Source organism: Delphinapterus leucas, chromosome 4 (genome assembly GCF_059928025.1).
Source record: "Delphinapterus leucas isolate spDelLeu-1000000601 "Yukka" chromosome 4, BTC_Dleu_Yukka2, whole genome shotgun sequence".
Classification (NCBI taxonomy): domain Eukaryota; kingdom Metazoa; phylum Chordata; class Mammalia; order Artiodactyla; family Monodontidae; genus Delphinapterus; species Delphinapterus leucas.
In genome coordinates this window covers 104,878,753-105,022,931 of record NC_143132.1, presented here as the reverse complement: position 1 = coordinate 105,022,931, position 144,179 = coordinate 104,878,753, and positions in this window count along the sequence as shown.

Here is a 144,179-nt window from a genome sequence, read left to right as displayed (position 1 = left end):
AAATAGTGGAGTCCCTGTGTTACACAGTGAATACACAAAAAGAGTATTTTCAGCTGGTCTATAATCCCTCAAAATCCTGCCAAAAATAAAATAAGAAGAGTGAAACTTCTATTGTACCTACAGACCGTACTGTGAACTAAGACAGTTCCAAAGAGGCACCACTTGCTCCTGCGTTTAAAAATGGGGATGGGGAGGGGACCAGAACTAATCACTAATCATATTATATGTGAGAAGGTATAATCATAGGGGTTTATATCATATTCTGAGTAGCTGAAAAGTATAATTCATGCATGTTACATGTTAGCTGGTAAACCAGATCATTCAACTAACTAGTTAACTCATATCTCAAACATTTAATACAAATGCAAATTTCACTGTGGTTTTATTGACTCTAGTTAATAATACTGAACTGCACATTTGAAAGTTGCTAAGAGACTAGATCTTAAAAGTCCTCACCACAAGGAGAAGAAAAAATGTAACTATGCGTGGTGGTGGAGATTAACTAGACTTAGTGTGGTGATCATTTTGCAATATATACACAAATCAAATCATTATGTTGTACAAACTAACATAATGTTATATGTCAAGTATATCTCAACTTAAAAAAAAAGTATATTCTAATTCTTATCCCTAAGCTATATCAATACGACATCATTAAAACTGGCTAAAACGTGAACGTTAAGTTAAAGAGGGAATCAGTGTCGTTAGACCTACTGTTAGATAGGTAATGATAGCCAGAGTTGAATTCCTCATGGTAGCTGGGGTCTTCCAAATACAGATAAAAATCTCAGTGGCATACATGGCAATCGCCAATTGATGCCAAGAAGTTTTTCTAACTCAGAATCAAAATTGAGTGGGTATGTCATCGTGTGGTATGAAGAAATCTCATTTATATTTCATTGAAACAACGTAAAGAAAGGTTTCTATTTTCTTTAATACAGGCATTTGTCTTCTTTGAAAAATCAGGTGAGAGGCTCTACTTAAATATCTCTCATGTTGCAGCTTCTGTGGGGGAAAAAAAACAAACCCTGCATAAACAGTTGCCTAGGCTGATTAAAATCACGTATTCTATACAAATTAAAACTATTGAGCATTTAGGGGAACAATTACAAAACTCTGGAATGCATTGGCACAGAATTCCATCAGTGTTTTCTGCCCGAGCCAAAGCAAAATGACTCTTTCAATTCCTACAGCTCGTTAATTTCCAAGCTGGGTTATTAAGGATGATAACGTTTAGTTTTTCAGTGGATTGTGTCCCCCTCTCCCTTTTGGTTTTTAGAGAGTAAATGGACATTTTACATCCAGGACATGTATAGTAATTTCACAACTCTGTCTTTAGTACCTTATATATTTGACCTTGAGGAACAAATCCAAGCCTTCCCTTTCAGCCAAACAGAAGCAGAGTTCTCAAAATCAACCTTTGGTTCCAAGGAAATGGCAGAAAATCCTTTCTCCCCTGCCTCCTCACACTTCCTGGGTAATCAGCCTTTCTCCCTGTTGTCTCAGAATGGCGTTATCCTGTCTGAGAGGCGTGGAGCCAGCCCACCTGGGTTCAGATCTCCAGTCATACACTTATTCCTCTGGGTGGCTTCAGATAATTCCTTCGTCTCGAGGGTCAGTTTCCTCATCTGTAAAATAGGAGTAACACACATAGGACCAGGCACCTAGCAGGCCCTTAATAAATATTAGTGGAGAGAAAAACAGTCCAGAAATCTTTGAGGGACTACATTTTGGTAGAGCAGGTCTCATAGACCTGAGCTAGGTCACATAGCCACCCCTAGCTGCAAGGGATTCTGGAGGGAATGTTTAATCGGACATGTTGTTGCCCTAAATGAAGTTGGGATTCTAGTAGTAAGGAAGAAAGGGAGTGTAGATATTGTTTGGCAGCTAGCACTGTCTGCCACAATGGTCTGGAATCCTGAAAGGGGTGCAGGTGAGAATGAGCTGGTGGCCCCTCCAGCAGAGCAGAGGTCTGTTTGAGTTGCTACAGAAAATGACTTTGCACTGAAAATTCTAGTAATTCTAAGATTCAGACTGCCTTCCTTTTTTGAGGTAAGAACAGATAACATGAGATCTGTCCTCTTGACAAATTTTTAAGTGTATCATACAATACTGTTACATGTGGAAAGAGGTACTATTCGCTTTTCTTGCTTTACTTACAGGAAATGGAAAGGCAAGTCTACAGTTGCGAAAAGCAGTTCATATCTATGGTGATTGATTTGGTTTGGTTTGGTTTAATCATTTCGTTTTTCTGAGGTTTGCAGTGCCTCAGGTGTCCAGGCTGACACACTTTTTTCATTAGCTTTGTCCCCGCAATCCATGGCTGGAGGTCTGTCTCCACAGGGTAAGTGTGGACATTCCCTACAGCAGTCTGCATCCCACCCCCAGACCTCTCTGTTGTAATCTATGGATGTCCTGCTGTGGAGAGCACAGCTCAGGTGCCATGTGAGCAGTAGCCCTGCCTTGCGTGGTTGGAGCCGCTTTCTTCCATGTGAAGAGGGGAGCATGTGACTGAAATATAAATCCTATCCAAATAATCTTGGCGTAACTCCACAGAGGGCTTCGGTATTGCTATGAATTCTCTGTCTGAGAAGTGAAGATAAATCAGATGCACAAAACTGAGATTGGTGCTGTAAATACAAAAAATAAATATTAACATCTGTAACAGGTCTGTGTGATATAAGCCCACCTAAGAAAAATGTCTATTCTTATTTGCTAGAGGGGATCTCCAAAGGAGATGGAGTCACCTTCTGGGTAAGAATGTGGCTCTCAACACAAGAAAAATAAAAAGTGTGCTCCACTGGCCTTGACCCAGTGGCTGAAGTTTTATTACTACTTAGTCTTTTAAGGTCCCTGTTAAATTATGGATGTTATAAGTGACATATTAATTAAACTTTATCTTCCACAACACTTGATCTTAAACAAGTTTATCAGGACTTCCCTGGTGGCCCAGTGGTAGAGAATCCGCCTTACAATGCAGGGGACGCAGGTTCGATCCCTGGTCAGGGAACTAAGATCCCACATGCTGCGGGGAAACTAAGCCCATGAGCCACAACTACTGAGCCCACACGCCTCAACTAGAGAGGCTGCATGCCACAAACTACAGAGCCTATGCACACTGGAACCTGTGCGCCACAACTAGAGAGGGAAAACCCGCTTGCCACGGCTAGAGAGAAGCCCGCACACCACAAGGAAAGATCCTGCCTGCCTCAACAAAGAGCCCGCGTGCCAGGACTAAGACCTGACGCAGCCAAAAATAAATAAATTATAATTAAAAAAAAAAAAGTTTATCACATTAACTCTAGAAAATTCCATTAAGTTGAGGCTTTCCTTGGAGCAGGAATTGGACTTTCTTCCTATATCAAAGGACCTGGCATGATGTGGGCAGCTGGGCACAGAGTCGGTGTCAGTGAATGTTGGCCCAAATTAATGAAGGGGATTGGATGTGGGAATGAAGAATGGGAGGGTCTGAGGAGGGCAGAGCTGACATGGCAGATGACTCTATAGGGGGAGGTCCTGGCAGCTGTGAGGAAACTAGATATCTGGGGAGAAAGGGCACAGAAAGAAGACTGGAAAAGCCCCATAGAAAATAGGCATCCTGGGCTTCCCTGGTGGCGCGGTGGTTGAGAGTCCGCCTGCCGATGCAGGGGACACGGGTTCGTGGCCCGGTCCGGGAAGATCCCACATGCCGCGGAGCGGCTGGGCCCGTGAGCCATGGCCGCTGAGCCTGCGTGTCCGGAGCCTGTGCTCCGCAACGGGAGAGGCCACGACAGAGAGAGGCCCGCGTACCGCAAAAAAAAGAAAACAGAAAAAGAAAAGAAAATAGGTATCCTATTGCATGCATTTGCCAGGAATGATGCTGCCCTTGATACTTTCAAAGTGGAGATCAGGAACCCATGATGCAATACCACAGGAAAAAGAAACACCACAAAGAGGATAAATATTTGTTACCAGGTCCATTTCTGGCTTCTGCTTTGGATTTATTTTTAAGTAAAGCAGATCTTATTAAAGTAATTAGCCTAGCTGTGAAAGTTTTGCCACTGATTCTGGAGTCCCCAAGATAATAGAGCTCATGTTGAATAAAGAGATAATTCTAAGCCTCCATGTTTCTCTAGGGTGCTTTCTTAGTACATGCTTATAGCCCAAATTTCCTAAGTGTTGAGCTAATGTAATGTTTTAATTGCTCCTGCCCCTCTATATGCCATGATAGAATGCAAGCCATAACACCGATTAATTTTACATTTTGCTTAAACAGTATAAAAGTCCTTTCCACCTTTTAGTTTAATCATGCAATACTTTTTGAGTATATTGTTCTTGATTTTTAAGAATGAGGTGCTGATAGTCATATCTTGATCAACAGTAAAGTGTTTTCCCTCCCCTTTCCTTCAGCCCATGTCAGCTCCCTCTATTGATGAATTTGTAGTCCTACTAAGTGAAACCACGAACTCAGAAACATTTACTTATTTAAGGGGATTTTTAATATTAATCTGATATAATGGAGCCAATATCCTCTGCTAACTCACCGCATTACATACACAGTCAGTGTATACATAATCACTGAATTTATCAGGTCATGACTGGTAATGAGGAGATGATTAACCATCTTCCTCTTTAGAGTGGAAGTGCTCTGGGCTCTCTGAAAAATTACTGGTGAGAATGTAAATAACTGGCTAAGCTTTGGGGGAAAGCAATGTGGTGGCATGTGTCAACCTTTTTAGTATGTGTCTTCTATGACTAACATCCATGCCTAGGAATCTGTCCTACTGAGATGCTTGCATATATGTATGGGTTGGCCAAAATGTTCGTTCAGGTTTTTCCATAACACAAAGTGGATGTTATGGAAACATGGAAGCACCCGAACAAACTTTTTGGCCAACCCAGTACAGCAATGAATGTTCAATTCTGCTTGTAACAGCCAAAAATTACGGGGAAAAATCTAAATGTTTATTGTGAACAAAGTGATCAAATAAACTACAAGAGAGCCACACTTGAGATTATTCTGTACCGACTAAAATAGATAGTAGAAAGAGTACAAGACACATCGATCAACAAGGTGGTAGTATTGAACAACACATATGGTATGGTCTCCTTCATATGAAAAACTATATATTTGTATATGTTTGTAATTTTATAAAAGGGGATTGGAAGGAACTACACCAGACTGTCAATTCTAGTTACTTCTGGGGAGAAGATGGGTTGAGTGAATAGGATCTTTAGCACTTTGCTGAGATAAATTTTTGTAATTTGAATCTTTACATGAAAATGCATTCATGTATTTGTTGGATTTTTTGTTTAGTGTCTTAGATCTAACTTTCTTCAGGTTCAAAATAAAACAGTATGCACAATTTTTTCTTTCAAATAATAACCGGCATCTGTGAGTACCGTAAGTTGATATACAAAAAAGAAATATTATGAAGATAAAGTAGAAGTAAGAGTAATGAAATGAGTTATGGCTGGATATGTTACCAAACAGCACACATACACACGCACACACACTTCATTCAACTTCATTCAATCACTTATCCAACTATTTATTTAAAAAAATTTTTTTAACATCTTTATTGGAGTATAATTGCTTTACAATGGTATGTTAGTTTCTGCTTTATAACAAGTGAATCAGCTATACATATACATATATCCCCATATCTCCTCCCTCTTGCATCTCCTTCCCACCCTCCCTATCCCACCCCTCTAGGTGGTCACAAAGTACCGAGCTGATCTCCCTGTGCTATGCGGCTGCTTCCCACTAGCTATCTATTTTACATTTGGTAGTGTATATATGTCCATGACACTCTCTCACTTCATCCCAGCTTCGCCCCAACTGATATTTATTACGTGCTTAAAACTTGTCAGTGCTAAGATAAATGTACAAGTGCATACACACAAAACTATAAACACTGGGGAAATAATGAACCTAAGATTAAACTGATGTTCTATTTACTTCTACCAAAGCCGTGGGTATAGAAAGGAGCCCTTATGTATGAGGAGGAAATTAATTCTGTCTAAGATTTACACTGAAAACCACAGGAGGCAGGTTTGGGTGTCATAGGGTGGAGTGAGAGGAATTAATCTTAGGTTCTCATCTGTAAGATAACTGGCAATATGACCAGTTATAACTATACAGAGAGATGCCGAGAAGGGAAGGAAAGTTGATTCAATAAGTGAGTATGGCTCTACACCAAGAAGAAATTTAGAATCTTATTTTTAAGATAATTCTCAGCTTTACCAAATAAGATCCTGGCTTGAATTTCAACATCAAGGTAATTACTCAATAATAAGACCCATCTGACTTACAAGTTTATAAACTTATTAAATTTAGTAGTAGTTTGGAAGTAGACATTTTGCAAGTTCTGGGTAGGCAGAAAGAGAGCAGTGTGAGGGCTGAGCCCTGGGCACTACACATTCAAGAGAGTCAGACACGCAAGATGAGCCAGGGGTTCACTCCTTCCACATTTCAAGTTTACACCACTCTTTATGTGAAGAAAGGGCTTTTATAATATTTTATCACATGCCTTTCACGGCCACATTATGAGATAACAGTTACCATGTATTAAGGGTCTAATATGTACTTATATCTTACCAGCTGCTTACATAAACTATCTCACTGAATCTTCAAAATCACCCTGCCAGTATGTATTATTACCACGTGAACAGTGGAGGAAACTGAGGCCCAGAGAGGTCAGGCAAATTGCCAGTGTCATCACACAGCAGAATTAAGATGCCAAACAATGTTTGTCTAATTTCAAAGCCAGTGTACTGTCTCCTAGAAGAAGAGGAGGAAGATGAAGAAGATGCAGACCAGGAAGATGGGAAAGAAGGAAGGAAGGCAGGAAGGAACACTATTGTCAGTTTCACTGTTTCACATGTTTAAAATTAAACTTTGCCAAGGTCTCAACTAGCAAGTGGCAAAACCCAGAACAAAGCGCACACCCCCCAAAGTACTCTTCCCGCTGTGGCTCTGCTGGCTCTCCAGTGTCAGGAAATAATGAAACCATGATAAATCTGACAATTCATTATGTCTCATTTTACATCTGTATATTTTCTCTAAACCAATACTGGAAGGGTAAAAAAGTGATTCAAAATATTTTTTCTCTCTCCCTTTTCTCAATCAAGCTATAATGCAGAAGTGAACAAACTATGTATTATACATTCAAATTACACAGAGCAATAAATAATTCTCAAAGGAAATAAGCAATGATTTTCAAAAATTCAAGTGACACCCCAAATGAGATCTACGTAAGAAGGTCAGCCAATTAACTCTGCCAACCGCTCTTTCTATTTTGCTATTCTCACTTGCATTCTAAAATTTTGTTTATATAATTACTTCAGAACCATGGGGGAAGTAAACTCATTTCTGTCTTTTAGGGAATAATTGTTCAAAGGGCAGCAGTTCTATCCATGAATATGAAAAAAGATGCAAAAGAAGAATAGCCAATAATTCCTTACACTATGAGAGAAAATTGCTTCAGGTTGCAAAAGAAAGAAAAGGTTAGGAAGATTAAGTAAAATAATCTAAAAATTTGCTCAGATAAATGTCAGAGGAAAAATAAATAGAGTTGGTTTCAGGTTTCTCCTTCCTACAGCATAACCCACAGAGCTGAGTGGAGGAAGCGTCAGCCATGTGATGGATTCTCTATGTAGAAATTCAGGAATGTCCATCCTCCAACATTGGGGAAGAGGGACAATGTTGTGTTCCTACCTACATATCTTCAAAATCCCCTTTCCTCAAGACTGAGTCACACTTTGCCTAAAGAAGTAATCAGTTACAAAAAAAAATGTTTCGGTACCAATATGCTCATAGAAGTCCTATTTGTAATAGCAACAACTGGAAATTACTAAACACAACAAGAGAGTGACTAAATAAATTAAGGGTGCAAATATATATCATATTTCTTAGATCCTTAGATGCTATCTACTGCAAGGTGCAATCCTATTTTACAGGCTTCTTTGAGGGAAAAAGATACAGTATATTACATACTCATCAAATTTTTTAACTTAACCAACATTGCAATTTACCTGTACAATTACACACTCTCACAGTTGAGGTCGGAGTATTCTTTACCTCCTCTTCTACGATAAAGTTACATCTGGGTCCTGTGGCCCAGGGCTGCCTGTGTGGCTTAGCAGGGACATAACGGCTTATCTAACCAAGGTCCATTCGATTTCCAGGTGTCTGAAAAAGTATCCGAGTTCTGTCTGCATTTTCTCTTTGGTTAAACTCAAAGTTCTTCTTCCCTCTCCTGAATTACTCACACCATATATTAAATAGCTTCTCTGCAAAGCAATTTGGAAGTTTTTGACCGAGCTTTTCAGTGCCTGAGTGATAGACCATCACAGTGCATAAATCAGGCACATCTATTCTCCCAGCCTTGAAAATGCTATGATCTACTCTATAAAGAATTTGACAGTTTCTACTGCCTTTAATTCCATTACTCAGGGATTGGAGTACCATCTTTCTGCATACACAGTAACTTTTTCTTTCAAAGCCCCATCATACTGTGGTATTTTTGAAGTCATTAGGAAATCATTAGGAATCCATATTTAAGTTGAAATTCAAATGTATTTGCTGTTGCCAAATCCACTGAGATGATACTCAAATGGACAGGTACTTTCTACTCTTAGGTAGAATCACATAGTCTCAGGTATTGACAACTGTTTTACAATGTACTCCTCTGCCTAGCCACCTGCATGTTTCTTTGACATTGATCATTTTGCATATCCTAATCTCAGAAGCATTAAAATGCTTTTTAAAATTCTTAGAAAATAAAAAATATCAGTAATAGGATCTCATTCGACCATTTAAAAAAGTTATATTTAAAGGATTCTCAGTCACAAATGAAAGAACTCACTGACCAGCTGTTAGACCTGGGATGAGTTACAGGCCTCTCTGTTGAAATAATACTATCTATAACAGAGGACTTTCGTGAAAATTAAATGAAGTGAGGCAGAGGTTCTCAAAGTGTGGTCCCTGGATCAGCAGCGTCTGCATCACCTGGGAATTTGTTAAAAATGCAAATTCTCTAGCACCACCTTCAAGTGACTTTGATGCATGCTAAGGATTGTGAAACACTGGGATAAAGTATTCAAAACATCTGGCACATAGTAATGATCATAGCTACCGACTTCTAAAAAAAAAAAAAAAAAAAAAAACAACAAAAGCTACCGACTTCTAAATACATAGCATGTGAAAAGGCATTCCGCTAGGTGTTTTCTGTGCCTAATATTACTTAAAAATCAATAATCCAGTGAGGTAGCACCACATTCATTTTATAAATGAGGAAACTGAGGCCCAGGGAAGCTAAGGAGCTTAGTTTTGTTACGTACTCGGGTTTCTTGTTTTGAGACATCAGTGTTGTTAAACCACAGATTCAGTCACTTGGTCAATCACATGTTTATCCGTCTCATTTAGTTTATTGCCTCGCTTTCTAGATTTAAAAAAGTGATTCCCCAGAGAAGGAAAGGGACTTGCCAAGAGTCAAATATTTAACTCAAGAGCCTGAACTAGGACTGAAATCGTGAAGCTTCTAGTCTGGGACTATTTCTATCACACCTCACTTCCCCTAAATTCAGTTTAGACACTCTGATTTCAAAGTAACAGATGGATACACATGAAATGTCACTGTCGGAATATGTGTTTTGTTCCGGGGGAAAGAACTTTTTTCCCCCAGAATACTCAAGGACCTCAGATATGTGCCCGGGTATTTCAAACTGGAGGTGCCCACTGGTATTAAGATTTATGTTTTTGACATTCCTTGAGTATTTAGCTCACCAACTGTATCAGAATGTGATTGTTTCCTTGAAAACAAGTATTATTTCATGTCCTAAAGCAAAAAAAGACCAAAAATGTTATTGACCTCAGTATCTGCTAATAAGTTGCAAACTGTTGGCACCTTTTTAGTAGCAGAGTACCTGCCTAAAAAGCAAATTGTTATTTGGGGGATTCCCCTCAACTCCATTGTTTTCATAGTTTTGTCATATACTCATGTATTGAATTGTTTATTTACAAATTAAAGCTGGGCTACTCGTGTAGGCCATCCCAGGTCCCAACCACAAATTAGATCTTTAATTCTTTTTTCTTTTAATCAATTAATTATTAGTGATGCTCTTGGTAGGGATATACATAAGTAGTTATTTATTATAAAGTTTGGGATTTTTCAGAAAAACAGAGTTTGTAAATTCAGTATTTTCCTGGAAAATCTCAGCCATCTGGGGTCAGGACAAAGTGATATTTTGTACTTTGGGGAAGAAGCTGTATTGTTTGTTCACAGTGGACTGTGACATCTGATTCTGGCTGTGTTCTCACTTATTGCTGTGACTTCTCAAAGCTTACTGCCCCCCAGAGGGAGATATTTATTTCCTCACCTATTAAAAAGGATGGTAAACAGGTACCTGATTTTAAAGTATAGAAACTAAAAAAATTCTGTAGCATCACTAATTTAGGACAGATTCACTTATTTTATAACCCCTATCATCCCAAACCTTACCATTTTCCCGAAAAACACATTCACATTTTGTTGCTGATAGAGAACACAGTGGAGACTTGTCTAATTACCACTTGACCAGGGTGACCAGAAAAACAGTGTCAGCATTTGAAATATGGTGCAAGACTATGGGCTTCCATTTATGTATTAATTACTTAGGCGTTGTTCTCACAATATATGCAAATACCATATGCTTCTGACCAGGTCTTAGAAGTTTCGACTAGTAAACCATGTAGTATAGCAAAATAATACTTCCTTTTTTTCGCTAGAGTGATGCTCTTTCCTCAGTTTCACATACAGCAATTCTAAAAGTTAATGATCACATATAACAGGATTAGTATACTATCTGCTCTCTGTCTTCCTAGTTAATATATTAATTCATTTGAAAAACTAGGCATATCAGTGTAGCACTGTGTTTTTTAAAGCATTTTATATACATGATTATTTGATTCTCACACGAACTCTATAAGCTAGTGTGGTGGATACAGGGCTTCTCATTTTACAGATGAGGAAACAATGAGAGCCTGACCTGCTTATAGTCACACAGCAAGTTTTGACTCAGGTCTCCTGAAAATCCACTTCAAACTTCATAGTCCATCATTAACCATAAGTCAGGCCACTGTCCCTTCCACTTATTATTTCCACTAACAAACTTGATAAAGAATATTTCTAGTTTGTAGAAACCCAGTGAACGTAAATTTGAGAAAACTAATTTAATAATGGAATTAACATGTTAGTACAAAAGGGAAAAAGAAGTCTCCTAGCCAACTACTAACCCAGTCTCAAATTTGCATGGGATGAAGACACATCAACCTATGATACTGATTAATTCTGGGGAGAGGGAAAACAGATGATATGTAGACTTTGGGTGCATCTGTAATGTAATGTGTGTGTATGTGTGTGTGAAGGGTAGAGAAAGGGTGTCTGTTGTGTTGCTTACATACGGATGGACCTAATGGGTGATTGTAGAGTTGGGAATGGAGAGGGGGAAGGACCGTAAATGACATCTTATTCTCCTCCCAAATGTCTAACCAAATGAGTTATAGAGGGCAGACATATAGTGATCAAAATCAGCTTTATTACTGACAAGGTCTGGGTATGTGGATATGACTTAAATGTGTAGCCACAGTGGCCTTTCTATCATTTGCCTCTTAATTAGGTAGATTGAGTTGCCCAGGTACAGGATCCCCGCACAGTGGCAGAGTGGCCCCTGTAGACTCACTCATGGAAGAAGGGCAGAAAACACAAGCAGACAGGCTGACTCTAAGAAAAGACACTCTAGAAGGGGCTAAATTATGATTATGCCTTCTCCCCTGGGGAGACACTGGAAGTGTCCCCGTACTTTTCCTTCCTCAGGAGTACGTTATTCCATTGCTCCATGGAAACACGGAGGAGTGTTGGAGGTAAAGTGTTTCTCCCTGACATTAATCAAGATTTGGGGACCGATGAAGAGTATCCCTTATGGACAGGTGGCTCCTCTAGGCTTAGTAGTATTTGGAGGTATCACCCTTCATTTGGGAGGACGGTGACATGTCTTTTTTAACAGCTCATAGACTTTTTATTTGCTTGTTCCCTTCTCTTTGGAAAAGTCTGAGATAGATGAGGCAATATGAAACTATGGCCCCTCCCAGCTTGAATCTATGGAATAGATTTTGTTTTCCTTTCATCAGTCTTACTGCACATGTTGAATAAGAGTAAAGACTTAGCGACATAACCATGTAGATTTCCAATTCTGATATTTATAGATGCTACTTTCGTCAATGCATGTATATATTCTTCCGGCAGTATCACAAAGTTTCAGGCACCACTATCATCATATCAGGAATCTGTGGAAGCCACAAGGGGATCTTCCTGGCCTCTTGGACTCAGTCCTACTGGCTCAGCCTCACCCCAACCCTTTCGTATGGTATTCAGAGTGTTAGCCACAAGAGTGGCTGTTCATGGTATGGCTCTCAAGAAGAAAAACGATCATTGAGAATTTTACTAAGTGAACTTTCTTTTAACAAATAACACCAATTATACCCTTCAACATTCAATTAATACGACATTCTCAATTTGATGTCACCAAAATTCATTCAGAATTTACAGAAGCCTCCCTAGTCGTATAAAAGTCATTCACTGAACATTTACTGAGTAACCAGTAGGTGCCAGGCATCATGGATAAAAAGAGGAATAACACAGGGTTCCTATGGTTGAGGAACTCACGGTCTAGATAGGGAGAGAATTATAAAAGTGAATAATTAGGTTACAAAGTGGGAGATAGGGAAGGAAAGATAAGTTGATACAAGAAGCGCAGGATCTTCTATGCTGAACTGGAAGTTTGAACTTAACCCTTTAGCCACTAGCTATTCATCACAGGCTATTAAGGAAAGGAGAGACTGTTCAGATTGGGGTTTGGGGACTGTTAAGTTTAGGGTCATGGAGGACAATGGACAGAGGAGAGTTCGAAAGGAGCAGCATACCAATAATCGGGGAGAAAGATGATAGGGGCTCAAGTTCAGGCAGTTAAAAGAGGAAGTTGCCACTTTCGTAGTTTTTAAATCATGTTTAGAAAATACAAAATTCTGTACTAAACTTTAGAAGTGTCATGAAGAAATAACGGGAAGAGTCTTTAACCGGGGGCTAACCAGAAATTGTTTTGCCAAGATTCTTCTCCCATAGCATATCTCACATCTAAAACCAGAACCAGTTCCTACTTGCAATGGAATTAAAAGTTTCTGTAATTTTTACCGATCATGGTTGGTTGCTGAAAAATATCAGTAGAACTTCAAAGTATATTTACGTTTAAAATAAAACACCAGAAATTACAGTAAAACTACATTCATTCAATAGAAAACTGATTCTAATAAATCTGGGAAGCCAGCTTAACACTCTAGCATTTTATATGCTTATCTTTTTTATTGAAGTATAATTCACGTACACTATTATATTTGTTTCACGTGTAACACACTGTGATTTGACATTTGTATACATTGCAGAATGATCACAACTCCAGTTATCATCTGTCACCATACAAAGTTAATACAATATTATTGACTGTATTCCTCACACTGTACATTACATCCCCATGACATTTTTTTATGACTGGAAGTTTGTACCTCTAGATCCCCTTCACCCATTATGCCACTCTATCCCCCTCCCCTCTGACAACCACCAATCTCTTCTCTGTATCTTTGAGTCTGGGTTTTGCTTTGTGTTGTTTTTTTAGATTCCACATTTAAATGAAATAATATGGTGTTTGTCTTTCTCTGTCTGATTTATTTCACTTAGTATAATACCTTTAAGGTTCACATATGCTGTCACAAATGGCAAGGTTTCGTTCTTTTTTATGGCTGAGTAGTATTCCATTGTGTGTATATATACCACATCTTCTTTATCCATTCATCTGTTGGAGGATACTTAGGTGGTTCTATATCTTGCCTACTGTAAATAACACCATAATGAGCATAGTGGTGCATATATCTTTTAAAGTAATATTTTCATTTTCTTTGGATAGGTGCCCAGAGTGGAATTGCTGGATCATATGTTTTATTTTTAACTTTATAAAGAAACTCCCGACTGTTTTCCATAGTGTTTGCACCAATTTACATTCCCACCAACAGTACACAAGAGTTCCCTTTTTTCCACATCCTCGTCAACACTTGTAATTTTTTGTCTTTTTGACAGTAGTCAGTCTGACAGGTGTGAGGTAACATCTCATGGTTTTGATTTGCATTTCCCTGATGGTTAGTGATGTTCAGGATCTTTTCATGAGCCTGTTGGCCATCTGTATATCTTCTTTGGAAAAATGTTTATTCAGATCTTCTGCCCATTTCTAAATCAGATTCTTTGTTTTTTGTTATTGAGTTGTATAAGTTCTTTATATATTTTAGATATTAATCCCTTAGATATATGATTGGCAGATATCTTCTCCCATTCAGGAGTTTGCCTTTTAATTTTGTTGATAGTTTCCTTCACTTTTTAGTTTGATGTGGTCCCATTTGTTTATTTTTGCTTTTGTTGCCCTTACCTTTGGAGATCCAAAAAGGCATCGCTCAGATCAATGTCAAGGAGCTTACCGCCTATGTTTCTTTCTAGGATTTTTATGGTTTCAGGTCTTGCATTCAAATCTTTAATCCATTTTGAATTAATTTTATATACGGTATAAGAAAGTGGTTCAGTTCCATTCTTTTGCATACAGCTGTTCAGTTTTCCCAACACCATTTATCGAAGAGACTATCCTTTCCCCATTGTATAGTCTTGCCTCCTTTGTCATAAATTAATTGACCATACATATGTGGGTTTATTTCTGAGTTCTGTATTCTGTTCCATTAATCTATATGTCTGTTTTTATGCCACTACCATACTGTTTTGATTATCATAGCTTTGTAGATAGATAGCTTTGTAGAAGTCAGGGAACATGACACTTCCTGCTTTGTTCTTTCTCAAGATTGCTTTGGCTATTCTGGGTCTTCTGAATTATTTGTTCTAGTTCTGTGAGAAATGTTGTTGAAATTTTTTTAGTGATTGCATTGAATTCATAGATTGCTTTGGGTAGTATGGACATTTTAACATATTATTTCTTCAAATCCATGGACATGAAATATCTTTCTATTTATTTGTATCTTTTTCAATTTCTTTCATCAATGTTTTAGAGTTTACAGTGTAGGTCTTTCATCTCTTTGGTTAAATTTATTCCAAAGTATTTTATTCTTTTTGATGCAGTTGTAAATGGAATTATTTTCTTAATTTATCTTTCTGATAGTTTGTTATTAGTGTATAGAAACAACAGATTTTTTATATTAAATTTGTATCCTGCAGCTTCACTTAATTTATTTATCAGTTCTAGTAGTTTCTTGATAGAGTTTTTACGGTTTTGTATATATCATATCATGTCATCTGCAAATAGTGACAGTTTTAATTATTCCTTTCCAATCTAGATGCCTTTTTTTCCTTTATTTTTGCCTAATTGCCATGGCTAGGACTTCCAATACTATGTTGAATTACAAGTGGGACGAGTGGGCACCTTTGTCTTGTTCCTGATCTTAGAGGACAAGCTTTCAGCTTTTCACCATTGAGTATGATGTTAGCTGTCGGTTTGTCATATATGGCCTTTATAATGTTGAGGTATGTTCCCTTTATAGCTACTTTGTTGAGAGTTATTACTATAAATGGATGCTGAATTTTCTCAAATGGTTTTTCTACATCTACTGAAATAATCATAAGATTTTTATTTTTCATTTTGTTAAAGCAGTGTATCATATTGACTGATTTGCAAATCTGGAACCATCCTTGCATCCCTGGAATAAATCCCACTTGATTATGGTGTATGATACTTTTAATGTATTATTGAAAACAGTTTTCTAATATTTTGTGAGGATTCTTTCTTCTATTTTTTATCAGGGATATTGGACTGTAGTTTTCTTTTTTGTGGCATCTTTGTCTGGTTTTGGTATTACGGTGATGTTTTTCTATTGTTACTTTTAGGATTCTCTCCTTAACTTTTGATATTTTTATTGTAATATGTCTTAGGGTGGATGTTCTTGGGGCCGTCTTATTTGGAACGCTCTGGGCTTCCTTGACCTGGATGTCTGTTTCCTTCTCCAAATTAGGGAATTTTTCAGCCATTATTGTTTCTTTTTTTTTTTCTTTTTTGCAGTACACGGGCCTCTCACTGTTGTGGCCTCTCCCGTTGTGGAGCACAGGCTCCGGATGCACAGACTCAGTGGCCATGGTTCACGGGCCCAGCCGCTCCGCGGCACGTGGGATCTTCCCGGACCGGGGCACGAACCGGCGTCCCCTGCATCAGCAGGCGGACTCCCAACCACTGCGCCACCAGGGAAGCCCCCATTATTGTTTCTTTAAATAAGTTTTCTGGTGCTTTTTCTTTCTCTTCTCCTTCTGGAGACCCCTATAGTGCAAATATTATTCTGCTTGATGTTTTCCCTTAGGTCCCTTAAGGTATCTTTACTTTTTGAAATTCTTTTTTCTTTTTGCTGCTCTGTCTGAGTGAATGTCATTGCTTTGTCTTCCAGCTTGCTGATCCTTTCTTCTGCTTCATCCAGTCTGCTGTTGAAATCCCTAGTATATTTTTCAGTTCAGTTATTGTATTCTTCAGCCCTGTGACTTCTGTTTGGTACTTTCTTATATTGTTTTTCTCTTTATTGAAGTTCTCACTGTGTTCATCCATTCTTCTCCCGAGTTCAGTGAGCGTTTTTGTAACCATTACTTTGAGCTCTTTATCAGGAAGGTTACTTATCTCCATTCATTAAAGTCTTTTTTCTGAGGTTTTGTCTTATTCTTTTATTTGGAACATATTCCTCCATCTCCTCTTGTTGCCTGACTCTGTTTTTCTCTGCGTGTTAGGGGAAATAGTTACCTCTCCCAGTCTTGAAGGAATGGCCTTGTGTAGGAGATGACCACTGGAGCCCAAGAGCACAATCCTCCCTGGCCACCAGTGCAAGGCACTCAAGGGGCATCCCATGTGTGGGCTGCATGTGCCTGTGGCAGGGCCACAGCAGCTGGGGTGGAGAGGCAAAGCGTTTGCCTGGCTGGTAGTGATGCAGCTGTGGTGGGAGTGCAGGGCTCACCCACTGGCACCAGCAGGTTAGAGAGTGCCAAAATGGCAGCCACCAGCACTGGCAGGAGCTAGGTAGAATGAAAATGCAAAAATGGTTCCTGCCAGCACCTTTTTCCCTGGAGAGAGTCCCAACAGATTCTTGCCTCTTTGGCAGATATTGTACATTAAAATTAGTTAGTTAAGTCTCCTTCACATATGGTCTCGGTACTTTGAAACTACTGCTTTTATGCTGGGTCCCAGGGCAAGTGAGCCTAAGTGAGAGCCCCTTAGGAGTGGGTTCTTTGTTCCCTACAGCCCTGTGGTTCTCCTGGGTGTAATCCCATTGGTTTTCAAAGCCAGTCTTGAGTGCTCATCTCTTCAGTGTCAGACCCAGTGTTTGGGGTGCCTGATGTGAGTCAGAAATTCCTTGCTCCTCAGGGTAATGCTCTGTATTTTCGAGATCCCTTCTGGTTATGGGTCATCCACCTGGGATGAGGATTTTGGCGAGACCGTGTCTCTGCCTCTCCTCGGTCTTGCTGCAGCCCTTTTATCATTTTTTTGTGGAGGTGCTGTTCATCTAGTTTTCAGGTCTTTTTCAGAAGAAATTATTCCATATGTAGTTGTAGATTTGTGGTGACTATGGGAGAAGGTTCGGGACCTTCCTACCCCACCATCTTTCACTGCCTATTAATATGTTTATTAATCCAATAGCTCTTACATTTTGCTTTGTATTATAATTTCTACACACACGTCTAATCAGCCCACCAGACTGTAAGCTTCCCCTGCTGAGGGGCTTGTATAATTTTTTGTATCCCCCGCCAAACTGCCTGCCTCTGGGAGTTGCTTCTGGTAGAGATTAGATATTTATACACCCAACAATATTTTTTATTGTGAACCAGCCAGGTGCCAGATACTGGGACTCAGTGATGAAGTGTTGATGAGACTTCCATGAACAACATATAATAATCCCTGCCCTCCCTGAACTGACAGTTCAGTAGGGACAGGAAACCCTCTATACATCTGAGGAAGCTTATGACAGGGGAGGTGTGGGAGATGCTAAGGAGGTCCAGAGCACAGTATCTAATCCACACATAGAGGGCAGGGAAGCCTTCTCAAGGAAGTAAAACTAAAAGCAAGCAGAAGGTAGGGAGATGAACAGGGGCAAAGAGTGTGCCACTCAGAGGAAAGAGCATCTGCCAAGACCAGGAGGACAGAGGACAGCACGGTACACTTGCTCACAGGAAAGAGGTTCCTGATGGCTGGGGTGCAGAGAGCCAGATGGGAATGTGGAGTGGTAAGGGTGGCTGTATAAGCCAGGTCCAGATCATGAAGTTCCCTGAATAATATCAGCACAGGGGCTGGCACAAAGTAAGCACTCAAAAACGATTGAATAAATGAACCACTGTACATCGGCTTGCTTTAGCATCCTGTCTATCTACCCAAATCAATTTATGAATTCAGTGTAATCCAATGGAAATCTCAAAATAATTTAACAAGGTGGTTTGAAAATTTATACAGAAAAGGAAAGGAAACACATTAGCCAAGACCATTATGGAGAAGAACAAGATTGGGGACTTGTGTATCTGAAATCAAAACTTCTTATTAAGCCATAGTAATTTTAACAGTGTGGTTTTGATATAAGAATAGATAAATAGGTCAACTAAACAAAATTGAGGGTCCCAAAGGAGACTTATGTGAGTATGTGGACTTGGCCTTTGACAAACCCTGCATTGCCCATCAGGAGAAACGAAAGACTCTTTAATGAATGGTGCAGGTGTTACCAACCAGGGTTCTTGGCCTCCCTAATCAATAGAAATTGATCAGAGGCCAGACAGGAAATTCAGGCAAGGCTTTATTGGGGTCCCTGCTGCAGCAAGGGGGAGTGAGAACAAGTAACAGTTTCCCTTGCTCACCCCGCCCCAAGGGGGGCCAAGCTGGTTCCTTATATGGGGAGAGGGTAGGGGCAGGTCCGGGGTCAGGCTGGAGGGGTGGCTTAGGTAGTTTGCCCACCTCTTTGGTGGCATTGTGTCCAGGGGGCATGCACAGCACCCTGTTTTTGTTCCTGGCTCTTCAGAAGTGGCAGTTGGTCTTTTTGGTCTCTTTATATCTTGTTGGACACAATTTGCCCCAACTGCACATGCACACAGTTATTTTTAGTCCCTTATAGTTTCTTTGTATTTTGTTGCTCAAGGAGATGTTTGTCCAGGTGCAAGCACTGCAGCAAAGGGTCCCGGGGCCCCAGGTCCCAGACTGACTCACAGGGACTACTGGTTTTCTATAAAGAAAAGAAAATGGATCCTTATCTCTTACTATACACACAAAACAATTATAGAAGGATTCAAAACTAAAGCATGAAAAGCAAAAAGTTTAAATCTTTTATCAAGAGCATGTGGTTGAATAGATTTATGAACTAGAGCTAGAGAGGAATTTCTTAAACATAACACACATAAAAAAGCTCAAACTACAAAGGAAAAAATTGATAAATTGGACTATGTTAAATTTTTTAATTCTGTGCATCAAAAGGCACCATTTTAAGAAGTGAAAACAGAAGCAACAGATATACCTGACAAAGTATTAGTGTCCAGAATATAAAAAGCACTCCTACAAAATCAACATCAACAACAAAATATATAGAAAAATGATGACAGACAGAGAAAGAGCAGGAAGGAGGGAAGGAAAGAGAGAGGGAGAGAGACAGAGAGGGTGGAAAAGATCAAAAATGACCAGAAGAGGAAGTCTGAATGGCCAATAAACACAAGGAGATGTTAACCTCACTAATCAGGGAAATGCAAATTAAAACCCCATGAGATAACATTTCATACCCATTGGACTGGTAACAATTTTAAAATTCTGAGAATATAAAGTGTTGATGAAATATGGGGCTTCTAAACATTACTAGGGTAGTATAAATTGTTAACCACTTTGGAGAACAATTTGGCAATTAAAAGCAAACTTTCAAATGTGCATTTTCACAGCCCAGCTCAGGACAATTCAGCCACCTCCTAAATGCCCTAGAGAATCTCCCATACTTGTCCACAGAGAGGCATGTGCAAGATGGTCATAAAGTGTTGTTCATAATAGAAAAAGATAGATACATAAATTATGGTTTAGTCATACAGCGTAATAACGCAGTTAAATGGATGAAATACTTGCATGTGTCAAATTAGATAACTCTCAAATATACATTCTTGCACAAAAAGTAAGTTGTAAAATCACACAAGATATGATTCATTTAAACTTAAAATATGCAAAACTACCACATACTATTTAGAGGTACTTATAGATGTAATTACATTTTTTAAAACTATGTAATGACTGGATAAACTATAGATTCACAATTTTGTAGTCACTCGCATGCAAAGAAGAAGAGGAGAATTTGATCTGGGGGGAGTGCACAGACAGCTTCTACTATATATTTTTCGTTTTATTTTCAAGCTAGGTGATGAATGGTACACAGATGTTGGCTATATCATTCATAATATCTTTTTAAGTGCCTGGAATATTTCATTACTTTTTAAAACTGCTAAGTTCTATGCAGATATTCTTCTGTTTGAATCACAGGTTGCTTAGACATATTTATTCACATTTCACACAAGAAGGATTTTCGCATTTCTTATTTCTTTTCACCTTCCTAGTAGCATTATTCTAGATGGAGGACAAAGTGAGACTTAGATTAAGCGACTTTCCTGGGGCCAATAAATTGAATGACAGAACCAGGACTGGAACCAGCTGTTTCACCCTCACCATGACTTCCACCAGCCCAGCTGCCACTCAGTGTTAGGGAGAGGACCGGTGCCATGGAGACGGTCTGAAATGGCTTTATCGAAGGGAGAAAGGGGCTCCAAATGGCTCCAGGTAGCGCTCTGCAGACAGAACAGAGCAAACAGCATGTGTCCAGAGCAGATGCTCATAGTCGGTGGGGTGAGACCGTGCACCACCCCCTCGAGCAACTGCAGAAATGCCCTGATAAGGTGGGGGGAGCTGACTGCCCTCCCTCTTCGCACATTTCAAATCCTAGCAGTCCTTGTCACTAGCATGGCAGTGTTTCACATCCCCACTCAAGGCATGATTAAAGGTTGGTCTCTTTAGGTGTAAAACACTGTGCCCATTTGACAACAGCATCCCATAAAAACAAATTAGGTGAGCTCGGTAGTAATTCAGGTGCAAGATGTGAAATGAACCCTGCATTAGGCAGAAGGACATGATAATGGTTTCACAGTGGAATTAACTTATGGACATCTGGGAAGCAGCCCTGTTTTCCTAAGCCCAAGCCCCTTTCACAGGCTAACCGGCTACCGCCGTGGGCAGGCCCACATCATAAGGGATCAGAAAACTGCCACCATCATGGAAAACTACAAATGTGCATCAGAAAGGCCTTTCCATTTTTGTTTGGCAAAGAGAAGTGCAAAAAATATATCAGTTGATGTTACACTGAAATTCTTATTCGCTGACACATTTTCATAACTATTAGGCTTGTGGAATTAGTCACTATAATGCATTCAGTTAGTTCAAATGAACTCCTGAAAGGAATTACATATTTGTTCATAAAGTAATTTATAATGAATAATTAACAAGGCTTCAGTTCAGTGCATACATGGTTTATTAGCAAATTGAAATCGTCCTTCACTGAGCAGAGTCAGCATTGGCTACACCTGACAGTTCTACCATTTTGAATGAATGTATTAGCCAGGGCTTCATTGCTGAGGAAGAAGCGCAGTGAAGCTGTGGCTCTCTTTTCTCATGTGATTTCTCAGATTGCCTGTAGTTGCTGACCTTCTATTATAAAAAGGATGAGGGTCGCCAGAATATTTTGCATTAAACATTATTTTTATTGAAGACTATTCATTCATTGCTTCTAACTACAGCTGGAATTTCAACCCACCCCATGGCCTCAAATACAACTAACATGTTGTACTGGGTTGGCCAAAATTTTCTTTCAGGTTTTTCTGCAAGACGTTACGGAAAATCCCGAATGAACTTTTTGGCCAATGCAATACTTTCCCCCTGAACAACAGGCTTAGGGATCCAACTCCCTGCTCAGCATCTCCATTAGGATGTGTAATTGATGCCACAATCATACCATATCCGAAACAGATCTTCTCGCCCCTACCCCAAAACTGCTTCTAATTTAGCGGTCTTCCCCATCTTGGTTACTAGCAACTCTATTCTTCTCATCGCTCAGGCCAAAAACCTCAGAGCTTATCCTCCTCAACTTGTTTCTTTCGTTCAGATCATATCTATGTATCCTTGTATTCAATATTTCAAGAAATCCTCTTATTATCTATCTCTAAAACATATCAAGAATTTGACCATATCTCAGCACCTCTTACACTGTGACCCGTTTTAATCCACCATCATCTCTTGCATGGATTACTTTAATAGTCTCAAAACTTCCATCCATCCTTCTGCCTTGGCTCCCCTCTAGTTTATACTCAACATAGAAGTCAAAGTGTTTCCTTTAAACAACTAAGACAGATCATGGAACTCCTCTGCTCAAAACCCTTTAGTAGTTTTCCATCTCATTCGGCACACAAGCAGATCGGGGGCCCGCATTACCAACCCCACTTCATCTATTTCCATTCTCCTTGTCACTGGCCTCTTTGACTAACTCCATGAATGAATGAATCATGGGCTCTGCTTCTGGGTGTCAAGGTCAGCTTAGTCCTGTGGGAAGAGCACAGGCCAAGGTTAAAATCCACTTCAACCTCTTAATAGTTTACTTAGCCAATTACTTACTTCATTTCTTCATTTCCTTATCTCTAAAATGGAGATAACACAGTGATTGTGAAAGAAAATAAATGATACAAACTATCCCATATATTTTGTGATCAGTATAAGGGAGCTGCTTTTATTATAATGTCTTCATCTTTAAGGGAGTTATTTGTTTATCGTAGTGTAGTTTTCAAGCTCACATGGAGCAAAAACTATTTTACAAACTTTGAATAGCAGCAGCGAGCACCTGAACATTTCACCTCTCATAAAGCCCCTTGGTGTCTGTGATACCGTAAACTTTGCTAGTTCACTTATTCATTCATTTGGCAAACATTTATTGCACACTTACTTTGTGCCGGGCACTGTTCTTAGCACAGGAGATACGGTAGCGAAGGTAAAAATGTGTGCTCGCACAAAGCCAAATGTTAGTACAGAGCAACAAAATAATTAAGATAAATGAGACAAATATATAGTATTTGGAGGTAAGTGCCAAGTGAAAAAATATAAAGCAGGCGAGGAGGATATGAAGAGTTGGGGTGAAATCTGGGATAGGAGAGTCAGGAATGACCACATCTTCTATCTCTCAGACCATTCCTAGGTCCCCCTGCTGGTTCCACTCCCTTTTCTGGAGTCCTAAACATCAGCCGCCCGCAAGGCTCTGCCAGCAGCCCCTTCTCCAGTCCCCTGATTTCAGAACACCCTTTGGCGGCTTCATTTATCTCCTCCCAGTGACTGCCTTCCAAATCTTCACCTGGGGGTGGGCAGACTCCCACTGCCTTCACTCCTGGACACCTCCATGTGCACGTTCAGAGTCCAGGTGTCCAGGATGAACTCATTCCTCTGCTCCCTTTGCCCAAGCCTCCAACGCTTGACACTTCAATGGACTTCACCTCCTGCCTCTGCTTCTCTAGCTTTGGAGACACACAGCCTGTCAGACCTACCTCCATAACCTCTCTCAAATCCCTTTCCTCCTTTCCACCATCTCCATGTCCCCTAACTCAATATTACCTCCTGTGAAACTGCCTTCTAAAAACCTCTCTCTGTCTCCACCTCTTCCACCCACCTTCTACTCTGCTGCTAGATAAATTTCTTAAAAGTGGGATTTTGATCACATCCCTCATTTTGGCCCAAGACGTTCTCCTTTTGCCTTTAATATGCTCCCTAGTTCTGACAATAAGCATGCTCCACAGCATGACCCCAGTCTTCCTTTCCATCCTCATCTCACCCCTGCACATCCCTCCCCACTGCTCAGACTCCTCTCTTTGCTGTCTGTCCCACTTTCACTGCTCATTCCAGCCTAAGCCTCTGCTCATTGTGGCCATGATCAGAAGCCCTCACTTTTCCCTTCCATCCATCCAAACCCTACTCATCATGTGAGTCAGTGGTCCCCGAAGTGATGTGTGTGCACTACGGGGGATGCACAAGAGAATCCATTTGGGGGCAGGATTCGAAAAGAAAATTCCATTTTTCTGTATCTTTTATACTGAGCTTTACTGATATGTAACATGCAGACTGATGCAGACAACCTCACTCAGGTGGTATATTAGACAGGAGGTGCTCTGAGGGCAAGAGGACAGTCCCCCAAACAATGAGTGTTGGGGTGCTCTCATTCTTTCATGGATCCAGCATATTGTGGGAAATTTTAGTCTAAATGTGCCTGATTAAGTGGTTTTATGGATTACATTCTGAGAAAAAGGAGAGTTTTATTATGCTTGATACTGAGATGAGCAATAATCATAAAATCTTTTTATTATACAAAAGTTCAGGGAAAAGAGTTGGCACGTTTAAAGCTGAGCTGGCGTTTTTTTCTTTCAAAAAAGATAAGATTCTGAAATCTCTGGTCTTTTCTGTGAGGAAAATATGGTTGTTGAAGACCCTGTTCCCCTGCAGATATTTTAAAATGAAGAAATAGAAACACACCTTCAAAAAGGGTGGTATTTGAATCATGAGTAAAAAATTAACTGTCCAAATAAATTTTGCTCTGGAGAGGGCTTTTTAAGAATGGAAGTGTAGAGATGTTTTCACTGTTGTTAGATGTTATTGCTGATATGACGTGTATCACGTGTTAAAATACCTCAGCTGTACATTTTTAAAAACTTGGAATTCGATTTTCTAACCTGCTTTAAAATTTTCCATATAAACAATTCCAGTGAGTTTTTTTGACCAATTTGCACAGATAGATAGATGATAGATAGATAGATAGATAGATGATAGATAGATGATAATGTGTGTGTGTGTGTGTGTGTGTGTGTGTGAATCCCACAGCAAAACCCAAATAGTTGCCAAAACTGATTGACATTCAGTGGAAGTACATGTTCAGGGAAGGTATCCATTTTTTAAAAAAACAAAATAGAAAACTGCAACATAACTGATGGAAGGGATGAAAAAAAGACTTAGTAAGTACAGGTATCAATGTACTTTTCCATTTGGAGCTGCACATTTTTGAGCAAATGTTCAATGGTGCTTTGTTAGCAATTACAAAAAAGATGAATGAACCTAATTGTACATCACTAGGGAAATGGACAATAAATTGCGGTCTATTCATACAGTGTAATTCTATACAATTGCAAAAATGAAGGAACTAGAGCTATATGCAATCATATACCATTTTTGAGCAAAAACAAGAAGCAAATTGTAGAATGATATGTAAGTGTTGAGACCATATGTATGTGATTTCAGAACCTATAAAATAACATCAAATGTTGAGTTCATTGTTTTAGGTATACCCATATGTAATCAAAGTAAAAGCAGGGCTTCCCTGGTGGCGCAGTGGTTGAGAATCCGCCTGCCGATGCAGGGGACGCAGGTTCGTGCCCCGGTCCGGGAAGATCCCACATGCCGCCGAGCGGCTAGGCCCATGAGCCATGGCCGCTGAGCCTGCACGTCCGGAGCCTGTGCTCCGCAACGGGAGTAGGCCACAACAGTGAGAGGCCCGCGTACTGCAAAAAAAAAAAAAAGTAAAAACACATGCATGGGACTGAGGCACACCAAATTTAGATAATAGTTGCTTCTGGAGAAGAGAAGGAATGGGATCTGGGGAGGGTATTGTCAGGGCTTTAATGGTTATTTTTGTGTGTGATCACTCACCCTGGGTGGTGGATACATAGGTTTTCCTTTTATTGTTCCCTGTGCTTTTATGTACACCTGAAATATTTCATAATGAAAAATGTTTTCTGCTATTGAAGATGGTTTTCTTTTAAAATCCCTTTGAGGAAATTACAACTGTGACAAATTTGTAGACTTATATCCATGGCAAAAACATTCTGAGATGCTTCATTAATTTTAGAAAGCTGGCATGAAACTGCTGTGGCTTTCGGAAAGTGTGGGTTATCCTGTTTTTCTAACCATTGAGGAAACTCCCTCAGAGTGTGAAATATAAAATAAGGATCGACCAGAAGGCTAAACCACCTGGAGGGATATAACCTTTCAGGATTTAAAGTCAGGTAGAAGTGTAGAGGTGGGGGTGGGAGCTGGCCAGTATTTTCTACTTCGGACTTTAAGCATCTTTCTCTATCCCTCCAATAATATCTAGTACCACGTCTTCCACATTCATAAGAAAATCAAACAAAAACGCATTAGTAATGATAAAACAATCCATTCTCATTAAATCGTGTCCAGGTTGATTTCAGATTAGATTTTCCAAAAGACCCAAGTAAAAATTTGGTAGAAAATCTATATGTCTAAACCAAGATGATGAAAGGTTTCTGTTTGTTTAGCTTGCAGAAATATTTGTTTTTAATTTATTTAATAGATGACTTCCATTTAAGAAACCAAACTCTATAATACTAACATTGTTCACCTATGTCTTAGAACTCGAGAAGCAATTGTTAACAAAACAAAATATTACCAACTTAGCAGAGATAGTTCATTCTAAGGCTTGTAGTGGAATCTTTAACCTTAAGATGAGGTGAAGAAGTGAATTTCAAAAAATGGATTCAAAGCCCATTAAAAAGCCATGTTCACCCCTTTAAAATAAAAGAGGAGAAGCAATTAAAGGAAGCTTTGGGGGATGGTGTAAAGAGGAGAAAATTTATGGTTGGAAGTATCCAATTATACGCATGACCCGGACACATCATTATAACTTTGCTTAGCTTCACTTTCCTCACTTGTAAAATGACAATAATAATATTATTTTGAGAAACAAGAGGAAAAAAGCATATGATACTTCATTATTATATAGCAGTACTTGATTTTTTTAAATGCCAGTTTGCCCTAAATGTCCAAAAGATCCCAACATAAGTTCAAAAGATCCCAAGATCTCATTGTCATTTTTTGCATTACTGTACTTATTCAACTCCAAATTACTTAGGAAAAAATAGATCACAGGAGACTCACTTTCCACAGATAAAATACTAAAAAAATGTTTTTTGGAAAAAAATTATTTTTGTTGGAAAATAATTAACAGCATATTTCTGTCAATGGCTCCCTTTCTCTTTCTTTTCTTTTAAGGTAAAATATGAAGGCCTTTAGTGCCCCAGGTTTAAAGAAATTTGAGTTTGTCTGATAAAAATATATGGTCATAAAAAGCTACAAGCCTTGAGGTTGTAAAAACAGTATCTTGGGCACTGAGTTTCAGGCATTAGCAGGAGGATAATGGGTATTTACTCTCTGTAAAGACAGAGAGCAGGCCCTCAAAGCATTTTCAGTCATGTAAAAAAGACATATATACATGCAATTAAACACCACTGGGGCCCAGGGCCACCACCTACTTTGTGCGGTTGGGGCACAGCACGGCATCATGTGGCGCAGTTCACATAGACCATGACAGGGAAAGTACAGAGCTGTGTGCTTGCATAGGGTACCGGGTAGTGCGCTATTGCATGGATGTACACATGAGACACGCATAATCTCCTTCATCAAAAAAACTCCCAGCTCAGTGGAGGAGATAGCACAACAACCGAAACATAAACAGATCCTTACAAAAGGAGCTGAGAGTACAAAGACAGCCATAGGCACAGAAGAGAATGTCACCGAGCTGAGGGCTGAGGAGAGACCGTGCCTAAATGAACCTGAAGCATGAGTAGCAGTCCATGGAGAAAAGGTAGGACAGGAGTTTTCCAGGCAGATGGGCAGTAACGGCTGAAGTACAGAGGCAAGAAAGAGTCTAGCGTATCCTGGAGCTCTAAGCAGTCTGGTGTTCCAAGACACTATAGTGTGAAGCATTGGGCAATAAAAATCTGGCAGCTCAGAAAGGAAGCTCTGGCTTGTGTGACATGGTCTGGTGTGACAGCCACAGGCATGACCACCAGCTTTGGAACAGCCAAAGACAATAAGGTCCTATCTTCCATAGGTGCCCTATCTAGACCCTTAGATTAACCTAGAGCCTGATGCTCTACTGGGACCATTTTTGTCTTCTAGTGTGCCTCCCATTAGACTTATTAGTCCTACTCATTACTTTCTCTTTCTTGGTTTACTAGTACTGCCTTGCATTCTGTACCACTGACAGCTTGAACCCTCCATCCCATGAATTAGACCCAAAGTTTCCTTATGATGTTTTAGAACATGCCATCAGCATACAGACCATTTTATTTCATTTAAAATAATAATTATTTGTGTTTATCTAATTATAGAAGTGATGTAGTGCATCATAATTTACTTAACCAATTCGCTATCGTTAGACATTTTGGTGTTTTCACTATTTACTACCATAAACAATATGAGATGCACAACCTTACGTGAACCTCTATGATTTTAAACCAATGTCATTTAACATCTGTGGTTGTCTCCTGAGAATAAATTTATGGCAATATAATTGTTGAGCGAAAATGTGTATATTAAAAAAATTTTTTTAACATATTGCCCAACTGCTCTCTGTAAAAATAGTTCCAGGACTTCCCTGGTGGCGCAGCGGTTAAGAGTCCGCCTGCCGTTGCAGGGGACGCGGGTTCGTGCCCCGGTCCGGGAGGATCCCAAATGCCGCGGAGCGGCTGGGTCCGTAAGCCACAACTACTGAGCCTGCGTGTCCAGAGCCTGTGCTCCGCAACGGGAGAGGCCACAACAGTGAGAGGCCCGCGTACCGCAAAAAAAAAAAATAGTTCCAATTTACCCTCCCACCCTCATCTAAGGAAAGGGCCTTTTTTTCCACTTTCCTAGTTATTTTTAATCCACACTGCTAGGCTGAATCTACAAAGTGGCCCCATGTCTCCCTTGGGCATGTTGGCATACAGAAGATCCTGTGAGATGATTAGAGGACAAATATTCTCATCCTGATTAAAAGAAAGACATTCATATATTGAGAAATTAAGTAAGTTGTGGAAATTCTACAGTAGCAAGCAATCAGAGGCAAAACCCTTCCAGTGCAGTTTATCCTAGATCAGTGTTTGCTCTATGCAAATAGCAGGCATGACTTCTTTGGTCCACATTTTCTAATTGGGAGATTTAGCATAACAATCTAGGTTTATGGCTTCTCTTGGAAAAAAAAATAGGACATCTGGAAACACCATGCCCACAAGGTACCACCAACCAGAGCTAAGAGTGCTGCCACCTTCAGACAGAGCAGGTAACCTCAGGTAACCACCTATGTAGTCCACCTACAAGGCTTCACTCATTTATGTTACCTACCTGATCCCTGTCAGGATTTGAACTTGAAATTCCACTCTGAGTACTGTTTCTTCACAGAAATAATAGTAGAATTCTGTTGGAACAGAATTATAACAGAGATTTAGATATACTGAAAGTCAAGCTGTGACCTCTGAAATAAATCAGTAGCAGTAGGGCTTCTGAGTTGGTGCATCCTATCCAGTTCTACATTATAAAAAGATTTTACCATAATATGTTTACATAAATATATAGATAATTTGTGTATGAAGTATGCATAGCTACAAATATAATTGCTAATCTAGTATTAGAAATTTATGCAACAACAGACTTCAAACAAGAAGTACAAGAATTTTGTTCACACATACTTTCCAATTTAATTCAAACTCAAACTGCAGTAAGCTTACTTGGAAAAATAATAGCCAATTAAAAATTTTAAATATCTAGCCTGTGATCTGAGGACAGAATGATATTCATTTCATTAAGTTCAAAAGTGTAATTAGACGTATATCTGGGTATGGTGTCAGGATTCTGCAGGCAGTTACTTATGCAAGACCATACAGGAATTAAAGCCTGTGAAATAGGTGTTCTGAAGTCTTTTCAGTTGCAACATAAATACAATCAAGCAGAGTAAAGACAGCAAAACCCTCAGGAGAAATCTGAACAAATGATAGGAGTATAAGCACATACCTTTGTCAGTCGAAATAGGCCTGAGGTTTTATTTTAGTAAATCTTAGTTAAACATATCAAGAGAATTTATGCTAAGGTTGGCAAGTAATATAGAGTTCTTTTAAAGCACAAGGCATGGGTCTTAAGATGTCCTATATAAAGTGATTTATATGACGAGCAATAAAGAGAATGTTTTAAAGGTTTGTTTTATTTCAATGACTTTTAAGATAAAAAGAAATGCCTTCTTCACCAAAGCATCTATTGCCTGTGAATACGCATACACAGTAGCAATAGATTAGATGAATGAAGAATTTAGAAGTGTGTCTGATATGGTTAACTTAAAACACCATAGTGTCTGCTCTACCAGTTTTCCAGATCTTAATATCCACTTTAGCTCTTTATTATTAATTGTTTAGCAAGGAGAATTTCAAACACACACAAAAATAAATAGAGTAGCGTAAGGAATCTCCATGTACCCATCACCTAGCCTCAATGACCACCCCCAACCACGTTTCCCCTTCTGTATTAATTTCAAGCAAATCCCAGATATCATAACATTTTATCCATAAATGTTTCAGTATGTATCTCTAAAAGATAAGGACCCTTTTTTCTTCAGCACAACCATACTATCATTATAACACCTGAAAAAAGATATCATTAATAATCCCTCAATATTGTCAAACATGCTATCAGTGTTCAAACTTCCAATTGTCCCATAAACGTCATAGTTTGTATTGCTCATTTTAAAATCAGCTTTCAAATAAGGTACTTACATTGTAGTTGTTGCTTTGTCTCTTATGTTGCTTTATATTGCAAGGTTCCTCCTCCATCTCTTTTTCTCTTGAAATTTATTTCATAAAGCAAATTAGGTTTTAAAATAAAAACTATAGGAAATAAAATTAAAACTTGGTTTTTGTTTTTCAAAAAATTAATATCTGATTAAAATGGGGAAAAAGGGAATCAGTGTGTGGTAGAATATGTGTGTAAATGTGTATGTGTGTGTGTGTGACTCAGCATCCTTTCCAGGAACATTTATTTACAGTGCGATCACTCACTTACTCTTGCATGCATTCATTTATTTACTCTTCCATTCATTCATTCACTCACCCATCCATCCATCCACCCAGTAGTGTCTGAGCACTCTACATGCCAACAATCCTCCAGCCAGTGGAGCCAAGCAGAATAAGACACTGCTCCCTGCCCTCAAGTTGTCTGCGCATTTAAGAGTCAGAACAGTAAACAAATACAGTGTGACAGAGGCCCCAATTATTCCTGTAACCCAGTTACACAGGAAAAGAAGAACTGCCTCCTCATGCTCTGTTCCTGAATCTGTGCTTGATCTCTGAATCCCCCAGTAGTTTGGCTCAACATGAGCATTCTGTGCCTTGGGGATTATTTCCAGCTCAGCATTTCCTGATGCAGGAACATCAATATCCTCTTATTACACAACTTCTGTTCCTCAAAAGGCACTGATTCCAGTCTCAGCATGCCCCTGCATATGTTATCACCTTTATCAATTAACTTGATTGTTTGTCTAGCATCCATTGAGATCTGGTTCACTGTGCCCCATGTAGAAATGTCAAGCCCCTGCACAAGGTGGACATGGGCAGGCATGCACTTGGACAGTGCATATGTGACCTATGCATGCCCTCAGTAGATATTCCTCCCCATATTTAGAACAAAGTTTGGTTTTACAGCATTGACTTCTTCACTACAAAATGAAAGGTATCCTCTCCCTCCCCGGTCTATCTCAGAGCTTCATATAATCCTTTTCAATTGCCCACAGAGAACTTTGATGCATCTTTGTCAGGTTAGGAACCCTGTAGACAGGCTTCCTTGCAAACTTGGTAAGACTTCATCTTGTCCAGTTTCTGTGTCGCTCATGGCCAGGGATCTGCAGTGAGCTTCTGCTGAGACATCCAAATCTATCTCAATAGACCCAAAGAGCTACAGCATACTCCTCCAGGAGTCTTATGAGTTGCTGCCTTTCTTAAGCATCCTACCTCATCACTATCCAAGCCATCCTTCGCAGGTAATGGTGGAGTCTGGAGTAAGCCTCTGAAATATGTGACTATGGGAATTGTGTAAACAAGAGAAGGCTGAGCCCAAGAGAGAGACTGGGTCTCAGGTGACCCAATGAGGAAAGGGCATATATGGGCAGTCTGGGGGTGGGGGAGACAGGGCAGCAGACAGAGGCCAGGGAAGCATGATGGGCTAGGATCATGGACAGCTAGAATTAGCTGTCCTGCATAGAGCCAGTCTTCCTCTTACACTCCACATCCAATTAATCGCAAACCCTGCAGGATCCATCATCAGAGTATTTCCAGAATCTGACCAATCTTCCTCACCCCTACTGTACGTCCCACCCGAGCCACCATTGTGTCTCACCTAGATCTATGTCCTGGCCTCCTGACTGTCCTCCCTGCTTCCATACCAGGCACCCTGGTCCTTTCCCACCTCTGGACCTTTGCGTGTGCAGTTCCCTCTGCCTGTAAGTTCTTCCCCTAGGTGCCCCTGGTGTGGTGTTCACTCTTCACCTCCTCCAGGTGCTTGTTTAAATGTCGCTTTGTTAGGGAAGCTTTCCCCAGCCCCCCATTGTTAAAAGTATAACATATATACACACGATCACATCCAGTTCTCCCTAGGTAACTCCCTTAGCTAATTTTTCTTCACTTTCTAATACACATTTTCCTTGTTTATTTGTTTATTGTCTGTCTCCAATCTCCTCACCAGAAGGTAAGCTCTATGAGGATGAGAATTTTGTCTTTTTGTTCACTGCCGCATTCACAGTGCCTAGAACAGTACCTGGCACATAGTAGGTGCTTGGTAAATATTGAATGAATGAATGAATTGGCCAATCAATCAATCAATGACTTCCTCTCCCAAAGAATTAGGGAGACCTTTGTGTAAAACCAAGTTAGGCATAACTCTTGCCCTTGAGGTTCTGAGACACACCGTGATACTTTCATGGTGATAGCAAACGTTTGTCTAGTATAGTTATGAACTGACTTGGGAATGTTGGGCATGTGGGGAGGTGCTTGGTAAATTGAGACAGTGGTTAGCTAAAGTTCTTAGTGTAATAAGGATGATCAGACACAGGGTAATGAGGAGAAGATGCCTGAGAGGAAGGAGGCATGGTTATATGTCATCTGCAGTTTGCTTTGGTTTAAAATAAACATGGTGCCCTCTTTGGACTGCAGCAGTGCTAGGACCTCAGAGAAGCATCACTTGACAAGACAGCCCAGATTTCCTTCTGGGCACACCCAGGGTGAACTGGGATGTGTGGGCAACCTGGACAGGCTGGTGACTTGCTGCCCCCCTTCAATGGCTAGTTTTCATGTATTTGTTCAACATTCATTTAATGAGCATGTTGGAAAAAATATTTTCTATTAATAAAAAGTGCAGACTTTTTTGTTAAAATTCAGTGTGAGGTATTTATTCCATTCTTGATATATCACCATATTTTAACATATTTAAAATTCTTCACATCACAGTTTTTCTACCACTCATAACTCAATAGTGTTAGTCATCAAACTCACTGAAAATAAACTTCACTTACATGAGTATGCTCAAAATATATTTAATTTTCTTTTCTTTTGAGCTTCGTGTTGGCAAAATATTTTTCACTTTTCTCTCTTTGATTTGATTTTTATGCATGTTTTTTCAAATGAGGCAACTTCTTGAGAAATGTATTAAAGGATTTAAAGTTGGTGAATGAAATAAACAATTTATTCCTGGGGAATATCACCAATGCATGCTTTATCCAGTTCCTGTTTCAACTGTCTACAATTTCTGAGTAGGGGACTGCCTACTGGTAGGCTGTGGGACATGGGATGCAGGTCTGTGATCCCAACATCCACAGCAGACATGGTTGCATGGAGAGGAAGTGTCTTCTTTTGTTTTTGAAGAGAACGGTTTTCCAACTGGTGCTGCACCAGTTGACATCTTGCCAGTTTTGTAAGGTGTGGCACTTGGGAACTGAGTTAGCCGGCTCTATGTCCAAGCATACAATGTTATGGAGAAAACTGGGCGTTCTGAACAGTCCCGTCTCTTTCCCCACTGCTACCGCTGTGTACACTGCTGTGCAGGGTAGACTGGCACTCCAGGACTGTAGTTTTTCAGGGTAGAAGATGGAGAAGAAGGAGGTCTCTTTTACCAGTATTAAACTCTGCCTTGATCACCTTATGCTACCATGCTCCTGGGTCCCAATATTGTAGTTCCTCAGTTAATAAACGCCCCCCCGCCCCTCTTTACCACCTTCACCACACACGCATACACAGAGCTATATTTTCCCAGTGCTAGGTTTCCAGCTCTCACTAGGAAATGTGCCAAGAACCACTCCTTTGTTCAGATGCCCTCATCCTTAGGGTAAATTTCCTTTCACAACTTTCTGGGATCTTCCCTTGATCTTTTTTCTCTATCAGGGCTATTTCCTTGCAAGAGAAACACTGAACCTCAGAACAGAAGGCATCAGAATCTTAATCCCTCTCCTCCAAGGAGATCCCGTGGCTCCCATGCAAATGTCCCTTGTTCCCTCCTCACCAGTACTTGATTTCCACAACCAAGAAGGATGCGCAAACAGGGCCTCTGTCAGGCCAACAGATGTCCTATTACACTCTTCCCTGGAACAGTACCATTTGCCTTACATGTCCAGTCTAAGAGGGGCCATTTAAAGGTGTTCCTCCAACAGAGACCTCTGCCCCAAGGTAATGTTAATAAACAAATGACTAAATGACCAAACTCTGTCAGCTGTGAGCATGTGTGCATTTAACGTTGGAAATTCCCACTGAATTAAACTGTTCATTACTGCATGCACTTTCATAAACAAAACCCATTTTATAAAACTGTTAGAAGCTTTGTTTTAGACTTAAAGTGTCAACTTCTATTAATAAAGAATGTATATGTATAGCTGATTCACTTTGTTATAAAGCAGAAGCTAACACACCATCGTAAAGCAGTTATACTCCAATAAAGATGTAAAAAAAATAAAGAATTGTTGACAGGGCAAGAAGATCTTGAGTTTAGGTATGGCCAGTTGTTGCCCACCTTAAATGGAGCAGAAAACCTATTATACTAATGTGCATTCGTAGTAGGCAGATTTTTTAATAAATTGTTTGTGAATTAAGTGGGTTTTAATTGGGGAGGGTGAGTGATGTCCAGTGTGATAGATCTTATTAAAAGGAAAAATCTCTCATGCATGACGTTTTAATATTTCAGCCACGAGATCAGCACTGTTACATTGCAAATCTCATTTAAATTGTTTGCCAAAGGCTTGAATTAAAAATAATTTATGATAATATAAAGTCATCATGGCCAAAAACCAATGATAGATAACTTTTAGTGGGTTCCAGAATAATTCTTTATCCAACAAAATGTTTTCCAAGTCAAACTTGATACATCTGTTCAAGAAAATGCTCAGTGATGTGCTAATTACCTTCAGTAGTTTATTACTTTTAAAAAGTGTTAAAATTATATGTAGAGAAGGAACTCTGATTCCTTTGTTGCAATGAATAATGCAAAGGTTTGTTTAAATTCATGCAGTCCTATTTATAAAAGAACACCTGGGTAGCTTTATTTTGAGCTTAGAACAAAACATAAAATTGTTGAGAACATGGTATTTAAATGTACTCATTTACATTCTTAGGCAGATCGGCAGCCGTAAAATAGCCTTGCTGAGGATATAGAAATCTAGATCAGTGATGCTGTAACAACCACTAGCCTTCAATGAAGGGGAAAGAGGAGAATGATAAAACATCAGGATGCTGGTACTTATCCCGTTCCCGTCATGGAAGGAAGGAGGGTCAGGTGCTAATCTCCCTGTTAGTGGCAGCAGGAAGGGAAGGACTGCTGACAGCAATGACTCGACTTTTATTCAGTTCTTTCTCTGTCACCCTCCTTTCATCCACTCCTAGCTCTTCCCACCCCTCCACCCCCCCCACACACACACCCCCAAACCTCTCTCTGTTGAAATCTCCTCCCAAAGATCTCTTCCCATGTCTTTGGGAACAGTTGGTTTCATGGGTCACCCCAGCCTCAGAACTCCCCATCCCCTGACCTGAATTAAGGACAGGGTGGCCTGGGCAGCCGGCTGGATGGCATTCGATAGTGTTCCATTACCCATAATGGAAAAGAGATGGATCACCACAGGACTATATCGGACACGTTCTCACACATGACTCCTTAACCCACAATATAATTTGGTCCTGCTCCTAGGGAAGAAGAGAGAATCCACAGGTGAAAAGTGGAAAGCTAAATAAAAATCCTCACCAGAACATTCCAACTTCTGTTAAATACTTTTTCTATGCCCACACAACAACGTCTACATTCGGAGCAGCTCACCAACTTGAGACTAGCCACCTGACAGCCTCTGACGTCAGCTGTCAGAGTCAATTAAACTTCACACATTGCTGTTCACCAGCAATGAGTCAGTACCCACATCCATGTCATTTGTGCTGTTGTTACAGGGTGTGGAGGCCAAACACTACCCATGTATGTATGATGGAAAAACTATAGAAGTAAAGGGAAATCCAAATGAGTGAAAATTGGGGTAACTAAGGGCACATCAGTTCTTCATTACCTACACGCTACTTTTATTAATAGAAAATCACTTCCTCCCCTCCTTAACTAAATAAGTTTTGAACAAATATTTAATAAATATTAGGTTTAATGAAGACCAAATCACTAGCCGGGGTGGTGGCCCAAGGTGTAATTAGAAACTAGGCTGGAAGTAAGGATGCGATATGAGAGTGATTGAAAAAAACACCTTCCTTTGCTGGCTTCCAACTACTCTCTTGGTCTTCCAGGCTGGTGGCCACTCCCAAGTCATCTGAGGTCACAGCAACCTTGCCTTCCGCCAACGCTCCCTCCACGACACTGGGGCCAGTAGCCTCAAGTCCAGGCCTGAAAGAGAGCTGCTGAAGGAGCTCGTGTTGGCTGGACCTCCATCTTGGGCCTGGCATCATCACCCTTCTCCCATCCCCCTCATTCAAGGTTGGGGTGTCAGGCCCTCTTCCTCTTCCCCATACCCCAAAAGGTGGCTCGCCATTTCCCTACTTCTACAGTCTTACCCACCGCCAGCCATCCTGCTTCCTGGGAACAGTCATCTCTCCCCATTCAGGCTGCCACTTCTCCAGGAGGTACACTGAGCTGATTCACCCTTGGGATTCACTTTGAACTTCTCTTGACTCTGTGTCCTTGGAGTGCTGCCATGACCACCCACCATGGAAGTAAGAGCAATGAACTGGCAACTGGCATTAACAGAAACCCATTTCCTGCTCCCTCAAACACGTGCAGCCTGCACAGGGGACAGAACGTCACACGGCCCCTCCACCTGTGCACCCTGACACAGGGGCCCTTACTGCCCCTGTCCCTGCCCCATGTGGGCACTGAGCTGCCCAGAGGATTATCAGATTCTGCTCACAAGAAGCCAGGAGGCTGAAATCCACATGCAAAGGGTCACAAGAATCCTTCTGTGTCATCCAAGGAGCAATGATTTTTAACAGGGTAACAGCAGCCACATTTCTGTCCCTGAAAATCCCCAGAAGTAAAACGCTCTTCTGACAGTTCACCGCCCTCATGCAGAGCCTCACCAAAATTGAATCTATATACTGGTTTGTGGTATGTAGTACTTGGAGTTACCCCAAGGGACCCTAAAAGATTTCAAGATTATATTATACTGAAGGTTGATAATTTTTAATTAATAAAACCTTTAAGGAATAATTTTTAACTAACACTCATGAGAATCTAACACTCACTCAGACACTACTTATAATGATAAATTATCATATAAAATGCAAAGTGTGCAGGCATACTAGGGAATAACCACATTAATTACTCACTACAGCCATTAAAGTGTTTCCTAGAGATGCTTCATGCAGTCTCGACCACCTGGGATGCCCTTCTGCTTTCTCCCTGATAATGTAAGTCCATCATTCCCTTCAAGACCCAACTTAAATCTATTTTTTACTAGAGCCTTCTCTTTCCAGCCCCACATACCTACATAAAATTTGCTTCATAATTGTTTAAGTTCTTGGGTTAATACTATCTCTTCTTTGTTTTCTTTGGGGAGCTTAGTAAAACATCATGCATGCAAAAGATCAGATATCCCATAGAATACAAGATACCATACCTACAAAACTGATGGGCCAGTGGGTAAATGACCAAGAAAGTCAATTCATCAATTAATCGATCAATGCATAGATACATAAATTTGGAAACCTGATCCAGAAAGTCATACACTGAGACTTAAGTTTGCCAAACAGTATTATCCTTGCCTGAAAGCATAGATTTGGGTTTGGAGTAATGAGATTTGAGTTCAGGCTGTGTTTGGCCCTTAAAACCAAACATTAGACAAGTTATTTTACATGTCTTAGAAATCGTTTTCCTCATCTTCTTTTTTAGAAACACAATACTAAATCAAATGAGAGAATAAATGAGCAAAGGCCTCATAAGTGATGTAAGTGTGGGTAATCACCAATATTATATAAATAAAGAAGGAGGAAATTAGGCACAGAAAAAGACCTGTGCAGCAAACTGGGTCAATCTAGAGATTCTGAAATATGCACTAAGAAATATAATATTTGAACCAAACAAAGGTATTGTTTTTCCTTAGTATTCAGCATGTTTATATTCCCTAGCTTATTATTTTGTAATTGATAGCAAAGCTGTAAATGGCTTTGGGATTGTTGCATATCTCACATTATTGCCTTGCTGTGGAATAGCATAATCAAGTGGAAATGGAGAACATTTCTTGTCAAATATTTCTTTCTATAGGAAAGATGCTGCTTTTTTCTAAGTACCTTTTAGCTGTTGACTATTTTATAATCATTGGCATAAATATAAAAATGGTAAGCAATGTTTATTGTTTGCATACAAGTGAGTCTGAATTGGGGGCTTTTACTGCCAGTCATTCCCAGTGCAATCTCAAGAACATAATAAGCAATCAGACAGTGATTTATCTGACCCATTATTGAGAAAGAACCAAGAAAAATCTAAACATCATTTGGCTCACTCATGTGCACATTGCAAATGCAAAACAGTGAATTATCTCAGCTTTGTCATGATTTTCTATGCTATAAACATATTTAGTATTTGAAAATTTGCTTTTATTGCTGCCCTTAGTTTTTCTTTGTTCAATCATGGGAGGAAATACCAAAGCAAAGTAAATATAATGGGGTTTCATAAAGAAAAGGTATCTAAAAATCAAGCCAATGGCTGCACTAGAAAAATAATTCTCTAGGCTTTCTTAGGGTGAGATGTGTTGTTTCAATGTCATGACCGAATTCCAGCTAGGGTAATGACTTCAGTCTACACCGCCTGCAGGAAATGCCTCCTGTGGTCTGGGTTGGCCACTGGGCTCTGTCACATTGATAGGACCATTGGGTCGCGGTCTGCTAAGCAGCGGCCACACGGTCGCATTTCAAGTGAAGATGAAGCAGGCTTGTATGCTGGGTGAGTCCTAAGTCCCAAAACAAACTCCAAATCACAAAATGTACTTTTATTCATTTATTTTATGACCAACAATTATGTTATGAAGTTCATTTGAAAAAATAAGCCAGTGTTACACCATGAAAAGCATAAGACACAAATGAATTGCTTTACTAGTTAGTTTAGTAGCTAATCAGATATTGATTCTGTGCCTGCCTCATGGATTATAGCCTGGTAAGCAAGATGGACATATCCGAATAAAGACACAAATAAATGTATAAACTACACACTGGGAAACTGATACAAAAGAAGAGAGCAGAGTTCAGTGAGAGCACATGGCCAAGGGAGCTGACTGGGGCTGGAAGGTCAGGGGAGCTTGAGTTGACACTGCAGGGTGAGAGGGGATGGGGCCAAGGCCGGGGATGGAGGACAGGGACAGGGAACAGCAGGTGTAAAATCTCCCCAGCGAGCGAGAACACAGTGCATTGAAGGCAGCAGGGGAAGGCTTTGGGCAGAGGTGAAAGTGAGGTGGGAGAGGGGTAGGAGGAGACCATCCCAAGCCTTGTAGGGTTGACACTGTTCCTAGGTTTTGCCCCTGAGTTTTGTTTTTTGTTTTGTTTTGTTTTGGGGTACGCGGGCCTCTCACTGTTGTGGCCTCTCCCGTTGCGGAGCAGGACGCGCAGGCTCAGCGGCCATAGCTCACGGGCCCAGCCGCCCCGCGGCAAGTGGGATCTTCCCGGACCGGGGCACAAACACGTGTCCCCTGCATCAGCAGGCAGACTCTCAACCACTGTGCCGCCAGGGAAGCCCCGCCCCTGAGTTTTAATGGGAAAGATTACCATTATAATAAATCAATTATAAAATCAACTTTGTAGAATTCAGATAATTTGTTCCATATTCACCGTATTTTATTACCTTTAATTTTCATTAGAGATTATTAATATTTAAATAATTAAATTTTGGGCACTTATTTAAATATTTAAATTATTAAATATTTACTAACTAAAGATTGGGCGCTGTATTGGGCACTTTGATACATCATTTTGTTTTCTTCTCACAGCAGCTAATGAGGCAGACATTTTTCTAATTGGGGTATTGAGGAAACAGACTTTGTAACCTGCCCGAGGTTCACAAGTAATATGTGGCAGAGGAATAATTCACGCCGTAGCCAGCCTGACTCCAAATTCTTTTTTATTGATCTGTCTGCCCACATTTGTTTTCTGGCCCTGAATACTGAAGTAGTCTGTGGAACTATTTGGTAATAGCTCCAAGGAAACATTAAAGAGTATCCTTCGGGCTTCCTTGGTGGCGCAGTGGTTGAGAGTCCGCCTGCCGATGCAGGGGACGTGGGTTCGTGCCCCAGTCCGGGAAGATCCCACATGCCACGGGGCGGCTGGGCCCGTGAGCCATGGCCGCTGAGCCTGCGCGTCCGGGGGCCTGTGCTCCGCAACGGGAGAGGCCACAGCAGTGAGAGGCCCGCGTACCGCAAAAAAAAAAAAAAAAGAAGAGTATCCCTCAGTGTGGCTCCAAGATACTTACCCAGCCACAAGTGGGGTTTGACCATAATGCTTCCAGAGGTGACTGGAACAAGAGCTCCCTTAGAGACACAAGGGATGAGAGAGTAATAGGCAGCAGTTGGTAGGACAACTGTGGACCCTGAAACCACATAAATAAAACACTATTTTCATCAGAAAAAAAAAAAGAGTATCCCTCAGATCACTGATGAGCTGTTAATGCTGCAGTTTTAATCTTAACAGTTTTCAGTGGGCATAGTCAAGGCCAATTAAAATGTATCCCTAATTCTGGAGTTTTCTAGGAGGTAAATTTTAGTGTTAAGGATCTTATATAAGTCAAGAATTGGCCAGAGATATATGTATATCAAATCACACAGTGTACATTAAATATGTACTTTAGGGCTTCCCTGGTGGCGCAGTGGTTGAGAGTCCACCTGCCGATGCAGGGGACACGGGTTCGTGCGCCGGTCCGGGAGGATCCCACATGCCATGGAGCGGCTGGGCCCGTGAGCCATGGCCGCTGAGCCTGCGCGTCCGGAGCCAGTGCTCCACAACGGGACAGGCCACAGCAGTGAGAGGCCCGCGTACAGCAAAAAAAAAAAAAAATGTACTTTAAATACCTCACAATTTTGTCAATTATACCTCAGTAAAGCTGGGGAATAAAAAGAGAATTGGCCAGAGAAAAGAGATTGGAATACTTTGTAACAAAACCCTGCAATTAGCAATAGTGCTAAACCTAGATTTGGAGAGTCCAAACTTAGCTTCATGCACAGACACCAACCCTGATCCTCTCTATGACTGCAAATGGTTTGGTCATCTTCATTCTTTGGCTACCATGTTGAATAACAAAGACAGAGAACACTTCCATCATCACAGAGAATTCAACTGGACAGCACTGGTCTAGAGCCTGGCTCAAACTAGTAAGGTTTTTATTACAACATTTTATTGAGACTAATCCCCTCTCCACATCTATTCCATTTCCCTCCCAGTTAACTCATCCCCCATCACCATAGCAGTCTACATGACTCCCTCATAAGCAGTAGGGGCTGTCATCAGGAGAAATGAAGCAGAAAGCCAGCAAACTTGACTTTCACCACAAGTTATTTTTTTTGTAATGATCTGGGCTTTTAATAGAAATTAGCCAATCAACCTTTGAGACCTCCCTTCTAGTTCAGAGTTTTGTACTTCCTGGTGCTATCCATGCTTTTCCAACTTCTACCAGCAACCTATAGGGCAGACACCAAGATAACCTGGATCTCCCACAGCAAATAGAGGGACAGTGATAAATCCCAGTTCTATCTACCTGCACCCCAATCACACAAGAGAATGGAAACAGGGAGAACAGGGTATTAGAGAAGACGCTATCCCTCCCAAAGGCATCACCTAGGGTGCAAAAGGGAAGGGAAGGTAGACAAACTAGGGAGGGCAGTTTCAGGGAAGCCGGAGACAGCTCCTGCTGGCTCATGAGAGCCAATTGTTAAATGTTCAGGAATTTGTGAGCCTGTTGTTAAACATAGCAATTTTTTTTTTTTTTTTTGCGTTATGCGGGCCTCTCACTGCTGTGGCCTCTCCCGTTGCGGAGCACAGGCTCCGGACACGCAGGCTCAGCGGCCATGGCTCACGGGACCAGCCGCTCCGCGGCATGTGGGATCTTCCCGGACCGGGGCACGAACCCGTGTCCCCTGCATTGGCAGGCGGACTCTCAACCACTGCGCCACCAGGGAAGCCCCTGTAGCAATAATTTTTAAATAAATTATATAAACTTACAGTTAAGAAAATTATATTAAAAGGACATCTCTGGTGGTCCAGTGGTTAGGACTCCACGCTTCCACTGCAGGGGTCACGTGTTTGATCTCTGGTCAGGGAACTAAGATCCCGCATGCTGCATGGCCAGAAAAATAATAATAATTTCAAAATAAATGAATAAATAAATAAAAAATATAAAAAAAGAATTATGTTAAAAACAAAGTAGTAAATGCATAAACTCAACCCTTTCTAATTATTTGGCTACTTTTTACTATTGTCTACGCTTTTGAGGTTATTTGTACCTATTGCACATGTTTGATAGAAATATTATATAATACTTTGTTGCTGCACCTTTCTTCCCAATTGCGTCCAATGATGTCATGTTGGTAGTTTGAAATTGGCCATAGTAGGGTTATTTATACCACAGAAGAAGGCAAATACTACAATCAGAGTTGTTCGGGTTTCTTTTTTAACCCAAAGAGATAGTTGTTAAACATTTTCCAGAACACCATTCTCCTGTGCAAGCCAAAAAAATATAAATAAATAAAGTGAGATACTAGAGATGTAAGATGCTGTTTCTGCTAACTACAGACCTTTGCTGCTGAAGGTGAATACTGATTAAAATTCACCCAGTTCTGAAGGAGCACTCCCCCCCCCAGTTAGAACTTCCCCTACACCTTGAACAAGCCTGCCTCAGTGCTCTTCAACCAGGAGACCTATCGCCAGGGCTCCTTACGCCCAAACACCTGTCTTTTGGGGTCTCTGCCAATTAGTTGCCATTTCGACTTGCCCTGGTTCACTACCCCATCATTACTTAGACATCACAGATTGCGTATCCCGTTCCAGTCACAGTTAACAAGGTTTGCTTTCCTCTACTATTTTATCCCTGATTTAATCACAGATTTTCTTTCTGATAATAAATTCTTGCTATTCCTAGACTAGTAGACACTTTGTCATGTTGCACCTACTGGCCCTGACAGCCTGGTTATCTGACCCTAAACTTCCCTGGTCTGGACAGTCCTTTTGAGGCTCTTTCCAAATCTCTTTCCATTACAGCCACCAAATTATAAGCAAAGCTTTTATGGAAGGCAAAGGAAGGCTGGCCTCAAAAAAACAAAACAAAAAAACACTTTCAATGGCATCTTACCAAAAGATTAACTTTTATGGCTACATTTAAGTTTGCAGAAAGTATTTTTATAAAAATAGAATGGCATTTTCAAGGGGCTTAGAAGAAATTAACTGTTATAAGTTTTAAACAACTTCGTCTTAGTTATAAACAGTGGAAATGAATATATGTATCATATTAAAGGCAATTCACAGAAGATTAAATTAAAGAGATGTGTAATACAGAAGCCAACAGGCACAAACTCACTTAACTCTTGACACAAAGTATTAAACATCATCTCTTTTTTGTGACCTGATCTGTACACTGTTATGGATCAAGGGAGATTAGCCACGTGGCTGGAGTGAGGAATTAGATGTTCTTGTTCTGAAGGAAACCACCAAAGCAGAGCACATCACTTACATGCAATTATAATGATTACAATGAGAAGCCCTTGGACTTAACAAGGAAAATCATGTAATATAAGAAGTCACTATTTTAAACAAGATAATCGAAGCATCAGCAAGATTGTTGAGAAGAGGGAGGGAAATTTTAGGAAAGGGCCGTACATAATTCAAATACAGAAAATAATTCAAAAGCAATAGCAATAACAGCTTGTTGATGAGAAAGTAATATTGGACTAAAAGTTTTATTATTTTTTTCCCATTGATGATCTAAAGAATTGACTTTTATCCCTCGTGTTATTTTCCTTACTTATAAATTGTTTATAAAATAATGAGCTAAATAGAAAGATATTTTTATGCAGTCTTTCAAATTCTTTGTATTAGAATTTGTATAGAACTAGGACTTGGGAAATTTTTAAGGTACACTTTTTGTTTCTAAACATTTAACACCTCCTCTTGTGTGACAGTAGCCATAATTTACTATACATAATACCTTGCATTAGCCAACAAGCTAAAGAAATATTTCATAGCTTCAACCTTGGCATAGTGAAAGCACAGTTATAAAAAGATAAAAGGAATATTGCAGTAGCCTTAAGTATTTAACTTTTAGAAAGCACTGGTTTTGTATGTCTGTACCTGTCAGGTGATGCTGTTGTCTTTAAATACTGGTTTGGGCCATAACATTGAAAATAGCCATTATGTATAAACTGCCTACAATTTTATTCGTTGACCATATTATTAAATAAAAAGTCAACAATATTTTTATTCTTGTTGGGTTCCCTTTGCCTAACTTGGAGTGCCTTCCAAAGAACAGATATTTGATGCTTTGTAGTACATTTGTCCTTATTTTAAAATAATCCCTTGCACATATGCTATCTATGCCTCTATAAGAATGTGCTGGGCTTCCCTGGTGGTGCAGCGGTTGAGAGTCCGCCTGCCGATGCAAGGGAAAGGGGCTTGCGCCCCGGTCCGGGAAGATCCCACATGCCGCGGAGTGGCTGGGCACGTGAGCCATGGCCGCTGAGCCTGCGCGTCCGGAGCCTGTGCTCCGCAACGGGAGAGGTCACAACAGTGAGAGAGGCCCGCGTACAGAAAAAAAAAAAAAAAAAAAAAATGTGCTTTATCCAGATAAAGTAACTTCATGGACAAGGCCCCCATCTGCCTTCAATCTGATATATTCAGTAACACTCTTTCCCCCTCTTCCATGAATAGTTATACAAGTGCTTGTACATTCCCTCCAAACAGTGTATATCCCTACAGAAACCTGATACTAAGAATAGCCTTTAGTTTAAGCTTCAAGATAAAAATCCCTGTCCTATAATGCAATACTGATTCATAAAGATAATATATAAGAAAATGCAGTGCCCATTGGAAATGAAAATGTATGTGAGTCTATCTAAACTCTAAAGGAAACTTTTCTCCTCCCTTTTTTGGTAGTCAGTAGCACTAATCAATTTTTCAAAGATCAGCAATTAACTTAATGTTATTTATAACATTCTTTGTTTCAAAAGGGATTTAGAAGGCATATAAAGATATATATAAGGCAACTATAATATTAGAACAAAGGTAAAGTAAGTTAACAAATAAAAAAGGGGGAAACAAAAGAGAAAATAATACATATGTTATAACTGATTTAGTACCTCAGAGTTTAATAATCTGGAATGGGCTTGAGATGAAGTTATGGAAGGAAGGGTCAGGGAAGCGATGGGCAATGAGTCACTGAATGTTTGTGCAAAATGTGGTGGCTATGTTTGGTGCACATTTTTCTGTTCCTTCCCCTTCCATAAGTCTTCTCTGCAACGGCAGATCCTTGAAGCTAGATATACAGTCCTTAGATATCTACGGAATTTCTATACTATGTCCTAGGACCATGTAAGAATGACACAGTAAAGATACAACGTAATTTCACTTTCCATTCTGGATGTTTCTGTTTCCTTTGTACATTCTTTTCTCCTCTGGATGCTTTCCCCCCATTTTACTTAATCATTACCATGTGAACTAGATAACAAAAGGGAAAAAACCCACTACTATCACAGCACATACACTACACCAGATACGAACAAAAAAATGTTTGTTATAAATCTTACAGTGAAACATCTGAAGAAATGGTTGCTCTCTAGGAGACCCTGCCGTTTCATATTATTCTAAAGAGATAAGCGTTTCTTTAAAATTAGGAAAGACATGTAGATCTCTCTTCTCTCTCCTTTAAGTCCACAAGCCTAAATAAAATAAATACATAAATGTATATATACATACAGACATATTTTTGGTCTTGTCTTTCTTTCCTTTCCCCGTTAGGACTTCTGATGTCTAGAAATCAAACACTATTTCAGAGAAAGAATTCTTGACGGCAGCGTATTCACTGGCTTTCTTAATGTCACCTCTAGCTTTTCCATTTCTTGAATATTAATGGTGTCTGTGGTGTAAATCAAGGTATTTTTCAAAAGAGCACAAAATACTGCATTTCCCTCCAAGAACTGTCAGTGTCTTGGCCATTTTTCCTTCTCATCATCTTAGGAATTCATGAGAAGTCTTTTTACCCACAGGAATTTCCCTACCTGCTACCAGAAATAAGGTAATTAAGGGTTAGGCTCTCCTAGGGGCACGTTGAAGGATTTTTAAATTCCCTGAAAATTGGTTTCACACTCAGTTATCAAATTTAGTCCCTCTTCCGTTTTGCCCCCCTCCAGGGGGCTATCTTGATTTCATTTCAATGAAGTCCCTGAAATCTTGGGCCACTCTTAAAATTACATTCAGGGGAACTGGTCAGTGTCCTATTTTCAGAAACTTTTACAGGAGAAAAAAATCTGCATTCTCTTTACCAAGAAGAGCTTTAAATGTAAGTGAGTCACTTTTTCAATGAAATAATGGGGGAGCAAGGCCAGGAATATAAAATGGTCTTTGTTGCATTGCCTGGATGTAAATAACTTGAGCATCCAGTTTTATTTGTTTGGTTTTAATATAGTGAGTGGCCAGAAGATGTATGAGCATCTTTTAGGACTGATGGAAGCAGAATGAAGAAACTCATTAAGCTGTTTTACCCATTTTCTGGTGTCAGCTGAATAGATTCTCTAAGATCAAACTAGAAAAACCATTTTATTTGCTCTTAGTTCCTGAAAAAAGCTTTCCATAGTCCTGCTAGTGACTCCAGCTGTGCCTGTGTCTGCAAACTGGTTTCATTGTTTTATCTCAGTCTGGTTATTTAAAAAAAGAAAGAAACCTTAAAATCCTTTCTAACCTTTCCTGTTTGCTTTGTACAACATAACAGCACAACAAGGGCAGCCACTCATACCTCCAACTACTGAGCTTCTTCAAAATGCATTCTTAAATAAGAAATAACTTTAAGGAGGGAATTGAAAAGCAAAAAAAAAAAAAAAGCACTGTCAAACTATTTCTATAGGCCTGAAATGTCTTAAAAAACTGGAAATATGGAAATCACCATATAAGGCAGTTTACATCAAATTAAATAGCTGTGAGTCAAAGTTCAGTTCATCGGACATATTGTAACCATTTCAGAGAGGATATAGTTTTCATTCAAAACTGCTCAAACCTACTTGTTATAGGATTTATTAAGACAACTGTAATAGTGTTTCATTTTGTAAAAACTGCTATAAATTGCACCTTTAAAAAATTTTTTGTCCTCACTTTTCCTTTTCTTCCTCTCCTTCTTTACATCTCCCTTCCCCCCTCTTTCCCTACATCCCTTCCATCTTCCCTCCCTTTTACGTCTCTGACTATTTCAGTGAATTTTCAGGATTACATCCCAGCCTTTCTTCAGAGAGGGGAAAAGGTCCACTTTTGTACAGTGCACAAGCATAATGTTTTAAGAAAAAGAGCCAATCATCGGTGATGGCCTAGAAATGTACTTTCTCTCCTCAGACCTGTGAATTTTCCCTGTAGGAACAGCTGTTACATAGTGCACTTTTCCAGCAAAGTAGCTAAAAGAGGCCAGTGCATTTTAACCGTCACCTGTATAAATGAGCAAAATTTGGAGCTGAAAAATGGTGATATGATGAAAATATTTCCAACATATTTACAGTATACTTAACCTCGTATGGGTCCAGGAGAAGCAGATTTTCTAAATGGCCTAGCTTATTTTCAGAAAACACGGACAGCACTTAAATAACTTAGCAAGACCACTATGGTGCCATTTTGGCCCCAGGGAAATCTCTGGTCTGGACAGGGGAAAAAAAATTCTTTTAGTTTCTGGAAACATGACCGATAGAAGGTTAGAAGAGAATTTTTGCATTAACCTTTTCTTTTAATTACATATAAAGTGCAGATGTAGATGACTCGATGAAAAGAAAAGGGAGATATGGTCTGGGTAAACATTTACATTTTAATTTTCTCTTAATTTCTTGAGGCCCATTATGTGTTTATCAAGGCGGGTAACAGCTTTACGTTAACAATGCAACAATGCCTCGTTAAATGTACACCAGATGTTCCTTTCCTGGCACCTATTACTGAGAGCCCTCAACTTGCCTGTCAAGGAGAGGAAAAAAATGTGTGTTCTCCTTTAATAACGAACACTAACCCATCAAAACAAGAAGCAATAACGGAAAGGCTCTGACACATTGCTTTGATAAAATACCGCCTGGAAACTCATTAGTGTAACAGGCTGCGGATGAAGCAGCATACCCACTCCTCAGCCATATTCTTGAGGAGCTGAGTAATAAAGACACTCAGCAGAAGTTTAAGCCTAAGCGTTGAACCGCTGATGCAGTTTCAAACGATGGGCACGTTGGTTGCCCTTGTGAATCACAAATAGAGAGGACTTGGGAGCTAGATGAAATTGACAGACAGCAAAGAGTATGAGCAAGCCCATTCAGAAAACGGGTGATACGTGTTTTGGAGATCATAAACTAAAATGTTACAAAGAAAGTTGGAGCAGATGGCTACACGGGCATAAATGTTCTAAAATGTGGAGTTTTTTTTAAAGGAGCTTTTTATGGAAGACGTGCAGTTGGATCTTGGAATGGATTAAAATTGGGGGAGTTATAACTAGTTCTTCGCTTTTCCGTGTCCGATTAATTTACCTCCCAGAGAGTTACTTAAGTGGGCTTTCATAGATCCACTGTAGCAAATCCTGTGAAAAGATGACACATTTCCCCTGTGGCTGATAGATTTATGGATATTTCTACAGATCACATCTCAGCCTGGAAAACTGGTGGTGGGGGGAGGTGAAGAAGGGAAGTGGGTGAGAATAAATGTACAAATGAAACTTGTGCTGTTCTTTCATTGAACCAAATAATTGAGACACATCAGCTTTCCTGTTTTGCAGGCAGTTTTAATGAATTTTGGATTGCAAATGCCTTCGAAGTAAAGTAGAATCGAAATCTCTTCAAATGTTGAAATGTTCCATGCAGTTTGCTTTCTATGAGGGAAAACATTCTCTTTTACCCAAACTGATAAACTCAGGGTTTATTCAAGGAGGAAAAAAAAAAATCAGAAATAATGAAGTTAAAAGGAGCTGTAAAAATTGCTTTAAAATACGTAGAGCACACATTTCAAGGCTGAAGCTTTGCCCAGCTACAATGTATGGATAAAGTTCAGAGCTTTACGATGCTACAGCATGAAAGTGTCCACCAGGAGCCTTTGGTACTGGGGGTGGAATATTTGGGATTTCACTTCTCTTCTTTAATTCTGTCCTCCTCTTTTCTCCTATAAATGAAAACAGAGTGCATCAAAGTTCTGTTAACGTTGTATTAGTGAATTGAAGCTCTGAGCTCAGCAGTGAAACGCAGAAATCCTCTGTTGGGCAATATCCAAAGGTCGTTTATCCAGCCTTTCAAAGTGGTATTTAGTTTGCGCCAGGTGATGCTGGGCCCTCTATTGAAAGGAATCCAGGAACTGAGTTGGTGATAGCAGGAATCGTACCACCCACAGGACCATTCAGCATGAGGCATGACGGCATACTTAATGATAAGTTATATCCTCCCACAAAGGAATTTCTGAACCTGCCATTTGAGAGCTATGCCATTGAGCTATGATTCCTGTAACTGAGAAAATGAAGTTCTGCCTCCCACTGAGTGATCTGTTGAGTCTTTTCCTACTGAGATGAAAGTAAAGAAATGAACATAAATAGTGTAGATTACAAGTATAGTTGTTTCTGCAACAAAATTAATAAAAGCAACTGACCCAGGTGTTTTGGATCATTTCCAAATTCTGTTGGTTTGAATGTAGTTGAAGGGTTATTATTCTGAGCACTAGGAACTAGGATACTAAAAGAATGGCCTTGAATAAAAAGGAGTCCCAAGCATTTCATATATATTCCTTTGTCGGAATATATATTGCACACATAAGTACAGAAAAATCATAAGTGAACAACTTGATGAATAAACTGAGCACAACCATTCAACCACCAATTAGATCTAGAAATAGAACGCTACCAGCACCCAAGAAACCCACAGGGTCACCTCCTATTCATTACCCCCCTCCTCCCCAAAGGTAACCATTAGTCTGATTTCTATCACAATAGATTAGCTTTGTTTTTGAGCTTTATATGACTACCATCATGCATTATACTTTGTATATATATGTATCTGAACTCCTTCATTTCATAACATGTTCATGTTATTCCTCCAGGCAATAATAGTTTATTTTCATTGATGTGTAGGTCCCATTGAATGAATATACTGTACTACAATTTATTTATTCTAATGTTTAAGGATATTTGGGCTGTTAACAATGTTAAGGTATTATGAACAACACTTCAAGAGCATTCGTACACATATTGGAATTGCTAGGAGTAGAATTGCTGAGTGATGGAATATGCATATGTTTAGCTTTAGTAGATAATTCCATACAGTTTTCCAACGTGTGTATCAACTTAGAGTTCTATTATACCATCAGTATCTGAATTCCTGTTACTCAAAATCATTGTATGATCAGTTTGCTTAAGCTTTAGCCATTCTGGTAGTGTGTAGTATATCTCATTGACTTATTTTCCCTGATGATTGATATAGTTGAGCATCATTTCATATGTTTACTGGCAATTTGGATATTCTCTCTGATGTAATCCCTTTTTAATTTTCTTGCCAGTTTTTAAAATTACATTGTCTTTTTCTTACTGACATGTGGGAATTCATTATATATTCTATGTGTGTGTCCTTTGTTAGTTATATGTATTGCAAATACCTTCTCCCATTACGTAGGTTGCCTTTTTCACTTTTTGAATGTGTCTTCAATGTAAAAGTTCTTAATTTTAACGTGGTCAAAGTTTTTTTCATATATAGTGTTTTTGGTGTCCTTTTCAAGAAATCTTTGCCTCCTCAAGATCATAAAGATATCCTCCTATGGTATATCCTCGACGCTTTATCATTTTACTTTCACATTCAAACCTGTAATCCATCTGGAATTGGTATTTGTCGTTGATGAAGAGGCATTTTCTCCCATATGGGTATTCAGTGGGCCCAACACTATGTGTCAAAAAGATTGTGTTCTGCATATACTGCTAGGTAGTACCTCTGTTGTCATAAATGTCCATATATGACTAATTGCTAGGTGTTGTATATGAAGAATTTTAGTGATAATTTAAGGCTCTGGATGATAGTATTGTCCTTCAAGGAGGATTTACTTTTCTTCTGGCAGGTATTTGAAGAGGAGTCACTTACTTTTCAATCAAGGATTAAGCCTATTTAAAGCCTTTGTGAGGGGTTGTCACTTTCCATTTTGCCCTTAATCATGGAGTATAGCCTTTCAGGACTAGAGCTGAATGTCTGGAATGTTTAACAAGGCTCTTCATTTTTGGTGAGCCCTGAACTGCAATTTTTTTGTGCTCTCAGTCTCATCAGCCTTCCAAAATTCTGCTTGCCTTCTCAGCCTCTCAGCTGTCACATTAAAATTGCCAAATGCTTTGCCAAATATCACACTCATCTCTCTAAGCTTTCCTTCTCTCCGGGATCATAGCCCCTCAAATTCTCTTTTCCAAATCAATTTTTCAATCTTTATTTTTCCTTCAACTTTTCTACTTTATCACACTGGTAGGGCTCAACTGATGAAAAGTAGTCTATCATAGCTAAAAGTCTCCAACATATTTTAATGAAAAAATGTTTTTTAAACCTTAAGATTTTATCAAGCTTAACTGAACCACAAACTAAAAATTATACTTTGATTTGTGTTAAAGAATTAAATGTTAAACTTTCTCTGAATTTTGACCCAATTTGTTTAAATACAACCAGTAAAAAGTTAAAGCAATGACCTTTATTTTTTAATAACTTTAGCAGATATACTTTGGTCATTAATATGTGACAAATACTCCTCTAGGAATCATGGATGCAGCAGTGCACAAGAGGGTTCCCTCTCTCATACAGTTTAAGATTTTCTGACTCTGTTGAACTGAAAATTCCATATGGTTTTAGCAGTGAAATGGCTCTTACAAGGAGGGAAATACAATGGAATCCATCTTCCCTTCATTGTGTAAGTCAGTCTCAGCTTGGAACCAAGACCAAAAGGCTTAACTATAAAATCACCCTCTCATCTTTTCAGAACAGGCATAGTGTGGAGGTGCCTGAGTGGGTCACGTACAGGCCCAAAGCAGAGAGGTGATGATCCCATACGAAGTGAAAAGCTATGACTTGATAAGAAGGGGAAAAAAGGACAGAAAACAAAAAATAGGGTATTTGGTTGACCATATTATCAGGCAGAAAAATTTAACAAAGTCAATTGAACCTAATTCTGTACTTAGGGTAAACTTTAAATAATTAAAGCTGTAGAAGCAGGCTAACTATTACAAGAAAAACTGTGTCAAAAGTAAATGATGCCCTGACTGGCATCAACATGTGAAAAGACTAGGCTGTGGCCCACATCAAAGGTTAAGCCAAAACTTAGTAGTTAAAGAAATCTGGAGTGGACCAGTAAATCGTTAGAAATTAACATCACCCCTACCATATAATTCTACTTATTGTACATAATTCTACTTATATCTAATTATTGTAAATAATTATTTTGTTGGGAGTTAACTTTATGTTCTCTTATTCCATACATTATTTTTTATTCTCAGTGAGGTCTTTTTATTGTGTTCATAAAGTCTCAAGTTAAAGAACCACTCCAACACATCCTTAACTAACACATCAGCAGTGGTTAACATGAAATCTACAGACCCCCTGTAATAGCTACAGGCGAGTTGAAATTTTATATCAAATTTTGTGTGGATATATGATTAAGTATTTTCCTGGGGAGAGGGTTTAAAGGTTTTTATCTGCTTCTTGGAAGAGTCCATAACCCCAAAACGTTTAAGGACCACTGCTATTCCATCAGTATCTGAATTCAGGTACCCAGAGTGGATGAAACAGGGAAAGTAATTTCTTTACAGAATCCTGCCTGCAAAAGCTTTACTTTTAAAAGAGCATGCCAGGGCTTCCCTGGTGGCGCAGTGGTTGAGAGTCCGCCTGCCGATGCAGGGGACACGGGTTCGTGCCCTGATCCGGGAAGATCCCACATGCTGCAGAGCGGGCTCGCTGAGCCTGTGCGTCCGGAGCCTGTGCTCTGCAATGGGAGAGGCCACAACAGTGAGAGGCCCGCGTACCGCAAAAATAATAAAATAAAATAAAAAATAAAATAAATGAAAGAGCATGCCAAACTTTATAAGAGAATATGATAATATGCACCACACTAAATCTCACTGGAACTTTTATTTCAATCAAACCACCTCAAATAGCCTGCTACTGTAGCAGTTTTTTTTTAATAAACTTGGGTTCTTTTCCTGCCTTATATCAGCAGCTTTATTTTACTGAAAAAACAAACAAACAAAAAACAGGATTGGAAGACTGTTATTATGAAGGAAAAACAAGACTTCTTCCAGTAAAATAGGTATCTATAAAAATTGTTCTCCCACCAAATGAATATTGTTAAAATGGCCATACTGCCCAAAGCAATCTGCAGATTTAATGAGATCCCTATCAAATTACCCATGACATTTTTCACAGAACTAGATCAAATAATCCTAAAATATATATGGAACTATAAAAGACCTGGAACTGCCAAAGAAATCCTGAGGAAAAAGAACAAAGCTGGAGACATAATCTTCCCAGTCTTCAGACAATATTACAAAGTTACTGTAATCAAAACAGTGTGGTATTGGCACTAAAACAGACATATGGGTCAATGGAGCAGAATAGAGAGCCCAGAAATAAACCCACACACCTATCAACTCATCTTCGACAAACGGGACAAGAATATACAATGGAGAAAAGACAGATCTCTTCAATAGATAGTGTTGGGAAAGCTGAACAGCCTCATGCAAATCAGTGAAGTTAGAACACACCCTCACACCATATACAAAAATAAACTCAAAATAGCTTAAAGACTTAAATATGACATGACACCATAAAAATTCTAGAAGAGAACATAGGCAAAACAGTCTCTGACATAAATCATAACAATGTTTTCTTAGGTCAGTCTCCCAAGGCAATAGAAATCAAAGCAAAAATAAACAAATGGGACTTAATCAAACTCAAAAGTTTTTACAGAGCAATGGAAACCATAAACAAAATGAAAGGACAACTTACAGACTGGGAGAAAATATTTGCAAATGATGTGAATGAAAGGGCTTAATTTCCAAAATATGCAAATAGCTTATACAACTCAATAACAACAACAAAAACAACAAAAAACCCACAAACAACCCAATTGAAAAATGGGCAGAAGACCATACAGGTGGCCAATAGGCATATGCAAAGATGCTCAACATCACTAATTATTAGAGAAATGCAAATCAAAACTACGAGGTACCACCTCACACTGGTCAGAATGGCCATCATTAAAAGGTCTACAAATAACAAAAGCTGGAGAGAGTGTGGAGAAAAGGGAACCCTCCTACACTATTGGTGGGAATGTAATTGGTACAGCCACTGTGGAAAAGAGTATGGACGTTCCTTAAAAAAACTAAAAATAGAGTTGCTATGAGATCCAGAAATCCTGGGCATTTATCCAGAGAAAACTATAATTCAAAAAGATAGATGCACCCTAATGTTCATTGCAGCACTACTTACAATAGCCAAAACATGGAAGTAACCTATAAATGTCCATTGACAGATGAATGGATTAAAAAAGATGTGGTATATATACACAATGGAATAATAGCCATAAAAAAGAATGAAATAATGCCATTTGCAGTAACATTGATGGAACTAGAGATTATCATACTAAGTGAAGTAAGTCAGAAGGAGAAAGACAAATACCATAAGATATCACTATACGTGGAATCTAAAATATAACACAAATGAACTTAATTTCCAAAACAGACTCACATAGACATAGAAAACAAACTTATGGTTACCAAAGGGGAAAGGGCATTGGGGAGAGATAAATTAGGAGTTTGGGATTAGCAAATACAAACTACTATATATAAAATAGATAAACAACAAGGTCCTATTGTATAGCACAGGGAACTATATTCAGTATCCTGTAATAAACTATAATGGAAAAGAATATGTATGTATATGTATAACTAAATCACTTTGCTGTACACCAGAAACTAACACAACATTGTAAATCAACTATACTTCAATAAAAAACATGTTTAACACATACACAACTTAAAAAAATTGTTCTTGCACTATTAATTTTTAAAATAATGATGAACTATAGAACAGTTTTATTTTAAAGCCTATAAGTTGCTCAACAGAAGTGTTTAAAACTCATATTTTTTCAAATATGGCATCTGTTAAATTTTACCAACATTGAGATTTTATCATTACAGTCACTGCTATGAAAATGTTGTTTGTAGTTTTCCAGTTCTTTCCCATTAAAAAAAAATGAACAAATTTGAATAAAATTGGCAAAAAAGTAATCATGAGGTCAAATTAATTTGCATTATGTTGGTACATGAAACCACATTATGGATGCCAAAATTCAGATTAGAGGCAAGTTATCGCCAGTTGATATTACTATAATATGGCATTAAATTATTTACAAAATTAGCTGTTGGCTACACATTTTGTGATACTTACAAAAGGAGAAATGTGAAATTACCTAATTGTGCTTGCTACTGATATAGTAACTTCACCTGAACAGATATTCCTTTAGGCTGCCACACTGCAATTTTTTCTGACCGGGTGTGTATTTTTAATTTTTATTTTTATTTATTTTTTATACAGCAGGTTCTTCTTACTTATCTATTTTATACATATTAGTATACATATGTCAATCCCAATCTCTCAATTCATCCAACCACCACCGACACCACCCCTACACTTTCCCCCTTTGGTGTACATACGTTACTTCTCTACATCTGTGTCTCTATTTCTGCGGTGCAAACCAGTTCATCTGTACCATTTTTCTAGATTCCACATATATGCGTTAATATACGATATTTGTTTTTCTCCTTCTGAATTCACTGTATGACAGTCTCTAGGTCCATCCACGTTTCTCCAAATGACCCAATTTTGTTCCTTTTTATGGCTGAGTAATATTCCATTGTATATATGTACCACATCTTCTTTATCCATTCATCTGTCGATGGGCATTTAGGTTGCTTCCAGGACCTGGCTATTGTAAATAGTGCTGCAGTGAACATTGGGGTGCATGTGTCTTTTGGAATTATGGTTTCCTCTGGGTATATGCCCAGTAGTGGGATTGCTGGGTCATATGGTAATTCTATTTTTAGTTTTTTAAGGAACTTCCATACTGTTCTCCATAGTGGCTGTATCAATTTACATTCCTACCAACAGTGCAAAAGGGTTCCCTTTTCTCCACACCCTCTCCAGCATTTATTGCTTGTAGAGTTTTTGATGATGGCCATTCTGACCAGTGTGAGGTGATACCTCATTGTAGTTTTGATTTGCATTTCTCTAGTAATTAGTGATGTTGAGCAGCTTTTCATGTGCCTCTTGGCCATCTGTATGTCTTCTATGGAGAACTGTCTATTTAAGTCTTCTGCCCATTTTTTGATAGGATTGTTTGTTTTCTCAATATTGAGCTGCATGAGCTGTTTATATATTTTGCAGATTAACCCTTTGTCCATTGTTTCGTTTGCAAATATTTTCTCCCATTCTCAGCGTTGTCTTTTAGTCTTGTTTATAGTTTCCTTTGCTGTGCAAAAGCTTTTAAGTTTCATTAGGTCTCATTTGTTTGTTTTTATTTCCATTACTCTAGGAAGTAGGTCAAGAGATCTTGCTGTGATTTATGTCAAAGAGTGTTCTTCCTCTGTTTTCCTCTAAGAGATTTATAGTGTCTGATCTTACATTTAGGTCTTTAATCCATTTTGAGGTTTTTTTGTGTGTATGGTGTTAGGGAGTGTTCTAATTGCATTCTCTTCCATGTATCTGTCCTGTCTTCCCAGCACGACTTATTGAAGAGACTGTCTTTTCTACATTGTATATCCTTGCTTTCTTTGTCATAGATTAGTTGACCATAGGTGCATGAGTTTATCTCTGGGCTTTCTATCCTGTTCCATTGATCTATATTTCTGTTTTTGTGCCAGTACCATATTGTCTTGATTACTGTAGATTTGTAGTATCATCTGACCTCAGGGAGTCTGATTCCTCCAGCTCCGCTTTTTTTCCCTCAAGATTACACTTGCTATTCAGGGTCTTTTGTGTCTCTAAACAAATTTTAAGATTTTTTGTTCTAGTTCTGTAAAACATGCCATTGGTAATTTGATAGGGATTGCATTGAATCTGTAGATTTCTTTGAGTAGTATAGTCATTTTCACAATATTGATTCTTCCAATCCAAGAACATGGTATATATTTCTATCTGTGTCACCTTTGATTTCTTTCATCACTGTCCTGTAGTTTTCTGGGTACAGGTCTTTTACTTCCTTAGGTAGGTTTATTCCTAAGTATTTTATTCTTTTTGTTGCAATGGTGAATGGGATTGTTTCCTTAATTTCTCTTTCTGATCTTTTGTTGTTAGTGTATAGGAATGCAAAATATTTCTGTGCATTAATTTTGTATCCTGCAACTTTACCAAATTCATTGATTAGTTCTAGTAGTTTTCTGGTAGCATCTTTAGGATTCTCTATGTATAGCATCATGTCATCTGCAGTGACAGTTTTACTTCTTCCTTTCCAATTTGTATTCCTTTTATTTCATTTTCTTCTCTGATTGCCATGGCTAGGGCTTGCAAAACTATGTTGAATAATAGTGGTAAGAGTGAGCATCGTTGTCTTGTTCCTGATCTTAGAGGAAATGCTTTGAGTTTTTCACCATTGAGAATGATGTTTGCTGTAGGTGTGTTGTATATGGCCTTTATTATGTCGAGGTAGGTTCCCTTTATGCCCACTTTCTAGAGAGTTTTTATCATAAATGGGTGTTGAATTTTGTCAAAAGCTTTTTCTGCATCTATTGAGATGGTCATATGGTTTTTATTCTTCAATTTGTTAATATGGTGTATCACATTAATTGATTTGCATATATTAAAGAATTCTTGTATTCCTGGGATAAATCCCACTTGATCATGGTGTATGATCCTTTTAATGTGTTGTTGGAGTCTGTTTGCTAGTATTTTGTTGAGGATTTTTGCATCTATATTCATCAGTGATATTGCTCTGTAATATTCTTTTTTTGTAGTATCTTTTTCTGGTTTTAGTATCAGGGTGATGGTGGCCTCATAGAATGAGTATGGGAGTGTTCTTTCCTCTGCAACTTTTTGGAAGAGTTTGAAAAGGATGGGTGTTAGCTCTTCTCTAAATGTTTGATAGAATTCACTTGTGAAGCCATCTGGCCCTGGACTTTTGTTTGTTGGAAGATTTTTAATCACAGTTTCAATTTCATTACTTGTGATTGGTCTGTTCATATTTTCTTTTCTTCCTGGTTCAGTCTTGGAAGGTTATACCTTTCTAAGAATTTGTCCATTTCTTCCAGGTTGTCCATTTTACTGGCATAGAGTTGCTTGTAGTAGTCTCTTATGATGCTTTGTATTTCTGCAGTGTCCGTTGTAACTTCTCCTTTTTCATTTATATTTTTATTGATTTGAGTCCTCTCCCTCTTTTCTTGATGAGTCTGGCTAGAGGTTTATCAATTTTGTTTATCTTCTCAAAGAACCAGCTTTTAGTTTTATTGATATTTGCTATTGTTTTCTTTGTTTCTATTTCATTTATTTCTACTCTAATCTTTATTTCTTTTCTTCTACTAACTTTGGGTTTTGTTTGTTCTTCTTTCTCTCGTTCCTTTAGGTGTAAGGCTAGATTGTTCATTTGAGATTTTCCTTGTTTCCTGCGGTAGGAGTGTATTACTATAAAATTCCCTCTTAGAGCTGCTTTTGCTGCATCCCACGGGTTTTGGATTGTCATGTTTTCATTGTCATTTGTCTCTAGGTATTTTTTGATTTCCTGTTTGATTTCTTCAGTGACCTCTTGGTTACTTAGTAACGTGTTGTTTAGCCTCCATGTGTTTGTGTTTTTTACTTTTGTTTCCCTGTAATTTATTTCTAATCTCATAGCGTTGTGGTCAGAAAAGATGCTTGATATGATTTCAATTTTCTTAAATATACCAAGGCTTGATTTGTAACCCAAGGTGTGATCTATCCTGGAGAATGTTCCGTGCGCACTTGAGAAGCAAGTGTAATCTGCAGTTTTCATATGGAATGTCCTATAAATATCAATTAAATCTATCTTGTCTCTTGTGTCATTTAAAGCTTGTGTTTCCTTATTAATTTTCTGTCTGGATGATCTGTCCATTAGTGAAAGTGAGGTATTAAAGTCCCCTACTATTATTGTGTTACTGTCGATTTCCTCTTTTACAGCTGTTAGCATTTGCCTCATATATTGAGGTGCTCCTAAGTTTGGTGCATATATATTTATAATTGTTATAGGTTCTTCCTGGATTGATCCCTTGATCATTATGTAGTGTCCTTCCTTGTCTCTTGTAACATTCTTTATTTTAAAGTCTATTTTATGTGATATGAGTATTGCTACTCCAACTTTCTTTTGATTTCCATTTGCATGGAACATCTTTTTCCATCCCCTCACTTTCAGTCTGTATGTGTCCCTAGGTCTGAAGTGGGTCTCTTGTAGACAGCATATATGTGGGTCTTGTTTTTGTATCCATTCAGTGAGCCTGTGTCTTTTGGCTGGAGCATTTAATCCATTCACATTTAAGGTAGTTATTGATATGTCTGTTCCTATTACCATTTTCTTAATTATTTTGAGTTTGTTTTTGTAGGTCCTTTTCTTCTCTGTGTTTCCCACTCAGAGAAGTTCCTTTAGCATTTGTTGTAGAGCTGGTTTGGTGGTGCTGAATTCTCTTAGCTTTTGCTTGTCTGTAAAGCTTTTGATTTCTCCGTCAAATCTGAATGAAATCCTTGCCTGGTAGAGTAATCTTGGTTGTAGGTTCTTCCCTTTCATCACTTTAAATATATCATGCCACTCCCTTCTGGCTTGTAGAGTTTCTGCTGAGAAATCAGCTGTTAACTTTATGGGAGTTCCCTTGTAAGTCATTTGCCGTTTTTCCCTTGTTTTTTTAAATAATTTTTCTCTGTCTTTAATTTTTGTCAATTTGATTACTATATGTCTCAGCATGTTTCCTCTTGGGTTTATCCTGCCTGGGACTCTCTGCACTTCCTGGACTTGGGTGGCTATTTCATTTCCCGTGTTAGGGAAATTTTTGACTATAATCTCTTCAAATATTTTCTCAGGTCCTTTCTCTCTCTCTTCTCCTTCTGGGACCCCTATAATGCGAATGTTGGTGCATTTAATGTTGTCTCAGAGGTCTCTTAGGCTGTCTTCATTTCTTTTCATTCCTTTGTCTTTATTCTGTTCCATGGCCGTGAATTCTACCATTCTGTCTTCCAGGTCACTTATCGATTCTTCTGCCTCAGTTATTCTGCTATTGATTCCTTCTAGTGTAGTTTTCATTTCAGTTATTGTATTGTTCATCTCTGTTTGTTCTTTAATTCTTCCAGGTCCTTGTTAAACATTTCTTGCACCTTCTCAATCTTTGCCTCCATTCTTTTTCTGAGGTCCTGGATCATTGTCACTATCATTATTCTGAATTCTATTTCTGGAAGTTTGCCTATCTCCACTTCATTTAGTTGTTTTTCTGGGGTATTATCTTGTTCCTTCATCTGGTACATAGTCCTCTGCCTCTCCATTTTGTCTATCTTTCTTGAATATGGTTTTCATTCCACAGGCTGCAGGATTGTCAAGGCTGCCCCAGTATGTTTTAATTAGAATTCTTCATTTTTGGACAATGACCATGGAGTAACTTGGCCACTCCCTAATGATGAATGAATCTACAAAAGGGAGTAGTTTTAGTTTCCAATCCTGAATCTAAATGTGACATTACTTCCATGTTTAACTGCAGTCCATTCAGCTTTAAAAGACCATTCTGCAGAATAGCTAGGGCTGAATAAAGGCAATTTCTGAAAACATTCTTTACATACAGTCAGCGTGTCCCTAAAATCAAATGGCAAGGCATAGGGTTGATTGGTATTTTTAAAAGCACTTAATCCATCCTTCTTGCCTTTCCGTTAATTTTTAAAGGAAAATTACTTTCCTAAATATAAGCAGATGCAGTCTGGAAATATTTAAGATAAAATTACAAAATAGCATTAAAATTATACCTGTAATCAAGCCTCAGCCCCTTATGTAACCTTACCATTGATTTGAAGAACTTCCTTTATTACCTGACAAGCTTGTTCATTCTGTACATTTATTTCTATTTTGTTGGGCTTTCAGCCATGCCTGTAATGTTGCTGAGGAGTAAAATATCTTTCATAACCAGAATCATAAATCTTTCTTATAACCCTGGGACTATATCTTTATGGCCATAGATCATTTTAGTTACTGTCAAAAAGTGCCATAATATCACATTACAAATTAGAAAACTGAAAGACAGTGCATGGCTGACAATACCTATTACATGTGGGAAGGAAAATAATTTTCCTTTCTCATAAACCAACATTTCTAATTACAAATACTTTGTAGAAACATAGAACTTGGATATGTGCTTTAGCCAAATTTGGAAAGCACAACTATGTAAATGTGAGGAAAACTGCTATTTATGAGAAAGTACTCAAATGGAGAAGGTTTAAAAAAATGTGGAAAAGAAGGAAACTCACCCTTTTATTTTATGAGGAATGAGAGGAAAGGATTACCTTTCTGAATTCAGCTTTCCACACAGAGTTTGGAGCACAGATTCAGTAATGAGATAACTCTTTGGGTCTCTTCTTGCAAGAACCGATGATTGTCTAGATGTTCAATGTATGACCTTTATTGATACTTTGAATGTATGGTCATTATTAAGTTCCTCTTCCTAGTAAAAGAAAATAGAAATTTTGATAAAGAGAACTTTGTGTTATTTTGATTAATAGAATGTTTAACTTTTTTGTTGCTTTATATAAACTCTCCTCCTGCTCTCAACCTATTTATTTATTTATTATTGGCTGCATTGGGTCTTTGTTGTTGCGTGCAGGCTTTCTCTAGTTGCAGCAAGCAGGGGCTGCTCTTCATTGTGGTGCGCAGGCTTCTCGTTGCAGTGGTTTCTCTTGTTGCAGAGCAAAGGCTCTAGGTGCATGGGCTTCAGTAGCTGCGTCACACAGGCTCAGGAGTTGTGGCTTGCAGGCTCTATTTCACAGGCTCAGTAGCTTTGGTGCACGGGTTTAGTTGCTCTGCAGTATGTGGGATCTTCCCAGACCAGGGCTGCTCTCAACCTTATATATTTTTAAAGCACCTTACTTCCTTAGAATTCATAGTACCTACTGTGTCCTAATTGTGCCATTCTGAATGAAAACTGGTTGTCATAAAACCACAGAAGACAGTGAGCCATGGCATTTCATATGTGCCTGTCTCCCCTAACATATCTCTTCATGGAAGAGCTTTTACATAACTGAGGGCTTCGAGTGAGGGTAGTGGAAAGAGAAAGAGGACTTGGGGTGAGCTTTCATGTCCTTCTTTGTCTTTTTGTCCTTAAATATGTTTCCCACCTTCCCCAGCTTTGCCCTGTGTTGCCGGGGTACTGACCTGAGAAATCACATTAATGAGGCTCCTTTGCTAACTGGCTTCCAGCTAGGTTTAGCCAGTGGGAGATACTGGAAGGAGATAGGATGTGAGAGAAAGTGAGAAGCCAGGGCATGCCTCCTCTCCCATGCCTTGATGGCTCCTGGAGCAGCAGTTGCTTCTGCTCCATGGCTCCTGCATCCTCTAGGCAGATGCACTGTGGTTCTAGCTTCCTGGGTGGCCCTTACTCCAGGCTTTGATGCCTCATCATTTTCCTTTGTCTTTCCAGCCCTAGGAATGGTTTCAGCATCCTGAAGCTGCTCACCTCTGGGTCACCTCACTTTTCTCTGCTTGCTCTTTCAATTCCTCTAACACCTTTGATACTAGGGCATCTCCTCTTATTTCCCAAGTTGCTGTTACAAATATTAAGCCCACTTCCCTTTATATGCTCCCACCTCTACTATCTTTGTTGAATCAAAAGGAGTTTGCAATCCTAGCAGAGGGAGAGGAAAAGGAAGAGACCCAAACTGATATGGATACATAAAAGTTTTAAGGAAAAGGTAAAACTAACAGTTAACCAGCACTACACACACACACACAGAGTTGAAAAAATAGCTACTTAATCTTCTCTGCATAACTAGTCTTTCCTGACCTCTGCTTTCTTTTAAGTCAGAAGCTCAGATAGATGGATTCAGAATAGTTTGAGTATCACCATTTATCCATCTAGGTCCCTCAGTCCATGGGTAAGTTAATTCCTCTCTCTGGCTACCAAAAGGTAGAAGGAAGATCCAGTGTTGACAGTGACTCTGGCCCTGGTTGTAATAGGAGGTTAATGAAGCCCAAAGACCTGTGCTTGGAGAGCCTGAATCTCCCACTGAGAGTTAATTTTGTTTGTCCATTTTCTAACGGTCTTTGTGGTCATTAGGCTTACTGCTGTTTGGTACTTGATGCATTTTCTTTTTACTTTTGGCTTTTGTTATACAGGTTCAGAGCTGAAAGCATCTAGTTCTTAAAACTACTGAGTGATTTTCTACCGGTCACAGTATGTGGGAGGTAGGCACTCTACAAAGCTAAATGTCATTTGGCACAAATTATACTTGGTAATTTATAACCAATCTAACTATTCTTTCTTGATGAGCACATCCTCTGTGTGTGTGTGTGTGTGTGTGTGTGTGTGTGTGTGTGTGTGTGTACATGTATGTATGTACTGAGAATGATAGTCAAGTCTGGCATTTTAAATTAGACTTTCATTCTCTATTAATGGGCAATTATTGATCTGAAATTCATAACCATCCTTATGATATAAAATAAGCATAATTATTATAATTCAAATTAGAAAACCAAGAACATGTTGTAGTCTGGACCACATGTTTCTATCTCTCTGGTGACTGTATTTCCCAAACCAAGATCTAGGACATGTGTTATGGTAAAGAACTTCCTTTAAAAATGTTGATAACTCTTACTTATATGATCATTCTTCTAAGAGTATAAACATTCAATCATGTTTTATGCATATTTCATAATTTTTAAAAAGAATAAAACTTTCATAAATAAAAATTAGTCTAGAAAGTCCACAGCATTGACTCATACTATGTCTTTTCCCCATTCCTCCAAGGAATGATTCTATCTGTTGGCCTTGTTTAATCTGTAGATGGACTAGGCAGGAATAGAATGGTCACTGGTCCATTCAGGAAGCAATAAACTTCTTTGCTTAATAACACTGGGTTATTAGGCATTTAAGAATCTAACTTTATATGCAATTAAACTGGAGGGTGGAGATTGGATCCCGTAAAATATCCCTTGTTCTGAACTGCACTAATATGCTCCCAAAGTTAAAAAGGAAAAGAAGTCACAGTACATAGTCTTCTCCCTATGGAAGAGATATAAACTAGCTTTTCCCAACACCAGATTAAAATCAGTCTAGTAAAAATAAGGCAAGTCTGATCCATATCTTTTGTGCAAATAAGTTTTCCGGCTGAGTAAAAATTGAAAGAGGCACTTCCTGGATAGGACATGAAGGCCGTTGAGAAAGGAGTCACTGGCCAGGGGATCCCCAAGGTGTAATGACCCATTTGAGAACAGTGTGAGTCTAAATGGGACGTGTCTTGTAAGTGCCTTCTGCACCTTCATCCGGGATGTTTGCGTAAGAAAGAGCCAGATATCAGGGGTCAGAAGAAGACAAGTATCAAAAGTCATCGGGAGGTTTGAGGAACTCTCCTTCAGGAATAAAACCCGAAGGCAGTTCTCCATGGTTCCTCAATCCCAGCTAGAAAGAAAAACAGAAAATATACATCAAGAACTTCAACCCTGAGTAGCGGTGTGACTTCTTAAACCTCCTATAGTTTCTCCAGGTCTATTACTTATTAATCTGCTCTTTTGATAATAAATAAAAGCAAACCCCTTAAAAGGAAATCCTCCTTCTTTTTTTTCTAGGACAGTAGGAAAGAGAATTTGGGGAGACTACACCTAACTTGGTATCCTAGTTTGGGGGTAGAAGAATTCTAAGGATAAGAAAGGAAAGAAAGATGGTAAATCCTTGGTATCTGAGGATACCAAGGATAATCTAAGAAGGGAAGTTACAGGCTCAGGACACAGCAAAGAAAAGAGCCCAGGAGTTGAACATTGGGAAGTGAGTGCTTTTCCTCACACAGGGGTCTCATCAGTAGCCCCTCTGAGCTCACTTTCCAAGCTCCCTGATTCCACATATGCAGCAATGGCAACACAGCCTATAGGAAAAAGATGTTTTCTATTAGCAATTTGGTTATTAGGTCATTCAACCCTACTTTCTAATGCACCTCCCCTGCCCCATTACAATCCCATTAAGAGCATAAACTGCCCCATTCTTTTTCTTTACAACTCTGGGCCGTCTATAACTGTGGTACCCACATACTTTTCATAAATACAGAAACGATACTTCTCATCCTACCCTTACAGCTCAACACCATTTCCAAAAGTAATGGACAAAAGAATGTCCCAAAGGACAAGGGAATGGGATTCTAGCAAGATGGATTGGGATAGCAAATGCTTGGTACATTTTTTAAAAGGGGATTTCTCTCTCAGAACTGAAAGTAACTTCCCAAGAGCTGGAGACACACTTTGCTCAGATGGAGAACTCCTGCTAGCTCTAATTTGCATTCAAGGCCCTGGTCTCAGCTTGAAATTCTTTCATATTAGAGTCTTCAATACAGAGTCATTTTCAAAGAGAGGATTATTTTTCTTTTTTTATCCCAACATTAATATGAAATTTTTCAGACATACAACAAACAGAAACATTTTAGAGTGAACACTCATTTACTCACCATCTGGACTATACCATTAATATTTTACTGTGCTCGCTCTGTCACATACCTATCCATCATGCATCCTTCTAGCCATCAGTAAACCCACTGCTTTATGCATTTCACAATGCAGACATTAAAACATCTCCCCCCTAAATACTTCAGCGTGTATAGCATTAGCTAAAATTTGTTTACAGATTTTAATTGTAAAATTTGCACATGATAAAATGTACAAAGCTTAAGTGTATATCTACTGAGTTTTTTAATCTGCTGCGTTTTAACAAATGTGTATAGCTATGTGATCCTAATCCCTATTAAGATATAATATTCTATATTATATTCAAATCTGCCCAGCATTATCATTATCCCAGAGCGTTCCCTCATGCCCTTGCCAACCAATCGCTACCCGCTAGTCTCCCCCAGAGTCATCGACTCTTCTGATTTTTTTTTCCTTAGATAAAAGTATTTTTCATCCTTGCCAAAGAGTCATGCAAGTTCTGGTTTTAGTGATGAACTTTTGTGGCCAAACTTTAGGGACATTTGGCCTCAACACAAGAGAAATGTAACATTTCTAAATGACTGATTATCGTAGATAAATGAGTAAAAGGAGACTCATTCTAGTGCATAAGTTATCTTCACCTCCTGCCCATTCATATCTAATAGCCTGGATAAGAAATAAAGTACACGTTGTCCCTGCTTGACAAGTCAGCAATTTTACTTGTCTCATAATGAAGGGTCAGGGAAGAAGGTCTTCAGTTTTTGAATATGGTCCTCAGGTGATTACAGGTCCCAGAATACAGAACAAAAGAGAACAGATTTTGATACTACCAATGAGCTCTTTTGGCCTAGTCACTCATACTCACTTCTTAAAGAGTGTCCTAGAAAAAAATGTAAGTACAAGAACTACATCTTGCCAGATGGCTGACCCCTCCTGGGTGGAAGTTAAGAACCAGGAAAGATGTATTTCTTCTTCCAGGCTGGGCAGGAAGTTGCTGTTGCCCTGTGCTCAGTAATGGTTCCCTGATGGTTTGAGAGTGAATTCTCCTCCTAAAATGGCAACTGCCTAAAGGAAGTAGCTTTCTGGCCCATTGTTTTGTAAATTAAATGGAAAGTTTCTGACCTATGTGGCATCTTTACACCCGCTGCATGGTCTTTTCTCTATTTGCTAATACTCCTCCTCTTTATCCTATTGCATCGCTTTCTAGTTTCTCTTTCCCGAGTCCTTCCACACACACTCCTACCCCCATGTCTCCTTTCCCTCACATTATTGCAAGTTTTACACACAGCATTGAACTTGCTGCTTCTTCATGTAAATCCCCACCCCTCCCATTCTCCCTATCTCTCCAGTCACCCCTCTTCACATATTATGCTCTTTGTTTCCCTTTCCTGCTGCTTAATGATTTTTCCTGCTGATAAGCTGTGCTCAAAAGACTGAGAGGCCAGAAGCACTTAAGACTGTTCACTGGGCTCATTGCTCATCGTGTGTTCCAGAGCAGAAGGAACAAGGACTCCAGTCATACTCATCACAGGGCAGCTCTGCCATGATGTGCAAATCATATCACATCCCATCAGCTTCTTGGTTAATGAACCTATATGTTTCCCATTTTTATTTCCTTTCTTTTGAAGTTGGAGTTTGATACTTCGGAAAATATTTTTGTGTCGGAAACTAAAAGCAACAGAAAAAGCAGAAGCAAATGTTTATTTGCTTTACACACCAGAATCAAGTTTCTTTATTGTGATTAATGCTGGGAGAGTGGAATAATAATAATTATTGACATTTGTTACAACATCCTTCTTTGTAAATGCAGTCTTGTGCATTGGCCCATTTGAGTCTAATAGCGACCCTCACCATTATTTCCATGATTCTCACTCTTAGTAAAAAATGGCTGCAGGTGTTAGTGAGGGAATGCTTCAGAGCAGCTATACATAGTTGAAACAGAAGCTCACCACGAGAATACCTCTTTTTTTTTTTTTGCTAATGCAAAATTTGCCTTGTTCTTTCTCCACTGGATTTTCCTCCTCGGGATCAGCAGTTAAAATATAAAGGTTTCTATGAGGCTAGAATGTTTTTTAAATACCGTAAAGTGGTCAGGAAGTTGCTACTACGATAATTCATCAGGCACCAATACATCATATGCTGGGATGTTTAGCCACATCAGTGACCGACATGAATATACAGGCATTCCACTCTTGACCCTGAATGTGTGCTCCTAGAAAAATTGTATGTTGATCAAATTACAGCACATGAAATCATATTGTAAAACACACCAGGGTAATTTGCTATTTAAAGAAATCCTGTTGTTTACCTTTGTTTAAAGAATTCTTCTATGTTGCAGATAATCCATATTTTATTTGTAAATTTAGGACTTTAGGTATGAGTTTGCATAAAGTGAAGGACACATCAATTTTAATGGACTTAAGTAGATGGTGATCTGAAACACATTTTTCTAAACCACCCAGGGGATCCCAGCAAATGTTCAGCGAAACAAAGGGACAAATTAGTCCCTCTGGAGCAATAGAACTCTGCCATTATTCTTAATATCAGTTGATATGAGAATAGGCAGTCCTTTCCCCTCTCCCACAGTGGGTTCACCTTTCCCAGTAATTGTTTCCTCAGAGTAAACTTGAGCTTTATATTTGTGGAAAGCACAAGGAATTCTTTTCTAACAAACCACACGAGCATCAGATACCCTTGAACTAAGCATACAAGGGTACACAAGTGCTTTCCCTGCATTTCCGGAGACGAGCTTCAAAATGTTACCTCTAGTCTCTGAATGCTCCTTAAGCAGGATTTGCCTTTTCTAATTTGTGACCTTGGACTCAACTCTAAATTCCCTCAATCCTTTGCTCCCATCTTCAGTTTGTGGACAAACAACTGCCATGTCCTAGGATTATTTATTTCCTCTCTGTTTTCATCAGCTTATGCCATATCCCACTTTCATTGAAGAATTTTCTATCTAAATATAAGTAAACATTCACCATCCTTGCCGAGAAAGGTATTAATAAAATGCTCCCTGCTGAGGAAAGTGTAGGGTAAAGCAAAATTGTGTTATAGGGGTTATCCCATCTCCATTGTAGGTGAGTGGCTCTCCCAAGGATCCAACCTCAACCTCAAGAACTTTAGAGCCACTGTTCTTTTTTTTTTTTTTTTGCGGTACGCGGGCCTCGCATTGTTGTGGCCTCTCCCGTTGCGGAGCACAGGCTCTGGACGCGCAGGCTCAGCGGCCGTGGCTCACTGGCCCAGCCGCTCTGCGGCATGGAGCCACTGTTCTTAAAGAAGGGAGGAACTCACTGATTATCCACAGTTGTGTACAGAAAAAACTGAGGACGGAGTAAATTTGTCTCAGCTACCAGGATCCTTTGGAGCTATGCTATCTGATTCCTATGGAAAAATAGATCAAGACAAGAGACCCTAAGTGTCCAGCTATTAGGAGATTTTGTTGGCTACATTGAATTGTACCCCAAGCCATGAGAGTTAAGTATTACCTTAGTCCATGCCCAGGGAGGACTTCCATGAAGATTTTATAAATTCCCAACTTACAGTAACTTCACAAGTTTGCTCCCAATTTCTCCCCTACCAAATGCAACCACCCAGGAGAAGATAAGGAAATTATATAAAAGAGAGACATATGAACTTAGTATACAAATGCTGCACTTTTTACCTTTTTTCCTAGGAGGTCTCTCATCCTATCTTGTTCTGTGACCTCAACCCACCCTTTGTAGCTAGACCATGGCCAAAATCCTTCGCTCCCCATGCCACACTTCTAAAATCCTAAATTCTAGACTTGAGGAAATATATAGGGAAAGACATTCTTCACCTGTTCCACAGATACCTTTATGTGGGAAGGGTGTGGTTTGTAACTGGATTAGAGATCTTTCGACATGTTTGTTTTAATGGTAAGATTATAACTCAGCTCGGAGGGAAAAGAAAAAAGGTACTGCATCACACAGATGCTGTTCTTAAGGTAATGTCAGCTCCCTGACAGCAATTTGGAGTCAGGGAGCATGCAAAGCTTAAAGGTCTTCAGACCTATCTGAGTTTATTGCTTAAATTCCTTTAATATTAAACTTCCATATGGTTAATATTAATCCTCAAATTATATCTCCACAATTCTCAATATAGGAACTTGGAGGCTGCTACAATATTATATGAGGAGGATGGAGTTATAAGTTAATTTTTTCTTTATACATCTCTATTTTTTAAATTTCCACAAGTAGGTAGCATATGCTACCTATGTAATTATATATATATTTACCTACATCTATATGTAAATACTTATATTATTATACTTATATTTATAAATAAATATAGGTAGCATGTGCTACCTATATAACTATTTTTTAAAAATTAAAAATTGTGAAAGGAAAAAGTGGTTCTCTATTACATATCAAAATCTAAATTTCCTCCTCATTGTATCTCATCATATACACTTCTCTTTATGTATCACTATTGGATTTCTGCCTCAACAAAGCACTTGCTGCCCTCTGCCTGCCCCGTCTCTCCCCCTCCTTAATATATAATACTTATTCCTATCTCCTTTAAGCCACCCACATTCCACAGCTGAATCTCAAAATTCACCTTCTTCAATCAATCTTCCTTTATCAGCCCCATCCCAAAATTCACTTTGCCAAAGTTCTGAACTCTGCACTCACATATACTTCCCCATATGTTGCTTTTTTTTTTTTTTTTTTTTTTCGGTACGCGGGCCTCTCACTGTTGTGGCCTCTCCCGTTGTGGAGCACAGGCTCCGGACGCACAGGCTCAGCGGCCATGGCTCACGGGCCCAGCCGCTCCGCGGCATGTGGGATACTACCGGACCAGGTCACGAACCCGCGTCCCCTGCATCGGCAGGCGGACTCTCAACCACTGCGCCACCAGGGAAGCCCTATTTGTCTTTTTTAAGAATTAAATTAGGTCTCATTTCCTGAATACACACCCCAAGAGGAGATATCCCCACATTAGCTACTACCCACTTCCCAGTGCAAAAGTTGCAGCGAGCGGGGGCCACTCTTCATCGCGGTGCGCGGGCCTCTCACTGTTGTGGCCTCTCTTGTTGCGGAGCACAGGCTCCAGACGCGCAGGCTCAGTAGTTGTGGCTCACGGGCCTAGTTGCTCCGCGGCATGTGGGATCCTCCCAGACCAGGGCTCAAACCCGTGTCCCCTGCATCGGCAGGCGGACCCCCAACCACTGTGCCACCAGGGAAGCCCAATGTTGCTTTTTTGATATAAAGATTTCATTAAGGTATAATGCACAAATAGACAAGTACAGAAATCCTAAGTGTACAGCTAGATGAGACTTCACAAAGTGAAACCCAGGTCAAGAAAGAGAGCAGCATCAGCAAAGCCAGAAGCTCTCATCATACTCCATTCCACTTACTTTCCTCCCACTCCCACCAGGGGAAATCACTGTCTTGAATTTCAGCACCATAGATTATTTGCACCTGTACAGTGTGTACTCTTTTATGTCTGGCTTCTTTCACCCAGCATTATAATTTTAAGATTAATTCATGTCATTCCATATGGCAATACTTTGTTCATTTTCATTGCTCGGTAGTATTTCATTGAATAATGATTCCTATCCATTTGACGTTTGATGAACATTTGGTTTACTTCAGTTTGGGGCTATTAGGAATAGTGCTGACATTAGTGCTCTTATACATGTCTTTTGGAGAACAAAAGAACACTTTTTCTTTTAAGTATATCTAGGAGTTGACTTGCCGAGTCATATAAGTACATATGCTCAGCTTTAATAGATAATTCCAAGTAATCTTCCAAACGTGCTATGCTGCTTTTTATATTCTCACGAGCTGGAGTTCCCCACTGGTCAGCTGCAATTAGGCAGTCAGTGTTGACACCCAGCCTAGTGGACATCCATGTCACACCTGACTCCCGTGCGTGGTCTCCGGGGGGCACCACCCACTCACGTCTCTGTGAGCACACATGTGAGAATATCTTCAGGGTATATAACTCCCACATCTAAGGGCCAGCATAGCTTACTTCATCTCATCAACCCCTGCTCATGAAAAGGCACCTCATTTTTGTCCATGTGATGTACTTGTAATCAGCCATCAACCTCTTGAGAGGAGGAATTTTATACTATTGAAGTTTTTAGAGTTTCTCCTCAACTCATCCACCCCACTTTCCACCTGCCTTGAAGAACAAAGCTTTAGACGTTTATAATATATTAACACCTGACTATGGACTTCTACTTTGGGCATTGGTGGGTCCCCTACCTTTCTAGCAGCCCATTTTCCCTTTTCCTGCTTATGGAGGCAACGTGTTGATTCTGTCTCTCTCCTCCCTTTTTCTTCTCCACAAGGAGAGACAACAATTATGGATACAGATAGGGTGTATTGGTTAAATGTCTTACGCTAGGGAGCCTCTTCATCTTTACCTGGCCTCATAAGTTCTATTGATACGAATAGCCATTAGGTGTTTTTATGGAGTATACAGACCTCTATATTTTATAATGAAAAGCTAAGTTGTATTGTCCTTAAAAATGCATTTTTTCTTTCCTTCATTTTAGTCTTCAAAGTGGAATAGAAAGTCCTGTTTGATGAAATGATACTATATTATGTGGTTACAGTAAGTGCATGTAATGTACAATATTTATATTCCCTACATTCTTCACATGCCTCATATAATGAGCATCTTACTATTAAAATTCTCACTGGTAAAATTCACAGTAGGGTAACCACTTCCCTTATATATATCAGGACAAGCATGACTGAGAGGCTTTTGCATTCTATCTTGCTTGAAGTAATTCTTATTTACCAAATAAATAGAAAGATTCTCTCCAAAGTAATACATTTTCTAGAGATTACATAATGCTTAAGGGAATAAACTGATTTGCCATTCTAATATTTTTCTTCCTTCCTAGGAGAACATATTGGAATGTGGAATTTATTTTAGTCAGAGAAAGGGCAGCCTTTCATACTTCAGACTGTGCTGGTCGCCTGTGCTGTGACTCTGGGCAAGCTCCTTAACCTTTCTGTATCTCAGTGTTCTCCCAGTGCACAAATGGGCATGTTATTCATCCTACTGTATTTCACAAAGTGTTGAAAGGATTACAAACATTGCCGGAATGAATTTTTTATGCACATTTATTCACATAATAAATATTTATTGAGCACTTAACCATGGACCAGGTATTGTTCTAGGTCCTAAGGGCACTGTAGTGGAAAGAAAAAAGCCTGCTTTTAGTTATGAACTTACATTCCGTAAATAAGTAAATAAATTAAATGTATATTATGTTAATGATAAGTGCTAAGGTGAAAAAAATTAGGGTGGAAAAGGGGATGGAGAATAGGGGAGCCAGGAAGACCTCAATGAGAAGTTGACATTCAAGTAAAAACTAGAAGGAAATGAAGAAGGAGCTATGGAAATACCTTGAGGAAGAGCAATTCAGGCAGAGGAAACAGCAAGTGCAAAGGCCCTGAGCTAGGAATGTGCCCAGTGTGTTCTAGGAACAAGGAAACCAGCACAGAGGAAGCAGACAGAATGAGAGGTAGAATAGTAGAAAACAGCATCAGAGAGGTAATCAGGGGAAGACCACAGAGGTCACATCTCCATAAGCGCAGGTGTGAGGGTTTCTTCAGGGTATATAACCCGGGAGTGGTATTGCTGGGTCGTAAGGTAAGATGAACATCTGCGGTTTTGCCAGATACTGCCAAATTGCTCCCAAGTGCACAATTTTACACTTGCATGAGCTGTTGAGTTCCTGTTGTTCTACATCTTTCCAATTCTTGTTATTTTCAGTCTTTTAAATCTTTGGTCATTTGACAGGTATGAAAAGCTATCTATTGCAGTTTCAGGGGGTATTTCCGTAACTAATGAGTTTGAAGGTCTTTTCATTAGCTTATTGGTCATTCCAGATTTCTCCTTTTGTAAATTTTGTTCACATTTTAATTTTCTATTCTGTTTGCTTTTTCCTATTCACATGGAACTTTTTAATCTGTTCTTAGTATTAATTCTTGTCAGTTAAATACACTGCTACTCTATTCTCCATGCCCGTGGCTTCTCTACTTTGTTCTTATGGTGTGTATTAATGCATAGCAGTGTTAAATTTTAATGTACTCAAATTTGCCAGTCTTTTCCTTTATGGTTTATGTTTTTGTCTTCTTTAAGAAATCCTTTCCTACACGCAAGACATTTGTTACCTCTATAGTTTCTCCTAATGATCTAAAATTTCAGTTTTTACATTTGAGAATTGTGTCTTCCTGGAATGGTGTGAGGTAGAGATTTTTTTTCTTTTGCCACATGGCTCACCAAGTCCCAGTCCCACTTTCCTCCTTAGATGAAATGACAACTTTATAATTTATTAAGTTTCCATATATGTGTGAGTAACTTTCCGAATTCTTTAACCTTTCCATTGTCAATTTTTCTTTCTTTACAACAGTACCATATTATCTTAGTTGCTACAGCTTTATAATAAATCTTGGGCAAGTGAACAATTTTCCCCATCTTATTTTTCAAAATTGTCTTGGATATCCTTCACCCTTTGTTCTCTCATGAAAATTTTTAATTATTTTGTCAGGTTCTATAGGAAAATCTCTTAGGATTTTTATTGGAATTGCATTGAATTTAAGGGTATCAATGTCTTTATGGTATTGAGTCTACTTACTACAAATGTGGCATATCTTTTCATTTACTTAGGTATTTTTTAATGTCATTCATTAAAATTTTGTAATTTTTACCATATACTTCATGTACATCTTTTGTTGGATTTATTCTTAGGAGCCATTTTTGCTGATGACTGTAAGTGGTGCTTCTTTTTATATTTTTGTATTTTGTCACTGTTTGTTCCTGGTGAATAAGGAGTGCAATTTTGTTACATTGATCTAATATCCAGTGAGCCTGCTGGACTCTCTTATTAATCCTAATAATTTTATTATAGGTGCTCTTGGGTTTTCTATATACAGAATCATATTTCCTGAGAATAAGAACAATTTTATTTCTTCCCTTGTAACTCCTGTACATTTTATTTATCTCATTCTACTCCATTGACTAGGCCTTCAGGATAATATTGAAGCAGAGATGACGGTATTTTTGTTACATTCCTAATTTTAAAAAGAATGATTCTAACACTTTACCATTATATATTTACTATGGAGGCTTTTTTTTGGGGGGGGGGTACGCGGGCCTCTCACTGTTGTGGCCTCTCCCGTTGCGGAGCGCAGGCTCAGCGGCCATGGCTCACGGGCCCAGCCGCTCCAAGGCATGTGGGATCTTCCCGGACTGGGGCATGAACCCGGTCCCCTGCATCAGCAGGCGGACTGTAAACCACTGCGCCACCAGGGAAGCCCTATGGAGGCTTTGTATTTGATGGCTTTCATAAGCTTAATGAAATTCCTTTCTATTCTTAGTTCACTAAATATCTTTATCATGAATGGATACTGAATTTTATCAAATGCCTCTTCTGCATTTATTGAGATGATCATATGATCTTACTTCCTAAATTTGATAAGGTAAGTTTTATTGGTGAATTTTTTTCATTGCCATGATGCTCTTTCTAATCAATTGCCAGAATTGGTTTTTGAATATTTTATGGTTAGTTTTCTTTTTAATATTCCATATCGTTTGAGGGGGAAAATGTGTTTTTTAATTGGTGGGTGCAAGTCTGTGTATGTGTGTGTGTATGTCCAATAGATCAAGGCTATTAATTATGTTGTTAAATTGTTCTATATCCTTGCCAAATTTTTGTCTGCCTCATCTATCAATTACTGAGAGTAATATATTCAGATCTCCCTCAACAATGATGGATTTGTCAATTTCTCCTTGTAAGTATGTAAATTTCATCTGTGACTATTTTATTAGGCATAATGAGTTAGAAATGTTATATCTTTCTAGTGGAGTGAGCCTTTTGTCCTTATGTTTTGATCCTCTTTAGCTCTGATAAGGCTTTTTGCCTTAAAAACTATTTTATCTAATATTAATTTAGCAGCAAAAGCTCCTTTTTGGTTAGAATTTACCCTGTGTATTCTCTTGCATCTTTTTCCTTTCAACTTTCCTGTGTCCTGGTGTTTTAGCTGTGTCCCTCAAAAGCAGACTCTAGGTGGATTTCTTATAAACCAATCTGACCAATTGTCTTTTCATTAGCAAGTTTAGACTACATAGATTCATTGTAGTTTTCATCAAATTTGAGTTCTATCATACTACTTTGTGCTAGTTTTCCTGAAATTTTCTGTGCTTTTACCCCCTTCTCTCCTTACTATTTAGATTGAATTGTCTTAATCCTATTTTTCCTTCTTTCCTCAGAATGTTCACTTTAAAAGTCCAAATTAATCAATAATTTTACACTCCTAACAATGATAAATTTTGATCATCCTCCTTCCTCAACGTGTTATGATTTTTAGTATTTGCCACCATTTTTCTCCACCACAAACCAGTCATTAATATCCTTTGGTTATTGTTTTATACAATCAGTATTTACATATATTTAACTACATGTTTTCCAATTACTGTATTCATTAGTCCTTCCTATACCTCTATTTGTTCTTCCAGGTTCAATTTCATTTTGTAGAGAGCTCATTCTTTGGAAGTTCATTTAGTGATTGCCTCTCAGATATTTTTTTTTAACCATAAAGTGATTATTTTTCTTGAATGATAGGCTGACAGATATTTTCTCTTAGCACTCCGAGCTGTCTTCTGGCCGCTATGTTTACTGTAGAGAATTCTGCTATCGCTCTAATTGCTATTCCTTTGACATAATCCATCTTTTCTCCCAGTTACTTTTATCTTTTCTTTTGTCTTTTATATTCTGCGGGGCGCTTTGATGTGTCTGCATGTGGATTCATCATGATTTATCTGCTTGGGACTTGTTGCAGTTCCTGATTTTGAGTGTCCAATTTGCTTATCAGTTCTGTAAAACTGTCAGTCAGTATCTTTTTGAATGCTAATTTCCCCCCATTCTCTTTATTTTTTCCATCTGGTACTCCAGGCAGACACTTTTTTAACTCCTTTTTCTTGAAGACGATTTCTTAGTCTAGCCTTTCATTGAAGTGTGACCCTTCGGTGATCCTGGCTTTATGGAGGGGCTCAGTTTCAACTCCTAATTTTGGGTGGGCCCAAGGCTTTGCCTCCTTTTCCCTACCTACCCCCACCTTCTTGCATACATCTGTTGAAATACATACTGTCATTGACAAACATAAGCACATACCCGGAGCGCAGCGCAGCTTCCTCTAACCATTTACCATTTTGTTTGCTTTTGCCTCTGAGATTTTCCTTGGGTTCATATGACCTCAGGTACACATTTGAGAAGATATTTCTTTCATTTAACAGCATGTCTATGTGCTTTGTGGCTGAAAGGTACACATATAAAATCTAGAATGCGGTATCACCAAAAACAGAGCTCTAGTTTTTAATTATAGTTTTAAAGTTTCTCAGTCCTTTCCATTGTCTTGGTCACATGATTAAATAGCACAATTTTCATTATTCTAAAGCACTTTTCAGGTATTACAAAATGTCGTAAAGCTTGCTTTTTCCTACCACCAGCTAAGGATTCATTGCCAAACTCCTTCCCTCAACCAAAGAGCAGGGCGAAAAAAGGCAATCTATCAGGCAAAGGATGAAGGGATGAAGTGTGAGACCTGGAGGATTACCCTCTGCTCCTTCTCTTGGCCAGTTGCTGAAGTTCACCCTAAGTTTTGAATGCCATTCATTTTGTCAAATAATTCCACTAACATTTCTGAGCACCCAAATTTATTGTGCTCAATTTGCCGACAAGTCACCCATCTCATAGTGTGAATATCATAAAATTCCAGTGAAAAGATGCTGCTTATTCTAAGGAACTAGAAAGAGTACAACTCTCCGAGCCTTCACATTATTGACAATTCCTTTGCATATATATAAATGAACAGTAGAATTGGAATGAGGCAACTGTATCACAGATTTCTCTTGGACTACCTATCGACACCATTTATGGAAAATAATGAGGTGATTTGTCCTCATGTGCTCTCATTCAGAGCTGCAGGTCTATTCAGTGGGAGGTACCACTTTTTGAACAGAGTCTTTCACTGTTCTACCTTGAAGGCAGCTAGAAGGGAGACCAGATCTCATCCCCTTGCAGGTGATTACTGCATTAGCTGTCCTTCACTGTGAAGGACCAGAGGAACAGAAGAATTCTCCACAGAGGATCCTGGATTTTCCCAATAACAGTTAAAATTTTGCAAAAAAGACACCAGTAAGTACTGATCATTTGAGAAAGAGGTGTGTGAGACAAAATATTTAAGGAACTTTTCATATGGATAATAAAACAACAACAAAAAAGTTTACCCAATATGTAGAGCAGTGCTTCTCAATATTTAATGAGCATATGAATCACCGAGGGTTCTTGTTAAAATGAACGTTCTGGGCTTCCCTGGTGGCACAGTGGTTGAGAGTCCACCTGCCGATGCAGGGGACACGGGTTTGTGCCCCGGTCCGGGAAGATCCCACATGCCACGGAGCAACTAAGCCCATGTGCCACAACTACTGAGCCTGCGTGCCACAACTACTGAAGCTCATGAGCCTAGAGCCTGTGCTCTGCAACAAGAGAAACCACTGCAATGAGAAGCCCATGCACTGCAACGAAGAGTAGCCCCCACTCGCTGCAACTAGAGAAAAGCCCTCGCGCAGCAATGAAGACCCAACGCGGCCAAAAATAAATAAATAAATAAAATTTAAAAAAAAAAAAAAAACAGAGACACGGACCTACGTGACTGAGGCAAATGGGTTATATTTGAATTATCTAGATCTGGGCTATTTATATTGAATACAGTAGCCACCAGCCACAAGTGGTGATTGAGCACTTGAAATATGGCTAATCCAAGTTGAGATGTGCTATAACTATAAAATATACACTGAATTTTGATGACTTAGTAACAAAATGGATATAAAATAAGTCATTTTTAAAATTTTGATTACATGTTGAAGTAATGCTTTGAACATACTGGGTTAACTAAAATATATTCCTAAAATTAATTTTTTTTTGCTTTGTTTAATGTGACCACTAGAACATTTTAAATTTGATATGTGGCTCATATTTGTGGTTCACAGTGCTTCTGTACTTGTTGCCTACTGCTGCTGTACCAAATTATCACAAATGTAGTGGCTTAAAACAAAACAAATTTACCATTTTTCAGTTCTGAAGGTCAGAAGTCCTAGAGTCAAGGTGTAAGCGGGAATCTAAGAAAGACTTCGTTTCCTTGCCTTCCTTCTGAAGGTCACCAGCATTCCTTGGCTTGTGGTCCCTGACTCCATCTTCAAAGCCAGCAGCATAGTATCTTCAAATCTCTTTCTCTTTCTCTCTCTCTCTCTCTCTCTCTCTCTCTCTCTCTACCTCCCTTTCCCCCTCCCCTCTCTTTCTCACATACACGTTTCTGCTTCTGTCATCACATCTCCTCTCATTCTGATTCTCCTACCTCCTTCCTATAAGGGCCTTTGTGATGACAGTGGGCCCACGTAGATAATCCAGGATAATCTCCCTCTCAAGCTCCTTAGCTTCATCGCATTTGCAATGGGACTTCTTTTGCCAAGTAAAATATTCACAGATTCCAGGGATTAGGATGGGGAAAGATCATTTTGTCTACCACAATTTCCGATGAATAGCACTGATCTAGGTAATCCATTAGTTTTGCATTAAACAGTAACCAGTTGTATACCTTAGTCACTATGCAAATGAAGTCAGGAATAAAAAATGAGGGATTTAACCACTTTGTTATCACAATGCCACACATCGGGTAAATAAACCCTAAGTTTATTTTGGGGTGGAGTACTTCTGATTTTTGCATAGATTCAATGTCATACAAACAGGTTCTATGGTTGGAAATATTGGCAAAAAATACAGATTCCTGGATTCTTTTAATTCAAGAGATTTCTGTGGCCCTTATTTAATTCTGCCTATTAATTGACAGATGAAGATTGATGAATATAAGGGATAAACTCTGGAGAGATGAGTTAAAATCCAGTTATAGCATAATATGCTGAAAGACTTAGAGCATTTGGGGGGCTGAGTCACCTTGTAAATTATTAATAAATTTATTTTACAAGTATTTGGGGAGCACTGCTGTATGTAAGGCATCGTGGGAGACTGGAATGTGTCTGGATTCTGTGAGCTCACAATCTAGTGAGGAACTAAGCCATGAACAGCAATGGTCAATATCCCAAATAGGAAATAAACATCACCTGCATGGTGGTAATAATAGGATTTAAGGGGAAGGAATTACTGCTGGTAAAAGGTCCTATTAGCTCAAAATGATCGGGGAAAATTCCTTGGAACAAGTAGAATATGGCCTGGGTCTTTAACAATGGAAATGAATCTGGATCCCTTAAACATTGATTCCAAACAATTCCATGACTCTTCTGTTCCGTTTAAGAGGCACATTTTTAAATACTGGGATTGACAGCATTGAGTTTCCTTTTTTCTTCTTTTTCTTTTTTTTCCATTTCTTAAACATTAACCTTGGAGGTTAGATCAATGGAGGAAGTGAAGGACACAGAGAATGAGGGCAAGGGAAAAAAACGAAGAAATGGAAATCACTGCAGTATTTTTCCCCACATACTTCCTGTCTACAATACAAAATAACTTGTGCTTGGATTTGAGGAATATGGTCACAAACTAGCTAGGCAGAATGACATAAACTGGTCAATGTTCAGGATATTGAAGGCACGTTGGTCTAACTTACTATACATTTCAAAACATTTAAGATTCTGCTATGGTCTAAACGTATCATTCTTGCAGGAAATTTCCATATTCATAAATTATACATAGATCCACGTTATCATCCTACCTATGTATTCATCCATCCATCTATTAAATAGCAACTTTATCCTGAGGGCTCTACCAGGATTCTAATCTGAGGAACCTGGGGAAATAGCCTGAAAATCCAAAGCCCTATTTTGTCATGGTTATGAATTAAGCATACATACATGCCAGGCATTTCCAAAGCCTGCACAGATGTAGGGCTTCTCGCTTTGGCTTATGCTGGAGCTCACATGACCAGACAGCAGTTTGTGCCCACGGGAGGCAGGAGCAGATGAGGGCAGTGCCTGTGCTGAGCTGTGACGGTGAAGACTCACCCATAGAGTCGGAGCTGCTTCAGACACTCCAGAATAGAATTACAACCACTGTCTCTTTACAAGGATATTGAGATGTCTCATAAAATATTTATTGGATGAAATACAGAATGTCCCACAAATGTTATCAATTATTTTCAACAACGACAGAAAATAATAAAATAAGGCTGGAGCACAGATGCTCACTTCTATGGAAAGCATCCAAGGAAGACAGGTGAAGACAGGGCCGCAGCAGATGTACTTTTTGCCACTCTTGAGAGTAGCAGAATTGGGCCACCTTGTCAGGGAACTCAGACAGAAGTTGAAAGTGCCCAGTGATCTCCTATGGCTTCACCAAGGGCTCAGGGTTCACTTGAACCTTCCTAAGAGATGGTTTTCTTTTCTACAATCAAAATTAGTGACAGAAAGAGTGAAAGCCAGGATTCCTTCCTAAGCACTTTCCATGTGTGATCTCTGGTACTTCTTGGAACTGTGAACTAATTCAGCATTCATATCACATCTCATGGGTAGGGTGATAGGGCACCTATCTCAAAACCTGTTTCTTTTGAGAACTTCAGCCTGCTGCTCTGAAAAGCTTGTCTTGGAATATGCCTCACGCCTCTTCATTCTACAGTTCATGTCAAAAGCTAAGCGATGTTGATAGCACTTTCTTGTAAATAGATATTAAAAATTATTTAGGGAAGACTTCTGCTTCTGGGAATATGGGGTAGATGTTCTTTTCCTTATTCCTCCCTACAAGTGCAACTACAAATCCTGGACATTATATATAAAATAAACATGAGAAGATACTGAAAGAAGGAGAAAAGAAGGCAGAATGGCTGGGGACTTAGGGACCCACAGAATGACACAGTGCTGAGTTTCCTGGGTTTTCTTTTTGCCTCGTATGTCCCAGACTTAGAGCTGAAGAAACCAGCCACCCAGAAACACCAGTGGGTGCAGGCAAAAAAAAAAAAAAAAAAAAAAAAAAAAGCCTCAACAAAGGCCTGCTCTCTCTGGCCAAAAGGACAGCAAGGGGAAAGTAAGACAGAAAACGTTTAGCCAATAACCCCTCCGCTCCAGCCTGACGCTACTGAAAAAACTGTAGCCCCATGCCTGCACACACCAGCAAAGACCCAGTGGGGTGTCTAGACTTCTGCCCTCTTAAGGCTGTAATGGGGAGCCCAAGACCCTCACCCCAACACGTTAGAGGAAGCCGAGTAAAGTGCTGGACTTTCATCCCCACCGACAGGAATTAGTGCCCCTTCCTCCACCTCGTGTTAGCAAAGGACATCACATCATGGAAAAGCTGGGACTTCCCTCTCTCCCCTCCTAGGGGATTGTTCTAACATTTATATGAAAAGGAATTCAAATATCTGAAACAATTTTGAAAAAGAAAAGTAAAGTGGGAGGAAACAGTCTACCCAGTTTCAAGACCTGTTATCTAGCTACAGTAATCAAGACTTTGTGGTATTTGCAGAGTGATAGACATATAGATCAAGGAATGTGAGTCTACAGTTATCTCAGAATGAAAGGTTTAACTTTTAAAAAATTATTTGTGCTACAGTCAACTTGTTCAGATAGGGCTCATTTATTTTTTTTCCTTTTTATGACCTTGTATTATATGGAAAATATTATGGAGGAGTTGAGGGGTTTTCTCCCAATGCAAGATCTTCACAAGTTGGAGAAATCATTATTTTAGTATGTAGATTAAACTGAATTGTGAGTCATGTTTATGTAACACTTAGCTTCATATTTTAAAATATTTTGAATATGATTTGTGAGGTCAAAATCTAGATATAAACCAAAATTGAGTCAACTATCTAGTTTTAACTTGGCTAGATAATTTTGCAATATGACCAAATAAGAACAATTTGTAAATTCAGAAATGTGTTCTATTTATAGTTGTACTCTGAAAATTTATCAGGTGTTAGCTTAAGTGAGACCCTGAGTCTGAACTACCTGTGTCAACAAATAATGAGACTGAGTTGGTTAGGGTTACATTGTAAAATATACATGTAATACACAATGCACACTCTTTTATTATTTTTAAGGAAAAAAAAAGCATACTCTCAAAATTCTTGGCCATTGTTCTTTTTTTTTTTTTTTGCGGTACGCGGATCTCTCACTGTTGTGACCCCTCCCGTTGCGGAGCACAGGCTCCGGACGCGCAGGCTCAGCGGCCATGGCTCACAGGCCCAGCCGCTCCGCGGCACGTGGGATCTTCCCGGACCGGGGCACGAACCCGTGTCCCCTACGTCGGCAGGCGGACTCTCAACCACTGCGCCACCAGGGAAGCCCTGTTCTTTTTTTTTTTTTAACATCTTTATTGGAGTATAATTGCTTTACAATGGTGTGTTAGTTTCTTCTTTATAACAAAGTTATGGGAACTATTTTAATTCAGGACAGCTCACTAAATGCAAATTAGCATTAATTAGTATAGTTGGTAATTGTTCTTTTCTGATACAGGGCCTATATTCCGTTTTAATCAGTGAGCACACCACCCAACTGGTTACCTCAATTTTTACTCTTAATGCAATATTTCCTTGCTATGTAAGCAATTTATTTAAAAGTCATGCATCCTCCAGCCACATTCCTACAAAACGATGTTAATTTTGACCTTCACATGTAGACTATACTAGTATCAAACACGTGTGCAGCACTTTAGGATTTAAAACCACATTCACATAAGCTATCACATTTGTCCCTCCAACAACCCCCTAACTGGAACCATTGTGCAGATTTTCCAGGGGGTGTAAGTGACTTTCTAAAGGTTACACAACGGTGAGACCCAGCAAAGACTCTAACCTACGTGTCACGGCCCCAAGTCAGCAACTTTTCCCAGTCACCAAACTGACTTCCTGTAGGTGAATATTTCAGATTCACAAAGCAGTCCCATTGATTGAATAATGCCTTCATTAGGAATTGACACTCCTCTGGCAATACCATCACAAAAGACGAAAATTATATTTTAAAAGCAGTGACCCACTATTTCTTTTGATGAGTACGGTATCAGCTAAACATTATGGACATGCATTTATTTGAAACATGGGCTTAGCTGAAATGGATACTACATAGTTGCTTTGATTTCACCTGGCAAAGGGGAACGATCTCCGAACTCAAAACATAACAAAGCAGAGAAAAATGAAGAGAAACGTGTACCTGAATATGAGACACTGCTTTATAATTTATCTCTCCCTGAGGCCTGATATTCCTTAATCAGACATACTCAGAAATCAGTATCTCTGAGTCAATGAACGCTCTGGGCTGCTCAGGTTCCTCCGTGGCAGGAACGGTAAGCATTTGTCATAAGGAAATGATTACCTTCGTTTTATGCATGTTTTTAATCATTCCCCGGTTGTCCTCTCTCACCCATTGGAGCATGTCTGTGTCTTCATTATTTGCATTCTTAACATGCCAATTGCCTCTTTATTCTCTTGCTGAGTACCTCTCCTCTGAGGTGTCCCAGTAATGCATAATTGCCCATGTCCAGCCTACAGATCAAACTCCAATCTAATTTGCAAAACCAAGTAAATACAAAGTAGTTTGCACATAATTCAGACCTCATCTTGCAATGATTAAGTTATCTGATTCTAGCTTTCACATGTTCCTGCTTTCCACTTAATATTCTCCCCGCCGTCTCTTCACGGTCAGGTCATTTTGGTTTGTCAAGTACTGCTTCAGCTTCTCTTTAACAACAGTCACAAAAATCTTTTATTATTTAGAAGTCTAGGGGATTTGTTGCCTCCTTTCCCTGAACTTCTGAGTACCATCCTGATGAGGAAACGCTATGTCTTTAATCTTCCCCTCTTGAAACATGACCTGAGCCATGTGCTGTTTTAGAAGGTAATAAGTCGAGCCAATTTTGTACCCTACGGAAAGGCTTTTAGTGCTACTTAATGTTATCTTTTTAGAGCCCCAAATCTGTGTTTGTAGCAAAGTACTCCACAAATTCTTATTCAGTGAGGAGAATAAAATGTTATTATAGCAGGGCTAAGGAGTCACCATTGAGGCTGAGAAGTTAAATCAGAAATGTTATCACTTTTTCTGGCCTAACCTGAGTTAGAGGTCAAGTATCATGCTCTTCCCTGGTTGGAAAGATGAGGTTGATGCAGGACCTTCAGAGTGGTCTATGGATGAGTGGTCCAGTCCAAAGTTCCCTAGGGCCAGGATTCCTGACTGTGGTCCCAGACAGAGTTTAGAAGCCCAGGAATACCATTAAAATATACGTTCTAGGTGAGAGGTTCTCAAAGTGTGGTCCCCAGACCAGCGGTGTCAACATCACCTGGAAATTTGTTAGAAATTCTGGAGGTGGGGTCACCACGACCTGAGTTCTCACCATCCCTGACGCAGGCTCAAGTGTGGGAATCACAGCTCCAGAGAAAGGATGGATAGCTTTCCTCAGGTAGTCTGACCTCATCTCCTATGATGCCCTGCCTTGCATAGCTCAGCCACACTGACGTCTTTTCAACACCCTAGGCATGCTCTGCCCTGGGACCTTAGCACTGGCTGTTCCCTCTGCTTCAAACATACTTCCCTCACACATCTGTGCAGCCAACTCCCTTATCTTCTTCACACCCTTGCTCAAATATTAGCAGTCAATGTGAGCTACTCCAATCACCCTATTTTAAGTTATACCTTGTCCCCCGCTACGCCCACAAGCACTTCTAACACCCTTTCTCCTGGTCTTCTCGTTTTTCTGAAGCATGTATCACTTCTTACATGTTAGATAATTCACTTGTGTATATGCTTCTTTCTTTCTTTCTTCTTCCCCCACCCAGAGAATATAAGCTCCACAAGGGCAGCAATCTTTGCTTTGTTCCCTAAGTGCCTAGAATAATGCTTAGCACGTGGTGGGTACTCACTAAGTAATGATTAAATCAATGGAGGGAATACTCAAAAGAATCCATGACCCTAAAAAGGGAGGAAAAACACTGTCCCAGAAGCACGTTGGTAATGTTCTTTCACAGAAGAATCCCTTCTTATAACCCATGTACTTACCACTATCATTGTGCTGTTACATGAATCTAGGTGTGTGCTACTTGGGAAAGCTGGAAGTAAAATTGTAGAAGAGGTCCAAGAATGAAGGTGGGCAGAAGTTAGAAATATTTGTGCCAACTCTGTTTGATTATATATTTGCCTTTCAGATTATGAGTTCTGACATTTTTGAAATAAATATATATTAACTCACTTAATCCTCCTAAGAAGCTTATAAGGTAAATACCACACGTAATCCTCCTTTTATAGATAGAAACTTGGACATAGAAAGGTTAATGTTTTGCCTAAGTTTACCCAGAAGATATATGGAAGAAATAGGATTTTGTTACGGAACCAAACTTGGGTCCACTTGCCTGCTGTGCAGCAAAGCCAATTTGCTGACACCAGGTTGTGGTAAAGGAAAGTTCAGCATTTATTGCAGAGCCCAGCAAGGAGAAGAGGTGGCTCACGATCAGAAGAACCAAACTCCCTGACAGTTTTCAGGGATAAGTTTTTAAAGGCAACATTTGAGGTGAGGGCTGCAGGGTGCACGACCTTCTTCTGATTGGTTGGTGGTGAGGTTACAGGGTGGTGTTTCAGGAATCTCAGTCATCAACCTTCTGGTTCCAGCCAATCTGGGGTCTGTGTAGTCACCATCCTCCACCTGGGTGGGGGGGGGGTCTTATTTTTCCTGCAGAACAACTCAAAGCTATGTATCAGATTGTTGTGTAAATCCCTCGAGGAGGAACTAGGACTCGGTTTTATCGCTGAACTATTGTTTCTTGACTGCTTTTCCTCTGTTTTTGCATTCTTAATTAGTAACTGTTTAAGATTGCTCTTTGGAACTCGGGGAAGGCCTAGGAGACCAAAGCCTTTTTCTAGAAATAAGAAGGGAGGGACACAGAGAGGCTTTTGTACCCAGGAGGGCCCCCCAGGGTCCTGCTCTGTTTCAGTCCTTCCTCCTCTTTGGTACTCCTCAATTGTGAGTAGAACAGGGGGCAGGACAAGAAAGAGAATAAAGTTTTGGGTAGAGAGGTTAATCATAAACTTGGCAGGGGAAACTTGGTTTTGGAGGGACTCAATTTCAATTTGAACGTAGCAGTCTGGCTCAGTAGTGTAGCTCTTATAGTTATACTATATCAACATAACCTTCCAAAGTTAATGAGTTACACCTATGTATTAGCATTTAAGATGTTTTATTATTATTTTTATATACTTCTATCTTCCCTGCCTAGCTGAAAAATCTTAAAAGGGGCACCATTTCTTATTTATCATCTCTACTTACCCAGTGCCTAGCATAATGTTATTGGATGGATGGATGAATGAATGCAGGGATGGACCAATGGACAAGGATGTAATTTCCAGGCTGGCTGCCCCATTCAGCTGTAAGATAAACAGTCCCTTGAAACTCCAGAAATGAATTAATCAGCTTTGGTGTTTCCTCAGCTTAAATCTGTCAAGTAAGCCTGAGGATTTGTAATTGAAAAAATGTATAGGTGATCAGATAAGGGAAACTGAATGATAAGGACATTTGTCTCCCGGTAATTTTGGCCACAGGAATGTCTATTCCCCCCAACCATCCTGCTTCCTTCCCCAGAAGATAAAGAGCAGCAACAGCAGGGGAAGCAAAAGGTTGCTGTGTTGTATCCTTTTCCTCTCTGTGGGAGTTTGGAAGGATGAGCCAGCTTAGCCCCATGACTGGACCCCAATTTCCATATGTAATCAGGACCTGATAATAAAAGTAAATTTAACAAACTGTGCCTCCAATTCAAAGAAGGCAGAAGGAATGCAAATTGCACGTGGCTGCCTGACCATCCTACAGGGTTCTCTAAGCCTAGTCTTCCTTCCTGCCTCAGTCTCAATTTATAAAATGCTGTTTTCAGAAGGCATTCATTAACATTTCAATCTAAGTTGTTACAAATGGATAACATCTCAGCAGAGCTCCCTAGATGGCTGTAAAACTCAGCCTTCTTCTCACCAGGACGTCTCCAACTGGCTGGCCTCATCTCCTGCCTCTGCTCCTGGGTCCGCAGGACTGATCCCATTTCCACTTTGGGCCTGAGGCTAATCCAAGGCCTTCCTCTGCAGACCGCAGGGCTGCTGTCCCTAGCTGGGATGATGAGGCTTGGAGCCCTTCCATCACAAATTCCAAATATCCTTTTTAAAAGACTTCAGTAACTCTTCTCAAAATAAAGGGAACAGCGGGCTTCCCTGGTGGCGCAGTGGTTGAGAGTCCGCCTGCCGATGCAGAGGACGCGGGTTCGTGCCCCGGTCCGGGAAGATACCTACATGTCACGGAGCGGCTGGGCCCGTGAGCCATGGCCGCTGACCGGAGCCTGTGCTCCTCAACGGGAGAGGCCACAATAGTGAGAGGCCCGCATACCGCAAAAAAAATAAAAAATAAATAAATAAAGAGAACAGCACTGGCATTTAGGAAATTTACGGGCAGCCTCTAACTTTAGAAAGGTGGTTATTTATCCTCATTAGAGTTACCGCCTGCACATCAGCAGAGAGGGAGCATCTCTCCACACCTGGGGAATCTAAGCCTGCACGTGCTGTTTCTAAGTCACCGGCTCCCGAATGTCAGTCCAAGGGCAAAGGCCACTCGGCTCCATCAGAACCACTGGGGAAGCTTTTCCAAAATACAGATGCCTAAGCCGACCTCCGGAGATTCTAATTTATTGGGAGAGAGGTGAAACCCAGGAAGCCATCTGCATTTTTAAAGAGCTCCTCTGGTGAAACTGACACACAACCAAGTTTAGGAACTGCTAGCAAGACTTTTGAGGCATGTGTCACCTTAGAAAATAGCTGACTTTTTAAAATGAAAGTATCTTTATTTTTATTATGAAGTGTTACATTCTCATGTTAACACTTCAAAAATCCAGAAAAACATAAATAAGCAACTAAACATCACTCAAAACTTTTATTACCCAGAGGTAATTACTGTAAAGATTTTTGAGAACATTTTTCCAGACAAGTTGACATGCAAATATATATAATTTTAAATAAATGTCAATTTTCTTAGATACACTCTACACATGTATAATAATCGTTCTATTAACCAAAATTATGTATTCTAACACCAAGCTTTGGCAAAACTTTTTTTAGCAGACTTAGAAATAATGTAGAAGCCTGCATGGGACTTCGGACCAAAGCGTGTACACTGTGAAAAACCATTAGATGGTGAATATTTACTGATATTCTCCCTTGTTCCATGTTAGCAATTTTCAAGTAAGTACTAGCCAAAGCATCAGTAAGTGAACCACAAACCTTCAAATATGTATTCAGGAGTCTTGGGGCAAAGGGAAGAGAAGACAAATGTTAGGGAAAATTAAGGGCAGGTGAAGGAGGTATTGTTGCCATCTAAAATACAGGATTTCAGATTTGCATTCCAGATAAAGAAATACGTTTTTTGGTGTAAGTGTATTGTAATTTGTTTATCTGAAATTCAAGCTTAACAAGGTATCCTATATTTTTATTGGCTAAATCTGGAAACCCCAGGAGAGGACCCAAGGTTTGCTGGGGCAGAGTTGGCCCAGGGTGGAGGCAGAAGGTGAGCAGGTACAGGGCCAGACTCCAAGTCCAAGAACAAGGTCATGGCAAAGACTCAGTAGTTCATACATGTCTCAGAGTCTGGCACAGCTCTGCCACATTGAGAAGTCAAATCCCAACCCACCCAGACACTCTCCCTCCCAGCTCAGCGCATGGTAGGAACCAAGCCGCTAGAACCCACCATTCATCTAATGCAGTCAGCATCCCTACCCATGCGCATTCCTTCTCTTTTTATTGTGTGTTATGTTTCCGTCTCCCAGGGCACCCTCTCAGGCTAAATAATTGTTTACCTCAGGAAAGTTTCCTTTAGCAATGACTTTATTTCTTTAGTTCTAATTCTTCTAGTTTCTTTTCTCAAGAAACATAATCTTAGTTGGGAGCACCATTTCTTGTCCTCCACATTTATCACTGTCTCTCTCATCATTTTTAGTTCTTTTTTCCTTCCCTCTGCATCCTGCGGAAGCTTCCCAAATTTTCCCAGGACTTGATTTTGTAACTTTACTTCTGATTTTACTGTCTCCAGTATGGGTTTCATTCTGCCATTGCATGCTTAGCATCCTTACAATCTTGACTTATCTTACCCATATCTCTTTTTATCTCATCCAGTTTTCTTTTTATCTCTCCTTTTGTTTTCTGCTCTGGTTTCTTAGAGACTATATCTTTTTGTGTCCTTCTAAAGACCCCCAATGTTATTCCACAGTTTCCTGTGGTTCCAAGAGCCTGGCCAAGTATTGGTCAATAGAAATTGAGTGTGGATTACTCTTGGCCCAGCTCTCTGTCTGCTTGGGGGCTGGACAAATCCCTTTCTCACAGATACAGCAAAAGCAGGTAGGTGTGCCTAGCTGCTGTCCCCCTACCCACTATAGCAAAACTTGCATCTTGTATGGAAATGGGACCTTCTTACCTTCTTATCCCTCTACCTTTTTTTTTTTTTTTTTTTTTTTTTTTTTTGCGGTACGCGAACCTCTCACTGTTATGGCCTCTCCCGCTGCAGAGCACAGGCTCCGGACGTGCAGGCTCAGCGGCCATGGCTCACGGGCCCAGCCGCTCCGCAGCATGTGGGATCTTCCCGGACCGGGGCACGAACCCGTGTGCCCTGCATCGGCAGGCGGACCCTCAACCACTGCGCCACCAGGGAAGCCCTATTTCTTGTTTCCTGACTTACTAAAAAGAAGGAATCCATAAAAATCTGTAATCTCCAATGTGCTGTGTTGCCAGGACTCTTCTTCCTGATTTTCCTGTGGATAAAGTATTTCTCAACATGCATTTGCTATAATCTTTCCCTCGCCCTCTTTTCTCTGCCCTGTGCACTACCCATGGAGATTCTAATTCAGTAGGTCTGAGAACCCAGGTGTAGAAAGACCCAGTTGTTGGTATAGAGGTTGGTATAGACCTCTCATATCTGAAACAGAAGACCCCAAATACAAGGGAGTTGGAAGGGCTTCCCCTCACCTTTCAGTTGACCAAGTCATAAGTAAGACCCCAGTTGAATTTTTCAGTCCAGTTCTCTGGGCCATATGGTTGGCTTCTGGTTGTCTAATTAATGCTGGCTTTCCGTGATGGAATAGTTTTCCACCTTTTGTTGAGTTTCCTGTTGTCACGGGCATTTTAGACCAGAGGGAGCTAACCGGATTCCATTTGAATGCAGAACTCTGAGGATATTTTAGTTTGTTTCATTTGAAGAAGTCAACTTCATATAAAGAAATTTCACTGATTGGAGTATTGTTAATTGGACCATTGCCAGGAACAACAAAAGCATCCCCTGCCTTGGTAGATAATTCAGAAAGACGATAGAGACGAAGGTGCTTGGCTGTGTTCTGTTAGATAGCAGGAAAATCTTTAAACTGATCCTACCCTAATACACTGTACTGTAAAAGCCCAGAACACAATAGAAATAGACAACTGCGGAACCTTAGGGTACAGAATGGAGCTATCCATGTGAAAACACCTAGGTTTCAGTGGTGTCATGCTACATCCAAATGCCCTCGAACTTGTAATAAAACTTGTAACTGTAAGCTTTATTAAATCCTCAAAGATTTAATCGTTCTATCCTGCACTCTAAATTATAGTTTGGATAAGTCTTCCAAGTGTCTTAACACAGTTTAAGATCCTTTTACTCCTGGATGGATTTTTCCTTTCCTTCCCCTCCTTGTCGTCAGAATCCCTACGACGTTCCCTACCCTACAGCAACACCAAAGCTCTCCTTTCTGTGACAGCATCCGCTCCTTTCCAACCACCGTGTATTTGCACAAGCTGTTTCTCTCTGTGCACACCCTGTGCCCTCCTGCACCTGGAGGCCCCCTGTACATCCTTCTGGACCCAGGTCCCAAGTTTGTGTCTCTGTGAAATCTCTCTTGCTCCCCAGGCAGTTTGTGGTTCCCTCCAGTTTGTCCATTTTAACACTTTGTACCAAACCTCCCTCGTAACGCAGCCATGGCCAGTTGTCCCTGTGTGATGGTAGATACACACTCGACTGAATGAACAGAGAAGAAATAAGAGGAGGCTGGGGCTTGTGCTCACTTAAACAGCAAAGACAGTCTCTACACCTCACCTCCCGGCTCTTCCAGAATGGATAATCTGACCTGACCTTGTTTTTTAAAAATCGGAGGGAACAAACTAATAGTTATTGAATATTATGCTCAAAGGCTTGCTCTGGACGGAACAAAAAATCCAGGCTCTGTTACTTTTTAGCTGTGTGCCCTTGAGCGAGATTCATACCTTATGTGAGCCCCAGTTTCTTCATCTACCGAAAGAGGATAATAGTAGAAAACTCCTTATAGGATTGTTGTGAAAATTAAAAGAGACAATATTTTAGAGCACTTAGAAGAGTTCCTGGCACATAGTAAATGTTTGAAAAAAGTTAGCCATTAATGTTAATCTGTTGGAGAAGATGGACAAATTGAAAGTATCAGATTAGGTGCCTAGGTGGAATCAGAGAGAGACACTTGGCCGGACTTTATAGTTAACAGACAATGCACCAAAGATTACCAGAAAGAGGCCTCTGTGAGGAAGCACCCCTCCTGGACTAGCAGTCTGCCCCCTTTACAGGGTACCTCTCCCCGCCCAGCCTGCCCAGGGGACGAATTTGGTCCTCTGGTCCCCACTCCCTAGGGGTCCATTGCTCCAGCCCAGAATATCCCAGGCCCTGGGCAAGGGTAGGTATTCTGGAGGAAGCTGCCTCCGTCACCAACAAGCTGTGTGAGCCTGGCAAAGCAGCTCAACCTCTCTGGGCTTCCAGAGCCTCATCCATGATGCCCTTTCCTGTGATAGTGGAGTGATGAGAAGTCCCAAAGGGACCCCCTCAGCAGATCAGGTGACCCAAGGCAAAGCAGATAACGGGGGCTCTCCTGGACCGACCCTGGACCCTCTCGCTTTGCCCTACCGCCCTGTCTGGATGAAGAGATCTGAAAGGGAGGAACTGAGCCATGTTTGGAAATGCTGTGCCCTTCTCAGCAGGAGTCAGAATGGACAAAGCAGCGGGTTGTATTGTAGGAGTATTTGCATAGACAGTGTTTCTGGGCATCTGTTTCCAGGATGTTTCTCTCTGAAGTAACAGAGGGCAAAAGCCAGAAGGCTACCTCCGGAGCACCTGGCTCCACTTGACAGATCCGATTCTCTCCCGATTGCCTCTGTGGCCATCTCTCCTGTCAGGCCCATCCCTCACCTGCACAGCAAAGAAAACTCCAAGACTGCTCACAGCTTCATTCCGGAGCTGCTCAAGCAGTGCCCTCTACTGACCCCTGGCTGCTCCCTCTGTGAGGAAAGGCACACTGACACATTTCCAGAAACCAATAAGAAGCCCAGCATGCAGCTGCGTCCATCTCTTTGTCAAAGTACGGCTTAGATTAATTCATGGGATTCCTCTGTTTACGGGGCTGAAGAAACAGCAACTTTGTAAAAAAAAAAAAAAAAAAAATGAAACTGGCCAAACAAAAACTGGAGGCTGCAGAATAAATTAAGAAGAGAAAATCACCAAGTAATTTTTCCCCAGCGTGTTTGCTTTGTCTTTGAACATTTTTTTCTCATGTTATGTCAATGGGTTAATTGCCTTCTGACACTGAGTGGCAATAAGACATGTTTGCCTGCTAAGATAAAGCAAAGTTAATTGAAGGAAGTTAGTAATGAAACTGTTGGACTCGGGTCCATTCCAGGTAGAATATGACATTTGAAATTAGAGCCAAAGTGACTCCTACACTTACACTCTTTTTCCAAGAGCTTGGCTTCAAAGAAGCCAGCCATCAGTCACCTAGAGCTCTGTGCCCATCGCAAATGAACGACATGGGACCCTATAAACCATAAATCCTGAACATCAGTGGAGGAAAGAAAGCTATGGTGCTCATCTCTAGAAAATTCATTAGCAACATCTTCAGCATAGAGGGAAGCCAATTGTTTCTATATTTGACCATAATTGTATTTCTGAATATAAACTCAGATGGCTGAGTGCATTCATTTCTGAAATATGTTTAACCCAAATACACAAATTGTTCAGTCTGCTCAGTCCTTCAGTGATGGAAACAGTGCCTGATAAAGCACAAAGCCTGGTTGTTCACTTAATTGGCTGCTGTGGTGTTGGCTCTGTAGAAATGAAAAATAGGGAGGATGTCAATCAGGTCTTCAACCCTGTGTCTACTAAGGAGCATCAGAACCTAATTCTCTTAAGATACTAAAAATCTCCCAATTTCCAAAGGGTTCTTTGGCTAGCATCTGTCATAAATTCAAGTGAAGGTATTACAGTCACACAGTCATTGACAAAGCAAACAGTAGGCAATTAGTCAGTGGCCGGGCCATCACCTGCTGGTGGTGAGAATAGCCTGCCTGCAAAAGCATCTATGGGACGAGCAGTCCCTGCACTGCTGCCCCAGTGTGGCTCTGCTGGCAGAGAGAGAGCAATTCCTGGGCCACTGACCTCCTATACTCCACCTGTCCTCAAAACAGAGGGACAGGTGTCCCTGGATCTCTCACTGAGGAAATCAGGATGGGGGGAGGTCTGTATTAACTGTCTAGGGATGTTTTTTCATTATTTGGTGTTTTATTCCTTCCTTGATGGCAAAGCCAACTATAGAGTAAGTAGAGAGCCCTGTGTGAGTCACTTCAAGACATTGCTTAAGGTTTTTCAACTTCAAAAGGATCCATTGATTTGCTCCAATAAAACCTGAAATTTGCCTGAGTCTAAAGCTTTCAGTTCTAGAATCAGAATCAAGATTTAAAAGGGTGAAAGATTTAAAGGAGGGTGAGCTTAAAAAGGAAGTGGCATCTATGGAATGTATACTAGGCATTCTGTGATCTATCTTACAAATACATTTTCATTTAATGGTCACAATTGCACTTCCTGGTAGGAAAGAGATGACAGAAACTGGTAAGGAAGAAACTAATAAAGACATTACTTACAAATACATGTGGCAAGGTCTAGGAAAACTAAAAAGTGCAGTATCCTGGGGCTAGCAACAGTGAGGGATGTTCTCAGTCCTAGAAGTGCAGGAGCAAGAGCTCAGAACGGTTCCCAGAACCCGAAGATAGTAGACATATTGAGAGGGCTGCCTAGCAGGAGATGTCACCTGGCTTAGAGGTATGTGGCCAACCAGGAGTGACCCAGAGTGGGAGCCAGGGGAGTAAATGCCCCACCCCTCTCCTCCCACCCTCCAAACTCCGGCCTATTGATACATCTCCTAGGAGAAGATTAGAGAGAAGTGAGAAATGGAACTGAAGGAGCACACAGATGATAACTTAGCATTGTAGGTATATAATTATCCTCATTTCACAGGGTAAGGTCCGCAGTCAAACAACCGGGATTGCAACTCAAAGTTGCAAGACCCCAAAGGTCTCTCTGCCCCACTTAGTAAAATAGACAAGTTCTGAGCAAGATGAAAGACAGACATTAATATACTAAAACTCTAAATGCCTGGTGGGTGGAAGAAAAAGATAAGCAGGTTCTGAGAAATGACCAGATGGAGGGAATGGAAGCCCCTGAGAATGAGGAAGGATATTAAAGGAAGACCAGGGGCACAGGAGGGCCAATGCCTGGCCCTGAAGAGGTCCCCTTCCCTTCAAGAGTCACGCAAACCTGGATCCTAAAGCACTGGACAGTGGTCAGAGTTTCACCATCAGACACATGGTCAATAGGTCCCTTAAGATGAAATTTTAGATTTTTAAGCCTAGGTCTTACTTCTCAAAGTCACAACTATATAGGAAGAAAGAATACCAGAAGTTAGATGTGAAAAGATAAACTGCTCTGGTCCTAAGCTGAAAAGGAACATTAATGAGTATCTTTGTAGTCTGGTCAGTATCTGCCATGAACATGACTGACATTCAGTTGCCGTTGGCGCAAACCAAACACAACATGACACCGAATCCAGAAAGCCAGACAGACTTCATGGCAGGTTAGAAGCAAGCCCTAGGGGCATTTTGAATTTGCCTGGAATTCAAGAACCTGATGTGATATCTTGATAAGTCACCTCCTAACTTACTTTGGCTTCCTCCAACCATCAATTGTTTCTTGCTCGACAAAATGGGAAAAACATTATCAGCCCAGTGCACACCATATAGATTTACTGTGGAAATCAAATGGCATAAGGTACAGTTGCAAACTATAAAATGTGTAAAATATAAACTATCTTTATCTTATGTAGACCTTATTTAAAATTAAAAAAAAAAATTCACTCCCAAAACAAAAATCAGAGATTGAGTTGGGAGAAGTCTCTATCGTGTTTTAAGAAAATTTCTGATGACTTAACCATTTGCAGGCCCTCCCAATACCTATATCCCCACAACCTAGCACAGGGTTGAAAGAGAAAAATTCACCTAAAGTGTTGACATAACTGTGACTCATTTCTTGGCAATTTTCCTGATACATCTGAGTGAAATGCAATAATAAACTAACATCTTGGTGTTTTCTCTGCCTCGTGCTTTTCCCTATCCCCACAACCCTAATGAAGTACTAGGCAGCCCAAGAATTCCTTGGTGGCTACTGTAGCATCTTCGTTTGAATAGATAGATTCTGGGGACCTAAGAATATCATTTTGATGAATTGGGCTCATGTCTCCTTCTAGCTGCTGTCCCCTCATACCAAGAACTTAGCCACAAGTGAGTCACAGCATGATGCAGGGACCAACAGTGAGATGGCTCATTTAACCAGCATCGCTGAGCACCTCATCTGTGCCGGGCACTGTACCGGGGCCAAGAAAAGTGGTACTTATCTGGGTAGTGAGTACCCTGCCCAGGAAGCTCACTCACAGCCTAGTGGGGAAGTTGTTCAAGTAAACCAGCAATTGAGGTCCATGGCAGGGATAAAAACAGGCATATGAATTAGACCTGCATTTGGAGTTGTTTTGGCACCTAAACATAATTTAAAGGAAAATTTCAGACGTTGTCAACACATTTTACTTACATGTTATTGACATTACAGATGTTTCTCATCATCAGAGTATTTGGCATGACATAGATCCAGATGCAGATCATCAGAGTTTTTATATTAAAATATTCCATGAGGGGCTTCCCTGGTGGCGCAGTGGTTAAGAATCCACCTGCCAATGCAGGGGACATGGGTTCAAGCCTTGGTCCGGGAAGATCCCACATGCTGCAGAGCAACTAAGCCCGTGCGCCACAACTACTGAGCCTGCTCTCTAGAGCCCACAAGCCACAACTACTGAGCCCATGCACCACAACTACTGAAGCCCACGCACCTAGAGGCCATGCTCTGCAACAAGAGAAGCCACCACAATGAGAAGCCCATGCACCGCAACGAGAAGCCCATGCACCGCAACGAAGAGTAGCCCCCGCTCACCGCAACTAGAGAAAGCCTGTGCAGCAAGAAGACCCAACACAGCCAAAAATAAATAAATAAATAAATAAATAAATGTTCCATGAGATTATTTGAACATGGTATTGACACAACCCAAAGAAGTTAATTTCCCATAGACTATGAACAATAACCTCAAAGGGTTAAAATGATCCAACTGTGAAATAAGAACAAGCTACTTGACCCAAGACATTTCTAATAACATTTGGTGACAGCGCCACTGATTTAATTAAAAATAGCGTTTTCTTCTACCAGAGAAAAATGATCAAGGGACAAAGGGTAAACAAAACATGTAGCTAACAGGGAGACCCAGGCTGGTGTAGTCAAAATTTAGATGAGGCTACAACCTTTAGTTCCACAGTCAGACACAAGATTTAAAAGGGCAAATAACAGCAGAAGGGTTAGGCTGGGAAACAATGAAGAAATACCTTGGGGACACACGATCATTTTGACAAGGATCTTAATGAGATACGTTGCTACTCTGGCAAATTCAACTTTACAGTCAGAGACGTGCGCGCGCACGTGCGCGCACACACACACACACACACACACACACACACACACACATACACACACACACAGGCATTAAAGTGCTGGCAAAAATGAGCTAAAATCCCAGTAATCCATTGATGGGCTTGGACTGGTTTTGTACTCTTGAGTGAACTCAGAACTGGGAAGTAATTGAGGCTTAGACCAGAGGCTTTCAGAATTGGAAGAAAACTACTTAGGATCTTTCTGACCAACCCCATCATCCTCTAAGGTAAGGAAACTGAGTATCTGAGGGGTTAAGGGACTTAGTCAAGGTCACCAGATAGTTCATGGCAGTGATAGGTCTAGAAAATAGGGTCAACACTTGAGGGTAAGAATAAAAGCTTGACAAGTCAGGATATGAAATGACAGACAACCCAATAATGTGATCATATGGGTAGGAAAAAAAATAGCTATGTTAAAGTTTGAGGAAGTAGAGTTAATCAAACTGATGAATAAAAGTTAAGGCTTATTTTAATAATTAATAAGAATCCTTTAATTGAGAACAACCATTCTTGTCAGCCCAGATCATATAAAGAAATTATCTTCAGCTGAGTAGGTAGCCGTAGGCTCCCAGAGGGGACACCTAGAATAGTCTACTTCCTAAGGCACTGGAGACTCACATTCCAGAAAAACAACGGGGGTGACTCTGCCCCATGTCCCTCCCTGAGGTTTGCGGGAAAGGCAGTTGCAAGCCCTACTATACGGGGCTCTTCCCTAGGAATTCCAAATCCCGGTCTCAGCCTTTCAGGAGAAAACACAGCTATGATGCAGCCATCTCTATACCAGGGAGGCACTACAACTGTGACCCCTGGGGCAGCGTGTTCCCACACAATCTTCCCCAAGTAATTCCCTTCATGAAATACCTCAGAATCAGCAGTGTCAGGAAATGTCTTTCTGGGGAATTTGATTCACAAACACCACAGAAAGCATAGAGTCCAGTGGCCCCTCGACTTTCAGATTTTACAGAGGAGTACATTTTCAAATAAACTGAAGACACTCACTGGTAACTTTCTACTTTGTGAAGTAAGGACATTTTTAAGACATATATTCCTATCATACAAGAAGGATCCTTTTAACCCCCAGAAATTAGGAAGGAGATGTATAATGAAAAAAATATAGTACTCTAAGTTAAACAAGTTCAACTTGATGAAAATCTATATTGCCCTTCTTTTTGAAATTTCACACTGGACCAGTAAAACTTTGTCATGGTTATCTCCAGCCAGTTGACAGACAGCATTTGGAAACCATGACCTTATTCCATTAGAAAATACTTCTATCACCACATATATTTATTCAGAATATCTGCTGACGGCTTTAGCAGGAAACAAATCCCAAATAAGACGATTTGAGAGATTTTAATGAAGGTAGAGAGGTGTGGGAAACAAGGGATGATGAGACACCCATGACAGTGGGATGATGAGAGGATGACACACCCATGACAAGCACCAGCAGGAAGCTGTTACCATCCCCAGGCCTGAGGGCTGTGAGGAGGAAGTAGTGTTACTGGGACCCAGGAGAGCTGTAGCATAGAAGAGGGACCAGGCAGTCATGCAGTAACACAGCCACTTCCAGAAAATGCCACCCAGAGTGGGAAGGAGCTGCAAAGGTGTATCTTGACCTCTTCCTCCTCCTGTCCTCCAGATTCTTGCGGGGCCTTCCACTGGTTGAACGCATCGGAAAGCCAGGAGGCAGGGAAGCCCAGGTGACATGATCCCCAGGGGTCAGCCTCCTGGCCTAAAGCAGAGCAAAGAAGAATGGAGCTAGTGGGAGGGGAGAAATGGAGAATAACCACACAAAACAAATAATTCCAGAATTATAATAGATGATCATTCTACTTTTGAGTGCCTTCAATTGTTAGAAACATAAAATTTCTTTATGGGCTGTACAGCAAAAGAAGAGGCGTGAGAGTGTTTTCATGTGCTTACCTTTCTTATACCACCGTGTTCTTCCTAGTGCCATTTTCCTGCTGAAGACTTCAGTGCTGATGTGTGAATTAAATTCTAGATACACATAAACTTTGTTCTCTCAAACTTGCTTGTCCTAAATGTGTTTGGGATTTATAACCATTAGTCATTCAGTTCCAATAATTTGATCACACACTTTCTCTACTTGATTTGTGCCTAAGTCATAAATAGTGATGGGGGCTGGGGATGGTTTTTAAAACTGAAACTGATTTTAGCTATTTCTGAGGAGGGAGGTAGCATAGCTCCTGTCAATAGAAAGTTGAATGATGAGACTGATGAGAAATAGATAAAGGAGACACTCAGCTGTCAAAGCCTCTGTCAGTTGTTCTTGCTGATAAAAGACAGAAACTCTTTCCTTCTCTAAGCACATTAATGAGGCTCTGGGTATCCAAAGGGAGACCCAGGGCCACAGGGAATGGGTGCACAGTTGCTTTGCATAAGAACATGAAGGAAACTGAGTTTCCAGAGGACATTAAGGATTAGAAAGCAGGGGAGGAAAGAGAAGTAGCAAACCTGAGGTATGAGCAACATGGCAGAAAGCCGGAGCCCCTGGAAAACAGTCTCACCTGTGATGGGAGGAACAAAGGGCTCTGAGGAACAAAGGCTAAGTGAGATCTGATTCTAAGTGGTTTGTATTCCATAATGTACTGCTTCCTCCACGGACTAAAACTCAAGTCTGATGTGTGTATAAACGTGTTGTGCAAAATGGTCTGAGGGAAAACCAAAAAGAGCTGATTTCCACTGGTGACTCAGCATGAAGCAGGGGGAGAAGACAGCAGTTGTGAGAGGAGAGACTCCTAGCGCGACTGAGGATCCAGAGCAGCAGATGTTAGGAGCTACCAGGAACCAAGAGAACAGGAGCCCTCAGGGCTTCACAGGACTCTTGAAGAAGCCATCGGACCGCCCTCAGCAAGTCAGATAAGGGCTCAAGCCAATGCTCTTTAAATCTCAGCCAGACAGAGTGGTCATACAGCACACCTGAGTTAAACACTAAATCCAGAAAGCCACGAAGATGAATCTGCTGTTGGTCAGTGAGACCTGAGAGATCGATGTGCTACCTTTATGAAACTGAAGTAAAATCTGTATTCGTGGACTGGAAGCTTTATGCTGCCTCCCGTGCTGATACTCTGCCTTTTACAAGCACACCCCTTAAAATTTACATTTGCCAGAAATTAGCCCTCAGGATATATAAATGGAAATAGTCATAAGTGAAAAGTGACAAATATTTCACTTTTTACCAGGCCACAAAACTACTGTATCGTTTGGATTAAGGCAGCTACTGTTTTGTTTTACACAATACACTGTTCGTTCCCTTTTACTCTCCTTTTCAAGTGCAGTATGTCAGATTATTTCTGAGTTTTACTAATTGACTCAAGATTGCCAAAATGCTTTAAAATAAACCCATCTTAACCTCACAATGAGCCTGTTAAATATTTCGGTATCTGCAATCTCATATGAAATTCTCTTTAGAGCAATGGGATGTAATGGAAATAGTCCTACAAAGGAAGTCTGGAGACCTTAGCAAGAGTGTAGCTCTGCTTTGAAGACCTGGATGACCATGGATAAGTTTCTTGCCTTTCTGGACCTCAGCTTCCCCATCAATAAGTTAATGGATTAAGTATGGATTGTCTACGGCTCTGTGAGCAAAAGATTGCTGGCGTTCTAAAGAAGCCCATGAATTACTCCAATTTTCTTTCTCTTTTACTTCCTCTTCCATGTACTTTTACTTCTGTCAGTTTACCAGCAATGATGGGAGAACCCAATGATCAGCCATGTTAACCTTTATAGTAATTAATGCGATCTCACTGGCTTGACTGTTCTACCTTTATTTAAACTTCATCCATTCATCATATTTAGACTAAATATGAACCAGACAAATACCAGTCTTTACAGATGCAAAGTAAGAACAAAATAAACCCTGCTTTTGAGGGCTTCCAGCCTAGAGAGAAGATGGAGCCATAAATATTTGAAGTTCTGTTATCAGTTTAATGTTCAGCACAAGGGAAGATGAATGTAGTGACTAAACTTTGCAGTAGGGTGAGGGCATCAGAAGAGGCTCCATAAAGGAAGGGCTACTCCAAGTCGTCCTTCCACAATGAGTAGGAGCCCACCACGTGGGCAGAGGAGGAACACACACATGCAAAGGTACTGGGGTGTGCGAGCAGGAGGCATATTGGGAGGACAGTAAGTAGCCCGGTGTTAATAGACTGTGAGGCACGCAGAAGGGATAAGTAGAAGGGAAAGTGAGGATAAGGATAAAGTTGCAATGGTGGAAAGAATAGTCCTTCATGTCATTGCAGCAGAGGCTATTAACTGTTCACATATATCCATTACTCTAATAAGAGCACTCCCATGTTTTAGCTGAGCATGTGGCCATCCAGCTAAAGACTACATTTCTGTTGGCCTTTCTGAAGTCAGTGAGATTGTAGGAAGTGGTAAGTGCCACCTCCAAAATGTTGCACGGAAAAGCCTGGGTATCAGTTCCCCTGGCCCTGGCCCCTTTCAACCAGCTAGAAGATGGAAACAACAGAAGCATCCACTTAAAACCTACTAATGGGAGAGTTGCACTTCTAGCCCTGGACCACTCACCTCTGAATGTTATGTGAGAGAGAAACACCTATTTAAGCCACGGTACTTTTAAGTCTTTTTGTCACAGCAGTTTGCCCTGTACCCTAACTAATAGGGCCACATTCTGGAACTTAGTGTCTGTCCAATAAATGGTGGGAAAAACATGGAAGGCAGGGAGAGGAATGACCTGATCAGGCATGTGTATGTAAAGGGAGAATTGAGGTAGAGAGAGGCTGGAAACAGAGACAAGAGATGGAGGAACCCGTAATGTGAGAGGATTACTCTATGCCAGATACCGTACTGGGCATTTTCCTAAACATTATCTTACTTAATCCTCACGGTAACTTTCAGAAATGTTATTATTTCCATTTACCTATAAGGAATCCCAAGCTTAGCATACCCAGACTCTCAAGCTGGTAAAGCAACAAAGTTGAAATTCACATCCAGGTTTGTCTCCAAAGCTAGTGCCCTCCCCTCTGCACCAGCCTGTCCCTCGGTAAGAGATGCCATGGAGGTGGGCATGGGGTGGAGCTGCCCAGCCTGGGATGGTGGAGTGTAGTGGTAAGCAGAGGGCAGCAGGTGATATGGAACACATTTCAGCGACAGAACTGATAGGTGTTGATGACTGACTTGGAGCCTCAGAAAACAAGAATTACCCATTCACTTGTTCATGGTCAAGGAAGAAATCCAAGATTTTGTGGGGTTTGTAATCTGTTTTTGTTTGTTTGTTTTCTAAATTGGATTCCGTTTTTTTTTTATCTTTTCCATTTCAGATCTCATTCAGTTTATTTATGTTTCTCTCTCTAGGAGTCTGGTTTCTCATTATGTAGAGACGCTTGTAGTGATTGTCTCCAAAGGCTTATCACCTCCCGCTCTTTCCATTAGGGTGTCCCTTTCTCTTGTCCCACATCAAACACATACCAGGTAGAGCTTGCAACCGAACCTATTAGCAGCCTTTTTGGAAAGCTGGAGGATGGTTTATTTTACTCCAGGCCATCAGTAGCAAAGCATTTCTTCCTTTGCTTGGACCAGTGGTTTGGTCTGGAATGGCATTCAAAATCTCTGTTGCTGTTCCTTGCTTGTACTGAAGGTGGTTTAATTGAAATTGGTATTCTAAATAATGCAGTAACATTGAGGTATAAATTTCTTGTCATCGTTCAGCAAAGAGCATGGGGAACACCCAGAGGAAGAGTTTAGAAACCAGCTTAAACTTTTATGGCAGGTGTCTTTATGTTTAATGACCATTAACCTCCATGCATGATGTATCTAGCACTTCACAGGTTTCAAAACAATTCCATATTTCTTATGACACTTCACCCTCTTGAGAACTCTAAGTAGGCAAGGTAAGAAGTATTATCTCTATTTCCAGAAGAAGTAAGCTCAGGTAGTTAGATGGCTAGCCTAAGCTCTCTTGGCCAGTGTAGTCTTAGAACTCAAAGGTCACTTAGTTCCTCAGTGTGATCTTTCCTTCCCTAACAACCTGCCATATGTATGGAACAATAGGGTGTAATATCAGAAGGCAAAAAACGGAATCTTATATTTCATGATGGTCTCTGCCCTCAATATATTTGCCCTCTTTCAAACATCCCAGGTCATTTTACAAACAAAATGCCATTATTCCCAAAGATATGGAAGCACCTGTAATAGTAGAGAAACAGTCTTATAAGAACTAAAAGCATTTTTCAGATGAGAAAGGTTGTAGAGTGTTTCCAGAGCTGGAGTTTCTCCTCCCATAAGCTGGTTTATAGGGAAGCAACTACAGTGACTGGCCCTAGGCTGTTTGGTAAAAAGCTTATATAGGCAGGACAGAAATATAACTCAAAAGCAAAATCCGCCTCATTTTTATCTTTGGGTAGAACACTTCATGAACTTCCAGAAAAATATCTCAACTCCTTCAGCAGAGTCAAGCTCTGGGGGCCAGGCTGATGGCCCCAGGTCTTATTTATGTTAGAAATGAGACTGTCCAGAACTTGTACAACACATTCAGGGCACAGTTCTACAGGCTAAGTCTCTCCAGAATGCAGATGCTGTCTTTTTCATCTTTGGATTTCTAGTGCCTAGGACGCTAGGTGCTCATTAAATGTGTGGGGGATTATAAGTAGACAAGATGAACTATATGAGCCTCTGCCAGTATTTTGCCAAAGTAGCATCAATGAACCCACTCTAATTTTTTACATATAAATTTTTTTTTTTTTTTTTTTTTTTGTGATACGCAGGCCTCTCACTGTTATGGCCTCTCCCGTTGCGGAGCACAGGCTCCGGACGCGCAGGCTCAGCGGCCATGGCTCACGGGCCCAGCCGCTCCACGGCATGTGGGATCTTCCCGGACCGGGGCACGAACCCGTGTCCCCTGCATCGGCAGGCGGACTCTCAACCACTGCACCACCAGGGAGACCCTATTTAATATTTTTTATTGAAGTATAGGTGATTTACAGTATTATATTTCAGGTGTTCAACATAGTGATTCAATATATTAATAAATTATATTCCATTTAAAGTTATTATAAAATAATGGCTATATTTCCCTGAGCTGTACAAAATATCCTTGTAGCTTATATATTTTATATAATTTGTCCCTCTTAACTCCCTCTCCCCACTGATAACCACTAGTTTGTTCTCTATATCTGTAACTCATTTTCTGTTTTGTTATATTAATTAGTTCATTTTATTTTTTAGATTGCACATATAAGTGTTAACATACAATATTTGCCTTGCTCCAACTGACTTATTTGACTAAGCATAATACCCTCCAGGTCCATCCATATTGTTGCAAATGGCAGAATTTCTTTTTTTTTTTTTTTTTAATGGCTGAGTAACATTCTGTTGTATATACCACATCTTCTTTATCCATTCATCTGTTAATGGGCACGTAGGTTGCTTCCATATCTTTGCTATTATAAATAATACTGCTGTGAACATTGGCAGGCATGTATCTTTTCAAACTAAAAGACAAAAACTGTTTTCGTTTTCTTCAGATACACACCAAGAAGTGGAATTGCTGGATCATGTGGTAGTTCTATTTTTAGTTTTTTAAGGAACCTTCATACTGCTTTCCATAGTGGCTACACCAAGTTACAATCCCACTAATAATGTACTAGGGTTCCCTTTTCTCCACATCCTCGCCAACATTTGTTATTGTGTTATTTTTAATGCTAACCATTTGGACAAGTGTGAGGTGATATTTCATTGTGTGTTTGATTTGCATTTCCCTGATGATAAGCGATGTTGAGCATCTTTCCATGTGCCTATTGGTCGTCTGCATTTCCTTTTTGGAAAAAATGTCTATTCAGTTCTTCTGCCCATTTTTTAATCAGGTTGTTTGTTTGATGTTGAGTTGTATGAGCTGTTTATATGTGTTGGATATTAACTCCTTATTGGTTATATCATTTGCAAATATTTTCTCCCATTCAGAAGGTTGTCTTTTCATCTTTTCGATGGCCTGCTTTGCTGTGCAAAAGCTTATGAGTTTGCTTAGGTCCCATTTGTTTATTTTTGCTTTTATTTCCTTTGCTTTAGGAGACAGATCCAAAAACATATTGTTACGATTTGTGTCAAAGAATGTCCTGCCTGTGTTTTCCTCTAGGAGTTTTATGGTTTTCAGTCTTACATTTAGGTCTTTAATCCATTTTGAGTTTATTTTTGTGTATGGTGTTAGAGAATGTTCTAATTTCATTCTTTTACATGGAGCTGTCCAGTTTCCCCCGCACCACTTATTGAAGAGACTGAGACTGTCTTTTCTCCATTGTATATTCTTGCCTTCTTTGTCATAGAATAATTGACCATAAGTGTGTGGATTTATTTCTGGGCTCTGAACTATTTGTCTGTTTTTGTACCAGTATCATGCTGATTTGATTACTTTAGCTTTGTAGAATAATCTGAAGTCAGGGAGCATGATACCTCCAACTTTGTTCTTTTTTTCTCAAGATTGCTTTGGCTATTTGGGGTCTTTTAAGGTTCCATATAAATTTTAGGATTATTTGTTCTAGTTCCGTGAAAAATGTCATGGCTATTTTGATAGGGATTGCATTAACTTTGTAGACTGCTTTCAGTAGTATGGATATTTTAACAATATTAATTCTTCAAATCCATGAACATGGGATAGCTTTCCATTTCTTTGTATCATCTTCAGTTTCCTTCATTAATATTTTATAGTTTTGAGAGTATAAATCTTTCACCTCCCTGGTTAAGTTTATTCCTAGTATTTTATTATTTTTGATGAGATTTTAAATGGATTATTTTCTTGCTTTCTCTTTCTGATAGTTCATTATTAGTGTATAGAAAAGCAACAGATTTCTGTATGTTAATCTTGTATCCTGCAACTTTACTGAATTCATTTATTAGTTCTAATAGATTTTTGATGGAGACTTTATGGTTTTCTATTTATAGTATCATGTCATCTGCAAATAGTGACAGTTTTACTACTTCCCTTCCAATTCGGATGCCTTTTATTTCTTTTTCTTTTCTGATTGCTGTGGCTAGGACTTCCAATACTATGTTAACTAGAATTGACAAAAGTGGGCATCCTTGTCTTTTTCCTGATTTTAGAGGAAAAGTTTTTAGCTTTCCACCGTTGATTATGATGTTAGCTGTGGGTTTGTTCTAAATGGCTTTTATTATGTTAAGGTATGTTCCCTCTATACCAACTTTGATAAGAGTTTTTATTGTGAATGGATGTTTAATTTTGTCAAATGCATTGTCTGCGTCTATTGAGACGATTATGTGATTTTTATCCTTCCTTTTGTTAATGTGGTGTATCACATTGATTGATTTGTAGTAACTGAACCACTTTGCATAAAATTCCACTTGATTATGGAACAAATCCCACTTGAGTATGCTGTATGATCTTTTTTATATATCGTTGAATTCAGTTCACTAATATTTTGTTAAGGATTTTTGCATCTATATTATCAGAGATATTGGACTGTAATTTTCTTTTTTTGTGTCTTCTGGTTTTGACATCAAAGTAATGTTGGCCTCATAGAATGAATTTGAGAGTGTCCCCTCCTCTTCAATTTTTGGGATAGTTTGAGGAGAATAGGTATGAACTCTTCTTTTTATGTCTAATAGAATTCCCCTGTATAGCCTTCCTGTTCTGGCCTTTTGTTTGCTGGGAGTTTTTTAAATTTCAATTTCACTACTGGTGATCAATCTGTTCAGATTGTCTATTTCTTCTTGATTTAGTCTTGGAAGGTTGCATATTTCTAGAAATTTGTCCATTTCTCTAGGTTGTCCAATTTTTTGGCAACCTAGAGAAATGGACGTTGTATTGCTGTTCATTGTATTCTCTTAAGATTTTTTATGTATCTGTGATATCAGTTATAACTCTCCTCTTTCATTTCTTATTTTGGTTATCTGAGTCCTTTCTTTTTTTTTTTTTGATGAGCCTGGCTAAAGACTTATCAGTTTTGTTTATCTTTTCATAAAACCAGCTGTTGGTTTCATTGATCTTTTCTATTGCTTTTTTTTTTGGTCTCTATTTATTTCCTCTGTGATCTTATTATTTCCTTCCTTCTGCTGATTTTGGCCTTTGTTCTTTTTCTAATTCCTTTAGATGGTAGGTTAGCTTGTTTATTTGAGATTTTTGTTTCTTGAGGTAGGCCTGGATCACTACAAAATTCCCTCTTAGAACTGCTTTTGCTGCATCCCATAGATTTTGGCAGGTTGTGCTTTCATTTTCATTTTTCTCAAAGTATTTTCTGATTTTCTCTTTGATTTCTTCATTGACCCATTGGTTTTTTCATAGCATGTTGTTTAGTCTCCACACATTGGTGTTTTCCCCATTTTTCCTACTGTAATGGATTTTTAGTTTCATATCATTGTGTTCAGAAAAAAATGCTTGGTATAATTTCTATTCTCTTAAATTTGCTGAAACTTGTTTTGTGGCCTAGCATGTGATTTATCCTGGAGAACATGCCATATGCACTTGAAAAGAATATGTATTCTGCTGGTTTTGGATGGAATGTCCTATAAATATCTATTAAGCCCAACTGGTCTAGTGTATCATTTAAAGCCACTATTTCCTTATTGATATTCTGTTTGAATGAGCTGTCCATTGATGTAAGTGGAGTGTTAAAGTCCCCTAATATTATTGTATTATTGTCAACCTCTCCATTTTTGTCTGTTAATATTTTCTTTATATATTTAGGTGCTCCTGTATTAGGTGCATAGATGTTAACAAGTATAATATCCTCTTCTTGTTTTGATCCCTTTATCATTATGTAATGCCCTTCTTTATCTTTTGTTAGACTCCATTTTAAAGTCTATTTTGTCTCATATGAGTATTGCTATCTACACTACCTTGTTGTTTCCATTTGCATGAAATATCTTTTTTCAGCCCCTCACTTTCAGTCTGTGTGTGTCTTTAACTCTGAAGTGAGTTTCTTGTAAGCAGCATATAGATGGATCTTGTTTGTTTTTTTTTACCAGTCAGCAACCCTATGTCTTTTTTTTTAAATAATACTAGCTGTTATTTCTTTTTTTTAATTAATTTATTTTTATTTATTTATTTTTGGCTGTGTTGGTTCTTTGTTGCTGCGCACAGGCTTTCTCTAGTTGCGGCGAGCAGGGGCTACTCTTCGTTGTGGTGTGCAGGCTTCTTGTCGCAGTGGCTTCTCTTATTGCAGAGCACAGGCTCTAGGTGAGCAGCCTTAAGTAGTTGCAGCACATGGGCTCAGTAGTTGTGGCTCACAGGCTCTAGAGCTCAGGCTCAGTAGTTGTGGTGCACAGGCTTAGTTGCTCCGTGGCATGTGGGATCTTCCCGGACCAGGGCTTGAACCCATGTCCCCTGCATTGGCAGGCGGATTATTAACCACTGTACCACCAGGGAAGCCCAACCCTATGTCTTTTGATTGGAGCATTTATTACTTTGTCATTTAAAGTGATTATTGATAGGTATGTACTTATTGCCATTTTGTTACTTGTTTTCTGGTTGTTTTGTAATTCTCCTCTGTTCTTTTCTTCTTCTTTTACTTTCTTCCATTGTAGCTTGGTGATTTTCTTTAGTGGTATGCTTGTGTTCTTTTCTCTCTAGTTTTTGTGTATCTATTGTGTATTTTTTATTTGTGGTTACCAAGGGGTTCATATATGTTGACCTATAACTATAGATACTTGTTTTAAACTGGTAGTTATTTAAGTTCAAGCACATTCTAAAAGATCTACATTTTTTACTTCCTTCCCTCATATTTTGTGTTATTGATGTCATGTTTTGCATCTTGCATGTTTACCCCTTCACTATTTACTGTAGTTATAGTTGATTTTAAATGTTTTTGACTTTTATTCTTCATACTAGCTTACTTAAGTGGTTGATCCTCAGCCTTTACTGCATATTCACCTTTACTTAACGAGATTTTTCCTTTCCTATAAATACTTACTTCTTGTCATAGTCTTTTCTTTTCCACTTAGAGAAGACCCTTTAACATTTCCTTTAGGGTAGGTTTAGCATTAATGATCTCTTTGAGTTTTTACTTATTTGAGAGGTTCTTTATCTCTCCTTCAATTCTAAATGATAATCTTGCTGGGTAGAGTACCCTGGGTTGCAGGTTTTTCCCCTTCAGCACTTTGAATTTATGCTGTCACTCCCTTCTGGCCTGCAAATTTTCTGCAGGAAAATCAGCTGATAGCCTTATGGGGGTTCCCTTGTAACTAACTCTTTTTTTTCTCTCTCTTACTGCCTTTAGAATTCTCTAACTTTTGTCACTTTAATTATGATATGTGCTTGGTGTGGGTCTGTTTGGGTTCATCTTATTTGGGATCCTGTGTGCTTCCTGTACCTGATATCTGTTTCCAGGTACAGGAAGGGGGAGCTAGAGCCAGAGCCAGGTGTGAGCTGAGCTTCTCCTTTGCTTAGTGGCCAACACCATCCTATTGGGGGCAGGGTTGGTTCCCTGGTTGCTGGAGCAGAAGCCCTGAGGGTTGGATCTGAGCTGGTCCATTCTTTCTAAGTTTGTGCTCTCCCCCTTCCCAGCACCAGCACTTTCACCCTAGAGGGAAGCAGTGCTAGAGCAAGAGGGGCTGGAGTGGGTTCTTGGCACGGGTCAGGGCATGGGCTGTGGTGGTCCCAGCCCCAGTCAGAGTTCTCAACCAGTTCCAACGTGCTGCCTCCATAAGCATCATTAATGGCTGTTCCTGCCCCATTCAGATGCTGTTCCGGGTCTGAGCTGGCTCCATCCCTCTCAACTGAGCATTCGCCTTGGCCATGGCACTTGCCTCACCCTAGTATGGAACTGCATCACAGAGCCAGCAGGGCTGGAGTGGGAACTTGGTTCAAGCTGGGGCATGTGCCATGGCAGTCATGGGAAACTGGCCAGAGTCCCACACAGTTTCAGTCTGCTTCCTCCACTTCATTTTGGGAATAAGCAGGCATGTGCATACTCTTCACAAGCAGAGTCTTGGGTTCTTACAGCCCTCCTGTTAGTCCCACTGGTTTTCCAGCCAGCTAAGGGGACTTGTCCTCCCGGTGTTGGACCCCAGGGCCGGGACATCCATTATGTGGCTCTAATCACTCTCTCTCCAGGGAAGATCTCTGCCTGTGTAACATCCTTCCTCATCTGTGTCCCTTCCCAAGGGCACAGATCCCAACCTGATTGCTTCTCTTCTCCTCCTACCCAATCCTGTGTGGATCTTTCTTACAGCCTTGCTTGTACAGGAGTCTTTTTGCCAGCATCCAGTTAGTTTTCAGTGAGATTGTTCCACTTGTAGATGTATTTGTTATGTGTTCTTAGGAAGGAGGCAAGCTCCATGTCCTCCTATTCTACCATCTTGATGTCCTACTCTTACATATAAATATTTTGACCCCCAACAGCAATGAAGAAGATGCCCATCAATATACCAAAGACCCTTTGCTTCTGCCTCAACCTGTATCACTGAGTCCCACTGTGTCATTCTATCCACTCCTCTCTGCCTTTCTCTTTGACTCCCTGTATGTTTCTAAATCATTCTCTCTTTCTCTCTCCATACAGTTTTTCTCATGGATTAGCTAAGAAATAAACACAAACTATAAGTCATTTATAAAATTTATTATAAATTAATCCTGGTAGGAATGATTAATATTACTGTTAGAATCAAAACTTTACAAGTACTGAAACTATATTCAATAAAATTTATTAACTAAAAACTGGTGAAAAGATAAAATATTCCTGAAAAATTTTCTTATGAAAAAATGCACCAGAGAAAATTTCACTTTGTAGAAATAATGACCATAAGAAAAACACTCATTATGGTCAAAGCTATAATCATTTAAAAAATAACTTATCAATGACAAACATGAATGCTTGACATAAAATTTAAATGAAAAAAATGATACTAGTGAAAATAATTTTAGTAACATAAAAATGAAAGTGGAAAAATATGAAAAACCATAAATGCACTCTATAGAAAATTAATCAGGGAATTAAGTTGTCCTAATGATTTTCACTCCACAAAGTGCTTTCTTGAACCAAATTATAATGTTGGTATAATTCTGACTGAAATGTTTATATTAAGAATGTCCTTGGGGTCAAAATATTGAGTCAAAACAGAAGACACTAAAAACCCTCTACCAGTGGCATGGGATATCTGAAAGGCCACAAATTATGTCCTGAGACAGGAAAATATCTTCTCTGGACTTGAGTTTTTATCTCTTTCAGATGAAGATGTTGGAATAGAAACAAATCCCTTTGTTTCTAAAGTTCTATAATTCTTCGATTAACTGGATAAGTATTAAATTTTTTAATTTTTAAAAACTTAGTTCCAAGACAGTATGAATAAAGAGATCATGAAGGTAAGTCAGAGATAAACCCAAACAAAAATTTTTTTGGACACAAAATATTAAGACCTAGACGATTAATTATATAAATGACATAGTTAAAATTATAAAAACATGTTGTTGCTTTGATAAATAACAAAAATTGATTTACTTTATAAACTGAGGGGAAAAAATCTCATTTTTCATTCATTTCTGAATTCTGCAAGATAAAGCATAACAGACACCATTAGATTTACATGACTAGTAGAGTTTGTGGTGAAATCCTCAAAATATAATTTTTTCATATTTTATACTGCTGGCCAGAGAGAGTATTTAACTTACACTTTATGTTGAACTAGATACTTTATCCAGAGCAGTCATAAAATAACAAGGCACATTCAGTCAGTTTACAAACAAAATTACTAATCAGATTATCAGTGTAAAATTGGGTTAATTAAATAAGCAATAGGTTTATGTATTCATTTTGCGTAAAACTTTTTTTCTCTAGTTTTGGCATGCATATTCAATTTTGCTTAAAACATTAAACATCTTTGAAGGTATCCCTATTTGAAAGTATTCACATTAATTCCCATTTCTGTTAAGGTGATTGACATGACCTACAGGTTGAACTTAAGGCACATCTTGACACCCCTTATCAGAGTACGAAGGACACATTCAAAAGTTGCTACCATGGAACAAACTTTCTGGTTAGAACAACCAAGAAGACCCACTACTGAAAGACCACCATCCTGGTTTAGATAACTACTGGCAATCCTCCCTCCCAGGCTGGATGGAGTTCTAAATCATCAAAAAGAAGTTAAAAAGCAAATGTGGCTACTTTTACTCACTATCTGTATATATATTTGATTATATAAAACTAAACATTCAGGGACTTCCCTGATGGTCCAGTGGCTTAGACTCCACACTCACAATACAGGGGGCCCAGGTTCGATCACTGGTCAGGGATCCCTCATGCATGCCATGACTAAAGATCCCACATGCCACAGCTAAAGATCTCACATGCCACAACTCAGGATCCCACATGACACAACAAAGATCCCGGGTGCCACAACTAAGACCTTGCACAAATAAATAAATAAGTAAACACTAAAAAAAAAACCTAAACTAAACATGCAAACAAAAACTTGGATTTCATGCAGACTCACTTATGAAAGAAGAGAAGTCTCAGAGACAATTGGAGCTGCATTGCTTTGCAGATTTTAATTATTTGGGCCTGCAAATAATAATGATAATGAAAATAATAATAATATCACCTAACAATTAGTGAGGCACTCACTATTCTAAACTTATATGCATTTAATCATTACTAAAACACCATGGGATAGATGCCATTATTATGCCCATTTTACAGCTGAGGAAACTGAGGCTCAGGGAGTTCATGTAAGTTAACTAAGGTCATACAGCTAGGAAATGTGAGACCCAGGATTTGAATTCAAGCAGTGTGGCTCCAAAGCCTGCACAGTGCAACCACCCTAGCACAGTGTGGGTTTAGGGCGGAGGAAGGTTACATACAGAAATATAAATTTCTTTTCTGAAGCACTTGAATGAGAACTTCAGGTATAAATTTTTCTATTTAATGTGGAAGGCAACTCCTTTGCAAGTATAGATCTTAAGACCCTGATTTCTCAGGTTACATTGTAATATGTCCTTTCCTTCATGAGGTTTTATTTTCTCATCTTAAAGTTTCCCTTTCCTGTTTGACTACAATTTAATTGCTCTTTGGAGTCAGAGTCCCTTAAAAATTCTAGTGAATGTTCTTATCCTGTTTTCTTCATTCCATTTGTGGGTCACAACTGCCTTATCTCTAAATCTAATCCAGTACTCTTCTTTGCATTTGCATTTGGGGAGGATCAGGTGAGAGGGGAGACAGAATAATACCAGCACACTCCATTATGTGTCCTGTATCCCCAGCTCCCTCCAGCTCAGTCCTTCACCACTCTAACATATCTTTGAAAGTGACCAAGTTCAAAAAGGCAATTTTATAGTTTAAACCACTGTGTTTAACTGAAAAGGTGAGGTGGAAGCTTAAGATTAAAATAAGTTCAATTATCTTAAGTTTCACTAAAAAACTATGCATTCAACCCCTAATAATGAAATGGAACAGCATTCTACTCGTGTATTCATTCAGTTAACAGAGATTTATGGAGTTCCCACTTCCTGCCTGGTTGTGCTCAGGGCTGGCGACACGAAGTGAAAGAAGGCATGACAGCCTGTGCCCTCAAGACCAATGTGAGAATTTAAAATGCACAGGTGCCGTGACTGTTAAGTTCAGTGAGAGTGTGAAAGAGGAAAGGTCAGTTCCTCTTGTGGGTGGTCAGAAAAAGCTTCATCGAACGTGTGACGCTTTGGCTGAGTCTCAAAAGAAGAGCGTTTCCAGAGCAGCCCAGGAATTGGGAGTTGGGGGAGGGATTCTAGGCAGAAGGTACAGAGGGACCAATATCGCAGGGCCTGTTCCAGGTTCTACGAGGAGTTCAGATAGTGTTTGATGCAGTGGGGAGGAGTGTGCAAGGAGGGAAAGGCTGGAGGGGTAACCAAGGCCACATCACAGCAGGCCTCAGAGGCCACATTAACAAGTGTGTGCTTTCCGAGGGCAGTGGAAACCATGTGGTTTTTAAGCAAGAGAGTGCCAATATCAAATCTGTGTTTATGGGTCATCACTGGCTACAGCATGAACTGTAGGAGGAGACCAAGAGCAAGGAGGCAGATTAGGAGGTGGGTTCATTAGACAGAGTGAAAGATGTTGAGGGCAAACTAAGGCCATTGAGAGAGCTGCAGTTGGCCTACCCGGCTCCTTTCTGAGATTTAGGAAAAGCTGCTCCCTCTGGATATCGTTAAGAAACGGCGTCGGGCTTCCCTGGTGGCACAGTGGTTGAGAGTCCGCCTGCTGATTCAGGGCACACGGGTTCGTGCCCCGGTCCGGGAAGATCCCACATGCCGCAGAGCGGCTGGGCCCATGAGCCATGGCCGCTGAGCCTGAGCGTCCGGAGCCTGTGCTCCGCAACGGGAGAGGCCACAACAGTGAGAGGCCCACGTACCGCAAAAAAAAAGAAAAAAAAGAAAAAGAAACGTGGTCCCCTCGGGCTGTGGAGCCCCACTGGCTGGGATGCAGATGACCCTCACCACCTTCAGCCAGGCCTCTGGGCAGTGCACAAACTGCTCAGCACATGCAGTGGCCTTGACAATAGTGTCAGGATGAAGCGGAAGGAGGTGAACATGGTAGAACTGATGGAATGTGAAAGATGAGGAAAAGATGAGTCAAGGATGACTCCCAGATTTCTAATGTGGGTGAATGTGGGTGAATGACGATAACATCTACCAAGAAAGAAAATGTAATGATAAAAATAAATTTGAAAGAACAGAAAACCAGGTCAAAATAAATGTTTCCAAAGTACACATGCTGGCGGATGAAAACATAATCGTCTATTGAGAGGGGCCTCTTGATGATCAGCCATGCCTAATTCTAGGATAGAAGTTCTTCTGTACCTACAGCTGCTCCCACACCTCCAGAGTCTTTATCTGAGGTCTGCATCCATTCCTTCAAATCTGGAGTTATTTCTCTTTTCCTTGTTAAGTGGTGAGAATGTGGAAACACAGAGGATAAGTCCTCTCATAGAGCCAACTGCACATCCTGCCTTCCTGAGAGCTGACCTAGAATATTATGAGCAGAGTCTGGGGCTCCCAAGCCCTGGGACAGTGTAACATTTCTGACACTTTCTCTCATACGCAACTAGGACAGAGGAAGCCTGTTCATCTTCTGATGGAGCTTAATAACCACACCAGAAATTACCAAGGAATTAATCAGCCATGTGAGGACTGAGGTCATGGATGCTTCCTCTCATCAACTCCAGGACTAGACACGTTGAGGGAATAGTCGCTGAGGAATCATTCATTATTTGTCAATACAGGACTCTAGTGAAAGCAACAATATCTTCCTTTGGATGGTTACATCAGTCAGGATAGGCTAGGCCATGAAGTCATAACAAGTAACCCTCCAACCTCAATGGTTTAGAACAACAGAGCCTTGTTTCTACTCATGCTACATGTCCCAGGTTGTCTGGGGCTCTGCCCTACATCATCATGTCCTCACTCCTGGACTCAGGCTGATGGAGCAGATGCTACCTAGAGCTATACTACCCAATATGGCGGTCCCCAGCCACATGTGGCTGCATTATTTAAATGGAAATTAATTAAAATTCAATAAAATTTATTAAAATTCAATTTCTCAGTTGCACTAGCCATATTGCAAGTGTTCATTGCCACTTGAGGCCAGTGGCTGTTTTGTTGGAGAGTGTAGATAGAGAACATTTCCATCATTACAGAAAGTTGTACTGGGCGTGCTGAGTTGAGCACTGGAGCTTTGGAGGTCTTACACCAACAAGTAAATGTCATGTGGTCCCATCCAACAAATAAGATTAAAAAGTGCAATTCCTCCCTGTGCCCAGAAAACAGAGAGCAAGAAATATTTGGTGAGCAGCATTAGCAATCACCCATTTGTAGCTTCAGAAGAGCTCACCATTTCCCCCTTATTTTTGTTGTCATCCAAGATATCAACAGAGAAAGAAGCAGTCATAATTTGGAAATGTGAAAAGTGGAACAGGAGGTTACATATAAGTTGTGAATTCATAATTATATTGGATGAATAACAATTACAGCAATGACATTTCACTGAGCTCTTCCTCTGGGTTATGCACCTTATTTTATCTTCACAATGGCCCTGTGTAGGTATATTATAATCCCCACTTTAAAAATGAGGAAACTGAGGTTCAGAGAGGTTAAGTAACTTGACCACAGAGGTCTACCTGATCTCAAAGCGCCAGAGACTCTTTATATGGAGATGGAATATACCATTTCCCAGATCTTTTAATTTTTACCCTTCAGTTCCATAATATCACTCAATTCCTAACTTCTAATTCTACATAAATGCTTTAGAGAAGCTAGGTAGATGTGTTTGGCTTAGTTACAGATCTATTCAATTAAAAGCATTTGTGGGCCTGAACTGCAGGAAGACACAGAATGAAATGACTGTCTATTTCATACTTTCAACTGCTTGGAAAAAGTATAAATGTACACATATATATTTATGAAATTGATCTGTGTATCATTAAGCTCCTTGGAAACCCTGAAAATCTAAGTGGCAAATTTGTGCAAAATATTCAACTACGATGGAGAGACTATTAAGTATGCTACATTCTTCTTGTTCTACTTTTGTTTTTTTAAGGTCATCCTGGTGCCAACGTTCCATCTTTTTAGATGCCAAAATGGCAGTCCACAGGTCCTGAATATTTAGCACTGGAGCTATCTGTAGAGTTGGGGAAGTATGACCCTGACAGGAAGCCCTCCAGCCCTCTGAATGCTGGCCAGGAGCCCCCTGACCTTTGACCCTTGTTTAAGGAGCTCTCTTTGGGTTTGGAGCACAGGGGGTGGCTGCTGGTGCCCTATCGATAGCATCCCAGAAACTACACTACCAAGGCTATCCATCCCTCTGATTGGCCAAATAAATCACATCATCTCTCCCTGATACTCTTCCTTTCTCTCCCTTTGCAGCATGCTTTAGCACAGTAAACAGTGCCATTTCAGCAATTTTAAAGGTGACTTCCAATAAAATATGTTTGCAGATTTACTTCAGGGCCGGTAGGCTAAGGTCTAAATTTACACCAGGTCAACCACGGAGAGCTCTTCAATTAAAAAAAAGGAATGAAAATACAGAAAGTAAAGATTCCATCAACATTTATCTTTGGATTATAAAAAAATTCATTTGGGCTTTTTCCTGTTTTCTGTTATTTTTTTACTTTTTTTTTTTTTATGTGAATCTATTTCTTCTCTCTTCATTTTTAACAGAAAAGAAAAAATGCCCATGAAGAGCAACTGACTGGAGCATTTCAATAGCCTGGTTTATAAACCTCTCTTGTAATGCCTGGAAGTAAAGAGAAATCCTCCATGTGGCCTGACTGTTGCTTCACAGGGAGCCCAGTGCTTTAGGCTGCAGACATGCATGCCTGGCAGACTTCACCACTTGGGTGCAATTTGAAGCGCTTCTATTGGTCCCCTTCCCCCTTTCTTATGAAAAATGAGGGATTAGCAGAGCCTGAGACAGACACCCTGCTGAGCTGCCAGCATCAGTGGACTCCGCAGGCTTTTTCCTCTTTCTTCCAGACCTCAGTACCCATCTCTTTCGAGGAAAACTGTCTTCCATCCCTGTAAATGCATAACCTTTGGCCTCTGCCAAACAAAGACTGCAGATTGCTTCATACATTTTATTTGCCAAGAATTTACTGGAGCCCATAAGACAAATTTCTGTGGCTGGGAAAACTGTACCCTTTTTGTTTGTTGTTATTGTTGTTTTTAATCTAGGCTGCGGTCCAAAAGTTTGCAGCATGAGTGAACTGTTAACGCTCCGCTTTCTAGTTGTATTTGGCCTGGAAAAAGCAAACACATGGCAGTGCTTTGTGTGACATTATATATTAGAGGTTTCTAATGTTTGGTATTTGCCTTATCATCTTCAAAATAAAACTTGAAAGGGGGGATACTAAAACATTAAACCCATGGGGTATAAAGCAGTTCTTTGCCAAGTAGCAAAAGCATAAATAAAATCAAGTTTATCTTCATAACACACTGTATCTAGGTAAATGGGAGATATGTTTATCCCACTCTGTGGATGGGTATACTGACTGGGTCTAGGCCACACACCATAGGATCACAAAATCAGCTGACTGGGTCTAGGCCACACACCATAGGATCACAAAATCAGCTGGATCCGTATCTGTCACTGTCCAAGAGTTCTCACCCTTTGGGTTCACTGCCTGCCTTACAGGATGTTGGAGATTAATTTAATTTTGAAGCATAACACTTTATGTGAAAGCCACTTTAGACAAAATGTGTGAACATGCCCTGTCAACTTTACAACTATCAAAATGTATCCCCAATGCCACTGAATGTTCCGTATTTATCAGAGCTTTTGTTTCAGTCCAAAATAGGAACTGAGAGAGGAAGAGAAACGTGACACTTAGAACTACAAAGATAGGTCATGCTTGCTTCTGTGACATAGCATGTTCCTTTGAAGATTTAATTCACCTGGAAACTATGGCAGGCATAAAGCCCAGTTTCAACTGGGGAAGGAAACAGACAATTGCATTTGTCAGAGTTTTGTGGGGGATGGAAAGATATACAATAAAAGTACCATAGCAACTGTGCCCCTTCTCTCCTTTCATGCCTGAGCTCCTGCAAGTGAGCTGACGCTGTAATTCTTGGGATATAATACCCTTTGCGGGATGTTGTGACGAGGGACCACTAAAGGTAGAGCAGACTCTGTGGACTGTGTCCTACTCCGCTCTGTCCTCATGCCTGGCACGTTCTGTGTGATCATGGGTGGTGGTGCCTCTGGGGGTCTTGCTGAGTGGAGGAAAGCAGCTGGTCATGTCAGGAAGGTTGCAGAACCAGGCAGGGGCCTAAGCCAAGCCTTGTTCTTTCTTTGGTTGTAGCTTCAAGCTTCGTTTTTTGGTTTGTTTTGTCTTGTTTTTGTTTGTTTGCCTGTTTTAAATCTGTCTTATCATGGCATCCTTTACACTACCTAAGCATGGAATTAGCCTGGCAATCCGATTGTACCTCTAAGCTTGTATTTTCTGCTATTTGCACAAATATGTTAGGCACATGACATATATCACATTTTAATATTCTCTTTTAAGTAAGCAAGTGCTTGACACCTTTCTGACATCCCTGCTGAGTCATCTGTTACTCACTGTTTGGAAGAAAAGCAGTCATATGAAGTGATAAGGAATGCTAGTTGATGTGGTATCATCCTGTCACCCGCAGGTGTGCCCCACGTTAACACCTAAAAACCTGTTCACGGGAGGAATAGGAAGGTGATGAGAGGAAGGGAATCAGCAAGAGTTATACATGCTCCAAAGAAGCAACAACTGTGTCAATCCCAAGTGCACTATAGATACCATAATGGGAGATAATTAGAGAATTTCAGACAGAAATGCAAGGCTGCTTCCTTTCCTGAGTACTTGGCTGAAAGGCCTCAGGGCTTCTGAGGAGCAGAAAACTTATTCACAGGCCCCGAGGGTTCTTAATCTTTCCACATTCCATTGGAACTCAAACATCTCCAACTCTTTCTTTCTCACACATTATTCATTGGCATCTCCGGAACCTCAGCTAAAGCCAGCTTGGAATGAAACCATTGTGTTCCCCAGCGAGGCTGCTAACCCTTTCATTTTCTAGTAAGATAACAGCTATATTTACTTCTTTTGAAAAAGGCAGCTGAAACAGAAGGGGTGTACGCATGTACTTTCTTAAGGCCATCTGTCTCCCAGCTGAAAGGCCCCAGCACAGCCTCTGACCCTTCCCCTCATTGCAGCAGCAGCCCATTTTGTCACAGAAGTGAGAAGTGAACAGTTCCAGAGGTTTCAGGAGATGACCTCAAAGCATCTCTGTTTTCTGTCAACCTTCCCAGACTCCCACTTTGTTTCAGGCCTGGGCCCAGTGAGCTGACGTGCTTGCTTGCTAAGCAGGCAGTGCGCCACCAGAGTGCCAGGGTGGGGACCGCCGACCAGACGCTAATGGGGTCCCACAGGGAGTGAGTCCAGACCCACAGTGTCAACACATCTGTCAGCCTGGAATAGCCCCACTCCAGGTTAAAGGGTTTGGCCAATTTCAAACTAATGTAATTATATAAACAATAGCTTCTGTAGCAAAGAAAAACTGCTTCATCTGAAAGGAAATGCTATTTGTTTCTGATGATTTTCCTAGAAGCTGGACACAGCTTTATTTCACCAAGTAATGGATTAGGCTTACAGTATAGGGAGAATTCTCTTTACCCCAAGATCTTAAAGACCTCTGTAATTTCATTAATCCTCACAGGTGAATGCTCTAAATTTTGACTTCTATACAAACGTTCCTGCCCTTTGGCTCAATAATCAGAAATATAAGAATTTTTTGCAAGAGAATAATGCAAATAGAAGAAATATGTGTGTGAATATGTATATATATGCACAAATGTATTATATATATATAGAAATACATATATATTCAAAGGCATTCCTTGTAGTGTCATTTTAAGATTAGAAACAGCAGGAATGCCCTCTATTAGAAAACATTGATTGAACCATATTAAACTCTCTCAATTGAATAATATTTAGGCACTACAAATAATACATTTGAAGCTCTAGTAGACTTGAAAATTCTCATCATGAAATAAGTTTCTAAAAAGGAAAATGAAAAATTGTTTTTATACTGTGGATACAATTGTGTAAAAATAATAAATGCATATGGACAAGACCCGAAAGGAAATTTGAAAAGGTGGGGGTGGGGAAATCCTTAGTTGTGGGAGTTGGAAACTTGATAAGTATATACCTCTTTTGTTTAAGTGTCTACTTAATATCATTATCATGTCGTTTGAGTGATAAAAGAGAAACATAAAAACAATAGCTTTCCACTTTAGATGGCAACTGCTTGCTACATTATCTTCAGTGGGAAATGTAAATTTCAGGTGCACGCTGTAGGGCAGTGGTCCCCAACATTTTTGGCACCAGGGACCGATTTTGTGGAAGACAATTTTTCCATGGACCTGGGTCGGTTTCGGGATGATTCAAGCGCATTACATTTATTGTGCACTTTATTTCTATTATTATTGCATTGTAATATATAATGAAATAATTATACTACTCACCATAATGCTGACAGGAGGCGGAGATCAGGCAGTAATGCGAGCGATGGGGAGCGGCTGTAAATACAGATGAAGCCTTGCTCGCTTGATCGCCCACCTCCTACTGTGCAGCCCGGTTCCTAACAGGCCATGGACTGGTACCGGTCCATGGCCCAGGGATTGGGGACCCCTGCTGTAGGGTGCTGTTAGCTTCTGGCTTTTTCGAAGGTACAGCATTTGGAATGTTTTCTGTTAAAGAATGCTACAGAGAGAATATAATTTGCTATCCCAGAAAACGCTACTGGAGACACATCTAAGCTCTGCCTTGATTTAAAAAGAATATCTCTTTCCCATGCAGACAGACAACTGTGGAACACTAGGCCAGTAAGAAAAGTTGTTCCTCTCCCCACTGCCTTCCCCTACCTGAGTCTAAACCTCTTGATTACAGGCGGGTCAGGGTGCTCTTATGAGGCAGAAACTTGATGTTTCTAGGCAATACAAGCACAAATGATTATTGATCATTTCATAGGTCACCTTGTGAAATATCGTGTATGGGCTACCTCCTGAGAAACAATTATAATCACGGTTAGTATTTATTTGAGCAGGTATCGTGCTAAGCATTAGGCATGCATTATCACATTTGACTTTCACAGCAGCCCGTTAAGCTACATTCCATTAATAGCCCCATATTACAGATTAAGAACATGAGAGTTGGAGATTCATCAGCTGTTAACTGGTATGAAGATTAAGTAGCCTGTGACTGCAAAGCCATACTCGCCTCTCTGAATACTCATCGGGTACATGGAGATTGGGGGTAGGAGAAAGATAGGCATCTACTCACCCAGAAATTGAAAAGACTACTACAAGTATTAGCTCCGTTTGGACCGAGGAAACAACCTTGAGCTGAGCAAATAAGAAGAATCACCATCTGAGGTTTAGGGCCTCAAGGAAGGGCCAGAAGAGCCTTCAGACCAAAAGCGTATGGACCACAGCAATTGAGGGGCATGTTCAGGATTTGGGGCTTTGGCAAAGCTCCCTGAGTAGCCCGAGCCGAAATTCGCAGCTTCTGCCTGATGCAAGGTTTGTGTTTCTAAAACCCTCACAACGAGATGAAATTTAGCTGTGCACTTGAAACAACAGTGTATGTTGGACTTTGGAATAAAAAGAGGACAAGAGGGGAAGAAGAGGCAGAGAAGGCAAATACGTGGGAACAGAGGTTTTGAGTGAAAGTGTCCTCTGAGTAGAAACGATGAATGGGAAACTGAATATGATGCAGTGACCCCTCTGGATGCGGGACCTTTGCCCTGGGTCACAGAGGAAAAGGGGATTTTACAGGATGGTGAACAAACCCCGAGCCTGGAGTCAAGAGAGACCAGGTTCAGGTCCTAAACGGCCCACTTCCTATTGGTATGACCTTAGGAAAGTTACTTCAAATCTCTGAACCTGCATTTTCTCATCTGTAACATGAGACCAATTATACTTGGGTTCTAGTGTTGTTGTGAGGTGTGAATGCCAAAAAGTACATGAAATACTGGACACATAATAAATACTCAACAAATTTAGGTCTCTTACCCCCTTTCCTTCTGAGAGTTGCCCTTATTAACCAGGGGATTCATTTGGACCAGTCAGAATAGCCTTATATTTGAAACACGTGGTTCAAGAGCCCAAGGTAACAGGATTCTTCAGTCCTGTTTCTCAAAGAACCTTAACTGTGTTTAAAATGCTAAAGCTTTTCTTTCCTCTCTACTTCCCTCCCACTCGGTGGTGTGCTGAATTTTTCTAGCCAGTTGACTTCACATTGGCAGCTTGAGATCAGCCATGGTGGGAGTATTTACACCATGGGCTTCAGCAAAAGCTACAAATCAGGGCTCCTTTTTTGTTTCCAGAGAACTGGTTAATCAGCACACCACACTCCAAACCCGCAGCTGCTCCAAAGCCTTTCTCTTCAATTCTCACCTCCTCCCCACTCACCCATCCCCGAGAAGAAAGTCCTTCTCACAAGCTTCACAGCTTCCTTCCTGCTGCACGCCCCTCCTCTGCTCAACACTTTAACACGTGGACCCACCATGCTTCTCTCCAGACACAGAGGTTGGAGGAGAGCAGGGCTGACAAAGGCAAGGCTGTCTTTGGTGGAACAGAAGAGAGATGTTATCAGAACCACTCCTGGGTCAACAGTAACTGTCCTCCAGGAGCATTGGACGTGAACACTGATCATGGTTTCTCTACACCAAACGTGTAGCACCTTCTAAAACTAGGGCTGAAGGACTCCCAAGCCTGGAGATTTGTATCTTTAAAAAAAATCAAAGGAATCAACTTATTTATTTTGGAGATGAGACCTTGCTGAGTCCACCTTTACATCACACCAGGGGCCACATGCTCTTTGGTCCACTGCCTCAGGTAGTACCTGGAATCTGGCGTTCGTTCCTACCTGTGTTTCTTGGAAGGCCTAACCAGACAGGATTTCACCAACTACCTGTGGTCCACCAGGGCTCATCTGGGGCATGAATGATCCAGTGTATGATACAGGAATAAACCCAAAATGTTAAAATTCCTCTACCAGCCAAAGCATAGCAAGCAATACAGTTTGCCTGGGAGTTTAGATAGTAGTTTGCTTTTTCACACTCACGCCAAACCAATGAGACCATCCAGCTGCAAGGGATATCTTCTTGTGCTGGTATTCTACAGGCTGCCATGCGGTTCTCTCCTGGCGGGGTCTCTGAGAAAGCTGGTCTCCTAGATTGCATTCCTGCCCTCCCTTTTGTACATGCCATGAGATTGGCAAGTGTCCCAGGCAAAACAGCACTGGCAATCAGGTGTCATTTGATAGTCGGATTTTTGTGATTATTAGTGAAATTACAGACCATAGGCTTCTTAGAGTCACTGTGGGAGAAAAGAATCTTCTAAGTTCTAAAAGATCTATTTAAGTCTTTTCTTTTTTAACTCAAACTACATGGTGAGGCAAATAAATTTAATCCACAGGGATGACCTTAGGCAGAGGAAGGGCAGGAAAGCAACATGTACTTGGCACCTACTGAATGCCAGTAGGCACACAGTGCCTCATTTAATCCTCACAACACCTTATGAGAAAAATACTATTCTAAAGGGAAAAAAAACCACACACACTCTTTTGTGTCTCTCCTTTACGCTCACCTACTGTACTATAACACTTCATTTGTGACACCAGATGTGTGAGTTTTCCATACATCGAGCAATTCTGTGACACGAGCCGGATGTCCTACAGTCTAACTCAATTCTGACACTAGCTACCTGGAGGTAGCGTCAGATCCCACAGGTCAAAGGCTCAGTCCTGCAAGACTGTCCCCACTCCAGATGTCAATCACAAGTCCAGGTTGTCACGTGTGCTTCTGACCAAATGGCTATAAGTCACAGGTTCCCATAACACCTTCCTTGGGTTCAATTAATTTGCTAAGAGTATCTCACAGAACTCAGAAAAACAGTTTCATTACTAGATTACCAGTTTATTATAAAGGGATATAACTCAGAAAAAGCCAGATGGAAGGGATGCATAAAGTATGGGGAAAGGGTGAGAAGCTTCCATGCTTTCTCCAAGCATAACATTTTCTCAGCACCCTTACCTGTTCACCAACCCGGAAGTTCTCAGAAACCCATCCTTTGGGATTTTTATGAAGGTGTCATTCATAGGCATGATTGATTAGATAACTGGCCATCGGTGATTGATTCAAAGTCCAGCTGCTCCCTGCTCCCCAGAGGTTGGTTTGGCCTGAGGTTGGTGGCTGGAACTGAAAGTTCCAACCTTCTAATCACATGGTAAGTTCTCCAGGCCACCAGCCATCATGCTTAGGGGCTTTCCAAAAGAAACCTCATTAACATAAACTCTGGGGTGGTAGAAAGGGACTTGTTATGAATCACAAAAGACAGCCACTCCTTTCACTTTCAGTGCTCTTAATGCTTAGGAAATTTCAAAGGTTTTAGGAGCTCTGTGCCAGAACTGGAATGAAGACCAAATGTACATTTCTCATTATACATTACAATATTATGACTATTATAATCCCCATTTTACAGGTAAACAAATCAAGTCTCAAAGACATGCAATTGTTACCCACGAGCTAACAACTGGTTTGTGGTTAAGCAAGGATTTGCACCTTTGTGCATCTGCCACAGAAACCCATATACTTCCCATTAAGGTATGCCATGTTGCCTATCTGAACATCCATCAGATAGAGTTCATAATGAGATGGCCTGGTCAAGTAGAGCCTGTGATGGGGAGAGGAAGCTGGCCTTAGCAGGTGATCAAAATCTGTGTGAGTCAGGACTTCTGCTCCTACTATTATGGATAACTTGGAGCAGAGCAATACTCAACCGAAGAACAACTTTACAAGCTAAATAAAATTGTTTTAAAAATCTGTTGGAAGGCTTCTGGAGCAGCTAAGCCTTTAGGGCCAAGATCCTGAACATAAGAGAAATTCATTGAAGTGATCCCAATATTGTGTGCTTTGCCATACTCCCTAGGGCATTTGCCCATTCTTAAAAGGTTTAGGGCAGAAGGCAGCTGCTAAAAGGCAGATAAGCACACAGAGCTTATGGTGCTGGAAAAAAGAGTTTGGGCTTACTAAGCAGCCAGAACTTCAGGAGCCAAGGTCCCAAGAAAGAAGAATGATGCAAAAAGTGAGTCCAACATTCTATGCAAGTTCTCATCTCAGGATATCTGCGAATTCTTAAGTTATGCAGAGCAAGAGGCTCAGAAATCAAGCAGAAAGTAACTGAGAAGTTGAGTGCCGTTTGGGGCATTCCCATAATTTGGGCACTCTCGTAATACTGGGGAGAAAATAAAATTCAAGGTTTACCAAAGAAGAGGAACCCTGTTAAATACTCTAAGCACACGGAGAACTAGAGAACTATATTCAAGAAGTGTGGGTGATCAAAAGAAAAAAATCTCACAAACTTTGAAACCCTGGCTTGAGTGATTGGATGTGGAGATTTTCTCCTCTCTGCCAGAGTATAGAGAGAATTTCTGAAGAAATGTAACATCATCCAGAGCTTCTACAATGCTTCATCACAATGTCTAACATTTAATAAAAATTACCATGCATGTCAAAAACTAGGACCAAGAATAAAAGAAGGAAAAGAAAGGACAGTGGAAGCTGCTGCACTGGTGATGCAGATATTGGAATTTCCAGACACGGACTTTTCAAAAACATGATTATTAAGCTAAAAAACATAGATAAATCACATGAAACTTCTAGAAATAGAAAAATGCAAGAATAGAAAATAACATATATGTGAACCAAAATGTGCACCAATTCATTTAAACCCGGAATTTAGGAAAAGTCATCAAAACATATGGACACAGCTATCAACAGGCATTTCTATGTCAAAAACAAGGGCAATAAAACAGGGTCAAAAGTAACAAATCACGTAAATACCTAGCATGGCCATAAAATTTGAACATTAAAGATATCAAAACAACACCTGACTACTGTAAGTGTCTTTCAAATTGTTTTTATCTTTAAGAAGATACTGAATTTTGGGGCTTTCCTGGTGGCGCAGTGGTTGAGAGTCCGCCTGCCGATGCAGGGGACACGGGTTCGTGCCGCGGTCCGGGAAGATCCCACATGCCGCGGAGTGGCTAGGCCTGTGAGCCATGGCCGCTGAGCCTGCGCGTGTGCTCCGCAATGGGAGAGGCCACAACAGTGAGAGGCCCGCGTACCTCAAAAAAAAAGAGAAGATACTGAATTTCTCTTTTCTGGATAAATCGTCTCTATCTGCTTAATTCAGAGATTTGCTCTTACAGAGATTGGTTCTCTCTATCCCATTTTGTTACAAAACCTCTCAGCTTATCTCTGAGCTTCTGAATTAACACTTCCTATTTGTCCTATTTGTTCGGAGGTTGGGCAGTTAGCTTAAAGGATAAAGCATGCCTATTTGCACCTCCAATCAGCAGCAGAGAGAGATTTCCAGAATGAAGGTGGCTTTCTACAGGACAACACTTACAAGTTGTTTGACCTTGGCTAAGTCACAACCTCCCTGAGCCTCTGTATCTATAAAGAGAAGCCAATTCCACTTCCTTAACAAGACTGTTGTAGAGATTAAATGAAATAGAACATGTGAAAGCACTTTGTAAACCTTAATGCCTTTTTAAATTGTTAGTTATTTCTGTTCCCTGACCCCTGTACAGAAGGGGATAACTGGGCCTCATTTATGTTTGTGGAGAAATCCTATATGTTTTTTAAACAAATTTCCACATTTCCTTCACTCAACATTCAACACACTTTTATTAAATATCTGAGACGTTCCAGGATCCCTGACATGTGCTGAAGATGCAAAGATTAATAAGGTAGGCACTTTGCCCTTAAGGACCTCACAGACTGGGGGTGGGGGGGAAGACAGACAAGTAAATAAAGTATTAAACACCGTGAAAGAAGTGATGGGGGAAAAAAGGGAGTTATCACCCCTGCCTTAAGTCAGGGAAGGCTGGGTTTTGACAGATAAATAAGAAATCACTAGGCAGATTAAGCAAGTTGGGGAGACAGTGGCAGCCAGAGGGAATATGCAATGACCCAGAGGCATGAAAAAGCATTGCACATGATAAATTCCCTTTGATTAAGATATGAAGTTGAGATATAATCTTGGTCACTGCCCTTCAGGGGCTCAGTGTGATAGAAGAGAAAAACACACAAACAAGCAATCTTAATGGTTTTGTGGAAAACCAGGATACCAAATTAGATACTATAAGATCTCATCTAGGGAACTGAAGAAAAAAACATGTATAAAGTTGCCTGGAAACAAACAAAAGAACAACCCAATTAAAAAACAGGCAAAGGACTTGAATAGATATTTCCCTGAAAAAATATACAAATGGCCAATAAGCATGTGAAAAGTTGTTCAACATCATCAGTCATTAGGGAAATGCAAATAAAAAACACAATGGGATACCACTTCACTCCCACTAAAATGGCTATCATAAAAACAACAAAAGGAAATAACAAGTATTGGCAAGGATGTGGAGAAATTGGAACCCTTATGAACCTTTGTGCGTTGCTGGTGGAAATATAAAATCGTGCAGCTATTTGGAAAAATTTTCATGGTTTCTCAAAAAGTTTAATATGGAATTACCATATGACCCAACAGTTCCACTCATAGGTATGAAGCCATGCACCTCAGACTGGGACTTGAACCCACGTGCCAGAACTCGAACATGGCCCAAACCCACAGTCTTCCAACTGAGATCACACACCTGGTTTCAGGACTTAATGAAGCTCAGGTTCTTGATGTCTCATTGCAGAAAGAATTCAGTGAGAAACAAAGTGATACGTAAGAAGTGGATTTATTTAGAGAGAAACACACTCCACAGACAGATTGTGGGCCATCTCAGAAGGTGAGAAAGGCACCTGGGTATGGGGTTCTCAGTTTTTAGAGGGGTAGATAATTTTTTTTTTTTTGGCGGTACGCGGGCCTCTCACTGTTGTGGCCTCTCCCGTTGCGGAGCACAGGCTCCGGACGCGCAGGCTCAGCAGCCATGGCTCACGGGCCCAGCTGCTCCACGGCATGTGGGATCTTCCCGGACCAGGGCACGAACCCGTGTCCCCTGCATCAGCAGGCGGACTCTCAACCACTGCGCCACCAGGGAAACCCAGGGTAGGTAATTTAATAGGCTAATGAGTGGGAGGAGTATTCCAGCTATTTCGGGAAGGGGCAGGGATTTCCAGGAATTGGGCCACCACCCACTTTTGGATCCTTATGGTCACCTTAGAACTGTCATGGAGCCTGTGGGTGTGTTATTTAGCTTGCTGATGTGTTACAATGAGCATATACAGAGGCTCAAGGTCTAGTGGAAGTCGACTTGTCCACCATCTTGGACCCATTTTGTTCTAATCCATTTATGTCTTGTCCTAGGGCTATGTCATTTTTTACAAAGGTTGTGCCCTGTCCCCTTCCCTCCTGTTTCAGGTATAGACCCAAAGGACTGAAAACAGGAACTCAGACAGATACTTATAAACAAATGTTCATATCAGCATTATTTACAGTAGCCAAAAGGTAGAAACAACCCAAGTATCCATCAGCAGATGAATGGATAAATAAAATGTGGTAAGCACATACAATGGAATATTGTTCAGCCATAAAAAGGAATGACGTTCTGATATATGCTATAGCATGAAATAAAATTTGAAAATATGCTAAGTGAAATAGGACAGACACAAAAAAGGGGCAAATATTATATGATTCCACTTATATGAGCTACTTAAAATATTCAAATACATAGAGAGGGACAGTAGAATAGAGATTACCAGGGTCTGGAGGGAATAGGAGATAAGTAGTTATGGTCTAATGGTTACAGAGTTTCCACTTAAGATGACGAAAAAATCTGGCCATGGTGGTGATGGTTATACAACATTGTGAATGTCCTTAACACCACTGAACTGTAACACTTAAATATGGTTAAGATGATAAATTTTAGGTTATGTGAATTTTACCACAATAAAAAAATTTTTTAAAAACTTAAGATTAGTGAAAAAATGATTGGTTCAACATGGCGGAGTAGAAGGACGTGCGCCCACTCCCTCTTACAAGAGAACTGGAAGCACAACTAACTGCTGAAGAATCATTGACAGGAAGACACTGGAACTCACCAAAAAAGATGCCCCACATCCAGAGACAAAGGAGAAGCCACAATGAGACGGTAGGAGGGCGCAATTACAGTAAAATCAAATCCCATAACTGCTGGGTGGGTGACTCACAAACTGGAGAACACTTATAGCACAGAAGTCCACCCACTGGAGTGAAGGTTCTGAGTCCCACGTCAGGCTTCCCAACCTGGGGGTCTGGCAAGGAGAGGAGGAATTCCTAGAGAATCAGACTTTGAAGGCTAGTGGGATTTGATTGCAGGACTTCAACAGGACTGGGGCAGACAGAGACGCCACTCCTGGAGGGCACACACCAAGTAGTGTGTGCATCAGGACCCGGGGGAAGGAGCAGTGACCCCATAGGAGACTGAACCAGACCTACCTGCTAGTGTTGGAGGGTCTCCTGCAGAGGCAGGTGATGGCTGTGGCTCACCATGGGGACAAGGACACTGGAAACAGAAGTTCTGGGAAGTACTCCTTGGAGTGAGCCCTCCCAGAGTCCACCATTAGCTCCACCAAAGAGCCTGTAGGCTCCAGTGCTGGGTCACCTCAGGCCAAACAACCAACAGGGAGGGAACTAAGCCCTACCCATAGCAGTCAAGTGGCTTAAAGTTTTACTGAGCTCTGCCCACCAGAGCAACACTCAGCTCTACCTACCACCAGTAACTCCCATCAGTAAGCTTGCACAAGCCTCTTAGATGGCCTCATCCACCAGAGGGCAGATAGCAGAAGCAAGAAGAACTACAATGCTGCAGCCTGTGGAATGAAAACCACATTCACAGAAAGACAGACAAAATGAAAAGGCGGAGGACCATGTACCAGATGAAGGAACAAGATAAAACCCAAAAAAACAACTAAATGAGGTAGAGATAGGCAACCTTCCAGAAAAAGAATTCAGAATAATGATAGTGAAGATTATCCAGGACCTTAGAAAAAGGATGGAGGCAAAGATAGAAAACATGCAAGAAATGTTCAACAAAGACCTAGAAGGATTAGAAAACAAACAGCTAGAAGAATTAAAGAACAAACAAACAGAAATGAATAATATAATAACTGAAATGAAAAATACACTAGAAGGAATCAATAGCAGAATAACTGAGGCAGAAGAACGGATAAATGACCTGGAAGACAGAATGGTGGAATTCACTGCTGCGGAACAAAATAAAGAACAAAGAATGAAAAGAAATGAAGACAGCCTAAGAGACCTCTGGGACAACATTAAATGCAACAACATTCGCAGTATAGGGGTCCCAGAAGGAGAAAAGAGAGAGAAAGGACCCGAGAAAATATTTGAAGAGTTTATAGTTGAAAACTTCCCTAACATGGGAAAGGATATAGCCACCCAAGTTCAGGAAGTGCAGAGAGTCCCAAGCAGGATAAATCCAAGGAGAAACACGCCGAGACACATAGTAATCAAATTGACAAAAATTAAAGACAAAGATAAATTATTGAAAGCAACAAGTGAAAAACGAGAAATAACATACAAGGAAACTCCCATAAGGTTAACAGCTGTTTTCTCAGCAGAAACTCTACAAGCCAGAAGGGAGTGGCATGATATACTTAAAGTGATGAAAGGGAAGAACCTACAACCAAGATTACTCTACCTGGCAAGGATTTCATTCAGATTTGACGGAGAAATCAAAAGCTTTACAGACAAGCAAAAGCTAAGAGAATTCAGCACCACCAAACCAGCTCTACAACAAATGCTAAAGGAACTTCTCTAAGTGGGAAACACAAGAGAAGAAAAGGACTTACAAAAACAAACCCAAAACAGTTAAGAAAATGGTAATAGGAACATACATGTCAATAATTACCTTAAATGTGAATGGATTAAATGCTCCAGCCAAAAGACACAAGCTCACTGAATGGATATAAAAACAAGACCCATATATATGCTGTCTACAAGAGATCAATTTCAGACCTAGTGACACATACAGACTGAAAGTGAGGTTATGGAAAAAGATATTCTATGCAAATGGAAATCAAAAGAAAGCTGGAGTAGCAACACTCATATCAGGTAAAATAGTTTTAAAAAAGACAATGTTACAAGAGACAAGGAAGGACACTACAAAATGATCAAGGGATCAATCCAAGAAGAAGCTATAACAATTATAAATATTTATGCACCCAACATAGGAGCACATACATAAGGCAAATTCTTACAGCTATAAAAGAGGAAATCAATAGTAACACAATAATAGTGGGGGACTTTAACACCTCACTTACACCAATGGACAGATGATCCAGACAGAAAATTAATAAGGAAACACAAGCTTTAAATGACACAATAGACCAGATACATTTAATTGATATTTATAGGACATTCCATCCAAAAACAGCAGATTACACTTTCTTCTCAAATGCACATAGAACATTCTCTAGGATAGATCACATGGATCACAAATCAAGCCTTGGTAAAGTTAAGAAAATTGAAATCATATCAAGCATCTTTTCCGACCACAATGCTATGATTAGAAATCAATTACAGGGGAAAAAACATTAAAAACACAAACACATGGAGGCTAAACAATATGTTACTAAATAACCAAGAGATCACTGAATAAATCAAAGAGGAAATCAAAAAATCCCTAGAGACATATGACAACGAAAACATGATGATCCAAAACCTGTGGGAATCAGCAAAAGCAATTCTAAGAGGAAAGTTTATAGCAATACAATCCTACCTCAAGAAACGAGAAAAATCTCAAATAAACAATCTAACCTTACATCTAAAGGAACTAGAGAAAGAAGAACAAACAAAACCCAAGTTAGTAGAAGGAAAGAAATCATAAAGATCAGAGCAGAAATAAATGAAAGAGAAACAAAGAAAACAATAACAAAGATCAATAAAACTAAAAGCTGGTTCTTTGAGAATATAAACCAAATTAAGAAACCTTTAGCCAGACTCATCAAGAAAAAGAGGGAGAGGACTCAAATCAATAAAATTAGAAAAGAAAAAGGAGAAGTTACAACAGACACCACAGAAATACAAAGCATCATAAGAGACTACTAAAAGCTCCTCTATGTCAATAAAATGGAAAACCTGGAAGAAATGGACAAATTCTTAGTAAGGTGTAACCTTCCAAGATTGAACCAGGAATAAATAGAAAACATGAGGAGACCAATCACAAGTAATGAAATTGAAACTGGGATTAAAAATCTTCCAACAAACAAACATCCAGGACCAAATGGCTTCACAGGTGAATTCTATCAACCACTTAGAAAAGAGCTAGCATCTACCTTTCTCAACCTCTTCCCAAAAATTGCAGAGAAAGGAACACTCCCAAACTGATTCTACAAGGCCACCAGCACCCTGATACCAAAACCAGACAAAGACACTATAGAAAAAGATCTTTTTTTTTTTTCAAACAACACTGCTCTTTTTTTTTTTCTTTTTTAAAAAAATATATTTATTTTTTTTGGCTGCGTTGGATCTTCGCTGCTGCATGCGGGCTTTCTCTAGTTGTGGAGAGCAGGGTCTACTCTTCATTGCTTTGCTCGGGCTTCTCATTGTGGTGGCTTCTCTTTTTGCACAGCACAGGGTCTAGGCATGCAGTCTTCAGTAGTTGTGACACACTGGCTCAGTAGGTGTGGCTCGAGGGCTGTAGAGCACAGGCTCAGTTGTGGCACACAGGCTTAGTTGCTCCACGGCATGTGGGATCTTTCCGGACCAGGGATTGAACCCATGTCCCCTGCATTAGCAGGCGGATTCTTACCCACTGTGCCACCAGGGAAGTCCCAATTTCAAGATCTTAATAATGGTTTTCTCTGGGTGGTCTCTCTCTCCTCTTCCTCTCTCTCTCTCTCATTTGCATTCTGTGTATTTTCTTTCATGCATACATATTCTATAGTTTTCTTCAAAAAATTCTAAATTTCACTTTTCAAAAGAAGCAACTTAGAAAACCAATAGGGTTAGATAGAAAAATCTATGCTTTCTCTATGTATAAAATACCTTGGGAATGCAGAGCACACCGTCTGGATTTTATTGGGCCTGGCAACAACCTTGCAACTAGTTTGCTTGGAGGGCTTGTAAAATGCAGCGCCACGTCCTCTTGTCTTAGGAAACCTCTCCTGGAAGAGATGCAGCCTTGATCTCCATTATTCTGATCATTCTGCAGAGCTGTAGCTCTATGCTGCGGCTCCCTGCAGAGCAAGACATCCACAGCTTCCAACTTCAAAGAGGCATTTCCCCCTTGGAATGAGGGTGCCCAGCTGGCCTGGCAAGCTCCGCAGAGATTAGAAGGATCAGACAGAAACCCTCTAGTAGAGAGGAGAAAGGATGGAAACACCAGCCAGTTTCTTCCCAGGACTCCCTACCCCTCAGGGTGTTGCCAAGATTTCTCCCCTTTTACTTCAAGGAAAGGAGAGAAGCTAGTCTTGTTATCTTAGTAAACTGGCCTCTGGCCCCCTGCTGTCCTTCCCTTTGTCAGAGAGAAAGAACAAACAGTATCGTGTTGTATTGTAGCCATGTCTTTCAAGCTTGGGACAAAAGTTTTGGAATCAGGCCCTGCCTTGGAACTGGATCATCAGGCAAGGACCTGGGGGCACTGCTAGTTCGCAGAGGGTTTTGCTCCGACCTGGTTTGACTGAGAAGCCAACTGAACTGCTAGGAAAGTAAAAAGGTGTGAAGAGCTCCTGGTAAATCTGTCACTTAAGCTGATGGTGCTCTAGACATATCAAAGGAAGACAGGTTTAAATGACAATTCAGGGAGATGCCGACCCTTAATTTGAAAGGCCCTTAACTGTTAAAGGGCACATGTGTGAGACTTCTAAATAAGGGGCTGAGGATGAAAGTTGCCTTTTCTTCTGGCATTATGCCCAAAAGGTTGTGTCTGGCTTTAGTTCAGTCATCCGATATGGTCTCAGAGAACAAGCACCAATGTGAAAACCTTCTCATATGTCTAAGAAAGCTCATGAATACAGCCTGGCATTTCATTCTTTCCTTCTAAGGTCTTGTGATTTCAGAATTGAACTAAGAGTTGGGACACTGGAAATTTTAACAATAAACCCTCATTTTCCATATGTTTTTCTCCTTTGTGATAGCCAACTCTCTGTTGCAGCAACCTACACACATACAATGTATTTAGAAGTATATTCTCTGGGGAAACTGAATTGGAGACTCTTTGGACTCTGGGACCCAGTGGTGTGCTAGAGACAGTGCATAATGGCTTTCGAGAACCAATTGTACACATCTCTTCCCAGCTCTGTTTACATATCCACATCACATTGGTAGCTTGAAATTGGCCAAGGAAGGGTACTGACACATAGAAATTAGCAAGAAGTAAAAATCAGGGTGAGTGTTTTGCTTGTTTGTTTGTCTGTTTTTGGAGGCCAAGTCTAAAGCTCAGAACTAAAGATTAAAAGATTAAGTTAAATCAACATATTGATGGAATGACCCTGAAACCAACCTCTCCCCCTTTCCCTGCCCCCAGAATGCAGCAACCAGATATTCACCACCAGGCAGGAAATTAGAAGTTTATCTCTGGGAAATGAAATTGCCCCAGAACTAAAGACCTATATTTACTATAACTTGGAATCCCTTAACAAACAAAAAAAGCTGATGTATCACTCTGGTCAATAAGTGCCACGAGACTTTCAAGCAACTTTTAGTTCCTTACTTGAAAAAATGGACTTTCATCCAATTTTTATTAGAGATTTGCAGAAACCCCCAACATGAAAACAATAAAAAACTTTTCTCAAAAATAGAGGAAACAAATAATTAGGAAAGCAAAGAAATCTTCAGAAAGACTAGAGATGATATTGCAACCACAGGATAGAATAATAGTTTGCTGTATTAGTTATCTATTACTGCATGACAAATAACCAAAAATTTAACAGTTTAAAATAACATCTATTCATTATTCCACAGTTTCCATGGGTCAAGTGTCCAGGCATGGCTTAACTGGGTTCTCTGCAAAGGGTCTCAGAGGGATGCAGTCAGTGTGTCAGCTGAGCTGTCTTCCTTTCTGCAGCTTGAGATTCTCTTGCAAGCCCATGTGTTTGTTGGCAGAATTCAGTGTCTTGTGGTGGTAAGGGGTTGTTGGTGCCTTTTCTCTTGCTGGCTGTCAGCAGGGGCTGCTCTTAGCTTCTAAAGGCTCACTGCAGTTCCTTGTCTGGTGATGCTCTCATAGGCCCTCTCCAAATGGCAGTGTCCCCCTTCAAGGCCAGTGGGAGAATCTCTCACTCTTCTCTGCTAAGAGTCTTATATAACACAATGTAGTTCTAGGAGTCTAACTTCTATGTTTACAGTATGACATAACCTAATCAAGGGAGGGACTCTCCCATTGCCTTTGCCATATTTTGTTGGCCAGAAGCAAGGATCTGCCCAAGTTCAAGGGGAGGAGATTATATTAAAGGGTGACCTTAAGGTGTATCTGCCACAGTTGCTATGGAAACGAAACAGAGAACAAGATCCTGAAAACTTAAAGCTAAAAATAATAGCATTAAATGGAAGAGTTGGAAGATATAGTTGAGGAGATCTCCCAGAGAAAAGAACAACTACAACAAAAGGAAATTAAAAATAGGAGACAAAGGATTAAAAAAAAGTTAGAAGACCAATTCAGGAGGCCCAATATCTGACTAGTAAAAGGTCCCAAAAGAGAAAGCAGAAAAAAACAGAGGGAGGAAAAATATCAAAGATATAACACATGAAAAATTCCCAGACCTGGACAACATGAGACTTCAGATTGAAAGATGCCAGTGATGGCCAGAACAATAAATGGAAGAGAGAGAGAGGAAAAAACAACCCCATCAATAAGGCATACCTATATGAAAGTTTAGAACACTGGGAGTGAAAACGAAATCCTAATGGTTTTCGGAGAGGAAAAATAGATCAGATACAAAGGACTGAAAATCAAAAAATCATCAGATTTCTCAGTAGCAACTCTGGAAGCTAGAAAGGAATGGAATAATGCCTTCAGAATCCAGAAGAAAGCTATTTTAACATGAAATTTCAAACCAGGCAGACCAAAACTCAAGTGTGCGGGCAAAAAAAAAAAAGACATTTTTCCCATACACAAGGGCCAAAAAATGTACTTCCCATGCATTCTTGATTAGGAAGTGTATTGAGAATTTATTTTTGGCAATATAAAAGAGTAAACCAAAAAAAGATGGGGATATGGGGCACAAGAAATGGGGGATCCAGATAAAAAAAAAAGATGTAAGGAAGCCTTGAATATTAGCACACAGCAGGCTTACGGAGAACAGTCAAGGCTGGAAGAGCAATGTAGGGGGAATGGGAGAAAAGTTTCCATTAAAGAGTGAGAATTACAACAATTAGATTATCTGATGTGACTGAATGTTTGGAAAATATCAGGTACAGGTGATTTGACAGATCTTTTGAAAAATTTGGAGTGGGGAGAATAGTAGTACGTAACAAACCTAAGCATAAGTGTGGAGGGAAATGGCAACTCAACTCCTGAAAAAAAATAAATCTGTAATCTTAGGACACTCCTTAGCTTAGTAGTGAGTAATATTTAATCACAAAAATGTCAACACTGACTATATGTAGATTTAACGGAATATTGCAACATGTGAAGAGGATATGGGGGAGTTTGGGAGATTTGTTTTGCAAGGGTTTGGGCAGTAGGTTAGATGGCTTAAGAACAGAAAGTAAAGAGATAACGTTCAAAATTGGCCAAGCAACCAATAGCATTATTAACATGCTAGTTAGAAATGTGGAGCGACTATATACTCCAAAAGAAAAAGGTGGTGAAAAGCGTTGAAAGGGGTTGCCTCTGGGAGTTACTAATGAGGAATAGAAAGAGGATGGGTTTACTTTCATCCTGTTTGATACAGTAAAAATAAGAGCAAAAAGAAAACCTATATAAATGTATTACTTTGGTTGAAACAGATTTATTTACTTACTAGTTTATCAGGTTTCATCAAAGTCTGTAAGAATCACAAAGTTTTTCCAGCCAGAATAAACCAACAGGAAATGCTGAACAGTTAGAAGCAAAGACCCACCTCTCTCAGTTTAGTTGTTGGTTTAACAAAGACAAAGAAACCAAATTTCTCTTCCTTTTGTTACGACTTCCATGCTGATTTTGACAGAGTTTCCTGAGTGCCGGTGCTCCACTCCAAATTACTTATTTTTCTTAGTCTCTCGTCTAGACTGCAAGAGCGGTTCCTGCACAGTGTTGGGCCAATGGGAGCACTTCCTCCCTCGCGTGAAGTATACGTTACATGTGAATGAGGCTTTTCACGACTCTGCATAATTACCACATTTGGAGCCATTCTCCTCTTCAGAGGTTGAGTTTTTTCCTTTTCCTTTTCTTTTGATTTCTTATATTTTGCAGTGACTGTCATCGTTATTTTGATGCTGGGGTTTAATAGCGGCTTCAAATGCAAATTTGACAACACAAGCTGAAAATTATGGGTGGCAAACAAAGGAACTAAACTTCCATGCCTGTGTTTTGAGAGGCTCCACCTGATCTGTAAAAGTACACATGTTTTAGTAGTAAGCCCAGCATGCAACCTTGGCTTTTGTATAATAAAAGCCAGAATTTTCTGAAGACATTCCTCAAACCTGGGCCTCAAAATGGAGTCTCAATTATTTCCTCTTACTTCATGTCTTACAATTCTAATTTGGCAGGTAGTGGAGATCCAGTCTGAGACTCTACTCCCAGTGAATCTGTTCTCCTCTTTGTATCATTTATCCAAGGGTGATAAGCCAAATATTTTACAACCAGAACGGCCCTAGCAACAGCCAATCAGAGCAGGAGTACAGCTGGAGATCCTGGTTGGCACAAGCTTTCGGCCTTTAGCTGCTGGACCATGGGAGAGGTGACAGGAAGGGGGTCTCTAGCCAGGGGCTGAGGGACAAGAGGGATGCTTGCAAGGCCAGGGAAGTAGCAATTACTAATCAGTATCAGAGTATTTAAACGTTTGAACAACTGATAGGGCCATATCTGTGCATACTGAAATATCACTTCCTGTCTAAAACATAGCTACAAATGTACACGCCTCTCCTTCCCTACTATTTTGTAAGTTCCTTGAAAGGAGATTGGGAATCAGCCTCTCCTCTATGCACGACACAGTGCTTTCTCTGGATGAGTGGATGAATGAATAAATGAATGACATAAATTATTTCTTCTCCTTTCTAAGCCTGGCTTCCTTATTCTTGCCTTTAAAAATGTTCGTTATTGAAATTTAACATGCCAAAACTTACATAAGAAGGGACTTTTCATAATCTCAACTCTAGTCCTTTGGGGGGATAAAAGGACTTAGAAATAAACGTGCAAGAATAAGACTACCTTTTTTTCTTGAAAAAAAGTTATCATTGGCATAATGGTTGTTTGGGAGAATTATGAAAGTATATTCTTTGTTATAGTTTGTTAGTTCTGTAGGTGGTTGTGGAGTACAGTGGAACAGACTTCGTGCTAAAAATTTTCTTTGGGAAAAAAAATGGAGACTTCATTGGCAGCGTTTTAATTTCGCAATAGTCGTTTAGGTTTAAATTAATACAAGAGGATCAAGCCATAAGCATCACACTGGCAAGTCTTTTTTTCCCTGCTGAAGCTAATTGAAGAATAGAAAGGGAGAGAAATCCATAAATAGTAAGGAAGAAATTAGATGTTTTTTAGATCAATTCTGAGAACCTAAGAAAGCATCAAGCTATAGGATAAGAGATTGTAAAGGAATATGATTTTTATCTAGGTCATAAATTTTACAGCTGTTTTCCTCCCTTAATTTCAATGCAGAAGTGATAGGCATCTATAATGTGCCAACCCAGCAGGATCAAAAACATGGAATTATAGGTTAAAACATTTAGTTTTCATCCAGAAAGAAATTGACATGAAATAAATTTATCAAGGGACCTCATTTTTAAAACATGCGTCACATGGCTGCCTAGGACAAAAAAAGAATTCTAGTATATTAAAGCAATAATTCCTTTTGAACTATAGGTATTAATGTAAGATGTGAGAAACAGACCAAAATAAACCATTTTCAAAGAAGAGACTAGAGTATCATCTTGCTTCTCCAGTATTTTATTAGTTGTAGTTTTAGCTACTCGTGTTCTCAAAAGATAATTACCTAGAATTCTCTCAGCTCCATCTGAAGCTCTGAGCAGAGGTAACTTATTGATATCACAGTATTGATATGAATCAAACGCAGGATGTTTCTTTCGAAGGAACTGAATGGCTTATTTAATGCAAGATCTGTCGATTATATGAAGTAAATAGTAAATCACTATATAACTAGTCTACGTGAAACTTTGGGATATTTTTAGTTGTTCTTTAATGAGATTCTGAAAATAATTTGTGTTTCTCTAATAATATGTTTCTGGAGCTACCACTTGCTAGGCCTTGAAAATGTAGAAATAAAGAAAATTCTCTCTGTCACCCTGGAACTCAAGACTTAGTGTAGGGAAAACACAGTTCCACAGATGATTTCAGCAAGACCTGAGAAATGTCATAAAAGAAGTACCCCAAAAGAAGAAGACTCCTTTTCTCTGCAAAGGAGGAGAAGCAGGAGTGGCCAAGGGAAGGTCTCTAAGGCAACCCCTGAGCTAAATCTGTAAGGAAATAGAGACGTTAGCCAGGCAGGAAAGACATTCCAGACAGGAGGAATGGAAACCTGGGAAATGCATGTGGTATTTCAGAGGCATAAACTCAGACGGGATAACCTTAGAGGAAATCCAATATATAAATGAATGGGACACACAGAGGCTAAAACTCCTTCCAGAAAAGTCATACAGAGTAAAATAATTAACATTTTCCTTTTGAGAATTATCATTGCATTATATTCTCAGTTGCTTTCAATACAAAAATATATGGAAAACTTCCCAAGGATTAGCCATTAAAATGCTTGGGAAAATTTCAACATTGGCCATTATAAGACACTTTTATAACATTTAATATTTCTGTCCCTGAGAGGATGAATAAAATGCTAAATGGCTTATACTCATAGAATAAGACCAAAATTTGCTATGTTTGAATTTTTTTTTAAGGTGATTTTTTTTTCTTTCTTTCTTTCCTTTTTGGCTGTGTCGGGTCTTAGTTGTGGCATGAGGGATCTTCGTTGAGGCATGCGGTATCTTTTAGTTGCAGCACTCGGGCTCTTTGTTGTAGTGCATGGGTTTCTCTCTAGTTGTGGCATGCGGGTTTTCTCTTCTCTAGTTGTGGCGCGTGGGCTTCAGAGCGTGTGGGCTCTGTAGTTTGTGGCACATGGGCTCTCTCGTTGAGACGCGCGAGCTCAGTAATTGTGGTTCGCGGGCTTAATTGCCCTGGGCATGTGAGATCTTAGTCCCCAGACCAGGGATCAAACCCAAGTCCCCTGCAATGGAAGGCAAATTCTTTACCACTGGGCCACCAGGGAAGTCCTGAATATTTTTTGAAGAATTACATGTAGTCCATCCATATATCACAATGTGGACTCTTCAAAATTGTCTCCTTATAACATAATTTCACTATATAAATGGAGGGAAAGTATGCTAATGTGAAGCATGTGGAATTCGAATTCCTTATAAAGTAAAACATTTTCCTGTTCTCAGGTACTAAGTCCTCCTTCCGAGCCCAGCTAAAATCTGGACTGGCCAGGAAGACATTGAACTGTGCTTGCCTCCTGCGTTAAAGACAGAGTCTTACATAACATTAGATAAAGTTCTAACTCTGTGGACCTCAGTTTCCTCAATGTAAAATGAGAGTGTAGACCAGATGACCTCTAAGGTCTTTCAGCTCTAACAGTCAGTCTACAACTTTTTTATTTCCTGCTTGGCATCCCACACCTGGCGTCCTAATGACTTTCCCAGCACCAGTCAATGAAACCACTTCTTCACCATGAGTCTCGGCCATGGAGATCAAGGGTCTTATTTACTGTAGCCTGCTTTGTCTGCCTCACTTAGGTCATAATCATATTTCTCCACCCTCAAGTGTAGCATATTAAACTGAGACCTTCTTTCACAGGTTTTCACCCAACAAGGGTGGCTCATTCAACTACATCAGCCTAAGTCCAAATCATAGTGCAGAAAGAATATGAAAGACTCCAAGGTGGTAAGCAACCAAAGCACTAAAAACCCTTCTCCAGACAACCCCTATGGCTCTATTACAGAAAAAAATAATCACCTAAAGGGGTGCCAGTTGGTAACATTATATCGTGCACATTAAGCCTGTCCCTCTCAGTCTCTCCTGACGGTCTGGGGTAGGGATACCAAAGTTTTTTGATTATGTGCTACCTCAGCAATTAATGTACAGATATGTTATATTCTTATATTTATATTGTGTGTGTGCCTATTATTTATTATATTCAGTTATATTGAACTAGTAGATTACATAGATTATAAAATATATACAAAAACAGAAACTTTAAAAGGATGAGATTTTTAAAACTTAATAAATAGAAATGAAAGTTGCAGCATTCTTGAATGCTTGTGGATTATCTTGAGTTCTCTACTTTGAGATGTTGATTTAAAGTGCTGACTCTTCTGCAGAAAGAAAAAAACAAATACCATATTCTAACACATATAATCTAAAAAATGGAAATGGTTCTGATGAACCTAAGGGCAGGACAGGAATAAAGACAAAGACATAGAGAATGGACTTGAGGACACGGGGAGGGAGAAGAGTAAGCTGGGACGAAGTGAGAGAGTGGCATGGACATACACACACTACCAAATATAAAATAGCTAGCTAGTGGGAAGCAGCCGCATAGCACAGGGAGATCAACTCAGTGCTTTGTGCCCACCTAGAGGCGTGGGATAGGGAGGGTGGGAGGGAGGGAGACGCAAGAGGGAGGAGATATGGGGATATATGTATACATATAGCTGATTCACTTTGTTATACAGCAGAAACTAACTCAACATTGTAAAGCAATTAAACTCCAATAAAGATGTTAAATTTAAAAAATTAATAAAATAAACTGCTGACTCTTCTGAATGACCCAGACACTTATATCATTTATTTATCCTCTTCTTAACTTTTATAATACTTAATAACTTCTTATTAAAAATCTTAAAATATTTGAATTTTTTAAAATCCTGAGTTTCAATATTTTTGTTCCAAATAGTCAGGTTTGCCTTTTTCAGTGAACGCAGGAGGTTACTGAGGGTCAAGTTTACAAGGCAGGTAATATCAGATCAAGTTGTTTTCAATAAGATCCCCAACACATACAAGCCCATCAAAATCTCTCCCTCATGGTTCATTTTTCTCCACCATTCATTGGATCTTAAATTGGGTGTCTTTCGTATTGGTAAATCTTTTTGCCTTTTTTTTGCATGCATGCATATGAGGTAAGACAATAAGATAGTGATACTGGTTCAGAATCAAACATCCCAGGAAGTATATAATTACATTCTCATTACTTTGTGATCGCACTTTATTTTCTTTCCTTTTTAACTCTATTACCCAGCTTAATCACTCAATTCATTCACTGGATTGAGCCATTATAACCAAAAATCAGACCCATATAAAAGGTGAGTTTTTTCTCTAAAGATAAGAAAACAAAGATTTATCATCCCTGAGGCTATTTAAAATAATGTGTCCTAGAAT